Here is a 121,719-nt window from a genome sequence, read left to right as displayed (position 1 = left end):
AAGCTCAAAAAATCGCAACTAAGGTTGCCAATTACCAAGCAATGAGGGAAATTTTATATCGAAGAGGGAAATCCAGCCTGTGGCTGAGATGTGTAGGCTCGAAAGAGGCAGCCAAGGTAGTCCGGGAGATAAATCAAGGGGTCTGCGGGATTCATGAAGGGGCAACTACATTGGCAAACAAAATTTTTCGACAAGGGTATTACTGACCCACGATAAAAAAAGAAGCAGAAGAGTTTATTAGAAGATGCGATATTTGCCAAAAGTTTGCTAATGCCCTTAACAGTCTGGCCACGCTGAAGTCAAGCATATCTAGCCCCTGGCCATTCTCACAATGGGGATAGACATTTTGGGTCCATTTTCAAAGACTATGAGACAGAAGAGATTCATAATAGTAGCTGTAAAATATTTCTCCAAGTGGCATGAGGTAGAAGTTGTGCCCACTATCACAGCCCGGAAGGTGATAGACTTCGTCTGGCATAATGTTATATGCCGATTTGGGATACCGAGTACACTCATATCGAACAATGGTATGCAATTCGACTGCAAACCTTTCAAATACTTCACGAAGAATATGAGAATATGGCACAAGTTCTCCTTAGTGGCTCATTCGCAGACAAATGGCCAAACTGAAGTAACAAATCGGGCTATCCTCCAAGGGCTGAAGAAGCGACTAGATGGTGCTAAGAAGAATTGGGTTGTAACTACATAGCATCCTATGATCATTTCGGATGACACTTCGGACACCAACAGGGGAGACACCATTTGTACTAGCATTTGGAATAGAAGCTGTAATCCTCATAGAGTTTAAACTCACTAAGTCTAGTTCAATGATGAAAACACTAATTGAAAGAAATTGAGGAGTAATCTAAATGCCCTGGAAGAAATCAAAGACGAGGTCCAAATAAGAATAGCTGCTTATCAACAGAAGGCAACTCGATATTACAACCAGAAAGTTTGTGAGAGGAACTTGAAGGTTGGGGATTTGGCCTTGAGAAGATTGGAAGTGACGGGGAACAAAGCAGCCGTTGGAAGCTAGCGCCAACTTGGGAAGGCCCCCTTCAAAATAGCTAGAGTCATAAGGCTTGGGGTATACCGAATTAAAGACCTATAGGTAAATCCAGAACCTCATGCATGGAACATCCAATACCTAAAGATGTATTTTCTATAAAAGGCATGCAATGTAACCCATTATTTCTTGAAGCATAAATAAAATTGCCACTCTTCTCTACCTATTAGTATCCCAGAGTAGGTACCGAAGCCCTCAGTGAAGTAGGTGATCAGTCTCATAACATGACTACCAGCACCATAAAATTGACTGAGGAGAAGAAGACCCCAATAAGATAGGCGATCGGTCTCAAAAATAGATCATCGACGCCAAAAAACCGAATTGAGGAAGTGAAGCCCTCAGTGAGGTAGGTGACTGGTCTCGAAACATGACCACCGACACTACAAAACCGACCGAGGAGAAGAAGGCTCAAATGAGGTAGGCGATCGGTCTCGAAAATAGACCATCGATGCAAAAAAATTGACTTGAGAAAGTGAAGCCCTGAGCGAGATAGGTGATCGGTCTCGGAACATGACCGTCGGCACCATAAAACCGACTAAGGAGAAGAAGACCCCAATGAGGTAGGTGACTGGTCTCGAAAATAGACCACGGGTCTAAAAAATAGAGTTGAGGAAGTGAAGCTCTCAGTGAGATAGGTGACTGATATCGGGGTATGATTGCCTGCATCACAAAACTAACTGAGGAGAAAAAAACCCCAATGAGATAGGCGACCGATCTCAGAAATAGACCATCAGCGCCAAAAAACTGAGTTAAGGAAGTAAAACCTTCAATGAGGTAGGTGGCCGGTGTCGGAATATGAACATTTGCACCACAAAACAAGGCTCGGATCACTGGAACACAAATAAAAAATTTGAATCCAACCTCACCGGATAATGTGGATTAGAGCAGTACCAGCAGAAAAGCTCAGCTCCGACCACAAGGAAATGAGATCCTAATTTTACAAAAAGGACCAACATATAAAGAAATTAACTCCAGGCATCCTAATGCCCACTCCACAAAATAGGGTTATTTGTAGACGAGCTAACTTAGGGCTCACAGAGTCAGAACGCCGAGACGACCTAAAAATAAGCTCTATGCCCTTGAGCCCCTTAGACAAGCAAAACCAAAGCAAAATTAAGATAAAAATAATAAGCCTTATTGTTAAATCCCATAAGCAAGCAAGCACACGAAGGGAAAATTAGAAAACCCAGCTAGCTAAACGGCAATACGAACTAAAGTAAATAGTTATAAGAAAATCAGCTTTAGCCCAAATAAAGGATTCAGAAAAATAGAAAGTGAAAAAATAACAAGGTATTCAGCGAAAAGGTGGAAAAACATAGCAAAAATGCAATACGCTTAAAGGAAAGATTAACGAGTTAAAAGCCCGGCCGAGCTCACAAGATGAAGGCATAAAAGCAACCCAAGCATATAAACATAAACGAATGAAGTCAAGAGAGCTGCCAGCCTAGTGAAGTACAGAGACTACATATACCAAGATTGTCTAAGTATACAAACGCAAATAAACTAAGTTAAATTCACAAGCTGCCAGCTCAGTACCATTCACAGAATGTACGCATAGAATAATTTAAGTATAAAGCATACAAGCAAAATTCAATAAATATAAAAAACACAAGTAGAAAAAGGGAAAATAAAAGAAAAATAAATCTTTATTAATTATTTAAATGAGTTACAGAGGCAGCAGGAGAGGAGCAACCAGACTATCTAGGTCGTTTAAGGGTTTATTTACAGTGTCTTCCCCTTGAGGTCTGGCAGGCAAGAGAGGAGCCCTCTTAGACAAAGGGTTGTCATCCTCTCCGTAACACACTTCCTCGCCATCGGAGTCCACTTCAGGAGCTTGCAGGTTTGCCAACGGAGTGGAGGGGGTATCCCTAGCTGTCTTAAGGCCTTAATTGTAGTCCGAAGCGAATATGTGGAAGGCCTTCCTATATATTCTCTCTTTCATCTCCTCGGAGGCCTTGTACTCCTCAAGTTGCGCTTCGCAGGCCTGCTGGATCTTGGCTTTCAGTTCAGCAGAGTCCTTATACTCCTATAAGCGCTCCTCACAAGCCTGCTGGACCCTATTCTCAATAGCCCTGACGTCCCTCAATGGGGCGAAACATCTCTCCTCCAGAGCAGTGACTTCTTAACGGAGTTATTGTTGTTGAAGACGAGATTCCTCCATCGCTGAGGCCATGCCTTTTAGGTCCTCGATGTGCTTATTGAGCTTCTATTGGAGGACAGCAGTGCGAGCTAAGGCCTCATCACGCTAGGCCCTGGCCTCGTCACGTTGATGGTAGGATTCCTCCAAAAAGAACAGCCGTGTCAAGGTCTCGTCCCGCTGAGACTCAGCCGCGAAAACACGCTGGGCAGCTTGGGCAACCTCCTCCCTCATGCATCCCAGTTGTTTAGGGAGGTCTTCAACGATTCCCGGGGAGGCAATGAGCTATCCACGAGCATCACCGGTGGCAAGGATGTTCTCGTCCTGGCGCTCCTCAGCTATGCGCTGCTCCACTGAGCTCTAACAAGACCGGTTCCTAGCGTCAATCTCGAGGAACATCCCGAAGGCCTGCCACAGAAAAAGAAAAACAAAGTTAACAAAGTTAAAGAATTCAGGAATATCCTTAAGAAGAGCAGACTACTTACCATGAGGAACATTTCCCTCATGTTGTCTCCGAGATCATCCAAGGATCAAGTGTTGAACGCAGCCTGTTGCTTGGTGAAGCAGGCAAGGTGGCTGACGAAGGCAAGGAAATAAGGATCTGAAGCATCCGGGGTCCCCCCAAATATCCTATTGTAGAGCATCTCAGCTTCCGAAGCTGGTATAGACTCAGGAGTCACTTCGACAACATTTAGGAGCTTGTTATCAGGAGCCGAGGACAAATGCTCCACAGCTTTCTTCCCTTTGTCAGCAGAGGGGGGAGGTGCTGTAGGGGGGAGGTGCTATCTTCATAGGCTCTGCAATACGAGCTCGCTTAGCAACCCTGCCTTTAGTAGCAAGGTCTGAGGATGGAGCTTGTTTGCTAGGCGCTCCCCCAATCACGATGCCCCCATAGCTTAAAGAGGTGGGACATCGAAAGGGACAACTCCAATGCCCTCCCTCGGATCGCTCTCGGTAGACTCGCTGATACAATAGGCTTCCTGGAGGCCGCCGGAGATTTGGATGAAGTCGGCACCTTAGCAGGGATAGAGGCCCTCGAAGCTACAGATTGAGAACTCCCGATGGCAGGTACAAATGCCAAAGTTGGGGCAAGGGTAGGGGTAGTAGTCCAGATTGCTGCAGCATGGGCCACAGCTTGAAAGACTTCCCCAGTCACATTTGCCACTGTCTTGCCAGCCTTGAAGGCATCCAAAGTAGCTTTCATGCTTTCCCGGGACAATGTGAAGTTCTTCGGGGGCTTAAGGTTGTCCATGGGAACTGCAGAAGTTGAAAAAAGAAGAAATCAATTCAGATTAGAACTTAGAATGACAAAAGAAAGCACACCAAGGAAGAAAAGCAGGAAAATAATAATTAGCAATACCAACTTCCCGGCAATCCTGGAAGTTGGACATGAACATGCACTTTTCGACATCGTACTTCTTTCGTACAGGGGTCAGTCGAAGAAGGCATACTTGGTCCAACAAGGTTAGCCTGGGAAAGTCGTTGCAACCATGAGGGACTTCCCTCCAAGAGAGATCAACATCCCAGTTGATCCCCGAGCTCTCTTTCAGCTCGACAACTATAAAGGCCTTAACCCAGCCCTTTATTGAATCTTTATATTCGACAAAAATGGATAACCCTCTACTGGAACCAAAATAATAAAATCTATAATTAGATCTGATAAGGCGAAAGAAGGTAGAGAACAACGCCACAGAGGGGGCAAAGCCCCAACACAGATAAACAGACAGACTCGAAGCAGCACATGAAAATGATAGAGTTGGGGAGACAATAAACAGACTCTAAATTGACGGAAGACGTCAATGAAGAAAGGGGTGAAAGGGAATGTCAGCTCGAAATCGCGCTATTTAACAAAGAAAACTAAGCTACGTTCTTGTTGGGCATCTATCAAGCCCACCGGAGGTGGATTGGAAAGAACAATTCTCTCATTAGAAAGGGGAGCTCTAATCCTATAGATGGTGGTATCAGCATACTCGCGAGAGAAAAAATTAAAGAGGGAAGAAGGGGTGACAGAGATTATAACAGAAGCCATGAAAAAAGTAAAACGTACCTCGAATCGGAGAAGTAGAGATTATAGAGAAGAAGGAGAGTAAGTTAGCAAAAGCAGCATAAGAAGAAGAACCGAGAGTAGAATTAAGAGTATGAATTTGAAATGGGTAAAGGCGGAGATAAAACATTTTAACAAAAGTATTCCTAGAACCGCACGGTCATAATTGAGATTTCAGGATTTAATCTCTCATTAATCATGAAATAATTAATGAGCAGGTAAATGGATATTTGATAATCGTTGGGCCTCTGATACCTTGCCATAGTCGAGTCCACATTGAAGGGTCAAACCGTAACCCCATCAAAGTCCAATATGCAGGTCTGTCCTCTAGCATGCAACTTAGACCATTCTCGAGCAGGCCGGGCAAAGTAGGGCTCGGGTTCAACAGAGAGGGATTCAATTTAACTAACTTGATGGGCCAGTGAGGGAACAAACCCCTCTACATCTAGAATTATGTCAACACAGACGCCCGAGGAAATTAAATAGCCGTCTGATAATGGAGAAAATGGCAGTACGTTTATAAGTACGTTTTGATAGGATAACGACATTTAATATTGTAATAGAGTGACGGTTACGTCACTGAAAAACAAAATAAAAAAATAAAAAAAGAGGGCGTGAACCATTTAGACTATATTTACTCACACATGCACTAATTCTATTCTCTACCCTTTAGTGAATCACATTCCATCTAAAATTTAAATTCGCATTGATCGCCTTGTCTTATTTATCTACACTACTCACATTTTTAGATACATTTTCGTCACTTCTAATGACCTGCCAAATTCATGTCATAAAATTCCAGGATAAATTACAGCTTAGGTTAGGGGTGAGGATTGAGGTGGCTGTTTGCTACCTCCGTTCTTAGAGTTCAATGCTCTATGACCGTACGATTTCCCTCAAACGTTCCTTGTGTTAGGATTGATCTGAATCTGATACTTCGGGCCGTTTCAGCATAATTGCTAAGTTTTTTTTTGGTTACTGCATAATTGCTAAGTTTAATCCATAATAGAGTTATTAGATTTTGTTTTTATTGAGTTAGGTTTGCTCATGACTTATTATTCTATAAATGAAAAATTATCATAATTTTATGGTCTTTAAATATATCATAATTTTAATAGTCACTAAATTTAAATTTAAACAAATAACATCATTCAATTTTATTTTTTTATTTTAATAGAGTTATTTTCTTAAAATTTCAATAACATTTTTTGCATACCAATTTAATGCTTAAAACAATTTTTATAAATGAAAAAACACAGTGCTAACTTAATAGAAGTCCCAATCGGAGGAAGTATACACCATTTTTTTTATTTATTTCTTTTTTCTTTCTTGAGTAAATAAAAGATTGCTTGGCGGTTCAAAAATACGTATCGATAAAAATTTTACGACGACGTTGTACCATAATATTTTTTCCTTTTTCTTTTTTATTGGATAAAGAGAGAACTCCTGCTTCTAGCTTCTACCTGAACAGACCGTAGCCATGTCTGCTCTCTCTCTCTCACCCAAACCCTTTCTTATCTCTCTCAAAGACAGGTCTCGTCTCTCTCTAACGACACACTTAAAAACCCAGAAAACCTTATTCTGTAAATCTAAAAGACTCACCAAAATCATCACGGCCAAATCCGACGGCGGTAACTCAGCAGACACGGGAGACCGGATTATATCTGCAGTCTGCTACTTTTACCCTTTTTTTGACGGAATCCAGTACGGCAAGTACGTGATAAACCAGTTCTCTCCTATTCAAGCTCTTATCCAACCTTTGGTCCCGGCTATAAGAGTCTTCAAGAGCTTTCCCCTTAATGGGTTTTTGGTATTTCTGACTCTCTACTTTGTTGTTGTGAGAAATCCCAATTTTAGTAGATATGTGAGGTTCAATACCATGCAGGCTATTGTGCTTGATGTGCTTCTGATTTTTCCTGATTTGTTGGAGAGGAGTTTTAATCCTAGAGATGGGTTGGGATTGGATTTGTTGATGAGTTTGGATAGTACTGTATTTCTATACCTTTTGGTTTGTCTGATTTATGGGTCTAGTTCTTGTTTGCTGGGTCAGGTTCCTAGGTTGCCCATTGTTGCTGAAGCTGCTGATAGGCAAGTTCTTTGAATTGAACTTCCAATTTGGGGTTTTGTTTACTGCTGCTTTACTGCATTTATAATTTATTTTGCCAAAAGAACAAGGTAATATTATTATATTTGAGGATATAAATTGAAGTAATTTTAGTAGTATCATTGCTGTTATACTGTGCTTGATAACTCCCTGTTACACTTTCCTTGTCTGGAAGGAGCAAGTTACCTCGTGCTTCGGCTTAGGTGTGTCTGCTGAGTGCTGACCCTTTTCTTTGGTCTGTGATTAAGTTGAGTGAACTTGGAAATACCTGTTGCTAATTATTTTTAGTTGACAAATTTGAAGCTAGTTACATAATTAATTGCCAGTGAACGATAGCTAGTTATATGTGGTGTTGTTTTTTAATTATTAATTTATTATTATTACTGCCAAAGAGACAAGTTGCATCTTCCATAAGTAGATGCTTCAATACTCTCTTTAAAGGCTTGACTCTTCAGATTACTGATTTTAACTCGAGCATAGTTGGAAACTGATCAGTGCGAGCTCTTAACAAGCTTTTCATATCGCAAGTCGAGGGAGAAATGATTATTTGCTTTCAAAGTTTGAACTCCTGAACTCGTGGCTAATGTTGTATATTGTATGTTATTTTTGTTCTTGGACCAACTTCTTACATGTAGGCTTGAATTCAGCCTCGAGCTATCACTGGGCCTGTATAAGGTGCCCAAGCTTTCACCCAAACATAAAATCCACAACCCAAGGCTCTTCAAGGTCAACTTGTCTAGCATTTATAGAAATGTCAGTTAGGTTTTTGTTTAGTTGGGGTAAATTAACTAACAAATTTCAAGTTTTTAGATAGGTGCCAAAATGTTTAAATTCTCAAGAAGTGTCAAAATATTGTTTATTTGGTTGATATTTTTCTTGACTTGTTAGAAAGTTGGAGTCTTTAGAAAGTGATTTTTTTGAAACAAATAATGCCTTAGTTTAATAATATTGATGTGAGATCTCATTCAATAGAAAAAAGAGCCCATGAATATGATAACTAAATTATATTTAATCATTTGAATGATTAGTTCACTACTTCCTTCTGTGCTTGTGAACGTATCTTTTTACCATGAGCAAGACTACAATTTAGAAGGGAACTCGAGGAAAAATCAAGTATCTCATTAGCAATTTAGCACATTAACATCCATCCATTACCAGAAACATTAATGGAATTCCTGTTTCAATAACTGGGAAAATTTTAGCATATTATTAACTTTTATTGATGTCATTGCCTAAACAAGAGGTTATCAATTGATCAGTAGAGCTCGTCTAATATACAGTTAATAAATTTGGAAACAATTGGATACAAAATAATTTTCTTTAATTTTTTTATATTCATGTGCAAAATATTCTTTAATTTTTTGATGCAATTAATTTTCCTTAAGGTTGAGCTTGAGAGGGGATTGCCCAACTCTCTATATTTAGTAGTAAATCTATATCTCAAATCAATGTGGGACAACATTGACCCATTTTCTATTCTTGAATGGCTTATTAGACAAATTAATGGGGTCTGAAAGTGAAATGACTGTGTGTATGAGTATATGCCAAGCTTCAAAATATGGTTTTGTATCATTTATTTAAATTAAAATAAAAAAATTGAGAATTTTAGTACCTTAATTTGTGATGAAGTGATTCTAAGTTCTGGGAGCACGTGAGGTGTTTGTAAAATTTCTTTACTCAAACCTCTTATCTTCATTGCATTGTTCTTCAAGTTTGTACCCCTTTCCCCTTGCACTTCCTTCTTTGCCGCTGCACCCACCTTTTTTTTTTTTTTTTTTCTGTTGTTCCCCATTTTGGTCCTTATCATTTTCTCTCTCTCTCTCTCTCTCTCTCTTTTTTTTTTTTCCCTATTTCTTTGCATAAAAATAGGAGCGAAATAAGGGGCCCACTACCTCAACATGTATGGTATTTCAAAGGTAAATGATTCACGGAAAATTATTATTATTATTAGTTTCCTTATTGAAATTTATAAAAATTAATTTAATTTATAGAGAAAACTTTACTTGAAAAATATATATGATTTTTGAATTTTTATGATTTTATTATCAATTAAACTCTAAAATTTAGAGTTATTAATTATATTTTAACTGTAAAAATAATTATTATCGCACTAATGGAAATAACACTTAAATGCCCCATAATTATGTGTATCAACTCTAATAATCTCTTAAAATAATTTTATAAATTTTATTTTCTATCATTTTTCTTAAATCACTAACTTAATGTTGGTTGAATAGTGATTTAAATATTATTTTAGAGTAATAGTTTATTAGTTTAGTTTAAGAGATGGAAAAAGAGCTGATGTAACATGATTACATGTTTTTATATAATAATCTTCTCTATTATGGGATAGAATTGATAAAATTTAAAAAGTTTAGGCTTTGGTTTATAAGTTATATGGTATGAAATGAAATTTACAAAAATTTGAGAATTAAGCCGTTACTCTTGGTTTTATATAATGCTAAGATTATAGTACATGGATCAATTTGAGAAAATAAAAAAAAAATAAAAAAAAGAATGGCATCACCCGTAAATTAGCGGAAATCGAAGCCCAATGCTGCCAACTAGACACTCTAGGATCTATCTATAGGAGTCTCTTCCTCTTCAACTCACTTCACTTGCAGTTCTGAACTGTCCTCCTCTCCCGTCCACCGCCACTCCACAGTCCACTTTCTCTCTCTCCCGGTATAACAGAACAGCCACAATGCGGCTCTCCAGTGTCGTCTTTCTACTGCTACTACTCTCCTCCGCCTCCACCCTCACTGACGCCCACAATATCACGCACCTACTCGCCAAGCACCCAGCTTTCTCCACCTTCAACCACTACCTAACCATAACCCACCTGGCTGCCGAGATCAACCGCCGCACAACAATCACAGTCTGTGCGGTCGACAACGCCGCCATGTCTGAGCTCCTGTCCAAGCACCCTTCCATCTACACAATCAAGAACATTCTCTCCCTTCACGTCCTCTTAGACTACTTCGGCGCCAAGAAACTCCATCAGATAACCAACGGCACAGCACTAGCCGCCACCATGTTCCAGGAAACTGGATCTGCGCCGGGATCCTCGGGTTTCGTTAACATTACAGATATGAAGGGAGGGAAGGTAGCATTAGGACCTGAGAACAACGGCGGGAAACTTGATGTGAACTTCGTAAAAGCTCTGGAGGAAATGCCTTATAACATTTCGGTTATACAGATCAGCAAGGTTTTGCCTTCGGACGTGGCTGAGGCTCCGACACCAGGGCCGAGCCAGATGAACTTGACGAGCATAATGTCGGCTCACGGTTGCAAGCTTTTTGCTGATACTTTGCTGGCAAATTCTGAAGCCTCAAAGACATATCAGGTAATCAATCTCTTTTCCCATTTTTCCTTCTTTTTCAATTCCCCGAGTAGTGGATGAATAAATGAGTTTTAATTTGAACAGTTCTAATTAGCATGAAAAATAGTGTTTAAATTTCTGTATTACTGAATTATTAGCTCTGCATTTTAGAGAAAATGTCATTAGTTCAAGTAATTATTGAGTATATACAAGGTCAGTCCAATTCCTTATTTCCTAGAAGAATTTTTCAAAAAAAAAAAATAAATAATAAAATTCAGCAAGTTAAACTTCAGGGTGATCCTAAAATTTCAGAACAGAGCAAATTGGGAGTTAGGACAAGTGCCATTAATGCTATTGCCAATACACTCTCATGGGGACAAAAATCAGCAACGGATCTAAATTGTGTTCTTCTCAATTTTCATTAAATTAGTAGTTTAATGACAAGTGTTCACCTTGAAATGCAAGGCATATCAACCATCAAGGCTTACTTCTTTGCATCTCTCTTTTTCCAGGAATTTCTTTGAAACAAACATGCCACCTTGGATCTCGTTTTGTCCATTTCGTGAACTATTGTAACACTAACTTGTATTTTGAATGTCAATATGTAAAAAATTTCCAGGACAATCTTGATGGAGGACTAACAGTGTTTTGCCCACTGGATGATCCATTCAAAGCCTTCTTACCTAAATTCAAGAACTTAACAGCAGCAGGAAAAACTTCATTCCTTGAATTCTTCGGTGTGCCTGTCTATCAATCTCTATCTATGTTAAAATCCAACAACGGTCTCATGAACACTCTGGCTACTGATGGGGCAAACAAGTTCGATTTCACAGTGCAAAATGATGGTGAAGATGTGACGTTGAAGACAAGGAGTACCACAGCAAAAATCACTGGGACTTTGATAGATGAGCAGCCAGTTGCTGTATATACTATTAACAAGGTTTTGTTGCCTAGAGAATTGTTCAAGGCAGAAGCACCAACCCCTGCTCCAGGACCCGCCCCAGAGAAAGCCGCAGATGCACCAAAATCCAGTAAGCATAAGGACTTGTCTTCAGCACCATCAGACTCACCGGCAGATGCACCGGCTGATGACTCAGCTGATCAAGTAGCTGATGACAATGTTGGTGTAAGATTCACTGGCGGAAGACTCTCTGCTGTGGGGCTAAGTTTATGGTTAGGGCTTTTGATGCTGTAAGTTTTTTCAAGATTCCTTTTTACCAAGTTTGTGGACAATAAGTCAAGCCCTTAATGGGCTAATTTATTACTGATTGAGGATGTGGTTGCTTTCTAGTGCGTGGTGTTTTATTTTTGGTTTGTTTTCAAGAGGATTTTCAGAGGTTTGTGATTTGTAATAGATGCTGTAGATTTACTGATACAACACTGTTGTTGTCACCAATCAGGAAGATTTTGGCATATTTATATAAAAACTGTTATGTTCCATCTTTTGATGTGCTTTACAATGGCTGACTGCGAGGAAACGTAGTGGCATTCTCAGCCTTGATTGATAATTGATATTATATGCAGTGTAGCTTCAATTCTTCTCTCTCTTATTGATCAAATTTCTGATGGTTGTTCTTCACTCCCTCCTTTAATGGTTCGAGTTCATCGATGATTGAGAAGTGGGATTTTTCTTTGTTCAACTGTAAGTATTTTTAGCCTGTTGAATTTATTTGTGCGGACTCGATTCGACTCTCTTAATAAGTATTTACTTTATTTATAAAAATAAAATCCTTAAATTCATTTTAAATTAAAGAGTGTGAAATCATTTATCATGAAGGAGTGACGAAAATTTGTGAAAATTCCCAAAATAAAGAATGTTAAGAGTGTATTATCACGAACGGGTGATAGATGGAAATTGTGAATTGCCAACTGCGTGCTTGTTGAATGTGTGGATGATCTATGAGGTGTAAGTTGGTAATCATGCAACCCATCTTTGTCGGTTGTCCCCAGCAAATAATAATACAAGATATTATGCAACTAAATGATAATTTTACAAGAATGATGGTTTCCCTTTACAGGCTAATCAAGGTCCTTCCATGTCCCACAACATAATGGACCTTGGATTTCATGTAGAGCTGTTTTAAGGTTACTGAGATTCATGTTCAATCTAATTAAATACATAGAGAATTATAATTTATTGAATAAAAATATAATTACCAAGCTTGAAATTCACATGAATGCGCAGAAAAGGACAGAAACCGCAGCTCTGTAGATGCTACATAACAAATGCTTCATCACAAGCATACAAAAGGGATAAGTCTTTCTTTATAAAGGTGACGTACTTGTCATTAAGTTTGGGTAACAGACAAAAGAGTATTTAGAAGATACAAGTAAAAGATAAACACTCCTATGCGTAAAATGAGTTGACAATGCCAAGTGGGAGTTTAGTACTAAGCTGCTCGGCACCCTGTCACCGACAACAAGCCCTTCGTCTCACAGCCCACCCCCATTCTCTTTTCAACCATAGCTGCAGTCTATGATGATCCACACTATCAAATGCTTAAACATCCCTAATAATCACAATACAAAGACGGAGAAGAAAGCGGCGGTACAAATGATCAAACTTCTACCTACTCCTTGATAATTATGTAGTCCTTGACAATGATAATGGAACATATAAACCTAGAGCAGAACAGTAATGGAGAATATCAAAGACCCGATTAATATGAAATAAAAAGGAGAGCAGCAGGAAGCAGAGTATGACTCATAAGGCTGATATCCAAGTGGATAGGGTGGCGGACGAAAGTAGCACTGGTCTGGAAACTGTGTGCAGTTGATTTGAGATGGCGGAGTTCCATATGGAGGACACCCAGAAATTGGATATGGTGGAGGTGGTGGGTTGTCGGCGGGTGATGGGGGTGGTGGAGAAAGGTGATGGCATGGGTATTGACAAATTGTGCAATTGGTACAGGCAGTTGATGAAGGGTCGTCGACATTCCTTGACACTGAGACTGCGTTCTCGAGATAGAACACTGCAAGCGAAAGTGTTAAAAGCAAAGCAAACTTCGTTGATGACATGGTCATCTTTCCTTGGCAGATCACACTCAAAGAAAACAATATTAGGGAATGAAATTGCAGAAATCAGTACGTTTCCATTGACACTTATAATCAGTGGATCTCTAATGCGAGTTTCTTCCTATTCTGTCATGCTTCGAAATTTGTGCCACATGGCAAACCACCTGTCATGTTTACAGAGACGAAAGGTGGTCTGGGAGAAAAACTTCTTACATGTATGCATGCCGATGTATGTATGCTAATCAATTAATAAAAGACAACTTTAATTTTGAAAACATCTCATAAATTCTTAAAATTATTAAAATATATAATTAAAATAATTTCATAATCTTAATATAAAGTTATATGAACAACGACATGTAATAATATATATTTATAAATTTCAAATTGTTATTTAAATTCATTTTTATTGTAAATAAATTAATAATAATAATAATACACAATAAAATTTTTAAAATTAAAATTTACCTTGTATTTAAATTGATTTTAAATATTTATAAAATTTACACTATTTGTTCATTAGAATTATGAGATTATTTTAATTTATTATCAAATATTTTAAGTGAATTGAAATTTAAAATGCTACGAAGATTATTAATAAAACTGGGAAGGATAAATATATTATTTTTTAATAAAAAATTATATATTATAATTTTAATAAATTTTATTATAATACTTGACAGAATCAATCCATCATTTTAAATAAATTCACCGATGCATATAATCCAATGTAGGCTAGCCTGTCCGGTCTACAACATTAACATATTTCATATTTGCCCACATCCATGGGCGCTAGTCGCAGACAAGGATACGCATGATGTGCAATCAATTATATATATACTAAGTAAGTGCTCCTTCCATTACATATTTTTTATTATTTTTTTAATTATTTTAAAATTATTATTCACTTTTTTCTTAAAACATATAAAATATCTATTATAAATCTATTTTATTTTATTTTTAAAATGTTTTTCAAAATACCTGTTAATATTTAATAAAATTTAATATTTTTAAAATAATATAATTAATTAATAAAATTTATGGAATAGTGAAAATATTATTACAATATTTTAAATAAAAACTGAAATCTGAAAAATTAATATAACTAAGAAAAATATAATATATTTATTTAGTTTCCTTATTATTCCAGTATTAAAATTACATGTTACAACTACAAGTGTTAAAAAGAACATGTTATGCAATTAAAATTGTGATGATCCGACTGCCGAATCAAATTATATAAATGCCTTTGACTGTCTTTTTTGATATAATCCAGGAGTCAAAACATTAAAATTAATTTAATAATGCCAGGTTCCAAACCTCCTGTCCTCATATTCTTCAAATAAAAAAAAATATTAAACAAACAATTAACAAAAAACGCCTTTGGTAATAAAGTGATGATGCAGTAAATAAAACTCATTGAATATAATTATAAATTTAAAGTTATATTAGGAAGTTTTTATTGCATGAATTTATTTTCATTTTATTAAGCAGTTACAGAAAATTTAATACATTATTATTATTACTATATAATATCTTTTATGATGTGGACAAAATATACCACACCCCACAACAATATTAAGCCGTTTTCTATTGGTGATCATCAGGACTTGACAACTTCAAACCTCGGATGTTTGAATACAAGTAACTTATCCGGTCATTAACGATTGATGTTGTAGGTAGAGGAGAAAAGCCAGCATAATTTCTGTCCACCTTTGCTAAGCATAAGTCATCAATATACTTGAATAGCTCATGCTTCTTGGCAAATGGTTGAGCTGCATATTCCTCTAATGGCATCCACTGTACCAAAAATAACACATCTTAATCAGCTGTTCCACTTTCTTTCACTAACCCAGATTCTTCAAGATAATACACCACAAGGAACACTTAGTACGGGGTGGTAAGAATATAAAGTAGTTAACTGACTGGAAAATTTTTGGGGGAGAAAATAATTTATTAAATCCTCTGATAAGTGGAATCGACTGCAACCAAGTCAAAGAGGAGAACATCATCGGCCCTTTGGCTCAATTGAGTCCTATCAATAATTAATTCATAGAAAAGACTAATGGCAGTCATTAACACCAAAGTTGTCGCATTTATGGCATCAATCTGATGTCTCTACCAATAGGCCTACACGATTCAGTACATTAAACTAAGAGATGGCAAGTATTCAACGCCAAAGGAAAATAGCAAATGGCATTAACACCAAACAAGTAATGGATGAGATCAAAGAAGTAACTGTTGCTTTGACGTGTACGACTTAGCATATTACTTTCAATTCTTTCATTGGCGAATTAATTAATTGAAGCTAGCATATAGGCTTAGAAATGATATGCCAAAAAAATTGTAGTAAATAATATTCAACACCATGTGGTAATTAACTAATGCGGAGGCAGCAAAGCAGTAAGTACTAGCAGTTTTGGGGGAAACTGAAACACTTCAAAGAGTTAATGCCTCGTGCGATTGCCTGAGGTTACCTGGGCTGCCTCAATCTCCAATTCTTGTTTTTGGATGTCGAAAGACTTGGGATGCAGGAAGCACAGAAAGAACAAATCTGACTTCCCAAAGAATGATTTGTGTGACTGTCTGTAAGTTGGGAAGCCACATAAAAAAAAAAAAGCGAAAGAACATGTGAAGCTTCAAAAACTGATTAAATTCAACAAATCAATTTAAATAAGGCAACTTCTTAGAGACCTGAATGCCAAAATCTCCTGAAATTCCGTGTCAATCTGAGCAACAAAACATGTGGTCTTAGAAATATGGAAACACGTAGAAGTCTGTCATAATATATTTATCACTTACTCCCGTCTCTTCTTTTACTTCTCTTGTAGCTGCCATGAAGATATCCTCACCCTATGTTGAAGAGCTCATATAAACAGTTAATGAATGAAATGATTTGTCAAACAATGTATAACCTCCTCACTGTAGGCAACAGGCATGTACCTCATCAACAACTCCAGTGGGAATTTTCCACACCCCTGCTCTTCGAAATATGCCAATTTTTTCCTGGACAACGAGTAGCTAACGAAGAAGAGATTCCCATTCAAGCCCAGCAATATAAGCATGTGTAGAAAACGATGAACTCGACAGTCAAGAGGATTCCCATTTTAAAATCAACAACATATGAATGTGCATGTGTGTCAAATATCATATCAAACCAATTGAGATGATCCCGCCAATCAAGTGAACTTTTGCCCCGATGATACTTGAGAGTGTTAGAACTCGATAAAAAACATTTTGACTGCGACTGATACACAGAGGGCCATCCGTAGCTAATTCTTCAGAACATATAGCGAATGGAAAAGAATAGAGAATTTCTTTTGCAATTAGAAGAATTTATAGAGAAGTGCCTACATGATAAATGCTAAACCCCTGTTAGACTGACATGAAGTAGAAAGATACCTTCTTTTAAGTTGGACAACAAACACATGAGGGAAGGGATGAAGAAACTGAGAAGTAAGACCTACATTCTCAATAAAATAAAACCCAACTTTTGGAGATGAATGATGAAAGTGAAGCACGTAGACATATATGTTTTAATGTGAACAGAAAAAAGAAAAGTGACAACAAATAAAAGCAAAGCAGAAACAGCAAGAGAGGCTATGGAAATTGGAAAATGTAGGAAAGTACCTCTCTTTTGTCGTTCCAGACAATAGCACCAATACCTACTCTATGTGAAGCGTTTGCAGGGATTGTACTTGGAGTTTCAGGAATCCAGTAGACAAGCATGAGGTAACTTGGCTCAGCATGGTGGTAGCAGAACCCTTCCTGTAATCAATCAAATGAGACAGTTTATAAAATATTAGATGATACTTACTCTCAACTTCACGTAAAAGGAGATCATTTTTATAAATTTTCACATGGAAATTAATATGGCAACTTAATCTGGGATTATCTTTTTGATTCTGGAATGAATTTGATGCTATCCACCCCAACCCCAACCCCAATTAATTTTGGAAAATAACTCATCTAATACATCACAAACACTATAAGATGGCTTGTTAATATGGTTTGTAGAATAAAGTTGCTGCGTAGCCAAACCTGAATGTTTTATCCATAAAGATAAGATAAAATGCACATGATGGACTATTCTAAGGGTTTATTAAGAAAGAAACAAATGGAGGATTATATGGGCATTACCTTAACTGCAGTTTCTACGAGATTCACAAGTTCTATCGGCAACTTAATCCAAACCCCCCTCTTCTCCTGCAAAAGTGCAGAGAGTAAAGTAAAAGGCATATCAGTACTATCAAAATTAGCTGTCAACTGAAACTGTCTAGTAAACTAGTACACATTGGATTAAGCACAAAAAAAGGTATATCCATTTAACACATTAGTCATAATCATGTTTAGAAAAGTGTGCTGGAGTGACAAACACCTGTTGCCTCCACAGTAACATTGAAGCTCTGAGCATGGTAAGAAAGAAGTCAGGTTCCACAGGCTCCCTCATGTCCACTATTACACCCCCGTGATCATCATTAGATGCAGGAAGCAATTTAACGTGATTAATGCCAGTCCCAATTAGGGCACAATTTAATTCAACCATAGCTGGAATAGCAAGTTCTGTCTTCGGACCTGCATAAGAACACCAATGACAGAATACATGTATATACATACATATACGTTATACACCCCGAACACTAAAATTTCCTTTTTGTTCCAATCCATAATTCAGAAATGAAGATACACCGAGTTTGGAACTGAGCTTGACATTTGCAGAGCATATGGCATTAAACAAGCAATACAGGTACAAAAGTAACAATACAAGACTACATTAATCACGGCACAAATCACAAGCAATGATTGACATAACTAGTTTAAATTAAATGAAGATATTGTGAAATTAGGGATTTAGGAGGCGGAGGTTAAGAACAGAAGTGGAGATAAGAAGCATTCTTTTACTCACTCTCTAGTGAATGTGGCTCTGCAATCATGCTTTGAATTGGAATGGTTAGGGACGCAATTGTGGCTGTGTATTTATAGTGAGTCAGGATCGATGCGGTAAAACTACTCTGCGATGAAATGCTTGATGACGTAATTCCACTAATTTTATGGACCAATGAAAGTGTTCCATACGTCATCTGGGACCCGCTTTTATTAGCCGCCGTTGTGGGCAGCTTACGTGTCGGATGCACAGTGAAGAGGCCACCGAGTGTTCAAGCGTTGTTTGGATAACGTTTAGGAATGAAAGAAAATAAAGAATAGAAAGTAATGAGGAACATAAAAATATTGAAAATTTTATTTTTCTTCTATTATTTCGATAATGAGAAGAAAAATAAGAGATGAACACAATTTTTAACAAAAAAAATATATTTCTCTTTTGATACTTATAACAAAAATAAATAATTATATAAATAAAAAGATAATTATATTTACTTGTTACACATTTTTTCTTTAAAGTGGAAATAAATAAATTTTAATTTTAATTTATTATTTTTAAATTTATTTTCTTTTTTTTCTATTTTCTCTCCATTCAAATAAAATTAAAAAAATTATCTCCTAAATTTTCTTTCTTCTCTTGTCTTCCTCCCTTCCAAACATAGCCTAAAAGCCAACCAAACATAGCCTAAAAGAAGAGGAGGACAATGGCATGCTCCGTAACAGCTAAGCACAGATGCATGCGTTAAAATTTAAATAGTTAAATAGTTATTAAAAATATAAGTGGTTAACATTTAAAGTTTACATCAGTAATTCTTTTATATCTTGATATTCTCATATTTTTCTCTTTTTTTTTAATTTAATCTTTATTTTTTTATTTTTTTATGAAAATGATATACGTCAATTGATTATCGGTGAATTAAAACAGATTGTGAATTGACTTTAATTTTTTAATAATATTAATTTTAAAAATATAGTGAATGAACCCTTAATTATACAATCGATTCCTACTTGTTTGAAAGGAAATATAAGGTCATGTAAAAGTTTTATGTGATTTGCAGATGGGTTTGAAGAAAAAATATATCAAATTTGGTTGGAGTGATTTTTCAGAGCACCCGTTCATCGGAATCAGAGACGGATAAGCTTGTAGCTGTGTGATTCCGGCAATTCTGTTCCATGGGTGAGGAGTTTGCAGCCCAAATAATTGATGATACTAAAAAAAGGCTAAGAAACACTAAACATAACGTTGTTACAGGTTTTCCTTTCTCTCAACATGATACCTCTAATAACACCCCAGCGAATATTAATTTGACAGACAACAGTGAAGTGGCTCATCCCGTCAAAGGTCGGGATAACCGAAAGCAATGATCGTCCTGTGTTGGAATTGCAAAGTATTCAGCAATCCTCGGATAGTTAATGCATTGAAAGATTTGATTACTAGTTACAAGTCAGACATTTTATGTTTTATAGAAACAAAAACTCTTAGTTCTCGTATGAAATTTTTTCATAATTTTTTACATTTTGATAGTTGTTTATCAGTTAATAGACAAGGATTGGGAGGAGTCCTTTCATTAATGTGGAAGAGTCATGTGTCTGTTTCTGTGGTTGGCTTTTCTTCAAATTTTATTGATTCAATTGTTTCGAAATGTAATATTCAATGGAGATTTACTAGTTATTATGCGTTTCCGGAATCGCAACGGCGACATCAGTTTTGAAATCTTATTCGAGTTTTATCTCGTAAAAGCTCTTTTTTGTGGTTTTATTCAGGAGACTTTAATGATTTATGCTCGAGATATGAGAAAGAAAGAGGATCATTTTTGTCAAAATTATCTTATGCAGAGGGTTTAGACAGGCACTTAACTAGCATTTTTATCAAATTATTTTATGCATAGGTTTAATTTTGAATGAGTATAAATTTTTGTTAGACTAAATTTGTCGTAATACTACTCTAACTGCTCATACTTTGGTTAAAAAATTTATTAGATATAATTATCTCTCCGTTTGAGATTATGTCTCCCTTGGTATGATAAAATTTTATTAATATAATAAATAGTTTTGATTTAAAAAAAATAGTTATTATAATTCATAAAATTTTGTATGTTAATGATTTTATGAAACAATAATTAATTTTAAATAATACAAACTTAATAAAGAAATCCATAGCATGAATTTAGCACATAAGAAATTATATTGATACTTCTACATAAAAAACAAAAAAAACTTTTCTGTATATATTTTTTATATTACATGAAAAAAAAAGTGTATAATATACATTACATCATTGAGCTTATCTATATATTATTTAATTTTTATTATTTCAATAATAAAATGAAATAAATAAATTTTATTTAATAAAATATATAATATGATAAACTAAATTGAAAATTGTTTATTTATTTTAATAATAAAAATATTATATATATATATACTTATTTCACATTTTACATATCAACAATAATGTGTAAAGTTTTGTTACATAAATCAACTATCATCATTTATGAATAAGAACCAATAGTTAAATTAAATAGGTTATAAGGTTTTTTTCTAAAAAAGACAGTTTTTAATAATTTCTCATTTTAAAATTCTTAGAATATTTAAAATTATTTTTCACATTGTATAATATTTAATTATTATTTTATTCAATTTTAAAATATTTATTATTATTGTTGTTTTACAGCCAACTTGTTATGTTATAATATACTTATTTTTAAAAATGGGGGTTAAAATTTTTTTATGTACCTAATTTAAAAAATTAGGATAACTTGAAACTTTTATATACCTAATTTTAGAGTTAAATTTTTTTGAAGTATTTATTTTTTTTTAAAAAAAGGAAAGTTATAATTTAAAGTTCAGGATTGTCTAATTATCACATGAAATTAAAATAAGTTATTTAAAATAAGTATATATCAATTATTATAAAAAAATATATTAATTATAAATAATATAATATAATATAATATTATTTTAATATAAATTAAATTATGGACACATTTTTATAAAATCATAATGATAATAGCTACCTATCGAAGAGAGAAATTATTAAAGCAAACAAGGGTTACTGTAGGCCTAGTTGGTCCTTTTTTGTATTTATTTATTTTGTTTTGTAGTGGATAATAATGAAGAGTTGTGGTAAAAGTTTTGAATCCGATTTCCGTTTTACTTGGTTGAAGTCGGTGAAGTGAATTAGAAAGTAATACTTTTTTTTTTTTTATCTACAAATTAATGCATTACAAAATTAAAAAGTTAGTTGAGATCCACTTTTAATTTTTTGTAATTATTTGCTGCAACTTGTTGGTCTTGGGGTTCAAACTCAGTCACATATTTCTTTTTTTCTTTTCTGTAGATTTCTGTTTCAGAATGATAATTGCTCAATTTCTTTATTAGGAGGTTGAATAGTAATTTTTTCTAAATTAATTTAGATCTACTTGAATGTTTTAGTTAATTAGCTTTGACATCTAATCAGGAACAGAAAGCTTTTTCTTTTTTGAATATAACATGAGAAACAGAAGATTAATACATTGACTTGAGTGGAATCGTTCGTCGAGAAGCTGTGGTATCATGATGATCATCATCAAATCCATGACCATGATTGATGGTATTTTGAAGGTAATAAGGTTTTTTCAAATTTTGTTGACAGTCAAACTCAAAATATTATTTTCTATAATGATTTTCCGGATGAAGTGATGCTTCATCGGCGGCAGGCTTCTCCCCACTTTCTTTGATGCCTTTTGCACTAATTTCTCCCTATTTACAAAACTATATGGATATTATTCCGGTCCATACTCCTAGCGCATTCGCTCGGTTAGGTTTAAAATCGAACCAAACTGAATAAATCAAAAATTAAAATTTTAGTATTTATAAAAATCGAATCAAATCGATTTGAATCAGAAATCGAATAGAACCGAACCGGTCTGATTCGGTTCGATTCAGTTTAATTTGATTGGTTTAGATTTTTAATAATTTTTTATTTTTTACACTTCACTTTTAGTATTTTAAAATTTAATTAAAATATTTTAATTTTAATATAATTTAATTTCTCTATATTATTGAAAAAACATATTATTATCACTAATCGATTCGATTCGGTTTTTTCAATTTTTTTCTAATTAAAATTGAACCGAACCGAAATAACTGAAATTTTTAAAATTAAAAATCGAACCGAACCGAAATATATAAAAAATCAAACTAAATTTTTAATTCAGTTCGATTCGATCGATTTTTTCGATTTGAACTGAATACTGCCCACCCCTACATACTCCTTTCATCTCCTACTGATAAAATCACATAAATTAATAAATACTGATATTTAGTTAATTATAAATAGAACATAAATTTAAGGTATAAAATAGTTGTATTATTATATTTTATAAGTTAAAGTAAAAAATTATCTATAAAGAATAATAAAAATTATCTATAAAAAATAATAACTATTTTAATTTAAATGATCTAACAAGTATACTTCATTGGGAGGCATTGCTAATAAATTAGACGAGGAATGATGACCGCTAGATTTCTCCATTTCGATCTGGGGCCAGACTCATAACGACAGCTTATTACTTGGAGGCTCTCAAGTCTCTCGCATGAATCAGGTCCAGCCCGCTCAGCCTTAAGACCGAGGTCCACCTAGATTTCTCAATCAGACCGGTCCAACCTTTTCTGCCCAATGATCAGATCTCCTCTAGGCTCAGTCTTGATCTCCTCTACCAGCCTAGCCCAGAGGAAGGAAGGTGGCCAGCCCGTCCGCCTGGTGGGTCCGTCCGCATGCGTGCCGGAGAGAATTAAATGGCCGTTACGCATGGAGTAGAGATCTGATATTCTCGTACGTCCGTATCAACATGGCAAAGACAGGTGGTCCAATGACGAAAAGTTTGTTATACGTCACTAGCAGATAAAAGAAAATAAATAAAAAGGGAAAGGGCATCCTCCTCTCGGACTAAACTTTTTTCAAGTTCACTAAATCCTTGTAAAATTCTATTTTCTGTATCTCAGATTATCAAGGACTATTTATGAATTTCTTATTTTGAGGTATTATTTAGAAATTTATTTAACTATGTCTCTAAAACCCTAGCCGACAACTCGTACAGCCCCATGATCCATCAAATAGTAAAGGCATCGTAGGACTCATCAGAGACCAGAGCAACCCAAACAACCAACAAGCGTTGTTAGTGTCCCAGAGATAGACTATCCATCCAACTTCGGAGAAGAAGACCGTTTCTCCATTTAGCTTTGCAAAATTTTCAGAGGGAGAAGTCTTGCATGCAACAGATTCCAAAAGAGGAGCCACTTGCAACAAACACAAGCAAGTCAAAGAAAGTAAGAAAAACACAAACACAAACACAAACACATGATAAATAAGAATGCCTAATCAATGGCTCGCAGATTTTAAGGGAACGATTCATATGACATCCACAATCTATGCTTTTAATTAAGCATTGTGTCACCAGCTGAGTTATTACTGCCTTGTTGAATGCATTCATATGGTTGATGAATTACGTATACAACAAGAAATTATCATTTCTCAATTGAGTTCAAGTACAATTGTTTTTCTCTAATGTATTCTATCACCCCGTCAGTAGTTAAATATTTTATTGACAACCCTCTAGAAACACAATCCCTGAAAAACAAACAAAATATAGAGGCGTTAGTGTAAATTGGTTGTTCAGTGGTATCTTCTATTTTGTCACTAAATGTGTATTCCTCAGTCTTGTTGAGCTGATGGAGTTTGGTACAAGTTCATCCACTACTTTCATGTTACTCTGCATTAGCATTAAAGTCACGAAGCTCATAGAGTCAAACTCAGAACTAAGTAATGAACAATATTTGTTGAAACTCTTTGACCAGTCCCACTTGTCAAATTCCTAAAAAGTGGCGATTGCCTAAATTCTGAAGTCATTAATCAACTATTCAAATTTGAATTTTAGACCCTACGAGAACCAATTCTTCAGTATTGCATAAATTAGACCAGGAAACTACTGAAATTAGTATCTGTCACCAGATATAAGCAAGAATGACAACCCCAGCTCCCATCGTTCCCCCCCTCGCGCGAAAAAGGAAAAAATAAAAAAGAGGGACTGAAGACCTTGGTTTCAGCAGTTGTTATGGACAGTACAAATAAACATAGAACTAGACATGGTTTGATTAAAATTTTCAGACATAAACGATCATGATAAAAAGATTGCATATTCAGAATTAGCACTGACCCTGTTTGCTTTCAGGATTTCATCATCAGATATAATTTTCTCCACATCTTGCCCTTCTCTGCGAATGCAAACCATGCCGTACTCTCTGCATATAGTCCTTACCTATGAAAAGTGAAAAGGCTTTCTTAATAGTCAACTAGCAGATGCCAAATGCAACAAATAGCACCTTCCATCCAGACAATATACTTCAACGGACCTAAAACGTGTTATTTGATATTGTACAACATCAGCATTTGATGTGAACTGTGATTTTAGACATAATTTATTCAAAGATATCTGCAATACATATAGTGATAGCCGATGTCAATGCCTGTAAATAGAACTGATAGCAACATTCCAACACCCACCATATGAAAATGAGAAAGCACAATGAATTCAAACATTATCCCTTCTTGTTTTTATTCATTAACATAACCACCTATACTGTACAGAAATACAAGGCACCAAGTTACCTGCTTAGGAATCCAAAATCCAGGGATGCTAAATGATTGGAGTAAATCAGAACCACAGACAAGCATGATTCTGAGGAACTCTACAAGGAGAAGAAGACCGGAACCGCTAGCATTTCCCTCAAGATTAAATATTAGATAAAAGAGGTTTTGAAAAATAGTAGACAGTGTCGTAAAACCTTCAGATAAACAAATATTTCGTATATGTTAATGCCAGTAATCTTACCCTTGGATATCTGTGGTTTATCATCAACAAAATAACTCTCAATTCTTTTCAAGATGGTCAAAGTGCGTTGGTAGGTACTTTGGCTTGCCTGTAACAGAATTTTAAAAATATGATATCTATTGCAGTTGCAGAAGAACATTAAAATGAAAAGCACAAAATAAATGGTGACAAGTGGGCAACCAATAAATAAAAAAACAGTGAAGAATCATAAAGTAGCAGCTTGGAGTTTAAAAAAAATTAGCAAAATGAAGCTTGGAAACTATAGACAAAATACCTCCCATGGATCAATCATTATGAAATCAGAACTTTCACATGCTAACTTATACATCCGCAAACGATGCTCAGCAGATATGAGGCCCTAAATAACCAAGCAGTCAAGTTACTTATCTACTTCATCATTTCTATATATATAGGGAAAGCGGAAAAGAAAAATCAAGAGGCAAATCATATCTTATAATTTGTAAACTCCACTTCACTATTAGAAAGGGCAAATCCATGATAGCTAAAGCATGAAGTACTAATTAAGAGTAGAATCAAAATCAACTAGAATTCTAACAATCCGCGATGGATAGAGTGAAAAAACATATATACCTGCTTTTTGTATGCATCACTAACGGGTGACATATAGGCTGCAATAACGTGGTAGCCCTCTGAATGCAAAGCATCCCTTGCCAGCTCTAATCATAGAAGTGGAACTGATCAAAACTGATTTAAATGCTTATCATGTACAATAAACAAGCAGTTTGTCCCACCAAATTCAGTCACATAAGTGTGATTGTCCCAACAAGCAGTTTGTCCCACCAAATGCTTATCATGGCTTGCTAACATCCATTATTTTATAAAAATCAAAATTTTAATATTTTTTTATAAAAATTCTTAACCATATTAAAATATTTACATTATTTAATTTTTACAATATTAACTATAAAAATTTCATAAAAATTCAATTTATTTTTTTAATTTTTTATTTATAATGAAAATTTTTAATATTTTTCAATTAATTTTTTTAAAAATAAATTAAATTCTTGCTAATTTTAAAAATTTATTAAAATTTTTTTCTTTCAAATAAATTATACCAAATGAAAAAATATAAATTATGAAAGAATAAATTATAAATTTTTTTGTTTGGAAATATTAAATTATCTCATTTGTTTGCGACAAATTAATTTTGCTAAAAAAAGGTTTGGCGCAGAGCAGTGAGTATCAGGGAACGGACCGGGCATGTGATCCGGTTCAGATCAGAAGGAGCGGTTTTCTTTTACATGAAACCAACCAACCATATCTTTTTTGTAATTTCCAGTTTTGAAACTCCCTCGATTTTGAAATCAGCCGCGCTCAATCAGACGAATTTTCTCCGTCCATCAAGAACTCCCGATTTCGTTACCTCGCTATCTCTTTCATACACAGTGGAATAGATAATCCATTCTCTACTTTTTCTAGAAGTTTCATCTCAAGAACTCGGAGTCTCGGAGGATAGAAAGATTATGACGGTGATTCTGTGAAACCGAACAGGACAGGAGGAACGATGTTCATGCAAATCTTTAAGAGGAAGAAGCGGATAATCGAGCAAGTCAAGTACCAGACTGATCTATTCGACCAACACCTCGCCTCTAAATGCATTCTCGACGGAATTGCTCCTCCTTCCTGGCTCTGGTCCCCTTCGTTCCTTTTTCTTTCCTCAGATCCAAATGGTACATCCTCTCCCTCTCTCACTAGTCTTTGTTCATAGGGAAAATTGAATCATTTTGGCTTCAAAAACTGAATTTAGTGTTCGTACAGTAATTTCACCCAATAGTTTCAACCCGAGAATTTAGATTTTTTTTCTTTTTGGTCATATTGTAGCAGTTTTCTTCTTAAAGCAAAAAAAAAAAAAAAGGATCGAATTTGGCTATAAAAAGCACAAACGATTACTGATTGGTTGGTCAAGCTTATCTTTGAATTTCATTTATTCTTTCCTCCTAATTTTATTTGTCTTTCGAGTCATATCCCTTTAATATTTTTCCCCAAAAGTTATTGCTGATTGTTTGTTCAAGTTCCAGTACTATTTGGACTTAATTGCATTAGGTGCTTGATGTCTTAATTGGTTAAGGATTTAAGAGATTTGTTAGTATAATTTGAGCAAATAAAAGCTAATGATGGTTGTTGTAGCAATAAAAGCACGATATGGTGCCTGTTGGGGAATTAGGATAATTTAGATTTGATCCTTTTGCATAATACTGTTTTATGGTGTCTTCTCTCCAATCTGTTGTGTAATCAGAGAGTCGACAAAAAAGGAGCTTATACCAGGACTCTTACTTCCACGTCCTCAACCTGCAAACCCATACTCCGCTGTTCACTACTCTCTTTACCAAAAGCCCAATGCTGCTGGTAACGAGGGGTTCCCAAATGCCTCACGCACTGAAATTCATGCTTCAAAAATCGGCAGTGATGATGAGATGTCTGTTTTGAGTCTATTTCCTACTGCTGACACTCAATGTACCTGCAACGGTGTTCTCGAGCCAGTTTGTAGTGTTACATCTCAAGATTGTGCAGATGCAAGAGTATCAGACAACTGCCCTGATCACGCTCAATCATTAGTGAAGATCCAAAGATCAAAGTCAAGACAAAGGGCTCTAGAACTTCGCAATAGTGCCGAAGCAACTAAATCACCTTCATGTGATGATAATCATGCTACTGTTTGTGCTAGTCAACATACAAGGTCTGGGATTAATTCGCTACAGTTTGATCATGTTGATGAATTAGAGTTGGTTAAACCTGTTGATACAAATACTGAAGTTTGTGAAGAAGAAGAAGAAGAAAAAGCAAAAACAGGTGGATCCTGGGATAGTGGCACAACTACTAAATCTGGAAATTCTAGCCTAAGCATCACCGCTGCAAATGAGCCTGAAAGGATGGCAACTCTTCTCATTTTGCCAAAGATGATGGCCTCAAAAACTATATGAATGAATCACTAGAAAAATGTAACCACGTCAATAAATTACTGGAACGGGTCAACCCTTCTGTCCTTTCTAGGGCAAATCTTATTGCAGAAGAAGCAAAAGTGGTTGATTGCAGGGGTAATGAAAGGAATAGCAATGTTGTCTCTGATAGAGTTACAAGATATAGGAGTTCTATCTCCCAAGCCAGCACTTTAAAGAAGCCTTTAGAAGTAGATATCTCGTGGTCTGTAGCTGATGAAGATGGTGTACGTGTAGAGGCTGTTGATAAATCAGCAAAGCAGCCTAATTCTGTCAAGCCTTCATTTGTAGTCTCCAATGAATTTAATGGATCAAGTAAAGCAAAAGCCAGGGATAAGTTGACCAAGGGACAGGGAAGCAATATTTCTGTTGGGAGAACAACGAGATCTGGAAGTTCTATCCAACAACCTAACTGTGTGAATGAATATTTGGAGATGGATAACGCTTGTGGTAATGGCGAGGAAAATGACGTTAGCAAGCCAAAGCAGCTATTCAACCATGATAATGGCTTAAGGGATTCTGTCAATCCTATAGGTATCACTTATAAAAGTCCTGGGTTGAGAGCGAAAGTGACGAATTGCCAAAAAGTTGCATCAAATGATGCTTGTTCCCAAAGAATAACTAGGTCTTCTTCGGCTGATGTATATCATATTATTGAGTTCCCTAAAGTGGATCTCTGCTCTGATGTTATAAAGGACGGTGATGCTGTACCTGCACAATCTTTTCGAAAATCTTCACAACTACCTCAACAATTTGTTGATGGAAGAATTAACCTTCAGGTTCTCCCCATATCTCAACCAAAATTTCCCTCTTGTACTAGTAGCATTCTTGCCCAAACTGTTGTGCAACATAATGGGGTAGTTTTGGCTTCCGTCTGAATCTAACTCAGACGGTAGTAGATGTGGAGTTGAGGTTTTAGAATTAAGGCCACCAAGTGAATGTGTTATGTCTGTCAAGCCCAAGCAACTTAATTTTAATGATGTGGAAGAAAGCAGTTTGCTTGAGACTTCCAATTCCGCATTAAAGAATAAAAAAGGAGGTTCATTGCCGTACTACATTCTGTGAACCTATTTGTAATACCCGGCTAGACCCCGGCATCGAAATTCCTATCTTCCGGTGGAATTTCAGATGTTGGAACCCTCTAGAAGGGTAAAATCATGTTTTTATAAATGTTTTAACATGTTTTTATGGTTTTAATGAAGAAAGAAATTGAGTTTTGAAAGAAAATGTTTTGGAGGAGAAACCCAGGTTCGGCCGCCGAACCCCATGTTTGGCCGCCGAACATGGTGGAGTTGCGAAGACACTTTTGGCTTCCGAAGGTGGTCTGGCCAGCTACCTATAAAAGGCCCCCTGTCCGAAAATGGGCGAGTTTTCTCTCCCTATTTCCGGGCAAGGTGAGTCTCCGCCACCCCTTTTGTTGATCTTGTGTTTTCTCCTCAAATCCTTCAAGTTTTGACAAGTTTTAACTTGGTTTTGAAGATTTTTGAGCTAAGAACGAAGTTTTGAAGCTTGGAGACCCCGGAGCTTGATTTCTCCCATCTCCAAGTTTGGATCGCCTCTCCTCTCGTTTTTCAAGAGGTTAGTGGAGATCCTACCCTTCTTTTATGCTTCATGTAAATTTTGAGGGGTTTTAGAGAGTTTTAATGCATGTTTAGGCTAGTTGTAAATGTTAGGGTTTATGTGAGTTAAATGATGAAATGTATGTTATTGTATGTTAAAATGTGATGTTGTTGGGGTATAGGTTAGTTTTAAGCCCTTAAATGCTTGAGGATGTGTTTATGCATGATTCTGAGTGGATGGGTTTGTGTTGTGAGGATTGGGATGGCTAGATGCATGTTGAGGCTTGGGTTCTGCCTTCTGGAAGAACCCAGGTTCGGCAGCCGAAACCATGTTCGGCCGCCGAACCTACCTGTGGTGGCATGTTTTGGCCGCCTAAACTCGCCCCCGAAAGTTGGACTTTCGGCTCTGGAGGGGAGTTTCGGCCGCCGAAGGTGCATGAGTTTTGGATCTGGAAGGGACTTTCGGCCGCCGAAGGTGCCCTGTTCAGCCTTCCTTTGCATGTTTTCTATGATTGTTTTGTGATGTTTTAGGGGGTTTTTGGAGAGATGTTTAGAGTCATGTTAGTGTATGTTTGGTCCCTCATTTGAGTCCACCTGTGTAGATTCGGATCCGAGGAACCGAGAACCGCAACAGTGAGATAGCTGCTTCAGAGTATTTTCAGAATCAGCCTGAGGTGAGTATAATGGATCTTTATGTTTCAAAGCAAATAAATTTTTGAGCATGTTCATGCATCACGAATGTCATGATATATGCTAGGTTGTTTGCATTAGAATTCACGAATATGTTGCATTGTATATTATGATGTTGATGTGAATGGATGTGGATGACCCATAAGCCCTTGATATGATATGATGACGATGATACGGTACGAAGTCCAGTGAGGCCCATTCTACGCCCCTGGCACTATATAAGAGAAAGACCGGTGGGGCCCATTATACGCCCCTTGGCATATTGGATATGCTATGTTATGTTATGTTTAAGAGAAAGACCAGTGGGGCCTATTATACGCCCCCTGGCACCATTGGAATGTGTAGGGGGCTATTGGTGATAAGTTCATCCTTGATGTAATTTGTTTGTGATATGATGCATTTCATGAAAGTATAGATTTTAATATATTGTTTTACTATTTTGCTCACTGGGCTCTAGTAGCTCACCCTTTTCCCTTAACCCTCAGGTTTGCAGGTTCGGGATAGACCGGGAGATCAGCAAGAGTAAAGGTGTCATGTATGTAATAGTGTAGTTGTGGACATGAAAGATAAAGTAATGTAAAGTATTGTATAAAAATGTTATGTTAATCCCCTTTTGTACATGATCATTGTGTAATGTTTTATTTAATGTGATGTAATCCAAGCTTGATTAATGTAATGTTGACTAAATTAGAGCATTTGATGAGGGTTCTTGTGTTTGGTTTATATTATGGTTATGATGCATGCACAGGTCAAGCTTGGTGAATGAAAAAGTTTAAAGTTTTATGTAAATGTATGATCATGTATGATCATGTATGAGATTTATCAGGTATGTCATGATGAATGTTAGGCTTACTACGGGTCCCGGCGACCTTAAGTCGATCTGGATCCTAGCGCCGGTAGCGATCCGATTTCGGGTCGTTACACTATTGGATAAAGTAACATCTATTGGCTATCAAGAAAAGCCTAACCCGTCCATTGATATGCCATTGCTGGAGCAGAAACTTCCTATCAAAGAAGAGAAACCTTCATCTGAAGCTCATATGAACGATAAAGTTGGTTTGGTAGATGAAAGTACAGTTAACCCTGTGCAGCAGAAAATGGACGAGTTCATTTCTCAAAATCGAAATGCAGATTTCTACTTCGTGGGTTCTTGGCCTCAGCATAAGCGAAAAAAGATAGAATGTCAGCTTACTAATGCCTTCTTTGCTTCTCCAACCTTAAAGGTAAAGTCACATCAGATATTCACATGTATTCTACAGGGACATACATGAATTCTATAGGAGATGATCGAATATAACTTGAAAAGCTGAACACTTAGTATGTATTTCAGATAGGTGATGCAGTGCAATCAGATGTTGGAAAGAATCCACTGAAAGACATGCATCGGAATGTGGAACACCAGCGGATAGAGGAATATAAAGTTTCGTCATCTAAGCAGCAAGTAGAGGAAGTATATCTTTTTCAAGTGTAGATTCTGAGTTGTTGTTAGTCTGATTTGCATCAGGTCAATTATGTATAAAGATATGGAAATATTTTCTATTATTTCATTGATTAAATTTTAAAGTATAGTACAATGTAAATCACTTTGTACATGGCTTTCTGGTTGATGCAAACAAAATATTTGGCTAGCAAAGCATGCTCCTTTCCCCTACCTCCTTCCTTGCAAAATGCAAACTTCCCGTTCTCTCTCCGGAGTTCAGTGGCATAATTCAGTATGTGACTAACCACTTTAGCATCAAAGCTTACTAATGAAATATTCCTTAAATTTAGATATTTAAGCAAAGCACATGATATTCATTTGTGGAAAAAAAATCGCAATCTTGCATTAGCTGCTACTTTCTTGACTTGTGATAAATTTAATGGGTATTGGGTTTAAGTTGGTTTGGTTGTGTGTCTGACCAACTTCCTGTTCTCCCTCCGGAGTTCAGTGGCATAATTCAATATGTGACTAACCATTTAATCAGCAAAGCTTAGTAATGAAATATTCCTTAAATTTAGTTATTTAAGCAAAATATATAATATTCATTTGTAGAAATAAATCGCAATCTCGCATTAGCTGCTACTTCCTTGACTTATGATAAATTTAATGGGTATTGAGTTTAAGTTGGTTTGGTTGCGTCTGACCCACGTTTCCTTTGATGACAAAGAAATGAAAATGGTTTCATGTTATGTCCATCTTTTGATAGGAGAACGTGCTACTTTGTTTATTAGATCTAAATCACAGATATTCATGAAAAAAGGGAGTTCTTTTTGTAATGAAGAAGATCTGGGTGCATTCTTGAGGCTGCTTATACTGTCTGAAGCAGAATTATATGTTTAATTGTTTCGTGTTTGACAGATTGAAATCAGTTTGGAAGGGAGGGGTAGAAGTGCAAGTACTGCATGTAATTTGATGCTTGAACAAGGAACTCCTTCAGTCCCAAGTTTGAAAAAACTGGCAGGTGAACATGAGACAGGACAGCACACTGCCGAAGAGAAAAATTTATATCAATTTGAAGACGAATTAGAGGGCAGAGGCACTGAAGTTATGCCTTATACTGAAGACACCATACTGGAAAAGAAAGATCATCTGGACAGGAAGGACTTGTCATATGGTTCATCTGGTTCTCATAGTCAAATTCAATCAGTGATTTGTTCTGATCGAAAGATGCCCGAGTACGATGGTTTTGTTATGGAAACAGATGATGAACAGCTCTGCACCTCCAAGGAAGGAATTGACTTTGACAAGTTGGACCTCCCACCCAATGGTCTAGGACGTGCGAGTGTTCTCGACCAGTTATGCAAATCCACTTGCCTGCATAGTTCATTTTTTGATCTTCCGGCAACATATAAATTACAGGAAGCACTAAATTTATGTCACTCCCTCCCCAATGGGCTCTTCGAGAACATTGAGCAACTTGACAGCAGTTTCCGTTGCTTGAACCAGGAAGTCAATCAAGCACTTCATGAATCCCATTCTGTATCTCCGCCACTTTCTGATTCTCAATCTGCCTGGGATCTAAGGAAACTTTGTGCATCTCCGGTTGGGAAGCTTTGGGGTGGAATGCCACCAAAGTCTAGCAGTTCTGGGAAGCGGGTGAGCTCAATTCCAGAGCTTCCCTGCATCAGTGAAGAAAATGAGATTACAGATGGCGTAATTGGTACATTTCTGGAAGGTGTTGGTCCAGAAATGTTTATTAGCTCAGTCACAAGAGAGCCACTTGCTGACATCACAGAAAATTCAAATCCTCTAGTATCAGTTTGTGAAGCAGAGTTAAATGATGATAGAAATAGTATTGCTTCTTTGCATACAGAATTCAGCTTTAGTGGCACTTGTGACGGTCAGAACGAAGTTGGGAAACAAGAACAAAAGTAAAAAAGAAGATTTACTGGCAAGGACAAGGAGAATCAGAATTTACCACTCGAAGGAGACAGTTTCAAAAGAGGAAATGGATCACTACATGGCAGTTCCAGTAAGCCGAAATTATCTGGAAAAAGTGGTTCGGTAAATGGAGGTCTAGGTCTGTCGGTGAAGGAGTCTAAGTGTAACAAGATCGCGTCAAATGTCACTTCCTTTATTCCATTCGTGCAACAAAAACAAGCTGTTGCAGTTGTCACTGGTAACCTCCAAATGTTTACCTTTTGCCTTGTAAGTAGTTAGCTATGAGGAATCTTTTCATTTCTCTTCCTTGGGTTGTCATTCAGTGGAACTGCATTATCTAATATCGGTATGATTTTACTCGTTTAACTGTATAAATGGTGTACAAGTATTTGAACATTTTGCCATCCTCTTCCCAATTAATAAAGTACATCTTAAATATTTATAGGAAAGAGGGTTATTAAAGTGAAGGCCTTGGAGGCTGCTGAGACTGCAAAGCGTCTTGCAGAAAAGAAGGAGAATGATCGGAAGATGAGGAAGGAGGCCCTGAAGCTTGAGCGAGCCAGGTTTTTAGAAGAACAAAACTTGAGGCAGTTGGAGCCAAAGAAGAAAAAGAAAGAACAGAAGAAAAGAGAGGCTGATACAGCAGCAAGGAAAAGGCAAAGGGAAGAAGAGAGAAAGGAGAGAGAAGGAAAGCTAAAACATATCGAGGAAGCAAAGAAACACCAACTGGTGCACGAGAAAAAGGTGCATGCTGAGAAAGAACAAAAGGAGGTAAATTTCAAAGCTCCAGTATGATCTGTTTTTTGAGTTTCCCGTTTTAGGAATACTGTAATTATGTGAATGTCCATTTTAGGATGGAAGAACATATGAGAGGAAGGAATCTAAGGACAGATTAGGAAAGTACAATGAGACTGTAAAAGCAGAGGAAGGCCACAATCTTCAGACAGTGCCCAACTCTGAACCTACAACTACCGATGTTTCCAAAATTGACACCATAAATGCAGGCATCATTCCTGAAGATTCTGAGGCTTTGAGTGATTGTGGAGATAACTCAGAGGTAGAAGCTCATTAGCATCACTTTTTTTTTTGTATCAACCATAATGTCCAATTCGTTTTGGCTAAAATTATGTCTATGTTGTAAATAAATCCTAGTTCAACTTGGGTAAGAAACAAATACATTTACTCCCTTGGCATCCTAAAAGAGAAGTTCTTGGTTCTTCTTTTTATTACCTTTGGTAGTCCACTTCTAGTAATTGTTATTATAGACAAGTAGGAGTCTTAAAATGGTGATTCATTTAAATTGTGCATGCCAAAACTATTTCTTTTGACTTGGTTTCACTCCAAGGGGAAGAAATTTGTAGTTTAAAATGGAGCATTTGCATAACTAGTTAACTACAGTTTTGCATGGGATTTTCTACCATAAATGGAAAGAGATCTCTTTCTTATTCACTTACTAATAGTCTGTTACCTCATGAATTCTATGTGTTCTCTTTTTATCTTTGCATTTATATGCTAAATTGCTAATGCCTAGGCTGTCTTAAATATTCAGGTAACGAGCTACTTTTGCAAGGGGAGTGACAGCTTAATTTGTAATTTATTTCAAGAACAATCATACGAGATTTCTCCATATAAAGGTTCAGATGATGAAGATGAGGAGGAAGATGACAATATAAGAGACAGTAAATTCGTTCCTTCATGGGCCAGGTGCGACTCAAAATTTATCATCTTGAACGCTAGTGCTACATATTGACATAGCTTCTAACTTATTTGACATAAACATTGTACATTCATATACTGTAGTGCGGTCCTCTTATGTTGTTTCTTGCTTGGTTAAGGTCTAGGAATAAGTTCACTTGGAGGTATTACAGTGGCTCTTTCTTCCTCTTCTTTTTATTCAGCGAGATGGCATTTGCTGAAATCTTATCTTCTGTTGACTTTGAGACAAGAGCGTCTCTCTGCATGAGTTAATGGAACATACAGTAATCAGTGTCTGCTTTTTCTACAGTAAAAATCACCTGGCTCTGGTTGTCTCGTCCCAGCCACAAAATCCAGAATCAATTTTCCCCCGTGCAAGCTTTTGTAGTATTTCTGAAGGTAATCTTACTATAAGGTATGGCATCATGGATCTATTATCAATTTCTATACTGAAATATAATTATGCTTTTGCAGTTCTCTTGCCTAGAAAGCTTCAGCCAAAGTAGCATGCATGGTGATTAATTTGGACAACATTATATTATCTTGGCTCTTCAATAGTTGGTCCTCGCACCTTTGTATTCAGAAAAAAGGTTTGCTTCCATCTGTTTCGTACTTCTCTTTTTCCCCTTTTTTCACCTCTTATTGTTGTTTCCCTCTAGTGAGAGAACTTTATGCCTTGATATTGCCGTAGACATTTACTTAGAAACATTAACATGAGACCGCTAATTGTAGCAGCTTTATGCAATCAAATCATCCATCCATAAGGCCAGGTTTCCCTTGGTTAAAAATAATGAAGGGGGAAAATGAGAAAGCAAACCGTATTACACACTAACATAGCCATGAGCACATGCACAGATAGAGTGGTGGGTTTGCTAAAACCCAGGTCAATTGGTTCTATTCAACTTGAAATTTGATCCTTGGAGTTGATTCCGCTATTTTCTTTAACCCACAATTTTGGCCATGAAAAAGCATTTGATATCTAGAATCGCAAACATGTTTATTTCATCTATCCCACAAAACTGGAAGTAATTGGTTGAATTGTTTTATGTGACTGATTCTGATTGACAATTTTGCAGGAAATTCAGGAGAAGTTGCTTGAACATTGTAAATTTATAATAATGTACATACTTGTGTAGATTAGATCCTTACCTAAGTGAGTATACTTGAACAAACTATTTCACTTGTGAAACTGGCTGAAGCAACTTCTTTAACTGAGGTAACAAGAAGAGCGAGTCAAAATCGAAGTATGCTTTTTCATTCTTTGAGTTTATTGTCAAAAAGAGGAATGGTTGGGAAGAACGGTGCAGGTTGTTTCAATGGTCTTGGACAAACTTAGGCTTGACATATTTTGGCCTCTTACTGGTGTTGGAGAAAATCACAAGAGGCAATTTTACGATAATCCACCTTGAGAAGAAAATGAAAAAGGAGAAAAAGAAACAAAGAGGCCAAGCTGGTTTCCACTTGAAATTATCTACTTGGTTTGGTCTAACATCATCCAAAAGTCCAAACTGTCTTTCGCAGCTTGGAAGTATTCTTTGATTTTTTTTAACAATGAAAAGGGAGATGGGCGGAGGCAGTATATTTTTCATCCTTCTAACGGCTAAATGACGTGTAGTAATATAGATTTTTTTTTTTTGGTTTTGAATTAGTAAACCTGGGCCCAGAGCTCACATGATGGCCTCTGTCATCATTGAATCCTTCATATTAATATTTGGTTTTGTCTGTAATTGAAATTTATAAATTGCTGTTCAGATTTCCAAATCTATTTTAAACCTTCATATTTGAATGCTCAAAACCATGACTTCGCCCAGAATAAAATGACATTAAAAAAATATATCTAACGCCCTTTCTGCTAAAACTATTCCAACTTTAAGGAAAAAAGTTAACTTTAAGTACAAGTTCCAAAGGATTTATCATTTTCCTAAGGAGATTTAGGAGCATATATCACTGTGTGTGAAATTGATGTTGAAAAAAGAATCCATTGCTGAGCATAAATATATTCAAAAAAAGAGCTTCACGCTATTTTAAACTTCAGATAACAGGCATCAATGCATGTTAAAAAAAACCCTTAATTTATCTTCATCATATTTATTTTTCAATTTTTTTAAATGAATAAATTTAACTATTAGACTAAATGTTTACCATGAATTCATGCATTTATAATATATATTTTAATTAATTCTACATAAATTTCAAGATAATTATTTAATTTAACAGTATTAAACTTATTTTCATATCAAATCGAATTTATTCATTTTTCAGTTATTAATAACTTAATCTATGTGATAGTAGAGTGATATCACTTTTTTTAAGTTTTAAATTGTGAAATAATTTAATTATAATTTAAAATTTTAAAAACAAATACAATTTTTTTTAAAAAAATTTCATGACTAAATTTATATTTTAGAAAATAAGCACATGATAAAATGGCGAAAGTCACATGCTTCCCATAGATCAATAATTGGAGGCATCTTTAAAACGGCTTGTTTTGAAAATTGCATTCATCCCGACCCAAGTGAGACCCACACCTGTTCTCTTATGTCAATTTGACCCAGTCCATCGAGAACCTAAAACGCCGTCGTTTTTCTGCAGCGAAAAAGAGAGAAAATTCCTGGTGTGGTAACCGTTAACGCATACTCTCTTTTTTCTTTCAATCCCACGCGCCCATGTCTTCCAACCGTTTAAATCCCATTTTCCCACCAACCTCACTTTCCCATTCTTTCTCATGAATTTAACTTCAAGAACTCTTCTTGTTAGTCTTTTTCATCGTTAACTCTCGAAAAGCCTCTATCAGAAACAAACCCATTTGTTATCCATCAAGATTCAATGACTATGCCTCCAAGCAAGCTTCTTGTTTTCATCTTCCTCTTCCTTCTCTTCAATTTCAGATACCCTTTTCTTGTCTTCGCCAGTAATGTCAGTTTCGATTTCTCTTCTTTAACTCTCCGGAATCTCACTCTGCTTGGCGATTCCTATCTAAGGAATGGTGTCGTTGGCCTCACACGCGATGTCACAGTCCCTTCTACAAGTTCAGGCACTGTAATCTACAATGTTCCAGTTTCCTTCTTCGACCCAGAATCTAATACCACAGCTTCTTTTTCAACAAGGTTCACTTTTTCCATTAATAATGTTAATCCAAGCTCTTTTGGGGATGGTTTCACCTTTTTTATTTCACAAGATAATCAACCTCTTGGTAGCCCAGGCGCGTTCTTAGGTCTTGTTAATTCGTCGCAGTTGACCAAGAACAAATTTGTGGCTATTGAGTTTGATACAAGCCTTGATATCCGTTTCAATGACCCAGATGAGAACCATGTTGGTTTAGATATTGATAGTCTTGATTCAATTAAGACTGCGAATCCAAGCTTGCAAGATATTGATTTAAAGAGTGGGAATTCAATTACTGCTTGGATCGATTACAAGAATGGTTTGAGGGTCTTGAAGGTTTTCTTGAGTTATTCAAGTTTGAAGCCTGCTACGCCAATATTGACTGTAGATCTAGATCTCTACGGGCATCTTAAAGAAGCTATGTATGTGGGATTCTCCGGTTCTACGGAAGGGAGCACTGAGCTCCACTTGATTGAGAGTTGGAGCTTTGAAACCTCCGGGTTCCTTCCTGTGAGGCCAAAATCACATTCTCACAATGTGTCTGACACCTCCGTCACTGTAACAACACCCATTTCTAGGTCTGCAGAGAAGCATCATAAAGGGCTCGGCTTGGGTCTTGGGATTGCCGGTCCGGCATTCTTTTGTGTGTTTCTGGCGGTTTTTGGGTATGTAACTATCAAGAAGTGGCAGGAAATCAAAATAGTGAACAACTTAAAAGCAGAGCTAGTGGCGGGGCCAAGGGAATACAGTTACAAAGAGCTGAGTTCGGCAACGAAAGGGTTTCATTCAAGCAGAATGATAGGCAGAGGCTCATTTGGGAACGTGTATAAAGCTTATTTTATGTCTTCAGGCAACATTGCAGCAGTTAAAAGATCGAAGCATTCCCATGAAGGTAAAGCTGACTTCATTGCTGAATTGTCTATAATTGCTTGTTTGAGGCACAAGAATTTGGTCCAATTACAGGGTTGGTGTGTTGAGAAGGATGAATTGTTGCTTGTTTACGAGTTTATGCCTTACGGAAGTCTTGATAAGATACTATACCAAGAATCTGAGAATGGTCCATTTTTAACTTGGTCCCATAGGCAAAATATTGCCATTGGTTTGGCCTCTGCATTAACATACTTGCATCAAGAATGTGAGCAGCAAGTCATTCACAGAGACATAAAGACGAGTAATGTAATGCTGGATGGGAATTTCAATGCGAGGCTGGGTGATTTTGGATTGGCAAGGCTGATGGATCATGATAAGAGTCCTGTTTCTACCCTTACTGCTGGAACAATGGGGTATTTAGCTCCTGAGTATCTTCATTATGGAAAAGCAACGGAGAAAACCGATGTTTTTAGTTATGGTGTGGTGATGCTTGAAGTGGCTTGTGGGAGAAGGCCAATTGAGAGAGAACAAGAAAGCCAGAAAATGTTGAATTTGGTTGATTGGGTGTGGGAATTGTATGGTCAGGGAAAGATCATTGAAGCGGCTGATAAAAGGCTGAATGGGGGGGAGTTCAAGGAGGAAGAAATGAGGAGACTTTTGCTTGTGGGATTGAGCTGCGCTAACCCAGATAGTGCAGAGAGACCTACAATGAGAAGAGTCCTCCAAATACTTAATGGTGAGGCTGAGACTATGACTGTGCCAAAGGTGAAACCAACTCTCACCTTCTCTTCAGGCTTGTCTTTGACTCTTGAGGACATAGTTTCTGATTGTGAATGATGCAAGATTCCCCACTATATAGCTAGCTGTCTGAAGTAGCTTAGCCTTTAAAGTTTTTCTTGGGTATCGCTTACTGATTGCTTGATTCTTTCACTTTTTTGTAATTGTGATTGTAGTGCAGTTATTTGTAAAGGACGATTAATTGGCCTTAGTTCAATACCCTTCTATTGAACTAGCTGCAGATAGATCAGTTTCTTAACAAATGTCAATTTGCATTTAATCTTTACAAATACTCGATTAACAAGTGTTTTCCTCTGTTGCATCTTCTTGTAGCCTATAATTTACTTGCAGACTCAGAAATATTAGAGCATACATTTACTGGTGATTTGATGCGTGAACTACTTGAGAATAAGTAATGGTGGTTGTGACTTGAGATATTTGTTAGCTATATAGGAAGGAAAGGGAAGTCCATGAATGGGATCAGTGATGCAGACTAAGGTTGCCTTCTTCCTTCCCTCTTTTGGCATTAGTGATAATTTTGTTAATGTGGCTGTTGAGAAAATTGATATGAATTGCCTTGTTCTCCTTCTGGCATCAATTGATCATAAATTGATTTTTGGAATTTGTTGAGGTCTCATATTTGCTTCCTGGATGAGGAAAGAGAGTGAAGCGAGCATGCAACCTCATTTGAGAGTTTTTTTTTTTTTTTTTCCGATACGTATTGGATCCGCTTCATAATTCTATCTCTATACATTTATTATCACTTGATAACATTCATATTGGATCCTCTTAATAACAAAAATATATCCTCCGTTCTGAACACCCTCTTGGGTTGTGCATGATCAAAGTTTTAGGAATAAGGTATCAGCCGCACAAGCATTTCCACCTTCCAGCAGTTTTCATAGATGGCATCATTACTTCTCTCCGACGATTCTTTCAAAACTAGAAATTCAAACACAGTTCTGCCTTGCTGAACTGAACAAAAACTGCAGTTTCATCCATATGATAGATGACGTAACAGAGGACGGAGCAAAGACTTCAGAGCTGGCGTTCTCTTAACTCCCTCACCTTGAGTCCCTTGGAAATCTCCAGCCCAAAACTATATTCTCAAACAAAATCTTAGAATGCTGCTTTCTGACTCCAACTCTGCAATCATATCCTCAGTTCTTAGATCAATAATATCCCATAAATCCAACTGAGATATAGAAGGTTGATGTTCTTCTGGAGTTTCTCACTTTGGGAAAAATTCTCGAGGGGGACGAAAGGAGCTTAAACTCAATGCTTACATGACTATATTCCTGGGCAAAGGCACAACCTGTCATAAAAGCATCATATCGAGCTTCATTTTTTATTCCAGAATTAGTGGACCTGAAAATAGATATTCAATCTGGCTTAAAAGAGAAGCTTTTGAGATGGTCCTCAGCTTCCACGTCAAAGACAGAGCAATCAATTATTTCTTGCCATATGAGATGACAGCATAGCTAAGAAAGTAACCGTTGTTTTATTTTATTTTATTTTTTCTTTAGCAGCTTAGCATGCATTTTGACTAGAAGATAGCTGTACTGTACAAGGTACAACATGGGCATAAAGTAGTAGGATCTCAGAAGAGACATAACTTTGTGGTGAAGGGGGAAGAATTGTTTGTTTCAGATCATATTTAATGAATCACATAGACCAAACCAAAAACTATATAGTATTCTATGATATGCTTCACAGTGCACAACCGAAACGCCAAGCAATAAGCAGAAGACCACTGCATAATGTGTTATCTGATAGATTTCAGAGCAAGAATGAATCATGAATGGTGCTCCACAACCGGACCTCCATTGGCAATTTACATTGCAATTGATCGCAACCCAGTTAAGCTAGGTTATTCTGTGCTTGATAATAAACCTGTCAAACATGAAGGAAATTTTTTGTCATACAGAAAAAGGGATGAAAGCATCCGAAGAAAATAATCACCTGAGGATAAGATAGGAATATTGTACATATCTGTCCATGATAACGCTTTTGCCCCAAAATCTGAAAGTGAAGTCCAACACAATTTCCGACAAGAATTTTTAGTTGAGCATCCATCATAAGACTTATTTGCCTGTTTAACTTCTCAAGTTTCCTATTTAATAATGCCTAGTGAGAAATTCACTTAACAATTCAACTGAAGCAGGTACAACTTGCTTTATGGGGGAGATCCCAATTTTGAGGGGCTAAAAGATCACTGAATTTGCTTTCTTCAGCATATTTGGCAAAAGATTAGAGATCTGAAAACGCTTCTAGCCATCATAGAGTGATCACAGGAAGCATAGCATTGGCTTTCAAGAGAAATATGTGTATACTCCTTCATTAGGTCTTAACCAGACGAGCAGCAAAGGCTCCATCAATTGAATGTTTTACTGGGTAAGAGAAATAAAAACCACGCTCCGTCACAAAATCAGGTGGCACATATGCATCAACAGGATCTATTTGAAATTCCTGACACAGATGACAAAATAATAAGATATTTAATATACCAGCTTGATGCTAAAATATTTCTCAATGCTCATCATTAGAATGAGAAATGGTAAAACATTAAGAAAAGAGAAAAGATCTTTCATTAGCTAAGCACATTGCATATTTCGAAGTGTGTTCGGCCGTTAGCTTAAAACACTATTAGAAATATTAAAAACAATGTGCATAGTCTTACAGGATGCCTGAGAAGAAATGCATCCACCCTATCTTCATTTTCTTCGGGATCTACGGAACAGGTACTGTATACTAAAATTCCACCAGGCTTTACCAGTCTGCAAATGCAAAATATACTTCATAAGCAAAACACATTAGAAATAATGCGCTTAATCAAGGAATAAGGTCTTAGCTTCCTCGGTGGATACTGCACAGTTCATATTGCATCTATATGAAAGAATAAAACATGCTGTGTTGATAGATTCTTCCCAGAAACCATGTTGTATTAGTTTAAACAAAAACGTACAAAAAAATGCTCATGTTTTGTTTGTGTGTAAGAAGAGAGTATATATTTAGAGAAGGAAATATTTAGACTCACTTGGAAGCTGCATTCAAGAGCTCATCCTGCAAAATTTTCAGTTCTTCCAAATCCTCCAAACTTCTATTCCAACGCAAGTCCGCTCTCTTGAAGAGGAAAAACAACCAATATGTGGACCTTGTATTCTCAATTTAGAAAAAATGCTGAATACATAAATTAACACCTGAATTTTACCTAAAACGTATTATGACAGCTCCCAACTTAATTTTGACCTATCCGTTATAGTTTTATTTTTTTTAGCATCCATTTTTTTTAACCAATGGATGCTGATAACATATAAATAATTGGGTCTGTTAAGATCGTGACACTTGTACACAGGATTTGGAAAGATTTCATTAACATTTCGTCTAATCCGACTGGGCAGTAGAAAGTCCAATCTATGAGGAACGAAGTCCAACCTATAAGGGACGAAAATTAGACCACCAATACCCTTAACCTTGCTACAGCCCAAAAAGGACGAGTATACCCTCTTCAAGGGTGGTACCACAACGAAGTATTGAATGCAGACGCGACCGACCACAGTAACTGAATGGGACGCATCCCAGTATAGATCGGATAAGCCGGTACGACCTGATGAAGCTTGAATAGGATGCCGACCTTCTACATATTAGTCGTCTCCTTCATACATCACTAGAGTCAATACATCACCGAGTCATAACCGGATCATAAATGTATGTACGGTAAAATAGACTAACATGACATTTGCATAGACAAGATATAAACTAGCCGGCTCCACATGTATTAGCCAACTGCCCACCATTATTGAGCAGCCTGACATATTTGCACAAAAAAACCCCTGTCTAATACGATGGAACGTGACACAGAGGCTGTTAGAATGACCAGTTATATATACCTTGGTCTAACCCAAATGGGGGATATTCCAAATTCACAAACACATACTGAACCCATCGAACTTGTTTTCTCTCAATAAACTTTAACCTCTCAAAACTGAACACCTGACTCATTAACTCTCGTTTATTCCCTCATTTACTCGCCTGAAAACTGATCCCGATCCATTAATTTCCTCAATGAATCAAACCCCTTGTTCAAGTGTCTACATTTGATACGCCCGCCGGATCTTAGTTCATCATATGCTTAGTTGAAGAATTATTGGGGCATTTATTACACATTTCTTGATGCAATTGAAAAGATTGATATCAATTTCCTTTTTTCTTTTTTGACTTTTTCACTCATCATCCACCATTTTTTCCCTTCTTTTCTCTGTATTTTAATTGGTGACTAATAATTGGCGATTTTTTTTCTGATAACTACATTAAAATACCATATTCACTTGTCCCTATCTGGGTGCATTTGCATAAATAGTTGGCAAAATAAATTAGTATTTAATAGATGAGAAAAAATAGAAATTGAGGCGATTAATAGGTCAAAACAAAAGTTTGGGATGCCACCAGATATTTTAGTGAAAGTACAAGGGGCAATTTATGTATTCAGCCATTAGGGGGAAAAAAAGTAAGAGAAAAATAAAATATTTAAAACAGCATAATATATAGAATTCTCCAATATCATCAAAGTTTTAGGCAACTAATAACTTTACTAAATGGATCAATAGATAATTACCTTGGAGAGAACACCAAGCCCAGAACAAGGAGCATCCAACAAAACCTTGTCAGACTTCATTGGATAAGTTTCCTAAGAAGTTGGACATAAGGGAATAAACAAGTTAGGACTTCTTCCTACAATATTAAACTTTTTATAAAGTAGTGAACTCACAGCAAAGACACGAAGATCAGCAGGGATGGTGGTAATGACAGTATCAACTTGGTGTAACTTGGCTGTCTCTCGAAGGATTCTCAACCGGCCCTTGTTTATATCAATTGCATATACCATACCTAAAACCCAAAAAGTATCACCAGTCACCACACCATATAAAACAGGATGAACTAGAAATCAATGAATAAGAACATAATAGATTGATAATAATAACAATAATAATTTAGTCATGAAAGAAAAAGTTTGGTTGCACAAAGGCTAGGTGTTAGGGAGAAAGCTTTCTTGTTATTGAAAGGTTTAGTCGAAACTCAAAACGATCTTCATCAAGAAAGATATACTCTTGGCAGCAGAGAGAGAGAGAGAGCTTAAACCAACTTAAAAAAGAGAAAAATGTTCACATGGGAAAATTTTATGAGCTGGCAAAAACCCTTGACCAGCTGCCAAGCTGTGGAATAATAAGTGAAATTGCAAGAATCCATAAGGCACTACCCATCCAACATCAACCCCTAGGTAGACACTGAGCATTCAACACCAGAGTAATGAGAATTTGATAAATTGAGCAATAAGAGTATGAAAAGCAAATTACAATCTAAGAACAACATAAGACCAACAAGCCAAGTGCAGATAGTTATGGAAGCTTGGAAGAAGAGAGAGCAGCAATTCTTAAAAATACCTTGGCCATCCATTAGAGATGCCATGTAAAGCGTCTTTCCTCCAGGAGCAGCACAACAATCAATAATGCTTTCACCAGGTTGAGGATTCACAACAGAAACTACAAGACCTGCAATTAACCTGTGTCATAATATTTGAGGAGAAGACAAGGCCAAAACTTTCGATTCCATTATAATTACCTAGTAACCAAAATTATAAAAAGGAAGTACAAAGAGATGAATATTGATGCTTGGTTTCTTTCTCTCCCCTCCCCCCCGGCCTTTTGTGGCTTTATTCAGCTGCTATCGGAGTTTATTTTAGCTTTGATTATAACCAAATACTGGCCAGTTTAGGGTCAGGTACAAACATGCAGAAAAAAATTTTAGATCATATATTATCATATCCTAAGATACTCCAACCCTATGGTCTCAAGCCTGTTTTTCCCCTTTCTGGCAGTAATGGAGGCAGAAATTTAGTTCAAGGGGGCCAATTTAAATAAGTAATAAAATAAATAAAACATACTATCTCCCGTTTCATTATTTTATCATTTTTTTTATTAGTATCCTAAAATTATTGTCCTCTTTTATTATAGTAACATATAATTGACTATTATAATCTTATTTCATTTTACGTTGTTTTCAAATTAACCTACCATTAATTATTATTTTTCTAAGTATTTAAAATATTTATTAGCATTTAATAAAATTTAATGGTTTTAAGATTGGTATAATTGAAAAGTCAATAAAATAAATTGTCTTTCTTAATATGTGTGAAAAATCAAAATGAACAAAAATTATAAAACAGAGAAAGTAAAAATAAATACCAATTCAGAAAATAAATTTTTATAAAAAGTGAATAAACTATTATAATTAAATCATAATCATTCTCAACCATTTTTTATTGATTGAAACATATTCTTAATAATATCATTATCAGCATTTGTCAATATATCTTTCAATATAAGCTATTGATCAATTATTTATGATTCATCACTGAAGAGTCGACTTTTAATGATATTTAATGCAGAAAAATCTCTTTCCGCTATGGTTATAACAAGCAAATCCATAAAAAAAATAATACTAGTACAATAATATAATATTTTAATAAATGGTTTACTATTAAAATTTGATTTTTCTAAAAAGAAAAAATTCTTACCCATTAAAATTTATTTTCATATAATTTTAATCATATAAATAGATTAGCAACAAGTGAAATAAATAAAAAAACTTATCACTTAATAATAAAAATAGTATATAAAATTAAATTAAATAATGCGTGAATAATTTAAGAAAAAATTTAAATGGAGACTTAGACTTAAAATCTTGAAAATGAGAAGCAAATTTTTTGGATTGAAAAATAATAGAGAAGATGAGGAACTAAATAGTAAAAATTTCTTTGACAAATGGATTAAAGAGTTTGATCTTATAAAATATAATAATGATTTAATTAAATAATTTTGAAATAAGGATGAGTTGGTAAGTTTTTTAAACATATAGGAATCTAATAATAATTTTTCATATTTTAGGAAAAATTACCCATATACCCTTAAAAAATTTCAAAAATTTCATGGGGGCCATGGCCCCCTTGGCCTAAGGCTAGGTCCGTAAATGATTTCTGGTGCAGCTTTATATAATAGGGAAAGTGAATATCAACCTGCACTCTCATCCTGAACTGAACAGAGGCCTTGTTTCAGCAATTCAGCTTGTATAACGATCTGAAATCAGCAAAGAGTGAAAGAATACTGAACATCATCAAAAAGCAAGGCAAAAACTTGATATGAACAGCTACAAGTGCATCACTGTTGTTCCCTTTCTTTAGATTTAGAAGCCTTGCAATTTGGCTAACTAAAAGACAAAGAATATTTGTGTATCTTTATGTGTTCCATTTCATTTGTTTTTAAGTATAGACCTTGAGGTTGCACAGAAGTAAGCAAAAGCTGTCATAACAGTTTTATTGTTACATAATAATGAACTTTCTGATGATAAAGAATCTTCTAAGGCTAACGATCTAAACTACTTTCTTTTGCAGTTGTTTCATGCAGAAGTGATGTCTCCCAACTGGCTTATAGAGAAAACAATTTTATCATATATTATCAGGCATCAACAATCACAAAGTACAAGGAAGAAGATTAACATCATGAAGTACCTGCATTCCTTTTTTGATGCGGACAAAATGATCCAAATGCAAAGAAAGCTCATGAGGAACCTGGCATTCAAGAAAAGAGAAGAAAATAAATGATTGAAAATAATTGTCAAGCTTCAAACACAGAAAACCGGGAATATTACTTCCATGTTTGCACCAACATGGGCATGGAGTTTTTTGTGAGTGCATGCATGTGCAGTATATCATACTCCAATTTTTTAGGCAAGTGCAATCCCACTAGAACAATTGCCAAAGTGTACTTTTTATTCCCCTCTCCTACAGACAAAATGAAAAAGCAACTTATCTTCAGAGCATTAAATTATACTAAGCATTTGCAATCACCTTCAACAAATTAAGCTGCATTACAAGGTCATCTCTAGTCACTCCCTTCCCACTGTTTGCCCTGAGATCAGTATTGGAAAAAAAACTATGAGAACAATATAATATAACTTTATGAAGCAAAAAAAAAGGGAAATTCTGCCGAAAACCTCAAATTGAAACTCGGTTCACCGTTGTTCCACTGCATCAACCTAATCGCTTCTTCTTGCCCAAGATACTTTGTCCAACGCCTTACCATCCACTATAAGAAATAATAATGAGAAACGTGAGGATGAAAATCAAATGCTCCATACTTATTATCTTGTCAATCTAGGTGATTAGCATGATATTTATCTTCATCTTCTGGGTGTGGTGGGAGAGAGAGAGAGAGAGAGAGAGAGAGAGAGAGAGAGCAACTCAAAACAAAAAGCATGCCTTGTATTTTAAATGCATATAAAACAGGGGCTTCTTACTAGTTAACATAGACATGAAGCATATATTCATTTACCTTCCAATCATCTTATCAATTAAAACAGGGGTGTTTGACAGATGGACTGTGACCTGAATTTCGACTTGAAAGGCCATATTCTATGAACATGTTACATGAACGGGGATTAGAAACATATTCTTATTCTTATGTTCAGCTGAAAACCTAGTGACTTGGCTGAGCACAAATGTCCTCAGAACTTATACAAGCTTAAAGTAAAGATGTCAAGTGATGAAAGTTTCCCAACTTCAAGATTTTTTTCATTCTGTAAATAGAAAACTTTTCCTTGAATTTCCGCTCAATCCACAAAAATCTGAAGCAACAATCTGTGAGGAGACATTTTAATAGCCAAACATCTCTCTCATGATAGGTCAACCATCAATGTGCCTATGATGGTCAAGCATCTCTTAAAATACATTAACTATCAATGCGGCTATTTTCAGATTATCTTAAAAATGTTATTGATTATGTTGATAAAAAGGGGGGAAAAAGAGAAAAAGTAAACATTATCACATATCACAGCCAATAGTAGCATAAACTCACCACAGGATGAGAATAAAGAGTAGCAAGGGCACGTGCTTGTGCACGATCATCACCTTCCAATATTGGTAGAGGGAGTGAGTTAGTCTCCTGCAAAAACAAAAAGTCAGCAATACCATTTCCCTTTAGTGAGATCACTTACACAAGATAGCTCACCTTAAGCAACACTAGCTTCCGCAGGATCCCATTGACCATGTTACCAGCACCAGGTCTAAGGGCAACTTTTGCAAGTCTCACGTTCTGAAGTAAAAACATGTGATGACCAAATAGATAAACTTCTTGCTATATGATTGCAAGAGACTACTCAGAAGATGATATTACCAAAATTGAAGGCACAAAGGAATACTAAAGCCAGAATCTGGCATAGCCAAAAACCAACCTGACTTAAAACTTGCACATACAGAATTCACAAACTCAAAAATATGCGTTCCTAGGCTAGAAGTCAAAATATAGGTCATGCCATTGTAGCAAATGCAACATGCACCTCTATAATTCTTCTCCAAATCAGAAAAGTACATGAATGATACAGAACAATGAACTGGCCAAAGATTATTGAAAAGTAATTCCAACTGGTACACCTCACTAATTGCAAAATTTATAAAAAGATAACTACAGACTAAAAGATCCAAAAAAAACATTCTAATGAATTTACCTCATCAACAACGGCATATGGTGGCATGTCTAGCTTGACAATCTCATAAAAACCAATTCGGATAATCTAAGAAAATCAGAGACAAAATGTAAAAAATTCAGGTCCCAATACATATATATTATTGTTAATTTTCTCTTTGAGCACTTTTAGTAAATAAAATACTCAAAATTTATCACATTCGTAAGATCTACTATTTCTCGACAACAAAGAACAACTAAATGTCAGTTACAAGGGGACAATGAGCCTACATACTGCTAAATGGATAACACAAATATACATGGTTAATACAGCTATTAAAACAGCTAAATTTTGATGCAATCATGGTATCAAAAGCATAAAAACCACTTGTTGAGCCTCCAAACAAAAAGGCACCCCATTGCCTCCAATACAAAAAAGATTGTAAATCAATATTAGGAAATCCCACACACAAAGAAGGTAGAGAAATACATATCAGACATAATAAAATGATAAGAGTTATTATATCACATCCCATGCCTCCCCCATAATGTATATTAAAAAATAAACATGCATTGCAGAAGCACCTGCAAGAGAAGAGGTTCCATGCTCCTAAATTTTCTCTCATCATGGCATAATGAACAAATTAAATGATCAAGGTATCTCCTCCAACGAATGGTGCCTCCAACAATATCTGTGACCTGTAGGCTGTAGTGTTAAATTGAAGGAATAAAGAAGAGAAAAACCAAGATCTAACAGAATCAAGTACTAATGGATTTGTTTATTGAATAGACGAAGGTATACATATGATATGGACAACTTTTACCGATTACATTTACATCACATGGTTAGGAAAAAAAGATGAAAACCTTGAAATTTCCTTAAATTTACAGCAAGTGCCTTAAAAATTAAAACAAAGAAAAAGATTACCAATCTAAGATCACGATCATCCAAATCCTTGGTTCGAAACCCCAGAGTTCTTTCAACATACCCCATCTCATTATCACCAGAACCTTTCCCTTTCTCATTCAAGAGATCAGCAAATGCACCACCCATCTCTATTCTCATCAATCTTACTGCAGAAACTGTATAAACCATAGAAGAACGCATAAATGCAAAAAAGAATAAAGTAATACAAATACTACGATCCATTCTTCAGAACTATTCTGAAAAGAAACAAAAGTGGCACGGTCTGAAATATAGTACGAAGAAAGAGAAACTTAACTGATCAATTGACCTTAAAAGGACATATATAGAGCAACAGTAAATCTCAGTTCTAAGGACTGACACAGACACACACTGGCACGACACGTGCATACCTGTATGTATATATAGGGAAAAAGTACCCGCACTGTAAACGATGATATTTTTTTTTATATTTTCTCTTTTTAATTAACAATTAAAACAAATTGCAGTAATGCAGACCCTGGATTTTTTTTTGTACTTATCCCATATATATACAGGGAGAGGACTTAAATACCAGCTCTATGAGGGGAGACCTCCAAATTCAATTTCTGGGTTCTGCGCAAGGGACTGGGAGGGCCTGAAAATTCAAACAAAATAACGGTAATTAACTGTCAACTATCATCAACTACACCAAAATTCATAGTCGCAAGCGTCCCAAAATTAGGACAGAAGAAGAAATTCTAATCCTAAAGAAGCTATACAACAACAAACAACTGAAACAACCAGAAAATGCATTCTTCCACAAACAAGGGAAAAAAAAATTATCTTACTAATTTTCTAAACATGCAAAATAACAACATACGTTTTCTAGGAGCAGAAATCGATTTGTTGTGTTTGTTGGTTCTCTTGGAAAACTTGAGCGGCATAGGAGGAGAAGTTTTACTGGCATCTGCAGAGAGATAAAGATGGAGGGAAAGCACGTGCGCCATTGCTACCTATTGAGAGCAGCAGAGGGGATGGATGAGCGCTATTTAGCAGCTCATCAGGTTCTTGTTTTAACCGGATCTATTGGGTTTCGGTTTCCAATATCCAGCAGCAGACAAACCCGGCCGGGTCCAATTGGTGTGACGGACGGGTTTTGCGGGTACTCGATCCAATGATTATACAACTACTATATATTATTTTCATACAAATTATTTATTAATTATATGTTTTTATAATTTTTTTAATAAGAAATTGTTAAGTAGTATTTGAAATCTCTCGAGAGCATATATTTTTATAATTTAAATATTACATTATTAATATTAAATATAATATTAATATTTTTTTACATATATTCTTTTTTTTAATCTGAATTAAAATTAATAAATATATTCATATTTATGCCTCACGATAAATTTTGAATATCCATAAATATTAGTAATTATTATTGTCATTTGTAATATTTAAACCGTAGGGAGATCTATAAAATTTTACCACCACATCAGATAGGTTTGTATATTATAGTTTTCTAAAAATTATATATATTATTTTCAAATGAATTATTGTTAATTTATATCAAGTATTTATTATTTAAATAATTTTTAATATCTCATTTATTAATATTTTTCATATACTTCTATTTATCTTTCACACTATATATTATTTTCTATAATTAGGACGACTATATATTATGTTCATTTTAATATTTAGTTCAAACTATATTTATAATGTTATGTTAAAATTTTTATTTAGTTTTTTTAAATTTTTTGATATGACTTGATTGTCTGATTTTTTTAATAAAATTGATAATTTTAAAAAATATAATTAATGCCTTATTAAAAAATATTAATTAAAATAAACAAAATTGGTTGCTATTGTTTTTTTCCTCTTACATAACATAAAAATAACGAAGATTGGCTTTCCTTTCTTTATATTAAATAAAAATTATAGGATAAATAGTAATATTAATATTGAAAATTATGTTTTTTTATAGTGTATTATTGATCAATTATATTCGTACAAGAGAATATTTATTTAATCAATATAATTAAAAAGTTAATCTAATAATATTAATTTATAATCATTATTTAAAAAGAAATAAAATTAGAATAACATTAAAATTAAGTTAAAAAGTTAGTATCGCCCTTACCACGAGTTTCTCCTAATAAAACAACAACTATTACTTCATTTCCATAATTTTTATTAATTTATTTATTTTTTTAAAATTATTGTCTAATTTTATTTTTTATATTATAATAATATATAATTTTTTTGAAAGCATATAATAATATATAAATTAACTATTATAATTATATTTTATTTTTAAATTTTTTAAAATATTTTTAATATTTAATAACATTTAATATATTTAAAATTTAAATAATTAAAAAATAAATAAAAAATTATATTTCATGAAAAATTAAAATGAAAAAATAACTAAAAAATTATTATTTAATTTTTAAATATTATCATTATTAATAAATTAATTTTATATTTTAAAAATTTTATTAAAATATTTTTTTTCGTGAATGAAATCATTATTTTATTTTTTTTTATTAAAAAATAAATGAATAATGTGATAAAAATTTTTAAATTTAATTGTATCATTAAATAAATTTTTTTATTTAATTTATTAATATTATTATTATTAATGAGTGAATTTTTATATTTTTAAAAATTTATTAAAATCTTTTTATTTTTTTAAAAAAAATAGTAAAAAATTATTTTTTTATTTTTGTTAATGAAATAATTTTTTTTTCTTTAAAAATATAAAGAAAATAAGGTTGGAGATGAAAAAAAAAAAAAAAAAGAGGAAGAAGAGGCGAGTAGAAGAATCATTAAAATAAAAAAAAATAGTGTTAAAAAAACTGAAGAAAAAAATAATTTATTTTTATTATATTTTTAACAGTAATAATAAATAAAAAAATAAGATAGATTTATGAAAATGCAGTATTGTAAACCTTCCAAAATATTATGATTTCGATGTGTAATAAATATCTCACAAACAAACCCTAAGACCTCTAATTTATAATTTATCTCAACAAAAGAACCACAGCCGCCCACCCCGAAATCCCATTCTCGATTATTCAGTTCCAGTCCAGCCGCTCGACCTCCAGCATTTCCCTCATCGCCGTTCCCCGCCCCCAGCCATCCTCTCCTGGCTCTTATCGCCGTCCTCTCTCCAGCCGTTCCTCGACGTGCTCGACTCCAGCGCCGTCCTCATCTCAAGCCGTTCCTCGGCCGTCTGTTATTCTCCTTCAAGTCCAGGTTTGATCTGTTAGTAAGGTTGATTTATTCCTCTAGTTAAGTATTAAGTATTTCGTAGGTTTATTTAAATGTTAGCTTGGCCTATTTTGATTTATTAAGAATTAATAGAATTTTTTTCGCGGTGGTTCCACATTATTGTGCAACTCATCTGATCCTTAATTGTTGAAGTTAATATACATCATAATATACATCATCTGGTTGAGAGTTGTTGAGCATTTTTTGATCTCTTAACGTTGTTGCTGGGTTTTGATTTTTTTATCTGTTAATGGTGTTGTTTTTGTGTGTTGTTCTGTTAGCGTTTTCTTTGGGTATGGGTTTTTTTAACTAAACCGCTAATTTGTGATCACGTTTCAGCAAATTCACTAAGATTTAATTGGCTTCGGTCGGGTTTGGTCATCATCTCTATTTTTATTGAGTAGAAATAGGCCCCGTTTGGATTATGATTTCCAATTTCATTAATGTATGGTTTTTCATGGTATTGTTTCCATTGTATGGTTTCATAATGTATTGTGCTTTACAACATTTGCAAGATTGTATAGTTTAACATAGTTCTATAGCCATTGCTTGTTTGGTTTGATTGTGAAGTATTATTCTAAGGGAAAATTACTACTTGGTTCTTCTGTTTTAAAAATGCATTAAAACATCCCTTGATAATTTTAATGGTTTTTTAGTGTATAATTTTGAAAATTTCACCCATTAGTTCCTCAAAATTTTAAAAAGTTTATTAATGAATCCCTTGTAGATGGACTAATTAGTAGACTTTTTAAGATGTTAGTGACTTTTTAATACATTTTTCAAAATAAAGGGATCAACTAGTGAGTTTTGCCATACTACAAGGACTAAATAGTTAATTTTCCTTATTTTAATAATAATTAAATTACCTAAATCCCCATTCATTTTTATATGCAATTTGATCATTACTTTCTCACTTTTAATAATTTAATACGCCTTATATTTATTCTACTTCACAAAGACTTTTCCTTTTTTTTAAAAAAAAAAAAATCATATTTAATATATTAAACATTTGATAATAGTATGACTTTCACAAAATGATATATTAATGAGTGATTATTAGGTTGGAGAAGTTGGTTTGGTTAGTTGAAATAAATAATTGTTGCAAGGGTAAATTGGCCATATGTAAAACATATGAGGGCAAAAGAAGAAATAAAATTTTTATAACAATTCAAAACCACCAATTTGGTGGTTAAAGAATCTATTAGTTTTCATGGTTTTATAATCATGGAATTTAACCACAAAAAAACATACAATATACAACACAATATTCCCAAACATGGTTATCTGTGGTTATCTATGATTATCTATGGAACAATACATTACATAACCATGAAAAAGCATGATCCAAACAAGGTTACAATCATCCCACAAATATAGAATAACCCTGAAAAAGTTTGCATGGGAATTCTATAAGGTTATTTTGTAGTCTTTATCAGTAGCATCATTCATAAAAACTCAGATTTTGTTCTTAAATTTTCTTGATTGGATCTGATAAATAAATTCATATTTTCCTCTTGAAGCTTAGGTATATATTGTGACAGAGAATGGATCTTGACCTTGATCATTATAAGGTTTTGGGGCTACCCTCAGGTGAGGAGGGGGCTAAGCTTACAGAGAAGGAGATATCAAAAGCTTATAAGTTGAAGGCGTTGGACTTGCATCCGGATAAAAGACCAGATGATCCGAATGCCAATGAAAATTTCCAAAAGCTTAAGCGTTCATATGAGATTCTCAAAGATGAGAAAGCACGATCATTATTTGATGATTTGCTTCGAGTTAAGAGGGAGAGGCATTTTCGCACATCTCAAAAGGATTCCAAGAGACAAAAGATGGTTTCTGATCTTGAAGAAAGAGAGCGGTCTGCCTTTTCACCAGACCCTGCTGCCAGGGCTCGGGAGGAAGAGGATAGGATTGTTAGGAAGCTTAAAGAAGAGATAGCAAGAATACGTGCAATGCATGCAAATAAAGGAGCACCTGCAGCATCAACTTTGAAGACAGAGACAGAAGGTGTGACAAAGGAGAGAGCGAGTAATCCAGATAGGGAGAAGATGCTTAAGGTTTCTTGGGACAAAGGTGGTGAGGATTATACCTCAGAAAGGTTGAAAGAGTTGTTTTCAAGATTTGGTGAGGTTGAGGATGTGGTAATCAGCAGTTCCAAGAAAAAGCGCTCTGCACTTGTTCAAATGGCAACTAAAGAAGCAGCTGTAAGTATATAACTACAACCTTATTTATCCTTAATATATTTTTCTCATCTGCATTTTGGCATCTTCCTAATCATTATATGAGTGTTTTTTCTTGATAGGTTGCCGCAATGGGAACTGTTTCTGGCTCTCTATCTAATCCTCTTCTAGTTGTACCTATTAAACCGGCTACCACAACAGAGTTTCCAAGTGTGCAACAGCCTGTGGAATCTGCTCGGCTAAATAGTTTGGTGGGCACTGGTTACAAGGCATATGAGGATTCCATCTTAGAGAAACTCCAAAAGGTCAGATTATTGTAACTCCTGTTTTAATTTTGATTTGTTTCTTACCTCAAGACGATCAATTCTATTATTGTATTATAATTCTAGATGCTGTTTTTTTTTTTCTCTCATTATCTTAGGTTTTACTTTGCCATCTGCTTTGGTCTTCTTAAGAGTGTATATTTAGGTTATAATAGTTATTAATATAATTATGAGATTTAGCAGCTCTATCATTAGGTGATGGCTTATTTTACACATTTGCAGTTTGGATTATAAATGATTCAGCAAATCAATTGATGCATCTGTGTAAAGTTAAGATGCAGTAATTAAAAGGAAGGTTGGCTAAGTGGCTTGCATATAACAAAGTTTTTATAAATACTTCTGTATGGACAAGTGATTTGATTCAAGTTTTATGGTTGGGAAGGAAAGGCCAAAACGCTTGAGATCAGTATTGTAATTAAAAAAACTCTCACTGGCAACTTACCTTGTAGGCTAGATATGGCGTGGATACTTTTCTAACTTCTATTAATTAGGACAAACCTGCACAGAACTCTATTTTGGGCTAACTACTTTCCATCTTTACATGTTCTTTCATTACTTGTGTTGGTAGAATTGTTGAAGGTTTTGTGGCTTCTAAGTGAAGGTAGTGAAGTCATTTCTTGGGTGCCAAAATTTTCTCTACAATTTAATGATGATATTTACATATTGATTAATCATGGGAAGCTGTGGATTTTAAAGTTATGATCATGATGTTGGTGCTAAAATGTCTAGAAGCTCTATAAGCTGTTTATTTGCTCTGCATGATGAAGTTTTAATTGGTAATGGTAATACTACATGATGAAGTTAGATCATTGCTTTTATGCACGTGAAAGCTAGATTGTCATTGATGCAGGGCAGCAGATAACTGTTTTTCTGCATATAGTGTGTGATTATGGAGGAAAGTGACTATATATCTTGCCATGCTTAAATTATTTGGTGTTTGTTGAGTTTCTGATTAAGTTTCTCTGCTTTAAACAGGCTGCAGCAGCAAAAAACCAAAAATGACATGCAACAGTGTTTTGATATTCAGTATTGAATTAATGCTTGGATCTTCCCCGGCCCCAACATGAAGGTATTATGATCCCACATTCTCACTGTTTGCATGAGCATGGTGTTGTACTTCCAAGTTTTGATTGCTCAAGTAGCCCCCCGTACTTGACCGTTTGAAACATCCTTCAACCAAAGGGCAGTTTTGCGTCCATTTAAAAAGTGTGTTGTGTGACAAGGAAGAGTTTTCTATGTGTTTTAAGTATGATTCCTGGGGCCTGTTAGGGTTTATAAGGTATTTTCTCACAAAATGTCTCTAGTAGAAACCATTATAATTAATGTTGATTGATTTAGGTCTTGTTATTCGACTTACAGGGCCAGATTATTCAATGGCCTTCCAGATGGTTGCATCAACGAAGTTTGCCGACTCCTTTCAAAATATGAAATTATTACGAGGCTACATTTTTCTTTGTGTAGTTTGTGCAACTTATTATCACTGGGTGGGGTTGGCAATTCTGAGACCAGGTTTTGGGTTAACTTTCAATTGCATCTATTTTAGGAGAGTAACCCTCAGAGTTGTTGCCTTATATCAAATGCCTGTATCTTACTATTCGATATTTCATGAGTACACAAACTGATACTTTGTTAGGTGTGGTACGTCACCACGTGAATAATGTTGTAGTGAGACGCAAATGATATGTCTCAGTAAATTACAAGAGAAATAATTTTATAATGACTTAGTGAATTTTTGTATATTTTTCTTTATTTTGTATGTTATAATAAACCATTTTAATGGATTTTTGGAAGTTTTGGTATATTTTGACAGGTGAAATAAACTAAGAATAGCTTTTTTGGTTACTGTGGACAATAAAATATGTATTTCTTGGATGCTTTTGCTGTTTAGCTCAAAGCAATGATGCCTAACGGGCTAGGCTCGGTGTAGCAAGCCTATGCACGTGAGTGGTAAAATATTAATTGTAATCAAAGTAAGGGAGCATCTACTTTAAATGCGATGTCCTTGAGCATTTCCCATTTTACACCGTTAATGAAGAGCACATGTCATTCCTTTTCAAGGAATGTGTTACCATTTGATTAAGAAACTTACATGCAAATTTTAGACTTCAATCGACAAACCGCCTGCTAATTATTTATGGTAATAGTGATAAAAGCTAACTCACTCTTTTTTTTTTTTTTTTCTAAAGCAAATTTATAATAAAATTTAATCAAATAAAAAAAAATATTATCTCAAATTATAAACAGCTAAAATAGTATTACGACAAATTTAGTATCTTTAAGATTGTTATTCTGCACTTTGTTCAGATATTTAAATATTTAAAATATATTTTATTAAACTTACTTCATATAATTTTAAAAATAATTACTTTTATATAAATTGTAAAATAAATATAAGAGGACATTAAATATATTTTTTTAATAGTAATTGAGGATATGAATTTTTAAGTTTGGGTTTACCAATTTATAGTCACTGATTGATTTTTGCAGATAAGCATTTAAAGTTTTTATTTAGGAATTTATCTTTTTTATTTTTATTTTTCAAAATAAGAAAATAAAAATAAATCTATACAACATAAGCAAATAAATTAATAATGTAATAAGATTAATTAATAATTGAATAAGTTGAATACGCAATATATTGATGAGTTATATAAATGTTAAAAGCAGAGTGGAGTTGTCGAGATTTTTCTAGATTTATGCTCCCTTGCTTAGATTAATGAAAATATTAAGGTGTGAATTTCCTATTAAAGCAAATTTATATTATTTAAAGTTTAAATACTATATTTTTTTTATTAAAAGATTTGCTAAATTGCAGTTAAATCTCCTTAATGATTTTTTTTTTCTCAATAGATAATATTCATTAATAATAATTACTAATAAGACAGGCACAAAGCATGATATAATAAAATCAAGTATAATGTTTAAATACATAAAAAATAAAATAAAAATAAAAAAATTTCAAAAGTGTCTGAAACTCTAAAAACCTTACTCATGAAAATGATCCATTGAAAATTCGAAAAACTGCTGCAACCAATGCCGCTTTTTGCCATATCTTCGACCACATAATCTAATTCGAAAATTCAAGCCTTTCCAAATTGATACAAAATCAGACATCGAATGAAATCGATTTAATCTCAATTACGATTAAAATCATACATAGTCGAATTTAAAGGTTAACAATGAAAAACAAGATGCTAATTTTCTTTTCTCATTTACCTCTATAAAAAAAGTTATTATTTAATTTGTCAAAAATTTATTTAGATTATAAAATTCAGTGATTTGATAATGAAACATTATCTAGTCAATACTGTTTCAAGTTGAAAATTATTTATAAATATAATTATTATTGTAATTAATCTATATATGAAATGGTATCACATATATGTATAATAATGATATATTTGTTCAATTAACTTAGTTTTGTTTGTTAACTAAAATATTATGTTAATATTAAATTATCTTACTCAGCTTTGAATTATCACATATATATTCCATTTTAACCATTTTTATTATATTATTCATAAGTGGTGGCTTTTTTATTATTATTATTTTTACTTTAAATAAAATTAAATCACTTTACTCACATAAAAAATTTTAAAATAATACTTCATCACTTTATAAAAAAAGGTTTAATTAAAAAATTATATAAATAAAATATTATGTCAAATTAATAATAATGAACTAAATGATTTATATTAATAATTAAAAATACGATAATATTATTGTTTAATTAAGATAATGATTATCTTCTATAATATAGAAAATAATGTATATCTTTATATTATAAAGCTTATTTTTCAATATTTTAATAATTTTTATAAAATAATTATATAGTATAAAAATATAAAATAAAATGCATACATAATTTTCTCTCTATATATTTTTCTTTTAACTTTCCCCTGCTCGATTTTCTCTTGCCTTTCTCCGATAAAAGGACAACACTCCTTAGCTTTCTTTCTGAGTTAGAATTCTTCTCCACTTCTCTCCTAAGGCTCTATTTTCTCTCTCTATCTGTACAATTCTCTCTCTATTTTATAGATTATATACACATAATCGTAGTCGATCTTTATAGGGAACCCCTAGTTTTTCGATCGCAAAATCAAACCTTTTCATACTAATCTCTATTTATCGCTTATTTAACTTTCCCATTTTTAGTTTTTGCAGCGGGGATCCCATCACTGAACGAAAAACCCTACTTTTCTAGTTCAAATTTGTTATTACTAATCCAATTGTTGTTAATTTATTATCTTTTGGTAAATCGATCAATTCCCGATTGTGGAGAATTGGTCGATTCTCGATCGCTTTCTTTTCCTCCTGCAATGCTTTTTGATTCGAGATGAAGCTCAAGCGAAGGAGGCCTTTGGAAGTGGTTAGTAAACTCACCAATATTATGCATGTCTTATGCTTTGGTTTTCTTTATGCAGTACTTATTATTGAGCCTTAGAATGGTGTTCATTTTGTTACTTTTAAGGTTTATGCTATTTTTCAATATTCTATAATATTTTGAAGTAGTTGGTATTGAACTGTGATTGTTTGGTAAGACAAAGGTTATTGCTTGGTTGTTCCTCTGCGTCTATTTTAGATACTCTTATTGTTGTGATTGGATTACTGAATTATGATTATTTCTTTCTGTTAATGACCATGAAGTATTGGCTTTTAGCTGTGATTGCTATAGTAGACTGATGTGGTATGTAGCTGCGTGAAATGTGATTTTGCTTTGTAAGTCTAGGGTTTGTTTTACTTTATTTTATTTCTTAGGAATGCCCGTGTTATGTTAATTCACAGTTTTTTCTTGAATGGATTTGCAATGGGTGTGGTTGTGGTAGTTAATGAACTATATATGTTTATACACGGGGCTTCTGTTTGTAATGGCTGAGCAGCAGATAAGTAGCCACCATTTCTTTGCCTATTGAATAAACTTTGGAAATGAATAAGGTTTTGAAGTAAAAGATGGTTTTATAATCCTTTATTCAGTTGGTTTGGCTTGCATTTATTTAGTTTTGCTTCTTTTTTTTTTCTTCTCTCTCTCTCTCTCTCTCTTTTGAATTGATTTCCTTATATATTTTGATCCCTACAACTCATGTAACTGTTCTTTTTCTGTCATTTTTACCAGCCTCCCAAAATTAAATCCTTCATCAATAGTGTTACTGCTACTCCATTCGAGAATATAGAAGAATCCCTAAAAAGTTTTGTCTGGGAGTTCGATAAGGTGATTTTATAGCTTTTATCTGATAAAAAATCAATGTTGTTTTTTTACAGACTTTTTGTTAAAGTTATGCTTTATTTATGCGTATTTCATGTTGATGCAGGGGGATTTTCATCATTGGGTTGATCTTTTTAATCATTTTGATTCATTTTTTGAGAAGCACATAAAACAAAGAAAAGATCTGCAGGTTGAGGACAATTTTTTGGAATCTGATCCTCCCTTTCCTAGAGAAGCCGTTCTTCAAATTCTACGTGTTATCAGAATAATTTTGGAGAACTGCACAAATAAGCATTTTTATAGTTCTTATGAGGTATATTGTTTCCTACTTTGTGCTCTGCACTTGGTCAATGGGTACCTACTTTTCTTATAATTAGCTGTATTATGTATTATTCATGTGATATCTTGTTTTCTGTTTCTAGTGCTGATCAACTTAGTTTATAAACATGTATGAAGTACACCTAAGCTCATCTTTTTCTATTTGTCCCCATTCCTTAAAATTTTTGGTTTTTGCTCTTTTTGTTGTTGCAGCAGCATCTTTCTTTCCTTCTTGCTTCCACTGATGCAGATGTGGTAGAGGCTTGCCTGCAGACTTTGGCTGCATTTCTGAAAAAAACTATTGGAAAATATTCCATTCGAGATGCTTTTCTGAACGCAAAGCTATTTTCTCTGGCTCAGGGATGGGGTGGAAAGGAAGAGGGCCTTGGATTGATTGCATCTACTTTGGAAAATGGGTGTGATCCTGTTGCATATGAGTTAGGTTGCACACTCCATTTTGAGTTCTATGCACTGGATGAGTCCTCAAGCGAGAACCACACTGGAGATCAGTCAAATCGAGGTCTGCAGATCATTCATTTACTGAATGTCAATACTTGCCCGGAAACAGATCTAGAGCTTTTGAATAAGTTAGTTGCAGAGTACAAAGTGCCCCCCAGTTTAAGATTCTCACTGTTGACAAGATTGCGTTTTGCAAGGGCTTTTGGTGCTTTAGCTTCTCGCCAACAGTATACATGCATTCGACTGTATGCCTTCATTGTTCTTGTTCAAGCAAGTAGTGATGCTGATGACCTAGTTTCTTTCTTTAATTCTGAGCCAGAGTTTGTAAATGAGTTAGTTTCACTGCTGAGTTATGAAGATGCAGTTCCTGAGAAAATTAGAATCTTATGTCTCCTATCATTGGTTGCTCTTTCTCAAGATCGGTCTCGCCAACCAACTGTGTTGGCTGCTGTCACATCTGGTGGGCATCGCGGCATCCTGTCTAGCCTCATGCAGAAAGCCATTGACTCTGTTATCAGTGGTACATCAAAATGGTCTGTTGTTTTTGCAGAGGCTTTATTATCCCTTGTCACTGTTTTGGTCTCATCATCGTCTGGTTGCTCAGCCATGCGTGAGGCAGGGTTTATTCCTACTCTTCTACCTCTTCTTAAGGATACAGATCCTCAGCACTTGCATTTGGTTGGCACAGCAGTACATATTCTAGAAACTTTCATGGATTTCAGTAACCCAGCTGCTGCACTGTTCAGAGAGTTAGGTGGTTTAGATGATACCATCTCTCGCTTGAAAGTAGAAGTATCATATGTAGAAAATGGTTCAAAGCAACCAGGTGAAGATTCTGATTTGAGGGTGAGAAATCTGCAAGCAGTCTCAGGTGCTTCCTCTGAGCTAGATAATATGCACCCACTGTATTCTGAGGCACTGGTTTCATATCATCGGCGCTTACTTATGAAAGCTTTATTACGTGCTATATCCCTTGGAACATACGCCCCTGGCAACACTTCTCGTATCTATGGATCTGAGGAGAATTTGTTGCCACAATGCCTATGCATAATCTTTAGAAGAGCAAAAGATTTTGGTGGTGGGGTGTTTTCACTTGCAGCAACTGTTATGAGCGATCTAATTCACAAGGATCCTACCTGTTTTTCTGTACTGGATGCAGCTGGTCTTCCTTCTGCATTCCTGGATGCTATAATGGATGGTGTTCTCTGCTCTGCAGAAGCCATAATGTGCATACCTCAATGTTTGGATGCTTTGTGCTTGAACAATAATGGTCTTCAGGCAGTAAAAGATCGTAATGCTTTGAGGTGTTTTGTGAAAATATTTACATCTAGAGCACATGTTCGTGCCCTCGCTGGTGAGACACCAGGGTCCTTGTCTACTGGTCTGGATGAACTAATGCGCCATGCTTCTTCTCTGCGCGGGCCTGGGGTTGATATGGTTATTGAAATCTTGAATACCATTTCAAAAATTGGGTCTGGGGCTGATGCCTCCTGCACATCCTCAGATCCTCCTTGTTGCTCTACTGCTGTTCCAATGGAAACTGATGCTGAAGAAAGGTGCTCAGTTCCAGCAGATGATAGGGAATCTATCAGGACAGATAGTCTGGAGCATCCCACTGAATCAACTTCTGATGCTGCTATCGTGAATATTGAGTCATTCCTTCCTGATGCTGTAAGCAATGCTGCACGTCTTCTTGAAACAATTCTTCAGAATGCTGACACGTGTCGTATATTTATTGAGAAGAAGGGGATTGATGCTGTTCTACAATTATTTAACTTGCCTCTAATGCCCCTTTCAGCATCTATTGGTCAGAGTATCTCTATTGCCTTTAAGAACTTCTCACAGCAGCACTCTGCATCTCTGGCTCGGGCATTATGCTCATTCTTGAGAGAACATCTGAGGTCCATGAATGAACTTTTAGTTTCAGTTGGAGGAATTCAGCTAACTAAAGTTGAATCTGCTAACCAGACAAAAGTTCTGAGATATTTTTCCAGCCTTGAGGGTATACTCTCTCTATCCAATTTTTTGTTGAAGGGGACTTCGACTATTGTCTCTGAGTTAGGCACTGCAGATGCTGATGTTCTGAAGGATCTTGGGAAGACGTACCGGGAAATAATTTGGCAAATTTCTTTGTGTAATGACTCAAAAGTGGATGAGAAGAGGCATGCAGATCAAGAAACTGAGAATGCGGATGCAGCTTCCTCTAATGTCGTCGGAAGAGATAGTGATGATGACGCAAATATTCCAGTTGTGAGATACATGAACCCAGTTTCTATTAGGAATGGTACACAGTCCCTGTGGGGCGGGGAGAGGGAATTTCTTTCAGTTCTTCGATCCGGAGAAGGCCTACACCGTCGTAGTCGACATGGATTGGCACGTATACGTGGTGGGAGGACTGGTCGCCACCTTGATGCTTTAAACATAGATTCTGAAGTTCCAATGCATGCACCAGAAACTTCATTGCAGGATTTGAAAAAGATAAGTCCAGATGTTCTCGTCCTGGAAATTCTGAACAAGTTGGCATCCACATTGCGCTCTTTCTTTACAGCTCTTGTCAAAGGATTTACATCACCTAACCGTCGTAGAGCTGATGTTGGGTCATTGAATTCAGCCTCAAAAACCCTTGGATCAGCCCTGGCAAAAATATTTCTTGAGGCACTCAGTTTCTCTGGTTATTCTACCTCTGGCCTTGATATGTCACTATCAGTGAAATGTAGATATCTTGGGAAGATTGTGGATGATATGGCAGCTCTCACATTTGACAGTAGGCGTCGAACTTGCTACACAGCAATGGTTAATAATTTTTATGTACATGGAACCTTTAGGGAGCTGCTCACTACATTTGAAGCTACAAGTCAATTACTATGGACTTTACCCTACCCTTTTCCAATCACAACTGCTGATAATGAGAAGGCAGGTGAAGGAAATAAATTTTCTCATAGTTCATGGCTGCTTGACACGTTACAAAGTTATTGCCGTGTGCTCGAGTATTTTGTCAACTCCTCTTTACTCTTATCTGCAACCTCTGCTTCCCAGGCCCAGCTGCTTGTCCAGCCAGTTGCAGTTGGTTTATCAATTGGTCTGTTTCCTGTTCCAAGGGATCCTGAAGTCTTTGTTCGCATGTTGCAATCTCAGGTTCTGGATGTAATACTGCCTGTCTGGAACCATCCCATGTTTCCAAATTGTAGTCCAGGATTCGTTGCTTCTATTGTTTCAATTGTTACACATATATACTCTGGTGTTGGAAATGTAAAAAGAAATCACAGTGGTCTTCCAGGAAATACAAATCAAAGGTTCATGCCACCTCCTCCTGATGAGGGAACCATTGCAACCATTGTAGAAATGGGTTTTTCGAGGGCAAGAGCTGAGGAAGCATTAAGGAGGGTAGAAACAAACAGTGTTGAGATGGCAATGGAGTGGCTATTTAGTCATGCTGATGATCCCGTGCAGGAGGATGATGAACTGGCTCGGGCACTTGCTTTGTCACTAGGGAGCTCATCAGAAGGATCTAAAATTGACAATGTAGACAAGTCAATAGATCTACTGTCAGAAGAAGCACAAATGAAGGCACCTTCTGTTGATGATATTCTTGCAGCATCAGTAAAGTTATTTCAGAGTAGTGATACGATGGCATTCTCATTGACAGATTTGCTGGTGACTCTCTGCAACAGGAACAAAGGAGAAGATCGTCCAAAAGTGGCATCTTATCTTATTCAGCAGCTAAAGCTTTGTCCGTTGGATTTTTCAAAGGATTCTAGTGCTTTGTGTATGATATCACATATTTTAGCATTGCTTCTTTTTGAGGATGGAACTTTACGTGAAATTGCTGCAGAAAATGGTATCATACCCGCAACTATAGATATTCTGATGAATTTCAAGGCTAGCAACACATCAGCAAGTGAGATTCTTGTCCCAAAATGCATTAGTGCTTTACTGCTGATCTTGGACAATATGTTGCAATCCAGGCCTAGAATCTCTTCTGAAGCTCTGGAAGGAACTCAGACAGGATCCCTGCCAGATTCTTTAGTTTCTGCTTCAACCATAGAGGGAAAATTGCCTTCAGATGTTTCTGAGAGGCAAACTGGCTCAGCCTTTGAGAAAATATTGGGGAAGTCTACTGGTTATCTGACTATGGAAGAGAGTCATAAGGTGCTCCTACTTGCTTGTGACTTGATGAAGCAACATGTTCCTGCTGTCATCATGCAGGCTGTTCTGCAGGTATGTGCTCGCTTGACAAAAACTCATGCTTTGGCACTTCAGTTTCTTGAAAGTGGAGGCTTAGCAGCGCTTCTTAATCTTCCATGGAGTTGCTTTTTCCCTGGAGTTGCTTCTGCTATCATTCGGCATCTCATTGAAGATCCTCAAACGCTGCAAACTGCTATGGAATTGGAGATACGACAAACTTTGAGTGGGAACAGGCATGTGGGTCGTACTAACCCACGGGCATTTTTGACAACAATGGCGCCTGTTATTTCTAGAGATCCTGTGGTGTTTATGAAAGCTGCAGCTGCAGTTTGTCAATTGGAATCATCAGGGGGGAGGACCATTGTGGTGTTATCAAAAGAAAAAGAGAAGGAAAAGGACAAATCAAAAGCATCAGGTACTGAAGAATCTGTCCGGATTTCTGAAAACAAGGTTCATGATGGTTTAGGTAAATGTGCCAAAGGCCATAAAAAGATTCCTGCAAATCTTACTCAAGTAATTGATCAGCTTCTGGACATTGTTTTGAAATACCCTTTGCTGAAAAGTGAGGGAGGTACAAGTCACTCAACATCTATGGAGGTAGATGAACCTGCAATCAAGGTGAAGGGCAAATCCAAGGTTGATGAGACAAGGAAAATGGAGTCTGAATCAGAAACATCTGCTGGTTTTGCCAAGGTGACTTTTGTTCTCAAGTTGTTGAGTGAGATTCTTCTTATGTATGTACATGCAGTTGGGGTCATACTAAGGCGGGATTCAGAATTGTGTCAACTCCGTGGACCTAATCAAACAGATAGGTCAGGGCATGGTGGGATACTTCATCATGTCTTGCATCGGCTGCTTCCAATATCTGCTGACAAATCTGCCCGGCCTGATGAATGGAGAGACAAGTTGTCTGAAAGGGCTTCATGGTTCCTGGTGGTTCTATGTGGCCGATCTGGGGAAGGGCGGAGGCGAGTGATTAGTGAACTTGTCAAAGCTATTTCATCATTCTCAAACTTGGAGAGCAATTCAAGTAAAAGTGTGTTAGTACCTGATAAAAAGGTTTTTGCATTTGCTGATTTGGTGTATTCTATTTTGTCAAAAAATGCATCATCTGGCAATTTACCTGGTTCTGGATGTTCACCGGATATCGCAAAAAGCATGATTGATGGGGGGATGGTGCAGTCTCTAACAGGTATTCTCCAGGTAATGGATTTGGACCATCCTGATGCACCCAAGATTGTTAATCTTCTACTCAAGGCTTTGGAAAGCCTGACAAGGGCTGCTAATGCTAGTGAGCAAGTTCTTAAATCTGAGGGTCTGAACAAGAAGAAACCAATTGCATCAAATGGAAGACAAAATGATCAGACAACCACATCAACTTCTGAGGCAGTAGAGCACAACCAGAATAGTGGTGGCACAGCAGAAGCTCCAAATGGAGGGAGTGAAGGACGAAGCCAAGTTAATCAAAGTGAGGGTAATCTAGATCCACATCCAAATCAGTCTGTGCCACAAGATATGAGGATAGAAGTAGAAGAGACGATGGGAACCAACCCACCTATGGAAGAGATTGGAATGGATTTCATGCATGAAGTAATGGAAGAAGGTGGTGTTTTGCACAATGCTGACCAAATTGATATGACTTTTAGGGTTGAGAATAGGGCGGATGATGATATGGGTGATGAGGATGATGACATGGGAGATGAAGGTGAGGAGGATGAAGATGATGATGATGGGGAGGATGAGGATGAGGATATTGCTGAAGATGGTGCTGGCATGATGTCTCTAGCAGATACTGATGTGGAAGACCATGATGATACTGGTTTGGGGGATGACTACAATGACGAGATGATTGATGAAGATGATGATTTTCATGAGCATCGTGTCATAGAGGTAAGGTGGAGGGAAGCCTTTGATGGGCTAGATCATTTACAGGTACTTGGCCAACCTGGAGCCACAAGCAGTCTAATTGATGTTGCAGCTGAGCCCTTTGAGGGGGTGAATGTGGATGACCTTTTTGGTCTTCGCAGGCCTCTGGGATTTGAGCGTCGGCGTCAAAGTGGTAGATCTTCCTTTGAGCGATCTGTCACTGAATCAAATGGATTTCAACATCCACTTCTCCTAAGACCATCACAATCAGGGGATCTAGTTTCTATGTGGTCTTCAGGTGGACATTCATCCAGGGATTTAGAAGCCCTTTCAACTGGGAGCTTTGATTTAGCTCACTTTTACATGTTTGATGCCCCTGTTCTTCCATATGATCATGTGCCAAGTAGTCTCTTTGGTGATCGTTTGGGTAGCGCAGCTCCCCCACCTTTGACTGATTATTCAGTAGGTATGGACTCATTGCAGATACAGGGCCGAAGAGGTCCAGGGGATGGTAGGTGGACTGATGATGGTCAGCCACAAGCAAGCACCCAAGGTGCTGTAATTGCACAAGCAGTAGAGGAAACCTTCCTGTCTCAGTTGCGCAGTCTCACTCCTGTCAGTGGTCATGCTGAAAGGCAGTCTCATATTTCTGGAGTGCAAGAGAATCAACAATCTAATGACCCTCCTTCCTATGATGGCCAGGTAGTATTGGGAGGTTCAGGTGATAACACTAGCAGTCAGCAAACTGAAGTTCAGCAGCAAGAAAATAGTAACGAAGTGACACATCAGCTTAATCCTACAGTTGAATTTGTTTCTAGCCAAGAGCAAGTCAATCTCACATCTCCAGTTGAAGATGCAGGTGAATGTTTACTGGTGCATGAGCCCATGTCAGTTCAAACAATTTCTCTGAATAATACACCAAATGGTCATGATAACATGGAAATCGGGGAAGGCATTGGAACTGCAATTGATCAAGTAGACACAATGCCAGAGCCTATTAACTCATCTGCAGAACATAATGCTGCTTTGCAATGTGAAGCAGTTGCAGAAGCACCTGCTGGTCTCCATGATGTGCCTGTTCAGGCTGTGGGTTGTGATGGTCATGCAACATCCAATGGTCAGTCCAATAATGTGTTCATAGATTCTGGTTTGGTAATGGTTAATCTAGATTCTTCACATGTTGATGTGGATATGAATGGTACTGATGCTGAAGGAAATCAGTTGGAGCAACCCATTCCTGACTCCGAACACGCATCGGATGAGCCGTTATCTAGGCAAGATACAGTGGTTCCTCAGGAAGCTAATCAGGCTGACCAAGTTAGTGCAAATAACGAGGCTTCTGGTGCAAATGCAATTGATCCAGCCTTCTTGGAAGCATTACCTGAAGATTTACGGGTGGAAGTTCTAGCTTCACAGCAAGCTCAGTCTGATCAACCTCCAACTTACACACCACCTCCTGTTGATGATATTGATCCTGAGTTTTTGGCTGCCCTTCCTCCAGATATTCAAGCAGAAGTTTTAGCCCAACAAAGAGCACAAAGGATTGCACAGCAGGCTGAAGGACAGCCTGTTGACATGGATAATGCTTCAATAATTGCTACTTTCCCTGCTGATTTGCGTGAAGAGGTTTGCACTAGGAACTATTCTTTTTATAACTTGCTGAGTGGTGATAACACTTGGTTATTTTGCTTTTATATCCAGGTACTTTTGACTTCTTCAGAAGCTGTATTATCAGCATTACCTTCTCCTTTGCTTGCTGAAGCTCAAATGCTAAGGGATCGGGCAATGAGTCATTATCAGGCTCGCAGCCTGTTTGGAGGCAGCCACAGACTGACTAGTCGGAGGAATGGGTTGGGGTCTGATAGGCATACAGTGATGGACAGGGGTGTAGGAGTGACCATTGGACGGAGGGCAGCTTCAGCAATTGCGGATAGCATGAAAGTAAAAGAAATTGAAGGTGAGCCACTTCTGGATGCCAATGCGCTGAAAGCTCTGATCCGCCTCCTGCGGCTGTCACAGGTAAATGGTGATTTCTATTATGATTCATTGGCAATAATCCTTCTAGTCTATATGTCAGTCTTACCAGTTTAGTTTTTATCTACCACATCATAAAGAAATGAGCTAAGAAACATGAGAATGGAGGTAAAGGGGCATAATATGTTCTGTTTACCCATCTATGGGGCAGAAGTACATTGGACAATTTACACCTCTAAGATTAGGTGTGGTGTAACTGTTTTTTTTTTTTTTTTTGTCAAAATTTGTATTTGCTAAATATATTTTTTATGGTTCTTTTATCAAATAAAGTTTTGCTTGTGGGAGGAATTTTTTTATTGAGTCTTACATTTGCTGTTCAAACTTTGTGAAGTTTGTTTTGTAACTGAAGAGAAGGTTCTTCCACTCAACTTTGCATTATCATGTCTCCAGAGCATTTTATTTGATTTGGTGACTCTGTTTCTCTATTTGTGACTAGCCCCTTGGGAAAGGCCTTCTGCAAAGACTTCTGTTAAACCTCTGTGCACATAGTGTTACAAGGGCAACTTTAGTTCGTCTTCTGCTTGATATGATAAAACCTGAAGCTGAAGGATCAGTTAGTGAACTGGCAACAGTCAACTCCCAGAGGCTTTATGGCTGTCAGTCAAATGTTGTTTATGGTCGATCACAATTGTTGGATGGTATTTCCATGACCTTTTATCATCACTATTTTCTTGGTGAGACTTAAATTCAACTAATATTTGATGTTGTTACCCTACAGGCCTTCCTCCTTTGGTTTTGCATCGAATTCTTGAAATTTTGACGTATTTGGCTACAAATCATTCATCTATAGCAAATATGTTATTCTATTTGGATCCTTCAATTGTCCCAGAGCATGCAAGTCCAAACTACTTGGAAGGTAAGATGGATAAGGGCAAAGAGAAAATTGAGGGTGGTGGGGATCAACCAGAACCTGTGGTAAATGTTGATGATGTTCCTTTGATACTGTTCCTGAAGCTCTTGAATCGACCACTTTTTTTACGCAGCAGTGCACACCTTGAGCAGGTATAACCAATCTTCCATTGAAGTGGTTTTAAATTCTCTTGTCCTTGACCTAATTTATGTTAAAGTAGTAGCTAGGGTCATATTTTACTGTTATTTATTTCTTATAGCTTTGACAACAATTTTGTTTTACATTTTTCTTCCTTTTCTTCTTCCACTAATTTTCTTTTATGGGTAATAAATTCTTTCTGTTCCAGGTTATGGGATTGCTTCAAGTAGTAATTTACACAGCTGCATCAAAATTAGAGTGCCGGTCCCTATCTGGACTGACAAACACAAAATCTGAAAAGCAAACTGTGAATAAAACTTCGGGTGGTGATATTCGAAAAGATCCTCTGCTGGAACCAGAATCTAGTCAAGAAGATAAGTTTACTAGTGCTGAGTTATCGACTTCAGATGGGAAGAGGAGATTTAGTAAAAGTAATATATTCCTCCAGCTGCCGTTGCCTGATTTGCGCAACCTCTGCTGCCTTCTTGGTCGTGAGGGGTATTCTTCAAGGACTTCTCCTTATATTTGAATGTTCAGAATTGTGCTCTCGTTTAGCTTGTATGCTATGCTAGTTCGTCATTGTCAATTTAACATAATGTGTCTGCTTCCTTTCTACAATTGTCTTGCATCATCGTCTTTACTTTTAATTAGTCAATGAATCATTAACCTTTTCCATTGATAAAATTCAGATTGTCAGATAAAGTTTATATGCTTGCTGGAGAAGTGCTGAAGAAGTTGGCCTCAGTTGTTCCGTCCCATCGCAAGTTCTTCAGTTCAGAGCTTTCAAAATTAGCTCATGGCTTGAGCAATTCAGCTGTCAGTGAGCTTGTCACCCTGAGGAATACACAGATGCTGGGTCTTAGTGCTGGTTCCATGGCTGGGGCAGCAATCTTACGTGTGTTGCAATCGCTTAGCTCACTCACCTCATACAGTGTTAATGAGAATACAGGGCTGGAGAGTGATGGAGAACGGGAGGAGCAAACCACCATGTGGAATTTAAATGTGGCACTTGAGCCTTTGTGGCGAGAGCTAAGTGAATGCATTACTGTGACTGAGACACAGCTGGGTCAGGGTTCAATTAGTCAAACTATGTCCAATATTAATATGGGGGAGCTTGCGCAGGGAACTTCTTCTTCTCCTCTTCCTGCTGGAACGCAGAGGTTACTACCTTTTATTGAAGCATTCTTTGTTTTGTGTGAAAAACTACAAGCAAACATTTCCATCATGCAGCAAGACAATGCCAATGTAACTGCAAGAGAAGTGAAAGAGTCTGCTGGTGGTTCTGCTTCCTTGACCATATCTTGCAGTACAGATTCTCAGAGAAGACTTGATGGTTCTGTCACATTTGCTAGGTTTGCTGAGAAGCATCGTCGGCTATTGAATACTTTTATAAGACAGAATCCTGGCTTGTTGGAGAAATCACTTTCTATGATGTTGAAAGCACCAAGACTGATAGATTTTGACAACAAGAGAGCATATTTCCGATCGAGAATAAGGCAACAGCATGAACAACACCTCTCTGGTCCTTTGAGGATAAGTGTCCGCCGGGCATATGTTTTGGAGGATTCTTACAATCAGTTGAGAATGCGACCTAGTCAGGATTTGAAGGGACGGTTGAATGTACAATTCCAAGGTGAAGAGGGTATTGATGCTGGAGGTTTGACGAGAGAATGGTATCAACTATTATCAAGGGTTATATTTGACAAGGGAGCATTGCTTTTCACAACTGTGGGGAATAATGCGACTTTCCAGCCAAACCCAAATTCTGTCTATCAGACTGAACATCTTTCTTACTTCAAGTTTGTTGGTCGTGTGGTAATTCTCCAAGCTTGAGATGTTTGAGCTCTCTATGTGTTACTTCCCTTATTTTTTCCCCTTTTCATGTGGTGTGGTTTAGATTTTTTAAAAATTTATTGCTGTGGTCATTTGTGTAGGTTGCAAAGGCACTATTTGATGGGCAACTTTTGGATGTTTATTTTACACGATCTTTCTACAAACACATTCTTGGAGTAAAGGTGACTTACCACGACATAGAGGCTGTTGATCCTGATTATTACAAGAATTTGAAATGGATGCTAGAGGTAAGTGAAAACTATTATGTTCCCCGCTTCTGATTTCCTTTCTTGCTCTTAGGTTTTTGCCATTGGCAAGTGTTTATTTTCTCTTTGACGATCAACACTTTTTGGTAATACTCTTCAGAATGATGTGAGTGAAATACCTGACTTGACATTCAGCATGGATGCTGATGAAGAAAAGCACATCCTTTATGAGAAAACTGAGGTACTTCAAATATATTAAATATTTTATTTCTCTGGTTTATGCATGTGTGTTTATGGCTAATAAGAGATTGATATTTTCCTGAAACGTGGAGTTTCTTCTCAAGTTTTATGTGGTCTGGAGCTTATATCTATTTGCATTATTTGCTTGGAGAAGGTTACTGATTATGAGCTTAAACCTGGAGGAAGAAATATAAGAGTTACAGAAGAAACAAAGCATGAGTATGTAGATCTTGTTGCTGATCATATCTTGACAAATGCTATTCGTCCTCAAATCAATTCCTTCTTGGATGGGTTCAACGAATTGGTCCCTCGGGAACTTATTTCCATTTTTAATGATAAAGAGCTTGAGCTTCTAATCAGCGGGCTTCCTGAAATTGATTGTGAGTTGGCTTCTTGACTTTCTCGTTTGTACAAGTAGTTGCAAGTAACTGAATGATATTGTTCCCTTTGCAGTGGATGACCTAAAGGCCAACACCGAATACACTGGCTATAGTGCAGCATCTAGTGTTGTCCAATGGTTTTGGGAGGTGGTTAGAAGTTTTAACAAGGAAGATATGGCAAGACTGCTACAATTTGTTACTGGAACATCAAAGGTAATTTCTTTAGCTATGCATCTTACTAATCCAGCGGTGTTCATAGGTCCAGTTGGTTTTATGAAGGGATATTTCTTGACTTGACATGTGCAGATATTAAAACTGATTGTACACTTAAAGAAAATTGCTATGCCAACATAATCAGGTTCATGGGTTTATTAGTAGTTTTGTGCTAGGAATTTGAACCCAAAATAGCAATCAGATATCTTCATCATAACCCCCAATTAAGAGAAGGCCAAAATGTACTTGAAATTTAGAAGCCACAGTTACAAATCAAGAACACAATTGCTGTAGGAAAAATGAATTTCATAAATAGACGACCTACAAATCAAGCATGCAATAAAAATTCACTTGTAGATGTATTTTCCAACTAGCCATGGCAAGAAAGAAGGCAACTTCTTATAGTTGCATCATTTTTAATATGACAATAGTGTAAAATCATTAGTGAGCTTTGCTTCTCAGATTAGTTTGGGTTACTACAAGCTCTTAAACCTTTAAACCAAACCAACTCGAGAAATCCAGTTGTATATTTTCAACCTGAACCTGCAAAAATGTTGAACCTGTGAAATTCAGGTAGGTTGATTTGGTTTTCTTCGTAGTTATCTTTGTTCTGCCTGCCAATAACAACTATATGCTAAACTGATCACTTCATATGTATCTATCTCTCTTCTCATATTTAAAATGCTTTAGATTCTTTATCCAATAAACTTGACACCAGCTTGTGGATGTTCAGGTTCCATTGGAGGGCTTCAAAGCATTGCAGGGTATTTCTGGTCCTCAACGGTTTCAGATTCACAAGGCATATGGAGCTCCTGAGCGATTGCCCTCAGCTCACACATGGTTGGTTCAGAATAAATAAATATTTGTTCTTTTTTTGGAGGTCTAGCTGCTGGAAAGTGATCTAATATGGGATTATTTGTTTTGTTTTGTTTTGGGTTTGCTCAGCTTTAACCAGCTTGACCTTCCTGAATATACCTCCAAGGAACAACTTCAAGAACGTTTGCTGCTTGCTATTCATGAAGCGAGTGAAGGTTTTGGATTTGGTTAGCCAGGGTTCAACTTCAATGTGTTACTGTTGGCAGGAAGTTCCAGCATTCTGTCTTCAGATTTTGTGTAAATGTCAGTTACAGTTTTCTCCTTGATTGAACCGTATGGCCAATGATGTTTTGATTTATCTATTTATTTTGTTTTGTATTGTTAATTTTCTCATATTTCTGGTAGATCGGATCGCTGAAACTTGTCTTTGCTGAAATTCCCATCCAGATGGGGGATTGATTCAGGTGGGTAGGAATTAGAATAAATTCAAGGGATGGCAAGCTCATCAGAATTGGATTAGAAGGTTTGCTGCTTCGTGGAGGAAATCAAGTGATGGTCTTCAGTAGCCATAGGGCTGGGAAATGTAAATCATTTTTGGGATTTCTTGCCATTGCCAGTGTTGATCTTTGCAGAGCGTACAAAATGTTGATGGACAACCATGTCATTTCAATGTTTATATTAGTATTTTTTTTTTCCCTAATTTAATGTCTTTTCGATGATTAGTCTTTTGATGATCAGAGTCTAATTTGATATGAAATGGGAGTTCATTTTCCCATCTTATTATTGCTCTGGATCCACGCCTTTTTTTCTTTCAAATTGAATGATGCATATTATTAGATTAATTTTGAAATTAGTAATTTTAACTTTTTAATAAATATTAGACAGAAATACGCAATTTTAATTTTAATAATTAAAATAAATAAAGAAGTAAATATATATATATATATATATATATATATATATATATTTTGGCATGGAGAGAAATTTAAGTAAGAAAATCCCTAATTTTAGAGCCTACTAGCATTTGTAATTTTATAAAGACTGAAGTATCACATGCATTTGAAAATATTGGCAGGTGGTTGGGGTTTCAAAAAACACTATAAATTTTGTGCTTTCCTTTCCCTCGGTTTATTCAAATAAAATCGTCAAATATTAGTAAATCGTAAAATTTCAGATATCCACGTAGAAAGCAATTTCAGGTACTTTTTTCTTGAGCGAGTTTGATTCAATAATTAAGAGACAAAAAAAAATTATCTACTTGTTTTTAAAATAATTTTTCTCCTTATTACTATTAATGTCATAATTAAACACACTTTCCCTTCTACTGTTTATTACTCCTTCCGTTTAACAATTTTTATCCATGATATATCTATATTTAATACACAGATTTTTTAAAAAAATTCTTAAAAATAAAATAAAATACAATAGAATTAATTTATATATTTTAAAATATTATTAATATTTTAATATTACTCCTCAGTCACGCTGGTGTCTCGCCGCTGCAGCTCTTATATTGAAGCCGCTGCTCCTGTCTCGCCGTCGCTGCCCCCCCCCCCCTCCATCGCCGCTGCTTGTGTCTCCTAGGTCACGACGCTGGTTTGTTTGAATAGTTGAGCATTGTTTCTTAATGGGTTTTTGTTTTGTTGCTGAAATAGTTTTGTCTCCCACGGTCTCTCGATTCTTTAATATATTTGTGTTCTGTTTCTGACATGCTCGGATTTGTGTGTCAGTATTGAGATTTGTGAAAGTGAGCAGATTTGTGCTTTTTTGATCCGCAAGTCATTGAATTACATGGAAGAAAAGCTAATTTGCAGCACATACGCGATTTGCCTTTTGCTTCTTGTGCTCAAATGATACGATATTTTTCATACTGGCTTATTTCTGAAGCTAGTTCCATTCACTATTTGGTTTGCTTTTCTTTGTTGATTGTTCTTCTACTTGCGTTGAACCTGTAAATTTACATATAGCTAATCGAGTTGGTTAATGGATTTCGGACAGCTACAGCTAGCGAAATATAATTTCTAAACGGGTACAGCCGCTATTATGAATATTAATGTTCCTGCTTAATTACATTGAATCTATCTTTTGTTTGGATGAGTTTGTTTGTTGAATTTTCTGGATGAATCAGTAATTGTCCGTGTCACTTCCTTATTATTTTACTTTCAGCTTATTAATGTTGTCTACGGGTTTGTTCTCCATAGCAATTGCAAACGCTATGTACAGTACAGTGGGTAGATTTTTGTTCTCTTTTCATCATCTCCCATTGTTTGAGAATATCGATATATGGTTACAAGGAAAATTATGTCCTCAAAAATTGGAAACTTAAATATAGCAGAAATGATTGTTATCCAGATGCAAAAATTCAATCACAAGGAAAGATTTGGAAGCTTAATGAGAGATGATAGGAAATTCTTAAACTGATTGCGCTACATATTTGTTTGAATTATGGCTGTGTTTTGATTCCTGAGATACTTTGAGATTTCCTTTTTTTCTTCTGTTGGGTTTTCATGTTTGTACTTGGCACTTTAGAAATATCTACCTGTTTAGCATTAGGTGATGGCGTTTTTTGATTATTGCTAAACTTCCCATTTTCTGATTATTGCTAAACTTCATAGCAAGAATCCAATAATTTAAAAAAGCACAAAGCAAAAAAGTTGAATCCAACAATGCCTTAATGTTTATTTGCTTTAAGATGTTGACTTTCTATGGTTTTCTATGCGTTTTATTATTAGGTTATCAGTTTTATTAGAAATGGATGTTCAACATTGATATTCAAATTCTTTGTGCTCCATATGCTTCTTAAACCTCATGATTCTGCATGAAATCTGATTTTATAAATTAATAATTCTGTTTATTTATTTATTTTTGATTTTTGTGATTACAGGATTCTAAAACTAAAAGCAGCTTATGTATAGATGGAGCTTTTGTTGCTATGCCAGTGACTTTTAGTTTCTAAAGCTTCTAATGGAAAAGATCAAATGTTGTCAGTGTACAATCTTCCCTCAACATCATCCCTCAACCAGTAATTTACTAGCAGGATGATGCTCTCCTGTTTAACTTTTTCAACATCCAAAACAATCTCTCAGTTCTGTCGTCGATTATCAAAATTTAGAATCATTTCTCACATGGGCTTCTCTCACTTCACCAAACAAAGATTGAGAAATGATCATAAAAGTGCAGCAGTTACCAATTCATTGACCCCAGGTATCCCCTCCTCTCGGTGTTTATTATATATATATATATATATATTTATTATTTCATGTCATGCATCTATGCTTGAGTTATATACTAGCGCTTTCTCATTGTGAAGTTTGAACTTTTGGAAGGTACAAATATGGAGAAAAGCATTTATGCAATTCTCACTGTAGAGCGTTGGGAATCACTGAACCACATGGAATATAAACTAGCTGCACTGAGGCCGGTCCATGGGAGGTTGGCATTAAAATTCCTCAACTGGGTCATTAGGCAACCTGGATTGGAACTTGGTCACCTCATCCATATCTTCTCCATCACTGCTCATATACTTGTTAGAGCTAGAATGCATAATCATGCCAAATCAATTTTAAAACATCTGTCACAAATAGATATTGATTCAAGGTCTGTTTTTAGTGCCCTAATGAGCACATACCAATTTTGCAAGTCAAATCCTGCCATATTTGATCTTTTGATTAGGAGTTATTTGAGAGAAGGAATGGTCAGTGATGCTTTGAAGAGCTTTTATTTGATGGGTTTTCGAGGGTTTAACCCTTCTGTTTATACTTGTAATAAGATGTTGGGTGCAATGGTGAAGGAGCAGAGAGTTGGAATGGTTTGGCTGGTTTTTAAGGAAATGCTTGCCAGGAGGATTTGTCCTAATGTTGCTACTTTTAATATATTGATCAACATTTTGTGTGTGGAAGGAAAGATTAAGAAAGCTGATTATCTTTTAAGAAAGATGAGAGAGAGTGGTTATATGCCAAATGTAGTTACATATAATACTGTTCTCAATTGGTATTGCAAGAAGAGACAATATAAGACAGCTTTTGAGTTGATTAAACAAATGGAGTCTGTGGGAATTGAAGCAGATGTATGCACATACAATATGCTTATTGATGATTTGTGTAGAAACAACAGGAGTGCAAAAGGTTATTTACTTTTGAAAAAGATGAGGAAGAAAATGATATCTCCTAATGAAGTCACCTATAATACTTTAATCAATGGATTTGTGAAGGAGAGAAAGATGGAAGTTGCCACTCGGGTTTTTGATGAGATGTATATGCTTAACATTTTGCCAAACAAGGTAACTTACAATGCTTTGATTGATGGTCATTGCTATGAGGGTAACTTTGAAAAAGCCTTCAGGCTTTTGGATATGATGGAAGCAAGAGGACTAAGGCCAAATGAAGTCAGTTATTGTGCTCTCTTAAACGGATTGTGCAGGCATGCCAAATTTGAATTAGCCAGAAGTCTTCTTGAGAGAATGAGGATGGATGGCATGATTATTGGTTGTATAGCATACACAACAATTATAGATGGCTTATGCAAAAATGGATTACTTAATGAATCTGTACAGTTGCTTGATAAGATGCTCAAAGATGGTGCAAGTCCCGATGCTATCACATTTTCTGTGCTCATAAATGGATTTTGTAGAGTAGGGAAGTTTAAAAATGTGAAGGAATTAATATGTAAAATGTATAAAGCTGGATTTTCCCCGAACAATATCATATATGCTACTTTAATATACAATTATTGCAAACTGGGGAATGTTATGGAAGCCTTTAAGGTCTATGCAGCTATGGCTCGCAATGGCTATGATGCCAGCTATTTTGTATGTAATGTGTTAGTATCATCTCTTTGCAAAGATGGAAAGGTTGGAGAGGCAGAGGATTTCTTGCATCATTTGCATAGGATTGACATCATCCCTCATTCCATCACTTTTGATTGTATTATCAATGGCTATGGAAATTTGGGCAATGGGTTAAAAGCATTCTCTATGTTTGATGAGATGATCCAATTAGGTCATCATCCAAGTCATTTTACATATGGTGGTTTGCTTAAAGGACTATGCAAGGGTGGAAATTTGGAGGAGGCAAAGAAATTGTTGGATAAACTCCACTACATTCCTTATGCTGTTAGTACTGCTACCTATAATACAATTCTTGCAGGGGCATGTAAATGGGGGAGATTGTCAGATGCTGTGGCCCTTTTTGATGAAATGGTCCAATGTAATGTGCTGCCTGATAGTTATACATATGCTATTATTCTTGCTGGATTAAGTAGAAGGGGAAAGCTGGTTGCTGCTCTTCTTTTTCTTGGGGAACTGCTAGCAAAAGGAACTCTCTCTCCAGATAAGGTCATCTATACCAGTTTGGTTGACGGTCTTTTCAAGGTTGGTCAATCAAAGGCTGCAATGTATGTTTATGAAGAGATGGAGAACAATGGGCTAAATCCTGATACTGTTGCAATAAATGCCATTATAGATGGATACTCAAGGATGGGAAAAGTGGCAAAGGGAGGTGATCTCTTTACAATGATGTGGAATGGCAGTATGGCATCCCCTAGTTTGGCAACATATAATATTCTCTTACATGGTCATGCGAAGAAAAAGGATTTGCCAAATTGCTTTAATTTATACAAGCTCATGATGAGGATGGGTATTTTGCCCAACAAGTTGACTTACCATTCTCTAATTCTTGGACTTTGTGAGTGTTTTATGTTGGAGATTGGTCTTAAAATGTTGAAAAAGATGATAATAGAGGGTATTGTAGTTGATCAGTGTACATTTAACATCCTTATCATGAAGTGTTGTGAAACTGGTGAAATGGGAAAAGCTTTTGATCTGTTGAATATTATGAACTTATCTGGAGTTTTTCCTGATGTAAATACCCTCAATTCCATCCTTAATGGACTCAACAGAATTTCTGCTGTCCAAGAATCCCATCTTGTATTGCGTGAAATGTTGGAGAGCGGTTCTATTCCTCAGTGCACACAATATATTACTTTAATTAATAATATGTGTAGAATGGGAGATATACAGGGAGCATTCAAGCTAAAAGATGAAATGGAAGCATTTGGTGTGAGTTCCCCAAGTGTTGCTGAGAGTGCTATGGCAAGAGCGCTTGCCAAGTGTGGGAAGGTTGAAGAAGCAAAGCTGGTTCTTGATTTCATGCTTCAGAAGAGCCTCATTCCAACTCGTGCTACTTTTACTACTTTAATGCACATGTATTGTGTTAATAATAATCTTTTGGAGGCCTTAAAGTTGAGGAATACAATGGAGATTTGGGGTGTGAAACTTGATGTTGTTGCATACAATGTCCTGATATCAGGGCTCTGTGCTGATGGTGATGTTGCATCTGGATTTAAACTGTACGAAGAGATGAAGGAAAGAGGTTTCTTGCCCAATATGACAACCTATCACGTTCTCATTGATTCCATTTTCAAAGATGGTAGTATTATTCTTAAGGGTGAAATACTTTTAAAGGATTTGCAAGCTAGGGGAGCGATATCTAATCATTGGAATGGAGGCATCAGACAGGGGTTGATAATTGCCTTGAACAAGTTGAAATCCTGGAGGCAAAACAGAAGTAGATGATGCCAAAATCTAGCAAGGTAGCAAATTAAGAGAGGTGGGAATACAAAATGTGAAACACTCTATGAAGGGCAGAGGAGGGGAAGATGGACTTCCATTATGTAGCAGTTGTTATTCGTGATTTGGTTTGTGTTTTGCACCTCTACAAGTCAATTTATTGGTCTTTTCATTCTCATGCTCCCCCTTTTTTAATAAGTTATATATTTTGTGCTTTTCAGGTAAAATTCCTGTTTCCTGCTTAGCTATCTGGGAATGGAGTTGCCTCTTAAAATGTTGAAATAGCTTTACATTGAGTTTCTTGACATTTGGAGCAGAGGCATTGCAGAGAAAACAGCTCCAATGTTCTAAGGATTTTGGTAATTCCAACATAAGTTTATGAGCCATGCGAATCCATTATTTTATTTTGTTCGTCTTTTTCTTTGATGATGAAAGCCTTGACAACTCTAGTATTCATCGTCCTCTCTAATGTTGTTTTTTTTTTCTTTCTTTTTTTTTTTATTTAGCAGGTGATATCCACATCAATATTTGCAATTTACTGAAAATGCTTTCATGTTCTCTCTCGGTTGGTGGGAGGTGATTTCAATATTTTCATTTTAAAATGCTCTAGCTTATATTTGTTAATGAGCCATCTCATACGGGCTATAGTTAAACCTTCAACTTTCTATACTAGTCCGTTCATTAGTTTTAGTTGTTTCAGTTGAAATGAAATTAAGAGGCATGCTAATGTGCTAAGTATTTTGTGTGTCATTATATTTGTATTGAACGACAAGCCATTGTGTTCATTGCATTTCCAATTAAGGATTATAACAGCTGTTATTTTTTACCAATCAGTCTAACCAGTTGGCTAGGATGACTGGTTAATTAATTAGACTGATTGGTGAAAAATAATTTTTGACCAGATATAAGGTGAGGGCCAAGGTAGAAAGCTATTGTGTTGTGGGAAATGCAAGATACTGCTCGATGAACTGAAGCTTTAAGATGAAGAATGGTGGTCTTGTCATTTTGAATGTTCTCATATTCCAATATCTTGCCAATATGTAGACTAATCTGGTTTCCAGTGTTAGTCTTCGCTGCATCTGTATGGGAGGGTCATCTTGCACACCCAACATTAATTAGACTGCGATTTTTGGATGAGCTCTATTTTTGTGGCCCCCAATCATGTATTGGTGATATATTGGCTGTAAAATAACCAAACCATGAGTGTAAACCATACTTAAAAAAGTCCCACTTTTTCATTTACTTATTTTTCTAACGTCCCCAGGATCTTTCTTATTTAATATTTCATCCTGCATCATGGTTTCAGGAGAAGTCCATCTTCATGTAGATGGCATCCCAATGAAGGTGTAGGAAGCAACTCTTTCCTTATTAGGAGACACAAGATGCCACAGCGTGAGCCAAATCAAAAGTTGTCTTTCTATATTCTCTTCCATGTGTACCACATCTAGAGTCATAGATTGAGAATCATAAAATTTGTTGATAATAAATCATGTGTTTTACTCTGACAAAATATAATGCATTGCTGTTAGTGTGCAGAGGCTGGGATTGTATGTATGCATTGCTGTTGGTGTTCTACTCTGACGAATTATGTGTGTGTATATATATATATACATATATATGTATGTATACACAAACTTAAAATGATTATATATTGGTGAAGAGGCTTGGATTAAGAGAACCAACGAAAAATTAGCAGAAATTAAATAGCTTATTGAGTTGGCTTGGCTCCTTAATTATTCTGTCATTCAGGACCAGCTATGTTTTGTTCAATCAAATGGCTCCTCTTCTTTTTGCATTTATTTTGTCATTTCTTATAGTCCATTGTTGTAGTTTTTAATTAATAATGTGATTGCTTAGTTATTAATATAAGCATCTTTGCATGCCCTTGATCATCTTTTGATCCAAAGTCACATCAAACTCTTCATAAATACTGATTCCAAATTAATTTTAAATATTTAGAGTCATGTTTTAACTGTTCTTGCTGCAGAGTCATTTATCTCTCTCATTGCTCATTTTCTTTTCCCAGAAAGACTTCTCTCTCTAGAATCATGTCGATATGTGATCCTCTTATATGTAATTCTGTGTCAGTTTAGTTGGGGCAGAAGTTCTTTCTTCTTTTCAAAGTTTTGATTTTTGTTAATTTATTGCTTGTTTTGGTCTTTGTGGCTTCAATTTTTCTAATTTATCTGGGTTAGATTTTGGAGCTTAGTATTGTGTTGATGGTTTCACATAATGGGTCTTTTGTCAGTTTCTAATTGTATTGGTTTGTTCTTCGGGTAGCCTTTTTTCTTTGTGGACTTGATTTGATAAATTATTTACTTGTAATTTTGGTGTTGCTCCTGCCCCCCCCCCCCCCCCCCCGCCTCACCCTTAAAATTTCTCTTTGAGATGCTTTTGTTCTTTTGAAACAACTCGCTGAATTTATTGGAAGTTAGGTTTCTTTATTTTGCTGGGTTGTGATTACTAGACTCTGTTATTTATGCGAAATCAATTTTTTATTTTCTTAAATAGAGCTTCGTTTTTGAGAAGGCTAAAGGTTTTCCTTATGGAACATTTAAAAACTAAGATGCCTATTTATGGGAAAATGTCATATAGGATAACAGTAACGTAAATAATGGAAGAAAATGTTTGCACACTTGGTAAAATTGAAAATGATAAATTTTTTACCTTCTTGTGGGAAATTAGAGTGCCTATTACTGTATTGGGAAACGTTCCATCCATTGATATCTGAACTTTTATTTGCTGTCAATTGTAATATGAAGTTGATGATCTCCTTGGAGATCATGCTTACAAGCATTGGCACTACTGTGCCATCTAAGTCTATGAACAGGTCCAATGGTTCCTATGTGTTGAGGGATTGCTTATGCTTATGGCAAGGTACTAAGAAGTAACAAATACAATAGCTAAAGCTCTTGGTCCTCCATGTTTAGTGGTTTCTAGATTAATTGAGATGGTAGATTATTCATGTGGTGGAACACTAGATTTGTTATTTTTTTATATCTTTAGGTGGTTGCACTGATGATTTCTTCTTTTCCTGAGGCTTATTGTCACAGAGACAGTTTAATGGTTCATATTTTTAAATGGTCCATGGTATTATTGGTTAATTGGAACTAGAGAGAACATGCTATGTTATATATTATTGCTGATTGCCTTGTACAGTTTTGGGTTTCTTGATGAGCTCTTTTATTGTCCTTCTGAAACAATATACAGGTTGGCCATTGCGAAAATTTGGCGATGTCAATGATCCTGCTTCAGCTGAGGGATTTACTGTGATTTTTAACAAGGCTAGGGATGAAAAGTAGACGGGAGGCAAACCTGAGTCACCTGAAAAGGTTGACCCTCTTCTTAAGCCTGGAGTGGATCCTGGAAAGCCTCAGGTTACAAATTCTTTGATATTCATGAATCTTCACACAAGTGGTCTTTATCTTTGACAACTGACGTGAAACATAGGTGCATGTGAACATTCACTAAAAAATATGACCAGTGCATTAATTCTGCAATAATTGGAGTCAGCTTGCTATTAGTGCATCAACTTTTAATTGTAGTGATTCCAACTCTTTGGATGCAAAATAAGTCATCTTTGCATCAAACTTTTATCGGAAATGTACATCCTTATGGTGAAAGTGATCCTGATGGCTGGAAATGACCTTTTAAATAAAAATACTATGTGAAAATCTCCCAGAAAGTCATGGGTGCTGTAGACACATATTTCATTGGTTTCAGAAAAGGTAGTTTCGCTGCATCCAGAGCCCGACCACAGAATCTTGACGTGCCCTTCCCACGCAAGAGCTTGAACGGTGGAGTGATTTCACCTGCTAATGACCCCATTTTATATTTAGTAGAGAAGACAAGCTGTAGAGCGGTAATGTTATGTTATGTTGTAAGACGCAGTTACGAGGAAAAAGGCAAATACACAATATTGTAATCATCAAAGATGAAATCATATATTTTGTGATCACTACTTTTTCTTATGGGAGGAGCTGTCTAGCTTTTGACTTTATGTTTCTTATGTTGTATTGGTAGATAGGCTTTGGTTGTGAAATATACACATTTTCAAACTGTTTTCCAAGGAAATCTCTTTAATATGCACACAACAATAAAGCAACCAGTTGATGATACAATGAGCATTCAAGGTGGAGGAAAAGGTTATTCCCTCGGGGTAAGGGGAGAGAAACAGACCTGTGATTGTTCGTGAAATTTTAATTTTTTTTAACAAAAATGATTTTAATGCTTATTTCAAATTAACTTCATAAGTGGATTTACGAATTAACCGCTATAGACAGCGCTACCATGGTTATGCTAGCGTCGCTGGAGCCACCGTTAGCAGGCATATTTGGAGATGATTAGAGCAAAAAATCCAATGGGACACTGAAAGACCTAAAAGAGAAAAACGCTGCACAGCAAATCACAAGTATCCTTTTGTAATTCAATAATGTAAATAACAGAAGCTGTCAAAATGGATTATTCCTAATTCTGTACATGTCCGTTTTCCCTCCCTAAGCTATTAAGAAAGAAATAACTTTATATCTATTGAGCGAAGTTTTACATAATACTCAAACTATTCTGCAACAGTTTTTGGGGTTAAACTCTAGACATCCCGAGCTTTCGTTCAAACAGGCGGCGCAGAAGGTAAATTTGGAGAGCGCTAGCACCAATAAGTGCTGCAGATTCATATAAGGCTTTGTGAATGGCCCTTCGACCCATTGCTTCATTTACTGCAACAACCGCGAGAAAAGAACAGTCAATGAATAGATTGATAAAGAGTGGAAACTGGAAAGGTTGAGAGAATTGAACTGATGACTGTTTTTATCCGTCATTTGGCATAGCAATCACGTACACAATGGCCATAGGACGTCAGAAATGGCTTTTCAGTTTAATATCTAAAACAAGTTACTCGAATGCATTTCCAGTTAAACAGAACAAAATAAGAGTTGGCCGAGTTACTTGAGGCTTTGACTCTTCCATTTAGCTAGATACTTCAGTTGTATGCTTGCAAAATTCAAGATAAAGAAAACGTTGCTAGTGTGGGGTAAAGGAAATAAGCAAAAAAGCAAGAGCATTCATATAAAATTAAGACACTGCATAAAAAAATCCAGAACAAACCTATTGCCTGACGTTCAGTCTGGGCCTCCAACCAATGCTGTTCAAATTGAATGTTGTAAAGAGCCTCCTCTAGCTTCCATATCTGATCTAACAAAGGTCTAAAATGCTCTGCAAATATCAAGGTAACCATAGAAAGTTGGCCTCTTTATTCATAGGGACTTGAATAAGGGGGGAAAAGACCAAAGAGTAAAAAATTATTGCTGACCGTCTTTTGCATGCTCATCATAGTATGAAAAGTGGCCAACATGTACGTCAAAGTCAATGGTTTCATGGTAAGGTGATTTGTTAGTGAAACAAAAACTGTGAACTCCTCTTTGACGAGCCATAAACTCGATTTTATCACTTATCTTGTCACGGAAATCATGAATTTGATCACCGCTAGGCCCCTTTATCTGAAATTTGCAATACAGTTGAAACATTAGAGACATGTCAGGTTGGAATGATAGACAACTCAGATGGAACCATGTCTATCAATTTATCTCAACTACATGCAATATTGTATCAGTTTGGCGATTGCATATATGATGGCCAAAAATAAAAAATCACCTAATGTTTGAATTTTCTGGATCATCTGCACATTGCTTATATATCAACTTCACCAACATGACCTCTTTTAAGGAACAAAACTGGAAATCCAAATACTTATGTTCTCTTTCAAAAACCTATACATTCAGTCTCTACAAGATTAAAGAAGTTTGACTAAACATATTGTAATAAAAAAGAAGATAGCAATATAGAAAACTAGAAGTGAACTAAGGACACGGAACAGAAATCTCCACATCAGATTGATAACTACTTCTATTTCTGTTCCAACATGATAACCTCAACCATTCTAAGTATTGAATGTAACCACGTAGAATAATATAATTCTCAACTTAGTTTCCATTTCAGATTATATGACTGATGAACCATTTTATATTTCAGAGGATATGGGACTAATGAAATGTTTCTCAAATGCATGTTTTGCCACTACAACTGTGAATAGCACTAATGAGAAAGAAAAGGAAATAGGGAAGGGAAAGAGGGTTAAAAGAGGAATGGAAGCTTGTGACCCAAAATGGGCAGAAATAGCTAGAACTAGGAATGTCAAATGGGACTAAGAGGCACAAAATTGATTAGTGTTGCATTAAAACTGTATGCTAAGCTTTATGTATGGTCAAACTAGGTTGAATTTGGTCAGGAGAAGGAGATCCATATAAAAATTGGATTGACCTTGGCAGAGGTAAGCTCAATCATTTAAAATCAGCCACGCCTGAAGGTAAATCACATATATAATATCTGTTATAGGAAGTAAATATGTTAATATAAGAAGTAAATATTGATAGATGTGTTAGTTGTCTAATCTTAGTAATTGCATGATCATAGGCTTGATTTCTTAATTTCCTTTCCTTTCTATATACGGTTTCTCATGTATAAATATATTATACTCTCTATTGTAATAGATAGAACAAATATTACATTTCTACATGGTATTAGATCCTTTCCCGTAGAGATTTGATTTTTTTTTCCTATTCTGTTTGGAAACTTAGGGCTTCTGTTCTTTGAGGTTACCCATATGGGGTAACATTTGCTTCACGCACCTCGGCAAGGTTTCTAACGCCGTCTCACTCGCCGGCGCATGGAGGCGCGTCGCGTGTCCGTTGCTGCTCCAGTCACCCTCGCCGGAGTCGCCTTGAAGCCCCATCATTAGTCTTGTAGTCCGTTTGCTGTTTGGGTGTTGGATGGAGGTGTTTTTGGTTTAGATCGCATTCTAGTACTGTTCACGCCCTGTTTCTTTTGCTTTTTTTTTTGTTGCCATTGCTTTGAGTTTAAGTTGGTTGTTTTTATGACTAAAGTTAAAAATACTGTAGCTAAGGTGATTTTTATGATGACTAAAATCACAGAATACAAATTAAACGGATCTAATTTCTGAATTAGAGGAAGACTATCTGTATTTATTTACGAAGTATCGGAATAGATAATCATCTTACTAAGAATCCTCCAATTGATGAAACTAGGAAAGATCGGATGAGGAATGATGCTCAATTATTTTTGCAGATCTGAAATTCTATTTATAGTGAGGTAATCAACCTTATTAATCATTGTGAATTTGTTAAAAAATTAATGGATTATCTGGAGTTTTTATATTCATGCAAAGAGAATACTTCTCGAATTTATGATGTGTGTAAGACGTTTTATCGAGTTGAGAAACATGATAGAACTCTGACCTCATATTTTATGGATTTTAAAAGAGTATACGAGGAACTCAAAGTCTTGATACCTTTTAGTATAGATGTGAAAACTCAACAAGCTCAACGAGAGCAAATGGCTGTTATGAGTTTTCTTGCAAGTCTCCCTTTAGAGTTTGAAACGGCTAAATCTCATATTCTTTTTGACTCTAAAATATCATCGTTACATTATGTTTTCACTAAGGTGTTGCGTACAGAATCTCCAATTCCTTCACACACAACTAGTGCTCTTGTTAGTCGCAATGATAATGGCAGACATGATAACAAAAGTGGGCACAGGAGAGGTTTTAATGGTGGTAGGAGATCTCAGCGTCTCGGGAAAGTAGTTCCTACTTCAGACTCTGGTGGAATCATTTGTTATTACTGTCGTGAACCTGGACACACTAAGAAGACATGCCTGAAACTTCAGAATAAGAATCAATGCTCTCAAATGACGCATATGGCAGTCGAGGCCTCTCCTGATCAGGGAATTTTGATATCTGCAGATGAGTATGCACAATTCACTCAATACCAGGCATCTCTAAAATTCTCTAATTCCTCTATCACTGCAATTGCTAAGTCAGGTAACTCTATTGCATGCCTTGTGTTTCTATCCTCCAAATGGGTTATTGATTCTGGTACTACCGATCATATGTTAGGTAATTCTACCCTTTTGTCCAATCTTAAGTCTCATGCATCGTCCTCTTAGATTACCTCTTGCTGACGGCACTAAATCCTCTGTCATGGGTTTTGGACATATCAACTTAACACCTTCTCTCTCTGTATCTTCTGTGTTATGCCTTTCTAAGTTCTCTTTTAATTTGCTTTCTGTTAGTAAACTCACTTGTGCAATAAACTGTTGTCTCTTATTCTTTTATGATTATTGTGTTTTTCAAGATCTTTCGACGAAGCAGATTATTGGTAGAGGGCATGAGTCGAAGGGTCTTTACATCTTAGATCAGCAACTACCTAGATCTCTTGCATGTTCTACGAGTTTAACGCTTTGTGATGTTCATTGTCGTTTGGAGCACCCTTCTGTCTCAGTTTTGAAAAAGTTATGTCCATAGTTTCACTTTTTATCTGCTTTAGATTGTGAGTCTTGTCAATTTGCCAAACATCACCGTTTATCTCGAGCCAATAAACAGGCTTCGTCCCCCTTTGAGTTAGTACATTCAGATGTTTGGAGTCCTTGTCTCATTGTGTCTAAGTCTGGATTTAAGTACTTTATTATTTTTGTTGATGATTTCTCTTGCACTACTTGGTTATTTTTAATAAAAAGTCGTTCAAAATTATTCTCTATTTTTTGTGCTTTCTATGCTGAAATTCAAGCTCAATTTAATATTGCTATTAGAATATTGCAAAGTGATAATGCTAAAGAATATATTTCTAGAGAATTTCAATCTTATTTGTCACAAAAAAATATTCTTCATCGGTCTTCCTGTGTTGACACTCCTTCACAAAATGGAATTGCTGAAAGAAAAAATCAACATCTTCTTGAAGTAGCCAGAGCTCTCTTATTCCTAGGGGTGAGCATTCGGTCGGTTCGGTTCAAAACCGAACCGAATAAACCGAAAATTGAAATTTTAGTGTTTATGAAAACCGAACCGATTTTGGTCAGAAACCGAATCGAACCGAACCGGTCTGATTCGGTTCGGTTCGGTTTGATCGGTTTCGATTTTTAATTATTTTTTATTTTTTACACTTTATTTTTAATATTTTAAAATTTAATTAAAATATTTTAATTTTAATATGATTTAATTTCTCTATATTATTGAAAAAATATATTATCACTAATCGGTTCGGTTCGGTTTTTTCGGTTTTTTTCTGATCAAAACCGAACCGAACCGAAATAACCAAAATTTCTGAAATTAAAAACCGAACCGAACCAAAATATATAAAAAACCGAACCAAATTTTTAAATCGGTTTGGTCAGTTTTTTCGATTTGAACCGAATACTGCTCACCTCTACTTATTCCAAATGAAAATACCTAAATGTTTTTGAGCTGATACTCTATCCACTGCCCTTTTTTTTTATCAATCGCATGCCCTACTCCGTTCTTCATGGTGATATCCCTTATAACATTTTGTTTCCCACTAAATCTTTATTTCCTATTGAGCCACGTATCTTTGATTGTACTTGTTTTGTTCGTGATGTTCGTCCACAAGTTACTAAATTAGATCCCAAATCACTCAAATGTGTTTTTCTTGGCTACTATTGACTTCAAAAAGGGTATCGTTGTTTTTCTTTTGATCTTAATCGGTACTTTGTGTCTGCTAATGTAACATTTTTTTAATCTACTCCATTCTTTCCACCATCATCTATTTATGACACCCAAGAGAAGGAAGATGACCTTTTGTTATACATTGTTCGCTCTTTTCTCCTTCTCAGACTCTTCCTACACTTTCAGCTCATGTGCTAGGTCACCCTCCCATTTTTTATGTTTATTCTAGACACTTAGAGGACTCTGACTTCGCTCCGCTACCAGCTTCTTCGTCGGCAGACCTTGCTCCCACCGATCCTTCACTGTCTCATTTGGATTTGCTCATTGCTCTCCACAAAGGTAAACGTACTTGCACTCATCATATTTCGTCTTTTGTTTCTTACGGTCAATTATTCTCTTCTTCTCGTTGTTTTGCTACTGCTTTAGATTTTATTTCAGTCCCCAAAACTATTATTGAGGCTTTATCCCATCCTGGTTGGCGTGCTACAATTAAAGAAGAAATGATAGCCCTATACACTAATGGTACTTGGGAGTTGATGTCCTTGCCTCCAGAAAAGCGAGCTATTGGGTGTGATATTCTGAGATCCAGAAAATAGAGTTTTCGTTATGGTTTGCCATGTGGATCTTAGTGGGTATTACGAGAACGGAATTTCGGTGATGAAAAGATCTCCTTGGTTCCATAGATGGCGCCAATTGATGTTCTGAGATCCAGAAAATAGGGTTTACAGTGGTTGTGTGAGCTTAGCCAGAGAAGAAGAGTTAAGGGGAAATCTGAAGTTCCACGCTTGGAATATCCAACATAGCACTACAAACCCGAGCTGAGAGGATGAAGCGACAGTAAGACCAAAGAGCCTGAAAGCCCTCATTGAGGTAAGTGACTGGCCTCGAAGAATGACCGCCAACACTACAAAACCGAGCTAAGAGGATGAAGCAATAGTAAGGCCAAAAAGCCTGAATCCCAAAAGAAGCCCTCCGTGAGGTGGGTGATTGGCATCGGAAAATGATCCCCAACACCACAAAACCAAGCTGAGAGGACGAAGCGATATTAAGGCCAAAAAGCCTGAATCCCGTGCAATGCCAAAGAGCCTGGAAGCGACAGTAAGGCCAAAGAGCCTGAATCCCAAGTGAAGCCCTCAATGAGGTAGGTGACTGGTCTCGGAAAATGACCCCCAGCACCACGAAACCAAGCTGAGAGGACGAAGCGACAGTAAGGCCAAAGAGCCTGAATCCCGTGCAAGGCCAAAGAGCCTAGAAGTGACAGTAAGGCCAAAGAGCCTGAACTTCGAGCTGAGCTGAGCTATGCAAGACTGAGCTCAGAGAGAAATAAAACCGCCCAACCAAGCTAGAGGAAAAAAGGTCAACAAAGAAAAATAGCGGCTGTTGGCCACCTATCACCAGACAAAACTGGGGCAGAATGAAAACACAAATAAATGAGCTAAACTGTAGCCCAAACTTGGCCCAACACGGAACCAAGGAAGCCAGTCCGACCTGAAAAATCAAGGCACTTTAAAAGCCAGAGAACAAAAATCCAAACTTACACAACCACTGTAAACCCTATTTTCTAGATCTCAGAACATCAGGATGTAAATGGGTGTTTGCAGTGAAAGTAAACCCCGATGGATTTGTTGCTCACCTCAAGGCCCGTTTATTAGCCAAAGGTTATGCTCAAACTTATGGAGTTCACTATTCTGATACATTCTCTCCAGTTGCCAAGCTTGCATCTCTTCGATTGTTTATTTCCTTGGCAGCAACACATGATTGGCCTTTGCATAAGCTGGATACTAAAAATGCTTTTCTCCATAGTGACATTCAAGAGGAGGTTTATATTGAGCAACCACCTGGTTTTGTTGCTCAGTGGGAGTTAGGCAAAGTTTGTAGACTTCGAAATTCCCTCTATGGCTTGAAACAAAGTCCTCGGGCATGGTTTGACAGGTTTAGTGAGGTGGTCCAACAGTTTGGAATAAAGATGAGTAAGTGTGATCACTCAGTGTTTTATGGAAATTCAAATAGTGGAGTAATTCTGCTTGTAGTATATGTGGATGATATTGTTATCACAAGAAGTGACGATGCTAGCATTACATCCCTAAAAGAATTTCTCAAAACACATTTTCATATAAAGAATTTGGACACCTTGAAATATTTTTTGGGTATTTGAGTTATGCGTTGTAAGAAACGCATTTTCTTATCTCAAAAAAAATATGTTTTTGATTTGTTGCCAGAAACAGGAAAATTGGGTGCTAAGCCTTGTAGTGCACTAATGACCCTAATCTTCAACTTACCACAGAAGACAGTGAGCCATTTGCAGATCCTAAAATGTAGGGGTGAGTATTCGGTCGATTTGATTCAAAACCAAACCGAACCGAATAAACCGAAAATCAAAATTATAATACTTATGAAAACCAAACCGAACCAATTTTGGTCAAAAACTAAATCAAACCGGTCTGATTCGATTCGATTTGGTTCGATCGGATATGTTTGAATTTTTAATAAATTTTTTATTTTTTACACTTTATTTTTAATATTTTAAAATTTAATTGGAATCTTTTAACCTAATCTCTCTATATTACAGAAAATAATATATTATTATCACTAATCGGTTTGGTTCAGTTTTTTCAATTTTTTCTTGATCAAAACCGAATCGAACCGAACCGAAATAACCAAAATTTTTGAAATTAAAAATCGAATCGAATTTTTAAATTAATTCGGTTCGGTCGGTTTTTTTCGTTTGAACCGAATATTGCTCACCCCTACTAAAATGTATAGAAGATTAGTTAGCAAGCTGAATTATTTGACGATAACTCGTTTTGCTATTGCATATTCAGTAAGTGTGGTAAGTCAGTTTATGTCCTCTTCTACAATTGCTCAATAGGATGCTCTGGGATATATTCTTTGCTACCTGAAAAGAGCTCCGGGACGATGCCTCTTTTATAGTAACCATGGACACTCAAATATTAAATGTTTTTTTGATGCTGATTGGGCAGGTTCGGAAGTTGACATGAGGTCAACTACTTGAAATTGTGTTTTTGTGGAAGGTAACCTGGTCTCATGGAGAAGTAAAAAGCAAAATATGGTCTCGTTCTAGTGCTGAATCTGACTATTGAACCATGGCACAAGCCGTATGTGAAGTTTTATGAGTACGTCAACTGTTGGAAGAGGTTGGGTTTACAAATTTGGTGTCTGCTAAGTTGTAGTGTGATAATCAAGTAACTATCCACATTGCCTCCAATACAGTATTTCATGAGAGAACTAAACATATCGAGATTGACTGTCATTTTATTTGTTAGAAGGTCCAACAAACAATTAGGAGACATCTTCATTAAAGCTCTAACCGGAACTCGAGTTGATTATTTATGTACCAAGTTGGACATGATTAACATCTATGCTCCAATTTGAGGAGGAGTGTTATAAGAAGTAAATATATTAATATAGGAAGTAAATATTGATAGATGTGTTAGTTGCATAATCGATATTGACTGTCATTTTGTTCGTGAGAAGGTCCAACAAAATATAATATCAACAAGACATGTCAGAACTGGAGAACAATTAGGAGATATCTTCGCTAAAACTCTAATGGGACTCAAGTTGATTATATATGTAACAAGTTGGACATGATTAACATCTATGCTCCAATTTGAGGGGAGTGTTATAGGAAGTAAATATGTTAATCTAGGAAACAAATATTGATAGATGTGTTAGTTGCCTATTCTTAGGGATTGTATAATCATAAACTTGATTTCTTTTCCTTTCCTTTCCTTTCTAGATACGGTTTCTCATGTATAAATATATTGTAATATTTTCTGTAATAGATACAACATATATTACCTTTCTACAATATCCACCAGTAATTTACATGCATTATATAGGAAAACATTAAATTCTAAACTGAATTGATAAGCCAAGGATGGCATATGCAGTGTTCACTTTATACTCTTTTACCAACACCATGTTTACTAAAAATATAATATCTTTTAATTATCTTAATAAATGTATACATGTTTTGATAATAACTAAATGATTTAACTGTCAATATTTTATTGCTCTCCAAGCCAAAAGAACCTGTTATCAATATGAAAATGTAATAATGAAAACTTACCACAAGATCAACGCCATCATTGGTATAACGCCAAGATGAATCAGTCTTGATGACGACAAAAGAAACATGAACTGTATCCCCCTCATATTTAACATCGTGAGAGAAGCATTCTTCCCTATCAATCACAAATCTAATCCCAAACACTGCTTGGGGGCTTGACAATAGCACTACCAATAGAAAAGCATAAAGCTCCTTAAGCCCAATTCCCATCTGTAGAATGCAAAGGCAACAGCATTACAAAGTCACCAGAAGAATTAATCAACCAAGTTACCCAAACACAAAGGCCATACTACATGGTGTAAAGGTCTCTAAAATAGCCAAAACATCATAAAAAGAAAAATAAAGTAACTAAACTCACATTTAACTCAGCCAAACTTTCTTAACCCCAGGTTCAATATGTAAATATGTGCATATACTGTTCCAAATTATCACCCTAAACCAGATTGAGAATATATTGTATAAGAAAAATAAATAATGAGCAGAAGGGGGAAAAGGCCAAAATTTCCACAAATTGATTAACGAACTGCCCTTAATTTTGGACAATAATGCAAAGGAAAAGAAAGATCAAACATCTAAAGCTTCAATCAAAGGGGTTTTCTGTTATCTATCCTCAGAAATTGAAAAGGAAAAAAGAAAAAAGAATCAAAATTTTCCTCCAATTGCTATCAAGCCATGCTTTAATCAAATCGGAAAAAGGGGTCAATAAGATTTGAATGGAGAAAAAAAGATACAAAAAGGACGAGAAGGAGAAATTACCTCTGAAAGCATGAAAACTTATCAAGGAACTCGAACTTGAAAATGAGACTTCGCGACTTTCAAGACTTCGGGATGATGCTCTGTGCTTTGTCGTAATGGGAATTCGATCCTCTGCAGTTCAATCCACTCGATTTGTTGGTCGTGGGATGCTAATCAGGCTCCACGTACCGTAGATCTTACTGGCCACCGACAGGACCAAGGTAGATCCGCAGCGAATGAATCGTGGACGAGGTCCTTTGGATTTTCACTATGGTACCTTAAATACTTTAAAAGTCCACTCTTCTTCAACACATTTTAAGTGTTAAAAAGAAAAAAAGAAATTCTGATACAATAACATCTAAATTTAAGGCAAAATAATTTCAAATAAATTCGAACGTCAAATCTAAAAAAACAATGTAACAGAAATCCGATCAACAACAATTTGCAAAAGCATAAGTCATTGAGCATAGTGATGCAGTCTCAAATCATCTGCGTCATGTATACTAGAAAATTCTTCTTACAAGGCAAGAGCGAAATATAGAATCCCTCAATAAATATACTCAAACTAAAATCCTCTCAGAAAAGATATCAAGGACCTACAAAATTAATAACAAATAAAAAAAAAATATCACAAACCATCCCTACTGAGAGTAAATCAATATATGGACGGTGGTCACAGAAAAAATCAAAATAAAAAAAAATCAAAATGATTAAAATAGAGGAAAAATAAATAAAAGATATAAGAGGTATAAAAACCACCGAAGATATTAATAAAATATAAAAATAAAAATTATTAATTCATCCGTTAATATATTATTAAATTGAAAAATTATAAATTTAAATGATAAAAATTAAGAAAAATAAAATTATATATCATTATTAATTTGTATATAAAAATAACATGACTCAAACGATTAATAATTAAAATCAGTATTAATACGTATATAAAAGTATATATCATAAAATTAAAAACTAGGGATTCTTATTTGTTCATCTTTTGTAAAATTTTTATTTAAATTTTTTTTTTATAGATTTCTCGTTTTATTGGCCAATAAACCCACTGCAGCACGTTTAGGCACCATCAAGTTGATTTATATTTTTATTTTCATATCTACTCATAGCTTCTAAATTTTAATTTTGTAAAAATGTCCATTTAAATAAATTTTAAAATTATTTTGCGATAAAGGGTTGATTCAGAAAAAAGGTGATTGGGCCGATGTCACGATTGCGAAAATTTCCCTTCTCGTCAATACGACCTTTTCCGTGGGTGCCCCCATGGCCCATGCTGCCTTATCTTTTGGTCCGACTCAAATAATTTATAATTTTTTTTTGAAATGAAAATAAAAAGAATTTATAATGTTAATAATGGCATTTGATTGACTTAATCTAATGATTAAAAGTATATATAATTTAATTAAAAATTTAAATTAAAATAAAAGTGCTACTAACATCTTTAACTTGTCTATTTGAATGACACAAATTCTCAAATTATTTATAGATTAATTAATAATTTTTTATAGTGTTGCTTTTTTATTTCATATAAAATATTTTTTTAAATATTTTTAATTGAAATAATTATAAAATTTAATCAATAAAAAGTATTTTTTAATTAAATAAAAAATTAAATTATTTTAATGAGAATAACTTTATTTTTTAAAAGAGAAAATCATTTAAAATTTAATTTTATCTCTATATATATTTATTAATATATTTTATTTTTAAATTAAAATTAAATAATAAAAAATAAAATATTTCAATATAAATTATTTTTTGTAAAGCTTAATATAATAATAAATAATTTATTTTAAACTTTTTACAATGAGTATAAAGTCATATAATTACGAGATCTATTATTGATTTTTTTATTATTTTTTCTTTATTTAAAATTAAAAATTATATAAAAATTTAATTTTTAATTTTTTTAAAAATAAAGGATTTAATTTTTCAATTTAAAAATTGTTTTATTTAAAAAATTAACATTTTACATAATTTTATAAAAATTTATTTTAATGTTGTTTATAAAATAATATTTTAAAATAATAACTACTTAATCAGTATAATTTATATAAAAATAATAAATAATTAACTTTTTTTTAAAACAAAGTAATTAACTGTTTAAAAAGTTAAAATTAATTAATCTATTTCTAAAAAAATAATTAAATAATTATTTTCATTTAATTACAGGTACTAATTAATAATTTTCCAGACTATTTTTACCGGGTCTGACCCAATTGAATATGCGAAAATATTCCATTCATGCCTCCGCCGAATTGTACAGAAAGACAAAAGTACCCTTGGGTTCCAGCTGGAAAGTGAACAGACATAGCAAACCCGAAGTGCGAGTTTGAGAAAGCAACGTATTCACGTACTCTCTCTCTCTTTCCACTAGACTCGCTGATGTAAAATTTGTCTCTGAACAGTTCAAAATTTTCCATCTCTCTCTCAGCATTTCAAATCACCATTTCGATTCCCCAAACAGCATCCTTTTTCGACTTTTGATTTAAAACTCAGAGATTAGCCAAGAATCTGTTTTCTTCGCTGAAAATTTCATTGCCAAATTTTCTTGGATATTCTCGCCTCCCCATTTTTAAGATTCCTTGCTGGGTTCGAGTCTTTGCATCATAGCGTTAAAAGCTTTTAAATTTCTCTTTTCTTTATCGTGGATGAGATCATGAACAAGATGATCAACAATCATTTCTCGTTTCCATATTGAGTGAGGATGTCAAGATTGTTCATTTGGACCTTTCGTTTTTTTCTCTCTGGAGCTTGATTAGGGTTTATTTTGGGTGAGTAATTTTAGGTTTTCCTTTCTTTTTATTATTTTTTGCATTTCAAACGTTCGACTCCTTTTCCTTTTTTTTTTCAAAAAAGGAGAAACGTTTTAGGAGCTTGCTTTGTCTGGCCTATTGTTTTATTAAGTTTTATTTGTATCTTTGATGCGATTCATTTGTTATGTTATATTAGTGAAATGCTGCTAACTTAAAAGAATTTTTTTAAACCCCTACATGTTGATGTTAAGCTAGGTTCAAGCTTGAATTTGTTAGCTATTTATGGGGAAGTACTGTTCTTGTAGTCGTTATCAATGATTTCTTGGTATGGTCTATTTTGGGCGCTAAGAATTGAATATCAAGAAAAAGAAATTTGGTAAATTTGGGGTTTAATTCGGGAAGAACTAACACACGGATTCTATATCTAAAGAACCATGAAACATGTTCTGGAAGAGAAATTATGAGAACAAAATGAATTGTGGAGACCTTCGTTACTATGTATTCATTTAGAGTTAGTCGCAAGAACTTACTTTTGTATGAAGCCAGGCTTGGAAATCTCAGAAAAACTGTTGAAATGGTGAAGCACCTAACTAGTTTGAGAATAGTAGGAACATTAGAGGGGAAGAATGGCGAGGTTTGCATTGCTTTAGTGATGATAATAGGTTTAAAGGGGAGGGGGAGGATGTTGATACAGTGGAACCATGTTTTTAGCATTCAGTTTCAGTTCTTATTTTACTGTGACTGTTATGGAAGAGCCTGATATCTTCTGGATATCTATATGCTTGTTCCTGACAACTTAGTACGGTTGTAAGATCTTGCTGAGCCAAGCTATGAGCTACCTGTGGAGTCCAATTAGCGGGGTTTGGGATGCAAGAGATCCTGATAAGTGCAGGCCTGGATAATTTATCACTTAGAAAATATTTTTTTTTAAATGGTTTCAAAACTGTTGAAAACCTTTGTCAAATATCCAGTAGCCAGAGTTGGACAAGGTTTCAGGCTACCATTGTTAGGTAAAGTGCATAAAAGCTATTTCTTGCTGTATATGCATGTCCCATGTGCTTATCAATTGGGTAACAATTAGCATGTACAAGTTGGTGATATAATGTCTTATCACTGAAGTTTCAAAAACACTGTTGCTAGAAGTTTGCAGCTATTCCTGTTTATATTTGTTTGTTTGCATTTCGGGTTCATGCTTCTATCAGTATATCTAATTATGAATCTGGTGAAGGCTTCATTTGATTTTGTGGCTCAGTGTACTCGCAAAATTTTATTGGCCTCAGATGGTTTATATATTTCTACCATTGTAGATTTCTAGAGGGAAAGATCATGCATAAAAAGAAGAAAGGAAGTGATTTCAGTCAAGTGAAGCTATAGTTAATAGTGTCTAGATTTTCCCTTTAGTTTTCTGGTTCATGTGGTTTTCGTTTTCATGGAGCTTCTGTAGAGTTATGAAGTGTATATGAATTAAGGAACACGATTTCTGTGGGGAATGGGATGAAAATGCAATAAGGTGTTGGTTGATTTGGTGACTTTGGTTATTGGATGTCTCTAATTTGGTTCCCCATGAAGCTTTGGATAGGGGTGCTTTGGGTCTCTAATGCATATTTCATGTAAATCTATAAAATAGTATCCGCAGATTGTAATTACTTCTCTCTTTCCAGAGCTGTTTGATGTGTCTTTTTTCCATTCATATTATAAATGAGTATTGTCTTGTTGTTTTTCAATAGGTGACATTGTGGGATATAAATAAATTAAGTGTTATGGGTGCAAAAGAAGGTCAAAATGCTAGTGATTCTACTAAAGTAGAGGTGGGAGAGATTGACACTAGTGCACCATTTCAATCTGTTAAAGATGCCGTCACACGCTTTGGTGAAGGTGCTTTCTCAGGGGAAAAACCAGCAATCAAGAAGGCAAAACCTCATTATGCAGAGGTACCGGATATTCTTTTATTGTATAATACTGCAATTATATGAAGTGATTGCTAGGCTGGTTTTCCTTTAAACTGGTGTATGGACAAATGAATAAGAAATTATGCAACTTCTTATTTTACACTTTCCACAAACAATATTCCTTGAAAAAATTATGCATGGATTAAAAGGGTACTTCTTTCAACTACTCATTATGATAGTCAAATTCACCTATAAAGTTTTCCTGTTCTCTTGACATATATTTTTAAAAGGTCATAATTATTGGACGTAAGAATCCTAGTCAATCTCTGCTTACTGCTGCCAATGTTCTTGAATATGATAAGCTTAATTAAATGGATGAAGGTTTTTTTTTTCAGATTCTGATTGTGTCATGTAAAAGTTTCTCCCTGTCACCTTTTGAGATTCTTTGATCCAGTATCAGAATAATACTGAACTAAGGAATTATATTCATTGTAGAATTAGGAGGTTTAGAGTTCTATTGTTTATTCTATTAGGTTTTACTTTCATGAATTTTTTAGGTTTAGTATTCCTAATTACGATTGGACTAGTAGATAAACTATAGATGTCCATGTCCAGTATTTTATTTGGAGAGCTTATTGCTATGATTACAATTGAGAATTAGTAAAAGTTTGAGAATTGTCTGTCTTCTTTATTTGAGAATTTGCATCTTTAGATGATTGTATTTCTCTACCCTTTGAGGATTTGTTTCCCATCCCTTCCTCATTCCTCTAATGGTTTTACATCTATGCCCCAGAATTTGTTCTGCATCACTCTACCTATATGTAACATTTGTATTCAGCATTTATCTTGTTAGCATAATTAACTTTTTTTTAAAATTTTTTTCGTTTCATTACTGAAGATTGTTTTGGCCAAGGAGACACGGCTCCACCTGGCCCAGAAGGAGCTGAACAAGTTAAAGGATCAACTGAAGAATGCCGAGACAACTAAGGCCCAAGCACTTGTTGAACTTGAAAAAGCTAGAAGAACAGTCGAGGATCTGACCCAAAAACTCAGAAAAATCAATGAATCTAAAGATTCAGCAATTAAGGCAACAGAAACTGCTAAAAATCAGGCAAAGGAAATTGAAGAAGTGAAGAGCGGTGATGCTTCTGGATCTGATGGTGCTAGGAAGCAGGACTTGGAGTCTGCCAGGGAACAGTATATGGCTGTATTTATTGATCTTGATGCTGCAAAGCAAGAACTACGACAAATTCGACAGGGATGTGATGCGTCCTTGGAAGCAAAGCTTGCTGCCGTAAACCAAGCTGCAGAAGCAGAACATGCAGTCAAAGCGAATGTGGAAAAAGTTAGTGAGCTTTCTAAGGAAATCTCAGCTCTTCAGGAATCAATTGGGCAAGTGAAGTTAGCATCTCTGCAAGCCCAGCAAGAGCAAGCAAAAATATTTGCTGAGAAGGATGTTCTGAGGCAGTCCTATAAAGCTACCCTTGAAGCATCAGCAAATAAAGTTATTGCATTGAAGAGTGAGTTTGATCCTGAACTTGCCTGGAATCTTGAAAAGCAACTGGCTGAAACAATGAATGAGATTGATACTCTGCAAAAGCAGATGGAAAATGCCAAGACTTCAGATCTGGATTCAGTGAAAACTGTCACTTCAGAGCTCGATGGTGCTAAGGAATCATTGCAGAAAATAGCTGAAGAGGAGATCTCCTTGCATAGTTTGGTGGAATCTCTTAAGCTGGAACTTGAGAATGTGAAGAAGCAGCATTCTGAATTGAAGGAGAAAGAGGCAGAAACAGAGTCCATTGCTGGGAACCTGCATGTCAAGCTCCGCAAAAGCAAGGCTGAACTTGAAGCAGCCATTACTGAGGAATCTAAAGCAAGAGGTACTTCTGAAGAAATGTTCTCAACTCTCCACCAGCTATCATCAGAAGCAGAGAATGCACGACAAGAAGCTGAAGAAATGAAGTGCAAGGCAGAGGAATTGAAGAAGGTAGCTGAAGCAACTAGGATCAAACTTGAAGAAGCAGAGAAAAAATTGAGGATTGCTCTGGAAGAAGTTGAGGAAGCAAAAACAGCAGAGACAAGGGCGCTTGATCAGATCAAGGTGTTGTCTGAAAAAACTAATGCTGCTCGTGCTTCAACGTCAGAGTCTGGTGCCAATATCACAATCTCAAGAGAAGAGTATGAGGCTTTGAGCCGGAAAGTTGAGGAGTCCGACACATTGGCAGAAATGAAAGTTGCCGCTGCCATGGCTCAGGTAGAAGCTGTAAAGGCTAGTGAAAATGAGGCTCTCAAGAGGTTTGAGACAATGCAGAAGGAGATTGAGGATATGAAGGTTGCAACTGAGGCTGCTTTGAAGAGGGCAGAGATGGCTGAAGCAGCCAAGAGGGCAGTTGAGGGAGAACTTAGAAGATGGCGTGAACGGGAGCAAAAGAAGGCAGCTGAAACTGCATCAAGGATTCTAGCAGAGACAGAGAGATCATTGGAATCATCTCCTCGCCATTATAGGATTCAAAAGCAGAACCCAGCACCACAGACATACGTTGAGGTCCGGCAGTTGGAGAAAGAGAAGACTTCTGTTTCCAAGAAAGTACTATTACCCAGTCTCAGTGGCATCTTCCAGCGAAAGAAGAACCAAATTGAAGGTGGATCTCCTTCTTATCTGCCTGGTGAGGAGCCTGTCTGACATGTGGCGTTTGCAAAGACCATCAAGTGATAATGGTTGAGAGGCATTGTTTATGAGTTGATTGTGTGTACAAATATTTGAAACTAGTGGACTCAAATTCTTAAAACTATTCTCTGTTTAAGGAAGAAAGAGTGAATATCAAAATATTAGCATGGAAAGCAAGTTTAGGGAAGTGTGGATTTTGTATAGAGACTATCTGTTAGATTAATGAGTTCTTCCTTTGAAGGGTTTTTCCTTAAATTAATGGTTGAGGATTGCTGTAGATATGAGTGTACCTTTTATGGTTTTCCTTAAATTGATGGAAGCCTAAAAAGAAGAAAAAGCACTTCAATTTGGGCTCTTGAAAGATTGGTGAGCAATGGTGAACATGCAGCAATGATGCTCTCAGGCCTCATAAGAATTGATTAAATGAAAGCGTACTCAACGCAAATTCATTATTAAGGTTTTATTGATTTTAAAGGGGTGGATGAAAATTCGTCATCAGGTTGGGTTGCGTTTCCTTTCTTCACCAACCCCATCTTGATTAGCTCCTTAGCAAACGCTGCAATGGATGATCAAGGTTAACTGCTCAATAAATTCAATTCCTAGTGGAAAGGGGATGAACAACTGGATTGAGTTCGGGTTTTAACTTCTCAATTATACAGAAAAATGTTATAATTATTTTTAGAAAAAGTAATAAATTAATTTATTTATTAAAAATAAGTTTAAGAAATGGGTAGCAATAGAAGGGATTTTTTTTTTCATTTATTTTTAATTCTGTTAGGAAGAACGGAGAAGTGATAAATAAGTCGAACAACATAATGTCAAAGACAGCTTAGTACAACAAATCCTCACTTCCCACTCCACTGGAACTGAAGCCTCTCAATCCATCCCCAACTCCTTTGTACCAATCCCTCTCTGAAAGCTCTTTACTTTTATTTGTCTGAAATGGCAAGCAGTAGAGAAGATCCGCTTTCATATCCCAATAATCCATCATCCTCATCCTCTCCCATCACAGTTTCTGACCATCTTGATACTACCTTCCTCACAGCAGACCCATCTGGTTCCCACCTCGGCAGCGCCTCCAACAGCTTCCAAAACGACTTTGGTTTTCTTAACGATATCGCCAGCAGTAGTGATGCCGAGTTCGGCTTCTCTAGGCCCGAGTTCAGGCAGAGCCCACTTGCTGGAACTGTGCAGTTCTATGAACGCCACGTCTTCTTATGCTACAAGAACCCGTCTGTCTGGCCGCCAAGGATCGAGGCTGCGGAGTTTGATCGATTACCCAGGTTGCTCTCTGCTGCTGTCACTGCTAGAAAGGCTGATATGAAGAAAGAGGTTTGTTTTTCCTTTTTGCTTTCAGTGGTCGATTTTTGGCTTCATTCTTTTTTTTAAAACAAATCTTGGTTACTGTATATTTAGTGCATTGGAGTGGGTCTCTTTTGATGGATTTTGTATCCCCAATGTGATTTTGTGTGCGACCTATAGCTTCAATTTTGATGCACGGACTCTCAGTATTCCGTAAATTCGAATCATGTCTTGGTGGTTTCTGGACCGGCCGAGTCTGAGAAGTGACCTTGGACTATTTGAATTTTGTACTCTCTCAAGGTATTTGATTGATAGTAGGAAATGTATTTGTGGGTTGGTTTTCTTTTCAGTTTATCGGACTGGGACTTGTGGTATCATTATGTAGGAGTTTCTGAAAGTAACCAATTTGGATTTCTTAGACATGAGGTTGATGTGGGTTTTTTCGTATTCATTAGACTGAGGTACGTTAATGAATGGTTAATGGTGTGATGTGGTCATTGGCTCTGTTGATTTGAAATTCAGAAAAAGGATAGTATTAGGATATGTGTGAGTGAACTTAGTCCCTTGGGCTCATTCATCCTCCCCTTTATCCTTTTTCTTTTTTGTCTTTTTATGGCATATCACCGTGCATGTGTGTCCTTTTCCATAGTAAGACAATCATTTCCCTTCAGCGTCATGTAGATATGATTCTTGATGTTTAGGGTCATTTGCCTCACGAATCCGTCTAGTCAAGTGAGTTGGACCTCCTTCACGTGGGTCAGATCCCTCTGTCCAACTTGCCCGAGCGAGGTATGAGCTGCGTGCTAGAGGACAGATCGGCGTATAGGACTTGGGCCAGTCTGGCCTCCAACGTGGGCTCGACTCCAGCCGGGTTATCAGGGGTATCAAGTGCCCCTTTTACCTGCTCATTAATTATTTCATGATTAATGATTAATGAGGGGTAAATCTCGAAACTCCAATTATAACCGCGCGGCTCTAGGAATGATTTTGTCAAAACGTCTTATCTCCACCTTTAACCATTTCAAATTCATACTTTTGATTTTATTCTCGGTTCTTCTTCTTGTGCTGCTTCTGGTGACTTGCTCTCCTTCTTTTCTATAATCTCTGCTTTCCCGATTCGAGTTACGTCTCAATTTTCTCATGGCTTCTGTTAGAATCCCTGATGTCGCAGGTTTAGTTTCTTCTGTCGTTCCTTCTTCCCTTTTTAATGTCTTCTCCTGCGAGTACTCTGACACCACCATCTATAAGATTAGGGCTCCTCTTCTTAATGAGATATTGTTCTTCCCAATCTACTTCCGGCAGGCTTAATAGACGCCCAGAAAGGACGTAGCTTAGTTTTCTTTGTTAAGCAGCGTGATTTCGGGCTGACATTCCCTTTCATCCCTTTCTTCATTGAGGTCTTTCTTCACTTCAGAGTGACTTCCCACACGTTGTCCCCCAACTCCATCCTCTTCATGTGCTGCTTTGAGTCTGTCTGTCTATGTTGAGGTTTCGCTCCCTTCTGCTGCGTTGTTCTCTACCTTCTTACTCCTTGTCAGATCCAATTATGGATTTTATTATTTTGGTCCCTTCGGAGAGTTGTCCATTTTTGCTAGATATAAAGATTCAATAAAGGGTTGGATTGAGGTCTTTGTGGTTGTCGAGTTGAAAGAGAGCTCGGAGATCAACTGGGATGTTGATCTCTCTTGGGGGGAAGTCCTTCAGGATTGGAACGACTTCCCAGGCTGATCATGTTGGAACAAGTCTGCCTTCACCTCCGTATGGAAGAAGTACAACGTTGAGAAGTGCATGTTCATGTCCAACCTCCGGGACTGCCGAGAACCTGGTATTATTATTTTTCTGTCTTTCTTCCTTGTATTTTCTTTTGTTATTCTGAAGTCAAACCGGATTGATATCTCTTTTTCAGCTTCTTCTGTTTCTATGGATAACATCAAGCTTTCGAAGAATTTTTCCCTGGCCCGGGAAAGCATGAAAGCCACGCTGAATGCCTTCAAGGATGGCAAGGTAGTGGTTGATGTGAACCGGGAGGTCTTTCAAGCCATGGCCCCTGCTACAGGGATTATTGCCTCTGCTACAGGGATTACTGCCTCTGCCCCAACTTTGGCGTTGGTACCTGCTGGCGGGGGTTCTCGATCTGCAGCTTCGAGAGCCTCCATCCCTGCTAAGGCGTCGGCTTCATCCAAATCTCTGGCGGCTTCTGAGTCAGCCTCTAGGGAGCTTATTGCTATCAGCGAGTCTGTTGAGAGTGGTTCGATGGAGGGCGCTGGGGTTGCCCCTTTGGATGTCCCACATCTCTAAGCTATAGGGGGCATCGTGATTGTGGGAGTGGCCAACAAGCGAGCCCAGACCTCAGAGCCTGCTACTGAAGGCAAGGTTACCAAGCGAGCTCGTATTTCTGCCACCGGCGAATGCTCCACTATCTGCATGACTTCTGCACTGCTCCCTTCCCCATTCTTATTTTTCTTCTTTCCTCCTCGGCTCATACGGCCCCGAGTTCCTCCCACAATCATGTTAATTGTCCTGCTGGAGCCGTCATTCATTGATCTCTGGCCTTCTGGCTTTTTTATGAAATTCTTGAGATATCCCCTCTTAATGAGCCTTTCTATCTCGTTTATTAATTGATAACAGTCATTGGTGTCGCGGCCATGAGTCCGGTGGTACTGACAGTACTTATCCGGGTTCCTCCTATTCGCGTCGGCCTTCATTGGCTTAGGCCACTGTATGAAATTTTTGTCTTTGACAGCTACGAGCACCTTGGCCCTGGACATATTTAGAGAAGTGATCACCTTAAGAATTCAGAGTTGGTAGGGTCTCTGCTCTTTCCTCTCCCACTAATACTGATTTAATGCTTTAGGCTCTCGGTTTTGGGTTGGTAGGGTCTCTGCTCTTTCCTCTCCCACTAATGCTGATTTAATGCTTTAGGCTCGCGGTTTTGGGTTGGTAGGGTCTCTGCTCTTTCCTCTCCCACTAATGCTGATTTAATGCTTTAGGCTCTCGGTTTTGTCTCTCTTGCTTGTCTGACTGTTTGTCCTCCACAGCCTTTCCCCTGTCTCCTGCTTCTCTGGCGAATCTGCTAGTGATTAAGGTATCGTCTTGGTTTATGTATTTTTCTGCTCTCTTTATCAGTTCTGCCAGGGTAGTAGGTGGCTTTCTGCATAGCGATTCATAAAACTCCGGGGAAGCTTTTGCATGGCTTCTACTGCCTTGGCTTCATCGAGATCGGGGATTTGCAGAGCCTCCGAGTTGAATCTAGCCACGTATTCTCTCAGGGACTCGTTCCTCCTCTGCCGAACCATTTCCAGGTAGCCTGTTTTTCTTTTCGCAGGGACCCAGCGATGAACCTACTGATAAACACATTGGCTAGATCCATGAAGCTTTTGATACTTTCCTCCTCTAGGTTGTTGAACCACGCTTGGGCTGGTTCGGTAAGGGTAGTGGGAAAATTTTATACATCAGGGTATCCGAGTGAGTCCGAAGCTCCATGAACGTTTTGTAGTTTAGGACGTGCTTCCAGGGGTTTTTGCGCCATCATATGCGGCCATTGTTGGCATTATGAACTTTTTGGGAATAGTTTCCTGCTGCACCCATCTCACGAACGGGGATGATGTTGGTAGTAGGAGGCTACTGTTGTCTTATGCCCCCAGCTCTGCTAGGAGTTGCTCCTTCAGCCTCTAGCTTCTGATCTACATCTACCTCTTCTCTCCTTCGCTCTTTCTCTAGGCGGTGGCTTCTCTCCCACTCTTCGCTTCCTGACCTTTCTGTTGGTTCGGAAGAGTAGCTTTCGACCCCATCGTTCTCGATGAGCTCTCTTACCGCCCGACCTTTTGCTCTGGCCACAAGCTCGTTTCTCCTGCTAGCCTCTGTGTCTCCCTCACCCGTCCTCCTGCTGCTTTATTGAGGGATTTGATGGTTCAGTGTGGATTAGGGCTCGTTAACATTGAATCCTTCAGTTACTGGGGTATGCTCAATGGGGTGTTGAGTCCTTTTTGCTGCAGTATTTGCTCTAGCTAATGGGCAGTGTTTTGGAGTTGAAGAGCCATGTTTTGTAGCTCTTGGTCAGATAGGGTAGTTCGAGACATGGTCTCTGCCGAGCTTGGCGAGGGGGTTAAATAATACAGGTGGTTGGTTTAATGAGGCAGTAAAACTGGAAAATAAAAATTATGGTCCCTCTTGAGTAGAGCTCAGGTCGTTTGGGGTGTTTCCGGTGTGGTTTTCGTTGTGATTGGCCATGTGAATCTCAGTGGGTGTGATGAGTATGAGAACTCCAGTGACAAAAAAGATCTCCTTCGTTCCCACAAACGTCGCCAATTGATGATCTGAGATTCAGTAAAGGGTAGGATTAGAGTATGTGTGAGTGAACTTAGTCCCGTTGGCTCATCCCTCCTCCCTTTTATCCATTTCTTTTTTTGTCTTTTTATGGCGTATAATCGTCATTTTGCACTTGTACACCCTGTCATTGTCAACGTACTGCATCCTTTCCCATAGTCGGACGGCCATTAATTCCCTTCAGCGTCATGTAGATACAATCCCGGATGTTTAGGGTTTGTTGCCCCACGAATCCGTCAAGTCAAATGAGCTAGACCTCTTTCACGTGGGTCTGATTCCTGCTCTGTCCGGCCTGCCCGAGCGAGGCCTGGGCTGCGTGCTAGAGGACAGACCTGTGTATAGAACTTGGATGGGCTACGGCCTGGCCCTCCCTCGACTGCGGCTTGGGTATCAGGACCTAGTGGTTATCAGCACTGTTTCTCTTAGGTTTGGTTAATTGAAATATTTTTGGTAGCTACAGGAGACTGATGCTTTCAAAGGTAAAATAGGTTCCAATACAGGTTGATTCTGTTTTGTTCTTAAACTCATTGAAGGATGTTGTTTGCAAGTTGTAAATGCAATGACTTGAACTTTTTTCTTTTCCTCCTTGGGATTATTGAACTTCTTTTATTCTTACATTACAGCAAAGTTTTTATGATTAAAACAAATTCATGTTAGCACTCCAGCAAATTATGATGGTATATCTTTTTTGTGGATCGAGGATGTAATGAGAAGTTGGTTGTAAACATAATTGTCATAAATCAGTTTAAGATGTATGCTTGTATCTAAGAAATACAGGAGTTTGCACAAGTAGCGGAGACTCTTATTTATTTATTTGGAGGAAGAATAATTTGGAGATACAGCCTATAGATCATGAGTGGATTTCACTGGTTATATGCACAGTTTGTAATTTCTTGTTTCATAAACCACATGAAAACAAGAAGTATGGAAGTTTGCTTTTGGCAAGAGAGATTTGAAGGGCTCGATTTACTTAGTTGGCATGCATTTTTGTTTTTCAATTTTTGTTGATTATGCTTAATAGATCATGTTGTAGATGTAGTTAATGCAACATCAGCATTTGTGTGTTTCTGCACATGTATGCATGTTGATGTATGTCCTTCTGTGCGCATATATGTATCTACTTATATGAGCTCTGTTTTTTCTTAAACAAGTAAATGAATAATCATATAAACTTATTTCCAATTTTGTTATTTAGACTCGCTTAACAATATGTGAGGGGCATGATGGAACTGAGACATCAAATGGGGATGTATTAATCTTCCCAGACATGATCAGATACAGGTCAATCAATGATTGATTTTATTGTTCTAGATCTCTTCTTGAATTCACATATTTCTGCTTTAATACTGATTTTGAACTTAGCGAAGGATGCAGGAGATTGACACATTTTGATGTTGACACATTTGTTGAGGAAGTGCTTGTGAAGGATGGTGAGTGGCTGCCTGGAACTCCTGAAACACTGAAGGGTTTTTATGTTTTTGTATGTTCTCATGGGTCCCGAGATCATCGATGTGGTGCTTGTGGGCCTGCTTTGGTTAGCAAATTCAAAGAGGAGATAGAATTACATGGACTTAGAGGTAAAGTGTCTGTTAGCCCATGCTCTCACATTGGGGGGCATAAGTATGCTGGAAATGTCATTATATTTGGATCAAGCTCGAATGGAGTTATCAATGGACACTGGTAAGTGGCAGATCTGCATGTTTCTTCAATTTCTTATACCTTACATTTTGAATATATCCGTTAATTGTTCATTTCTATAGCTGCAGTATTAGATTCATTTCTAGATAGTTAAGCGGCTTAAAAACCCTACAGGTATGGATATGTTACCCCAGATGATGTATGCTTATTACTGGAGCAGCATATTGGAAAAGGAGAGGTTGTAGACTGGCTATGGAGGTACTTTCTCAAATTTCTGATGTCTATGGTGACTTTTAAATTTTCCTCCTGTGTTCAAATTTTCTTCCAACCTGGGAGCACAGCTTGGTTGCAGCGGGTGAATGTATAATAGATCAATAATAAGATTTAGAGATTTTCTTGGATCCTTTCCCCTTTGTTTGGAATTAAGAATTTGGTAATGATTCAATTCAATTTATTTATTTTCTTGTAATTATCTTGTTTGGAATAAAATGATTCAATTCTTCATGCATGATTTTGCAAGAAGTTTCTTACAAAATCATTCATGCCAAATGAAGGGTTTATCAATTATGATGAAACTGGGCGATTGAACATGGAAATTGGCTGTTGTACCTGGAACAAGCTAATACCTACATCTGCTTTTTTTGCTTTCTAATTCCATGCATCTTTAATTGTTCATAAATTTATCATTTCTCTTGATTCTGAATACATTATTAATAAAATATGCCCATTTTGTTTTAATGGAGCATTTGAATGCTGATTTCAGGGGCCAGATGGGCTTATCTGAAGAAGAGCAGATCAAATTCCAAGAGCTGAGGCTCCAACTAAATGGCGAGACAGAGGTGGGAAAGAAAACTAATAAGTTGACACAAACGCAGATAGACAAAGCATGCACGGCAGCAACAAGTTCTAAAGTAGAAGTTGTGAATTGTTGCCAGCAAAATGGAAAATCTTCCTGCTGCCAGAATCCAGCCTTACCTCATGAGGAGACTGTAGATGCCAATGAGAAGGGTGTAAAGGTGTCACCTGAGAAGAAGAGCGGCAGGAGACCACTATCCGGGATTAACAGTGGAAAAGGGTTGTCTACGCGTAAGATTTGCGCTATGCCGACATGGTTTGAGAGCTGGGAGCATGAAGATACTTACGCTGTCCTTGCTGTTGTCTGTGCTGCAGTGTCAGTTGCTGTTGCCTATAGCTGCTACAAACAGTCAAGGTAGAACTTCAAAATCTAGTTGAGGTTCTCACTCTCTCCTCTTTGAAGTCCAATGCTCGTAGGATTGTTATTATGGGGGAAGGGCAGCATGCGTGATCCTTAAATAGCCTGTGTAAGAATGTATGAATTCTTTTCTTTTTTCACCTTGTTGAAACTTTTTAAGTTTGTAGTTGTGCATATAATTAGTTTATATGGTGTTTTTTTTTTCTAAATCCAGTTGCATTACCCCCGCATTATACCGCCTTGCAAAGCAAATGATCATTGTGCTTGACAAAATCCATTTTTTAAATTAGTATGTGTTCCGGGTTCCAAAAGGTCTGAATCTTCCCTCCCATACTCAGAAACAATTGTGTTTATCAGCTGCAAAACCGAATAACAGAAACTAGAATTAAGATGAGCATATCACCACATAAATGAGGTTTCGTTTAAAATATCCAGTATTACCTCTTCATCAATCATATCTATGATCTCTACATGTCGAGGTAACAGTTTCTGCATAAGATCTAAACTCTATTTCTCCAAAGCTTCAGGTAAAACAGTATGGTTTGTGTATGCCGTAGTTCTGCTACATAATCAACAGAAAATGAGGTCATAACTTACAAGATATAAAATTTGAGAATTGCAAATAAAAAGATTAGGAGAGTGAAGACCAACAAAGGCCAATTGCGAACAACGAATGCTAGATAAGGAACTAAGGGTAGATAAATATATAAATATTCACTTCCTGTTTCTCCCTTTTTTTTTTTCAGATACTATGAAACACCGAAACACGAGCAAACAAAAGCAAAGGAACTGCTGAGATGAGATATTCCGAGGAAATTCACTGGCAAGCAACACCAGAAACAACGACATGCAAAGCTAGACGAAAAACCACAGCGTGAAAATAAAATTGAAAATAAGATTAACACTAGATTAATACCAAACAAAATCAAAAACTAAATAGAAATTAGCTTGATATAGACTTGATTCATCAATAAAATTAACACCATATAAAAAAAAAAACACGATAAAATTAATAAAAATATATCATCGCACGTAATCCCAATCGTTAATGTTGATTATCAATATTTCGAATAGTTATAAAAATCGAACCTATTTCCATCCAAAATCAATAAAAGCCCTAAGCACCTAAAATTAAATTCGCAAAGACAAAAAAAATATATATACATCACCGCCTGCTAAAGAATGATAAGAGCCGCTGAAAGCAACGCCTCCTCCCACTGGTCGACAATGAAACCCTACTCTCTTTCTCACTTTCTCTCATCTAACTACAGTTGCAGTTATGCATTGAGTAAGACTTCCTTCGCTCCCTCGTAAATGATAAGATTTGCCCTCTTATTTTTTGTTAGAAAAAAAATTAATTATACATAAAAAGAAAACGCTTGAAAGGATGGATCGTGGAAGACTGATGTGACCTAAGTACCATCTTCCACAAATGAAAATCCTTACGTGCATCTGCATTTACAAATCAACAATCAATTAAAAATTAGAATTTTATAAATTAATAACCAATTAAAAATTAAAGCCATCACATATTTCACGAATCTCACTATATTTTGAATATTTTTTTTTCTAATTTTAAATAATGCGACAACTTTAAATTATATACACTATTGAATAAATGTATACATGTAAAAATTTCCCAAATAACATGCCCATTTCATCCGAGTTGAGTTCCTGTATTCAGGATAAAAAATAAACCAAATCCATGTTGTACATTGAGTGCATTCACAATTTCAGATATTCAACTTCCTTCAATACAAATATGAAAATCTTTTAATAACAACATTGAACATATGGCTATTATCACTTCAAAAAAAAAAAAAAAGACCCTAATTTCCACCACTTCAATGTTCTACAGACTCTATATATTGGCTGCAAGTGCAAGAAGAGTGTGTGGACAAAACAAAAATCAAATTGAAAAATAAGTTTAAAGGACAACTAAAAGAAATCAAATTCCAGATAGTTATTCTGCTCAGGAGGAACAGCAGCAGCTGCTGCACCTTTACCGCTTGTTGATGGTGGGGCTGGAATCTGCTCTATGTCAGGCGGCCTTGGAATCTCTGGTGGGCTCGCGCAACGAATTAATGCCCAATTTACACCTTCAAAGAAGGGATGTTGTTTGATCTCTGTAGCTCCTCGTTTATACGCCAACCTATGCTGTGGCTCTTTCACTAGCAACCCCCTAATCAGGTCCCTTGCTGAGAAACTGACAACTGGTGACTCAGGGAATCGCAATGGCTGACCCACAACATTGAACAGGGTGGCCCGGTTCCCAGATCCCTTGAAAGGAGTTTTACCAAACAGTAACTCGTACAGAAAGATGCCAAAAGTCCACCAATCTACAGCACTGCCATGCCCTTCACCCTTGATAATTTCAGGGGCCAGGTATTCATGTGTCCCTACAAAGGACATGGAACGTGCATCAGTTGGCTCGGCAATAAGCTCTGGCAAAGGGGTGACTTGGTTTCCCATTTCATTCTTTGGCTTTCTCTCTTTCCTGGATTTGCTTAGAAAGAGTCGAGGGGAAAAACATGTGGTGGGGACAACGCACGAAGGCTGGATACAAGATGGCTCAATACAGGCTGGTTGAACACAGTAAGCTGGGTTCTTTCTCAAGTGCTCGCCTTCAGGAGCTGAAGACTTAACTAATGTTGGGCTCACTGCACATCGGAGGGAAAGGTCAAAATCAGAAAGCATTATGTGTCCATCTTCACGGACGAGAACATTTTCTGGCTTGAGGTCACGGTAGACAATTCCAAGCATATGGAGATATTCCAGAGCAAGAAGAATCTCCGCTACATAGAACCTGCAGATTAGAGGTCAGAGGAAATCATTACAATCATTATCGATAGAACAGAAGGAAGCAAGTCTTTTTATTTTCCTATATGATATTTGATTAAAGAACGTGAAATTCAATATGAAGTTTGCCTTTCCACTAGTCACTCCAGCTTATGTTCTAAATGCTCGTCATTTTTCCCAAGGTTCTTGTCCAAAAACCTATGCATAATGGACATATAAACCCATGCACTTGGATGATTTAAAGTGACCATAGTTATCCGGGAATAGGTTCCTATTCCTTGCTGCGACAGGTTGTCCAATTGTAGTCCAATTGATGCATAACCAACAGGGCATCAGGAAACGGAACAAATTCTCAATTTATGCAGTCATGTTAGCTCCACTGGAGAACCAATTGTAAAAGCTAAAGAAGTACTTAATTGAGTTCCCATACCCTATTTGAAATGTCAGGCCATTCACAATAAGCAAAAAAAGAGAATGTTGACATGCATATTAGAAGTCCACGCTCCACTCTTGCTGTCCTGAGTTCCTTGGTTCTATGATTTTATCACCAGATCAAAACACCAAAAGAAAAGAAGTTTCGTCATTTTCACTTTTCTCCCTTTCTCTGAGTCTCATGGTTATAATTATGATGGAAAAGAGCAAGTTATATAAAGAACGGAAAAATTACAGTTCTATATCTGACTGATAAACCTCAAGGTCAGTCATCATCTTGAATGTTATTTCATCTCAGGCCTCTTAAAAATTAAAATTAAAAACTGCAAGTAGATGACATTATGATATATACCTTCACTTGCAAATTAAAAGTTTAAATTAACTTCCACAGTAAAGATCCAATACTTTCCCTCTAAAGTAATGAGTAGAAAACTTAATAAAAATTTATAGAAAAATTTATCATATGAAGGGAGAATTAGGAAAAAGGAGCAAATCAAACCTTAACATCTTAATTACAATGATTGCTCATTAGCAGTTCAGAGGATGGTGACCTTATGCAGGCAATGGGGAAAAAGTTGTTTGGATTCTCTCTACCTATGGCATTCCTTGGTAGATACTGGGGAAAGTATGTTCATAGTCCATATTACAATTCAACATATCTGTTTGATTGGTTCTTCTTCTTGACCCTTTTTTCCCATCTTCGTTCAGAATATGGTAGATTGGTCCAAAGCAAACAAACATATAATTGGCATCACAGAAGCTAATGCTAAACAAGGCAAAAGCAATAGACTCATTTGAGATGAACGTGCATCTCATATGAATATAGAGTTTCGCATTTACATAGAAACCATTAATTCCAAAGTCAGAAAAACAGCACATATTATTCTGAATAACTGTTCTTTCAATAGACCTCATTTCTTGAGAGATGCACAAGTTCATGAAGTGATGATGCTTAACAATCACTATGCCATCTCAGTGAAATAAAATAGTCATAAAACAGCCCAGAACCGTTACACATATTCATCTCTTAATAACTTTTTTAGCTAGGTTAGCAATATGATGCATAATAGCAATAAAGCAGCTGATCTACACAATAATAGATGTTCTCCCTCTATGTATGTATTTGTTCTATGTTCTTACAAACACCCAACAAAATGCATAAACCTCATCCCACAAATCCAATTACATTTTATATTGCTCTTCTTGTTTAAACCCCAAACCAACTAGGGCACCAACATCATCTTTCAGGATATTCAAAATGTTTCCATTTTCCAACCAATTACCCAAATAGATAAAGCAGTTGCTGTATTTTTCAGTACTATCTGCACCTGATTCTTATATGGTACATCTGAAGTGCTTATAAGAAAATTAATGTTACAATTCTACAGTACTTCAAATAAACGCAAAGCACCTCCTCATGACAAGGATGTAACAATGGATCTACCAATACCATGCAGGATGACATGAGAAAGTGCAGCAAAATAATGCAGAGAAATGCAGATTCAAAACCTCTCAAAATTATATAGAGATGAGATAAGGATAAGTTTCATACTTTACTGCCCGCTCAGAAAAATGCTTTCCTGGCTGCCTTTGTCGAAGAGTATGCAAGTCCCCACCAGGGCAAAACTCCATGACTAAACATGAGAATTTGTCAGTCTCAAAATGGGTATATAAAGTTGGAAGGAAAGGATGGTCCAAACACTGCAGTATTTCTCTCTCTGTTTGAGCTCGAAGAAGTTTCTTACGACTCGCTAAAGATGCTTTGTCCATAACCTTCATTGCAAAGTAACACTTTGTTCCACTCAATTCTGAAAGATAAACGCTTCCAATATCCCCACAGCCCAACCTCTTCAGCAATCTGAAATGGTTCACACCCAGTACCCCATCTTTTGCACGTACAGCCTGTATAGCTTCCCACCGGATATCATTGGCTTTGTGAGGTTTATTAACACTGCTGCTTAAACTGCTACAAGTACTCTCATCACTGACATCACTGCTTGTGCTGCCTCTGTTCACACTGCTTTTCCCACTCTCAACAAAGTCAGCTCGTTCGCTAACTTTGGCACTCCCACTAGTCTTTGCAAGGCTGCCATCACTAACCTTTGCAGAACTAGGGTCAATTTCATTCTGTAAACTTTTACTTTCTTGATCAGCTGTACTTCCTGGTGAATCCCTAGCATTACTAACTTCAGGACCCACAGAATTTGTCCCTTGTTTTGGATCAACAAAGGACAAACCTGAAGATAACTTATCAGCTAAAGAATTGACATTGTCTGATTTATAAACCACTGATTTGCGTTCCTCTGTTGTTGCTACAGAAACTTGTTTTGATTCAACTTGTGCATTTTGAGGTGGTTTTCTGGGGGTGACTGCCTCTGATTTGCTTGTCTTTGTAACCTGCGAAGATGAGGGCTTGTGGAACTTTCCTTCAGCTGTCTGATTACCAATGGTTTTTCTCTGCTTTTCTGGGGAAGTCCCAGCAGTAGCTTTTGATGCCATTGAAAGAAAGCAGATTTTTCACATAGAACAAATTGGGAAAATCCATCAGTCAGCACCAAGCATTGTAAATCCACCAGCAGTCCTGATTTCCTTCATCTTCAAATTCATGGACAGTAGAGTTGTAGTTTTCCTACAAGATAATAGTTAAAAATGATGAACAATAAAATCAATTTCTGCATGTTGGAATGAAAAGACACTATATTTTTCTCCAGAAAGGGGGAAAAAAGAAAAGAATAGAGAGTATGTGGCATGAAAAATTCATAGATCATGATCTAAATTATCAACACACAGCATAGCAGCAAAAGGAGAAACAAATCATGATCATCTTTACATTTACTTGATCCATATACAAGCCCTAGAATAAATATAACTAAAATACTATACATAACAAACAACAAGTAAAATTTCAGTACAGTATTCAGTTAATCAGAAACTAAAATGGAAAATTAGCTAACAGCTAACAGGCGTATGATTGCATGCGGCCCAGATCAAATATCATCTCCAAAAGAACAATCAGGAGACACCAACTATAAATTAACAAAAAGATCAGAAAAATAGCAACCCTTTTTCCACGAAAAATAGTGAAAACTTCCAAGTGAATGATATTGAGCAAGAGAGAATCAATCAATTCACACCCAAATGCAGTTTCTCTATAGCTCTTAAAACTAGCAAAACCCAAAGGAGAAGAAGATAATAACAAAGATACAGAAGAAGTTACAGATCTCAAATCAAAGATCCAGCTCTTCGGATCCAGAACGCACAAAAGATTCAGACTCTAGAAATCAAAACAAGTGCAAAAATAAGCGATAACCCAACCAAGAAAATCGAAAGAGCAGTTAAAAGTGAAGAGAAAGGAAGCCCAAAAATGAGAGTACCTGGCTTCAAAAGATCAGAGCTTTGAGAGTGTACTGTTGCAGTGGGGCTTAAAGAAATCACTCACTACGCTCATCCATGGACTATTAAGAGAGATAAAAGAGGGGAAATTGTGAGAGCTCCCTCTCCCTAAAATGTGTGGAGAGAGAATGAGAAAAGAAGGGAGACAATGAAAAGCTTTGGCCTTTGAGAGAGTGAGTTAAAAGAGAGTTGGGTCTACCACGTAAAGAAAGAGAGAAGAGGGGGGTCAAAGCTAAAGCGACTCTTTTTTGGTGTTTATTTATTTATTTATTATTATTATTATTTTAATTTTTAATTTTTTTATAATTTTTTATTTTTTTAATTATTTTAAAATTATTATTTATTTTTTATTTAGATTATAATAGTATATAAATTAACTATTATAATTTTACTTATTTTTAATAAATCTCTTAAAATATTTTTTAATATTTTAGTAAAATTTAATATATTTAAAATAAATATAATTAAAAAATAATAAAAAATATTATATTTTTTAATATATATAAAAATAAAAATTATTGGAGGGATTTAGTATTTCTTTTCTTTTCCCCTTTACTTGGGCCTTGGAAGGCTCAAGCTGTCTCTCATCTCATGCTTTTTGAGCTGTCTCAGTTTGCCTCTCAGTGCATCAAGTTCTTGAATTGATGATTGAGTCCCCATATTCCCTAAAACTTTTTCCTTATAGTCCTCCATAAAATGCCTATTTTTGCATTGGATGATTATGAACACATCTGCTGACTTAGCAGGAATACTCATTCCTGCTCCAAAAGTTGAGGGTTTTTTTAGCATAAATTATTCAATATTTAAAATTCACTGGCTAAATTAATCTGGGTTCATATCAAATAGAAAAAAAAAATATTTATATTAGCAAACTTTTTCCCATGACAAACAACTTTCCCAAATAAAGAACTGTTGAAACAGAAACTTGTATTTGAACAGTATAAGCAATTATCTAATTTTGGGATATCTGAAATCTGAAAAACTCACTCTATCAGTGTCAATGTGAAGAAATCTTCATTAATTCCAACAGGATCTATGTACAGCCTTGTATGCTTAGAATAGGAATGTTTTTACAACACAAATCTGACACTTGAATCTTTTTAGTAGATTTGCTTCTTAACTACCTCCTTGCACTAACATTCACACTGAGTCTACCTTCTCCATCCTCAAGTGGATTGATTACCACTTGTGTTCATAGTTGAGATTATTTTTTATTTTTTATGTCTGCATAAACCTTATTTTATAATATAAAAAGTTGATTTCAAATCTCTGAAAATTATAGTGCCATGCAATTCTTAAGAGACCTGATTTGCCAAATACCTAATCCTGTCCCCACAAAAAGAGGAGAAAAAAAAATTGAGAATTGGGTACCTAGTCTTCAATATTGGTTCCTTTAGTTGATTGTCCCATAGACATGACATGAGCCATGAGCCATGAGCCATGAAGGTGGGGTTGCAAATTTACTATTAGTAGTAGCAGCATCACTTGATTCTCAGAACTTGGATTTTGCCCATTTTATACATGCAGGGTAGAGTTTAGACCCTACTGTGTACTGATGAAGTTTTTCATACTTAACCCAAAAAATCAAAAAAAAGCTGAATGATTAAAAGGAATCTCAACTTAATTGATTTTTCAGTTGCAGCCGATTTGCCAACTTGTCTTTGTTTCATGTGAATATTAAAATAGAAAAAAATTACTATTTAATTTATAGTATAGAAATCTCATTAATTAATTTTTTATTTTAAAAAATATATTAAAAAGTTTCTGATATTTTAAAAAATTTTAGTTAATTTTTTTATTAATTTTATCATAAATATTTTACTATTTAATTTTTATAATTTTAAAAAAATTATTAGTTAATTTTTTATATTTTTAAAAGTACATTAATTAATTCTTTTGTATTAAGTATTTTAGATGTTTTTTTATATTTAATGGTTAAAACTAATGGAACGACTGAGTAATAAATTTTTTAAATATAAAAATATTTTAATTTATTTTTTAAAATAAAAAATTAATTAGTGAGTTTCTCGTAAAATTTTCATTAAAATATGAGTTATATAATGAAAGAAAGAGGCAGAGCGTGATATGGGGTTAAATTAGCAGGGTGAATTAATGATTAGGAGAGTAGTGTGAACAGAAAGTGGGAAGTAGCAAACGCTGATCTGCCTGGATGGTGGGTGAGATGTAGATCATCGTCACTTTCACCTGTTAATTATATTTTAAACCTTGAGACTAATTTTTAAACCATGACAAACAAAACCTTTGTTATTTTTATGAATGAGCAATGGAATTTGAAGAAAAACTTATTTAAACAAATGGGATATGGTTAGAGAAAACAGAGCTATTTGAAACACTTGCCTCTGTATTCATTATGCATAGCATTCAATGGATCTAAGTATTTTTCACTTTGGTGCAGCTTAGAATTTGAAGCAGAGGCGTGCAGGAAGAAGAAAAATTAAATTGAATCTAAAACTTTTTAAAAAAATTATAAAATTTAAATGGAATAGATTGTTGTGATTTTTTTATTGTTTTTTTTTTTCAATTTTAGTATAATTAATTTCTTATTCTACTAGTAAAGATGATAAGATGTAACATTAAAGATTAACATTCAAATTTAATTAGGGATTCTATGAAGCAAAGATTTTGATCGATGGTTGTTAATTATTTTTAGTAACGCAAAATAGATCAAGTTAACAAAAATAAATAATTTGGAATAAACAATCGACGAAAAATGTAAAGAATAAAATGGCAACTAATTAAAAAACTAAATTATTATTTAATATATTCAATTATTCAGTTTGATTTTAAGTGTTGGCATGAATCAAAACTAAGGTGCAGTCTTTGATCAATTAGCAATTGACAATTGTTGATTGGGTGGGTGATTTAAAAAGACAAATTTGCCTTGAACTGATCACAGGCTACTGAATCAAAACAAAGATCAACCAACAACAATAATGAGTTGGGCAAAATATTGAAAAAAA

At 36.0% G+C, this 121,719-nt stretch overlaps 14 protein-coding genes and 3 long non-coding RNA genes across 48 annotated transcripts; 11 read left to right on the top strand and 6 right to left on the bottom strand.

The window, feature by feature from the left end:
- The first annotated feature begins 6,611 nt into the window (after positions 1-6,611).
- Positions 6,612-7,470, top strand: LOC110600906 (protein TIC 20-v, chloroplastic). The gene has a single exon (XM_021737824.2). It carries the CDS (start codon positions 6,728-6,730, stop codon positions 7,346-7,348), a length of 621 nt encoding a protein of 206 aa, XP_021593516.1. The 5' UTR covers positions 6,612-6,727; the 3' UTR covers positions 7,349-7,470.
- Positions 7,471-9,721: 2,251 nt separating this feature from the next.
- LOC110602403 (fasciclin-like arabinogalactan protein 1) lies at positions 9,722-12,113 on the top strand. Its single transcript, XM_021739905.2, has 2 exons — positions 9,722-10,697; positions 11,293-12,113. Exons 1-2 carry the CDS (start codon positions 10,056-10,058, stop codon positions 11,866-11,868), a joined length of 1,218 nt encoding a protein of 405 aa, XP_021595597.1. The 5' UTR covers positions 9,722-10,055; the 3' UTR covers positions 11,869-12,113.
- A 3,041-nt stretch (positions 12,114-15,154) lies between these two features.
- On the bottom strand, positions 15,155-18,795 carry LOC110602330 (nudix hydrolase 10). Of its 2 annotated transcripts, none has more exons than XM_021739821.2 (9): positions 18,595-18,795; positions 18,067-18,263; positions 17,829-17,894; positions 17,319-17,456; positions 16,632-16,709; positions 16,491-16,541; positions 16,383-16,417; positions 16,166-16,274; positions 15,155-15,488 (listed from the first exon to the last, which is right to left on the bottom strand). In XM_021739821.2, exons 1-9 carry the CDS (start codon positions 18,767-18,769, stop codon positions 15,279-15,281), a joined length of 1,059 nt encoding a protein of 352 aa, XP_021595513.1. In that variant the 5' UTR covers positions 18,770-18,795; the 3' UTR covers positions 15,155-15,278. The 2 variants fall into 2 exon arrangements, with proteins under 2 accessions (XP_021595513.1, XP_043807352.1); XM_043951417.1 differs by having other exon boundaries at positions 16,632-16,694.
- Positions 18,796-23,669: 4,874 nt separating this feature from the next.
- LOC110602688 lies at positions 23,670-25,520 on the bottom strand. The gene is made up of 3 exons (XR_006348842.1): positions 24,963-25,520; positions 24,767-24,868; positions 23,670-24,180 (listed from the first exon to the last, which is right to left on the bottom strand). It is a non-coding gene; the product is annotated as an uncharacterized LOC110602688 (long non-coding RNA).
- Positions 25,521-31,576: 6,056 nt separating this feature from the next.
- LOC110601181 lies at positions 31,577-35,712 on the top strand. 3 transcript variants are annotated; one of them, XM_043951482.1, is made up of 5 exons: positions 31,577-31,870; positions 31,978-32,088; positions 32,986-34,246; positions 34,454-35,065; positions 35,558-35,712. In XM_043951482.1, the coding sequence occupies exons 1-3, from the start codon at positions 31,628-31,630 to the stop codon at positions 34,000-34,002; spliced, it is 1,371 nt and encodes a 456-aa protein (XP_043807417.1). In that variant the 5' UTR covers positions 31,577-31,627; the 3' UTR covers positions 34,003-34,246; positions 34,454-35,065; positions 35,558-35,712. The 3 variants fall into 3 exon arrangements, with proteins under 3 accessions (XP_043807417.1, XP_043807415.1, XP_043807416.1); XM_043951480.1 differs by having other exon boundaries at positions 31,978-32,097; XM_043951481.1 differs by having other exon boundaries at positions 31,978-32,097; positions 32,986-34,354.
- LOC122721926 (vicilin-like seed storage protein At2g18540) lies at positions 34,076-35,080 on the top strand. The gene is made up of 4 exons (XM_043951116.1): positions 34,076-34,131; positions 34,332-34,354; positions 34,454-34,779; positions 34,862-35,080. The coding sequence occupies exons 1-4, from the start codon at positions 34,076-34,078 to the stop codon at positions 35,078-35,080; spliced, it is 624 nt and encodes a 207-aa protein (XP_043807051.1).
- LOC110601180 (probable ribosomal RNA small subunit methyltransferase B) lies at positions 35,309-51,918 on the bottom strand. Of its 7 annotated transcripts, none has more exons than XR_002485782.2 (18): positions 51,737-51,917; positions 51,449-51,511; positions 50,899-51,053; positions 50,556-50,669; positions 50,014-50,079; positions 49,518-49,601; positions 49,365-49,451; positions 48,505-48,596; positions 48,359-48,419; positions 48,020-48,079; positions 47,528-47,588; positions 45,897-46,004; positions 45,224-45,342; positions 45,071-45,142; positions 43,493-43,578; positions 43,136-43,232; positions 42,418-42,924; positions 41,934-42,348 (listed from the first exon to the last, which is right to left on the bottom strand). XR_002485782.2 is itself a non-coding variant. In XM_043951478.1 (18 exons), exons 4-18 carry the CDS (start codon positions 50,994-50,996, stop codon positions 42,796-42,798), a joined length of 1,341 nt encoding a protein of 446 aa, XP_043807413.1. In that variant the 5' UTR covers positions 50,997-51,053; positions 51,194-51,287; positions 51,449-51,511; positions 51,737-51,795; the 3' UTR covers positions 41,934-42,795. The 7 variants fall into 7 exon arrangements, 5 of the variants coding, with proteins under 5 accessions (XP_043807414.1, XP_043807413.1, XP_043807412.1 ...); XR_002485781.2 differs by having other exon boundaries at positions 42,444-42,924; XM_043951478.1 differs by adding an exon at positions 51,194-51,287 and having other exon boundaries at positions 41,934-42,924; positions 50,556-50,676; positions 51,737-51,795.
- LOC122721990 lies at positions 35,827-37,456 on the top strand. 2 transcript variants are annotated; one of them, XR_006348824.1, is made up of 3 exons: positions 35,827-35,867; positions 36,014-36,102; positions 36,178-37,456. It is a non-coding gene; the product is annotated as an uncharacterized LOC122721990 (long non-coding RNA). The 2 variants fall into 2 exon arrangements; XR_006348823.1 differs by lacking the exon at positions 35,827-35,867 and having other exon boundaries at positions 35,877-36,102.
- LOC110601179 (probable L-type lectin-domain containing receptor kinase S.7) lies at positions 38,014-41,162 on the top strand. The gene has a single exon (XM_021738223.2). The coding sequence runs from the start codon at positions 38,530-38,532 to the stop codon at positions 40,513-40,515; it is 1,986 nt and encodes a 661-aa protein (XP_021593915.1). The 5' UTR covers positions 38,014-38,529; the 3' UTR covers positions 40,516-41,162.
- A 1,954-nt stretch (positions 51,919-53,872) lies between the features above and the next one.
- On the top strand, positions 53,873-58,422 carry LOC110601873 (dnaJ homolog subfamily C member 17). 6 transcript variants are annotated; one of them, XR_006348786.1, is made up of 5 exons: positions 53,875-54,123; positions 55,659-56,342; positions 56,441-56,623; positions 57,617-57,710; positions 58,001-58,422. XR_006348786.1 is itself a non-coding variant. In XM_043951295.1 (4 exons), exons 2-4 carry the CDS (start codon positions 55,683-55,685, stop codon positions 57,641-57,643), a joined length of 870 nt encoding a protein of 289 aa, XP_043807230.1. In that variant the 5' UTR covers positions 53,873-54,141; positions 55,664-55,682; the 3' UTR covers positions 57,644-58,422. The 6 variants fall into 6 exon arrangements, 4 of the variants coding, with proteins under 4 accessions (XP_043807230.1, XP_043807229.1, XP_043807228.1 ...); XR_006348787.1 differs by having other exon boundaries at positions 57,617-57,920; XM_043951295.1 differs by having other exon boundaries at positions 53,873-54,141; positions 55,664-56,342; positions 57,617-58,422.
- A 2,131-nt stretch (positions 58,423-60,553) lies between these two features.
- Positions 60,554-76,082, top strand: LOC110601912 (E3 ubiquitin-protein ligase UPL1). 5 transcript variants are annotated; one of them, XM_021739309.2, is made up of 17 exons: positions 60,554-61,010; positions 61,755-61,850; positions 61,951-62,157; positions 62,376-69,789; positions 69,886-70,298; positions 70,374-70,691; positions 71,143-71,344; positions 71,425-71,708; positions 71,903-72,192; positions 72,384-73,509; positions 73,629-73,775; positions 73,894-73,974; positions 74,128-74,353; positions 74,427-74,566; positions 75,300-75,406; positions 75,512-75,685; positions 75,788-76,082. In XM_021739309.2, the coding sequence occupies exons 1-16, from the start codon at positions 60,978-60,980 to the stop codon at positions 75,612-75,614; spliced, it is 11,187 nt and encodes a 3,728-aa protein (XP_021595001.1). In that variant the 5' UTR covers positions 60,554-60,977; the 3' UTR covers positions 75,615-75,685; positions 75,788-76,082. The 5 variants fall into 5 exon arrangements, with proteins under 5 accessions (XP_021595001.1, XP_043806872.1, XP_021594999.1 ...); XM_043950937.1 differs by having other exon boundaries at positions 62,379-70,298; XM_021739307.2 differs by having other exon boundaries at positions 62,376-70,298; positions 75,830-76,082.
- Positions 76,083-76,873: 791 nt separating this feature from the next.
- Positions 76,874-85,947, top strand: LOC110602702 (pentatricopeptide repeat-containing protein At5g55840). 11 transcript variants are annotated; one of them, XM_043951026.1, is made up of 7 exons: positions 76,887-76,991; positions 78,267-78,586; positions 78,709-82,075; positions 82,169-82,306; positions 82,454-82,523; positions 83,254-83,339; positions 85,158-85,947. In XM_043951026.1, the coding sequence occupies exons 2-3, from the start codon at positions 78,421-78,423 to the stop codon at positions 81,951-81,953; spliced, it is 3,411 nt and encodes a 1,136-aa protein (XP_043806961.1). In that variant the 5' UTR covers positions 76,887-76,991; positions 78,267-78,420; the 3' UTR covers positions 81,954-82,075; positions 82,169-82,306; positions 82,454-82,523; positions 83,254-83,339; positions 85,158-85,947. The 11 variants fall into 11 exon arrangements, with proteins under 11 accessions (XP_021595974.1, XP_043806961.1, XP_021595981.1 ...); XM_021740289.2 differs by lacking the exon at positions 83,254-83,339 and having other exon boundaries at positions 82,457-82,523; XM_021740290.2 differs by having other exon boundaries at positions 82,457-82,523; positions 83,254-85,947.
- A 394-nt stretch (positions 85,948-86,341) lies between these two features.
- Positions 86,342-96,571, bottom strand: LOC110602701 (transmembrane emp24 domain-containing protein p24beta2). 2 transcript variants are annotated; one of them, XM_021740279.2, is made up of 5 exons: positions 96,329-96,571; positions 95,573-95,782; positions 87,256-87,442; positions 87,051-87,158; positions 86,342-86,662 (listed from the first exon to the last, which is right to left on the bottom strand). In XM_021740279.2, exons 1-5 carry the CDS (start codon positions 96,338-96,340, stop codon positions 86,529-86,531), a joined length of 651 nt encoding a protein of 216 aa, XP_021595971.1. In that variant the 5' UTR covers positions 96,341-96,571; the 3' UTR covers positions 86,342-86,528. The 2 variants fall into 2 exon arrangements, with proteins under 2 accessions (XP_021595971.1, XP_021595972.1); XM_021740280.2 differs by lacking the exon at positions 96,329-96,571 and adding an exon at positions 95,931-96,285.
- A 2,094-nt stretch (positions 96,572-98,665) lies between these two features.
- Positions 98,666-104,005, top strand: LOC110601824 (WEB family protein At5g55860). Its single transcript, XM_021739157.2, has 3 exons — positions 98,666-99,093; positions 100,803-101,006; positions 101,863-104,005. Exons 2-3 carry the CDS (start codon positions 100,836-100,838, stop codon positions 103,648-103,650), a joined length of 1,959 nt encoding a protein of 652 aa, XP_021594849.1. The 5' UTR covers positions 98,666-99,093; positions 100,803-100,835; the 3' UTR covers positions 103,651-104,005.
- A 397-nt stretch (positions 104,006-104,402) lies between these two features.
- Positions 104,403-112,323, top strand: LOC110602363. Its single transcript, XM_021739863.2, has 5 exons — positions 104,403-104,967; positions 110,459-110,544; positions 110,638-110,943; positions 111,076-111,159; positions 111,665-112,323. The coding sequence occupies exons 1-5, from the start codon at positions 104,578-104,580 to the stop codon at positions 112,113-112,115; spliced, it is 1,317 nt and encodes a 438-aa protein (XP_021595555.1). The 5' UTR covers positions 104,403-104,577; the 3' UTR covers positions 112,116-112,323.
- A 95-nt stretch (positions 112,324-112,418) lies between these two features.
- On the bottom strand, positions 112,419-112,995 carry LOC110602364. Its single transcript, XR_002485963.2, has 2 exons — positions 112,556-112,995; positions 112,419-112,471 (listed from the first exon to the last, which is right to left on the bottom strand). It is a non-coding gene; the product is annotated as an uncharacterized LOC110602364 (long non-coding RNA).
- An 812-nt stretch (positions 112,996-113,807) lies between these two features.
- On the bottom strand, positions 113,808-118,915 carry LOC110601307 (serine/threonine-protein kinase D6PK). Of its 2 annotated transcripts, none has more exons than XM_021738398.2 (3): positions 118,720-118,915; positions 116,898-117,974; positions 113,808-114,920 (listed from the first exon to the last, which is right to left on the bottom strand). In XM_021738398.2, the coding sequence occupies exons 2-3, from the start codon at positions 117,842-117,844 to the stop codon at positions 114,053-114,055; spliced, it is 1,815 nt and encodes a 604-aa protein (XP_021594090.1). In that variant the 5' UTR covers positions 117,845-117,974; positions 118,720-118,915; the 3' UTR covers positions 113,808-114,052. The 2 variants fall into 2 exon arrangements, with proteins under 2 accessions (XP_021594090.1, XP_021594091.1); XM_021738399.2 differs by lacking the exon at positions 118,720-118,915 and adding an exon at positions 118,563-118,671.
- Between the last annotated feature and the right edge of the window lie 2,804 nt (positions 118,916-121,719).

The sequence above is a fragment of the Manihot esculenta genome, chromosome 15 (assembly GCF_001659605.2).
Source record: "Manihot esculenta cultivar AM560-2 chromosome 15, M.esculenta_v8, whole genome shotgun sequence".
Taxonomy (NCBI): domain Eukaryota; kingdom Viridiplantae; phylum Streptophyta; class Magnoliopsida; order Malpighiales; family Euphorbiaceae; genus Manihot; species Manihot esculenta.
Note: the sequence above shows the minus strand (reverse complement) of the source record. Positions and strands in the feature narration are given on the sequence as shown.

What these genes read in the sequence shown, in the direction of transcription:
- LOC110600906 (XM_021737824.2), top strand. Translation starts at nt 6,728, where the DNA reads ATGTCTGCTCTCTCTCTCTCACCCAAACCCTTTCTTATCTCTCTCAAA.
- LOC110602403 (XM_021739905.2), top strand. Translation starts at nt 10,056, where the DNA reads ATGCGGCTCTCCAGTGTCGTCTTTCTACTGCTACTACTCTCCTCCGCC. An exon ending in AAGCCTCAAAGACATATCAG is followed by an intron (nt 10,698 to 11,292) that starts GTAATCAATCTC and finishes AAAAATTTCCAG; the next exon opens with GACAATCTTGATGGAGGACT.
- LOC110602330 (XM_021739821.2), bottom strand. Translation starts at nt 18,769, where the DNA reads ATGACGTATGGAACACTTTCATTGGTCCATAAAATTAGTGGAATTACG. An exon ending in AAGTAAAAGAAGAGACGGGA is followed by an intron (nt 16,418 to 16,490) that starts GTAAGTGATAAA and finishes TTTGTTGCTCAG; the next exon opens with ATTGACACGGAATTTCAGGA. An exon ending in TGGAGATTGAGGCAGCCCAG is followed by an intron (nt 15,489 to 16,165) that starts GTAACCTCAGGC and finishes TTTTTGGTACAG; the next exon opens with TGGATGCCATTAGAGGAATA.
- LOC110601181 (XM_043951480.1), top strand. Translation starts at nt 31,628, where the DNA reads ATGCCATTGCTGGAGCAGAAACTTCCTATCAAAGAAGAGAAACCTTCA. An exon ending in TTGCTTCTCCAACCTTAAAG is followed by an intron (nt 31,871 to 31,977) that starts GTAAAGTCACAT and finishes TATGTATTTCAG; the next exon opens with ATAGGTGATGCAGTGCAATC. An exon ending in CTAAGCAGCAAGTAGAGGAA is followed by an intron (nt 32,098 to 32,985) that starts GTATATCTTTTT and finishes CGTGTTTGACAG; the next exon opens with ATTGAAATCAGTTTGGAAGG.
- LOC122721926 (XM_043951116.1), top strand. Translation starts at nt 34,076, where the DNA reads ATGGATCACTACATGGCAGTTCCAGTAAGCCGAAATTATCTGGAAAAA. An exon ending in TATCTGGAAAAAGTGGTTCG is followed by an intron (nt 34,132 to 34,331) that starts GTAAATGGAGGT and finishes GTTGTCATTCAG; the next exon opens with TGGAACTGCATTATCTAATA. An exon ending in CTGAGAAAGAACAAAAGGAG is followed by an intron (nt 34,780 to 34,861) that starts GTAAATTTCAAA and finishes TGTCCATTTTAG; the next exon opens with GATGGAAGAACATATGAGAG.
- LOC110601179 (XM_021738223.2), top strand. Translation starts at nt 38,530, where the DNA reads ATGACTATGCCTCCAAGCAAGCTTCTTGTTTTCATCTTCCTCTTCCTT.
- LOC110601180 (XM_021738224.2), bottom strand. Translation starts at nt 51,863, where the DNA reads ATGGCGCACGTGCTTTCCCTCCATCTTTATCTCTCTGCAGATGCCAGT. An exon ending in GATTTCTGCTCCTAGAAAAC is followed by an intron (nt 51,512 to 51,736) that starts GTATGTTGTTAT and finishes TTGAATTTTCAG; the next exon opens with GCCCTCCCAGTCCCTTGCGC. An exon ending in GGAAGCTAGTGTTGCTTAAG is followed by an intron (nt 49,452 to 49,517) that starts GTGAGCTATCTT and finishes TTGTTTTTGCAG; the next exon opens with GAGACTAACTCACTCCCTCT.
- LOC110601873 (XM_043951295.1), top strand. Translation starts at nt 55,683, where the DNA reads ATGGATCTTGACCTTGATCATTATAAGGTTTTGGGGCTACCCTCAGGT. An exon ending in TGGCAACTAAAGAAGCAGCT is followed by an intron (nt 56,343 to 56,440) that starts GTAAGTATATAA and finishes TTTTCTTGATAG; the next exon opens with GTTGCCGCAATGGGAACTGT. An exon ending in TCTTAGAGAAACTCCAAAAG is followed by an intron (nt 56,624 to 57,616) that starts GTCAGATTATTG and finishes TGCTTTAAACAG; the next exon opens with GCTGCAGCAGCAAAAAACCA.
- LOC110601912 (XM_021739307.2), top strand. Translation starts at nt 60,978, where the DNA reads ATGAAGCTCAAGCGAAGGAGGCCTTTGGAAGTG. An exon ending in ATTTTTATAGTTCTTATGAG is followed by an intron (nt 62,158 to 62,375) that starts GTATATTGTTTC and finishes TTGTTGTTGCAG; the next exon opens with CAGCATCTTTCTTTCCTTCT. An exon ending in TCCTTTATGAGAAAACTGAG is followed by an intron (nt 73,975 to 74,127) that starts GTACTTCAAATA and finishes TGCTTGGAGAAG; the next exon opens with GTTACTGATTATGAGCTTAA.
- LOC110602702 (XM_021740282.2), top strand. Translation starts at nt 78,421, where the DNA reads ATGATGCTCTCCTGTTTAACTTTTTCAACATCCAAAACAATCTCTCAG. An exon ending in TACCAATTCATTGACCCCAG is followed by an intron (nt 78,587 to 78,708) that starts GTATCCCCTCCT and finishes AACTTTTGGAAG; the next exon opens with GTACAAATATGGAGAAAAGC.
- LOC110602701 (XM_021740279.2), bottom strand. An exon ending in ATGATGGCGTTGATCTTGTG is followed by an intron (nt 87,443 to 95,572) that starts GTAAGTTTTCAT and finishes TGCAAATTTCAG; the next exon opens with ATAAAGGGGCCTAGCGGTGA. An exon ending in TGATGAGCATGCAAAAGACG is followed by an intron (nt 87,159 to 87,255) that starts GTCAGCAATAAT and finishes TGATATTTGCAG; the next exon opens with AGCATTTTAGACCTTTGTTA.
- LOC110601824 (XM_021739157.2), top strand. Translation starts at nt 100,836, where the DNA reads ATGGGTGCAAAAGAAGGTCAAAATGCTAGTGATTCTACTAAAGTAGAG. An exon ending in CAAAACCTCATTATGCAGAG is followed by an intron (nt 101,007 to 101,862) that starts GTACCGGATATT and finishes TCATTACTGAAG; the next exon opens with ATTGTTTTGGCCAAGGAGAC.
- LOC110602363 (XM_021739863.2), top strand. Translation starts at nt 104,578, where the DNA reads ATGGCAAGCAGTAGAGAAGATCCGCTTTCATATCCCAATAATCCATCA. An exon ending in CCAGACATGATCAGATACAG is followed by an intron (nt 110,545 to 110,637) that starts GTCAATCAATGA and finishes CGAAGGATGCAG; the next exon opens with GAGATTGACACATTTTGATG. An exon ending in GTTGTAGACTGGCTATGGAG is followed by an intron (nt 111,160 to 111,664) that starts GTACTTTCTCAA and finishes TGCTGATTTCAG; the next exon opens with GGGCCAGATGGGCTTATCTG.
- LOC110601307 (XM_021738398.2), bottom strand. Translation starts at nt 117,844, where the DNA reads ATGGCATCAAAAGCTACTGCTGGGACTTCCCCAGAAAAGCAGAGAAAA. An exon ending in TTTTCTGAGCGGGCAGTAAA is followed by an intron (nt 114,921 to 116,897) that starts GTATGAAACTTA and finishes TCTAATCTGCAG; the next exon opens with GTTCTATGTAGCGGAGATTC.